At 39.3% G+C, this 118,362-nt stretch overlaps 1 protein-coding gene and 1 long non-coding RNA gene across 3 annotated transcripts; one reads left to right on the top strand and one right to left on the bottom strand.

The window, feature by feature from the left end:
• Positions 1 to 29,344: 29,344 nt before the first annotated feature.
• Positions 29,345 to 74,532, bottom strand: PLPPR5 (phospholipid phosphatase related 5). Of its 2 annotated transcripts, none has more exons than XM_036387390.1 (6): positions 74,086 to 74,525; positions 53,010 to 53,142; positions 50,553 to 50,803; positions 41,603 to 41,779; positions 40,016 to 40,135; positions 29,345 to 31,545 (listed from the first exon to the last, which is right to left on the bottom strand). In XM_036387390.1, exons 1-6 carry the CDS (start codon positions 74,314 to 74,316, stop codon positions 31,513 to 31,515), a joined length of 945 nt encoding a protein of 314 aa, XP_036243283.1. In that variant the 5' UTR covers positions 74,317 to 74,525; the 3' UTR covers positions 29,345 to 31,512. The 2 variants fall into 2 exon arrangements, with proteins under 2 accessions (XP_036243283.1, XP_054371688.1); XM_054515713.1 differs by lacking the exon at positions 29,345 to 31,545 and adding an exon at positions 34,928 to 35,077 and having other exon boundaries at positions 74,086 to 74,532.
• Positions 74,187 to 81,680, top strand: LOC118689276 (uncharacterized). The gene is made up of 3 exons (XR_004980592.1): positions 74,187 to 74,293; positions 80,534 to 80,699; positions 81,482 to 81,680. It is a non-coding gene; the product is annotated as an uncharacterized LOC118689276 (long non-coding RNA).
• The last annotated feature ends 36,682 nt before the right edge of the window (positions 81,681 to 118,362 follow it).

Genomic DNA, 118,362 nt, shown 5'->3' with positions numbered 1-118,362 from the left:
ATCAGTGTGTATATATAGGAGAATTGGCTTTTCCCCAGTGAGCATTTATTTGCATTTATTAATACTCAATTTAGCCTGCTGTTTTTAGCTCCTAATTTCTCTGTAATGTACAGTTCTATAAACAGGACTGCAACAAGACAGACAGCAGTAACACTTTGAATACCAGATAAGCAGAGGTTCAAGGAATTGAGCTTGAACAGGCTTACTGGAAGGCTAGAAATACCTGAGTGTAACCAAAAATGACTACCATGCTGCTAATTTAGGCACCTCTAAGGACATATAATGTCTGGTTAGCTGAGATGGAGAGTGCCAATGTGTGTTGCATTGATTTTACTTGTATATTCTACTAGAACATTATATATTCTTGTAGAATGTATATTCTTCTAGAACATTATTACCTGAGACATTTGGAAATCAGATGCACCAATGGACTTTTTGCATTCTAGGTAAAAATGTTCATTATGTTCATGATGTATTTTTCATTTCTTTTTTCTTAGCTAGGCCGTAACTTATGTGGGAAAGACTTTAGCAGTCAGTTTTATAGAGGCCTTTTTGTGACCATGTGTTCCTAATATTTTATTAGCTCTATCATCATGTAACAATAAGGTCTATTGTTGAGATCAAACATTGTCCTTTTTGTCATGCAAATACTTCTGAAACTTAGGATTTTAGAAACTCTATTGCCTATTTAGACTTATTTCCAAACATTTTTCTTTCGTGAAGTCTTGCCTTCCTTAGGCTTATGTTTGGGAAGTGCTTAAACTATTTGATTACTGAAAATCAGTCTGCCCCTTACTGGATTTTCGTGCTCTGTGTATGTCAGTGGTTCATATCTTGGGCCTGTAAACAATGCATCTCTCTCTCTCATTAGACTGAAAACGCATACAAAGAAAAGAACAAAAGCCTTCTCTGGTACCTAACAGGGGAGCTGTCAGCAGAGCAAATTGCTGGCAGTAAAGGTGAAACAGGGATGTGTGTAAGAAATCACTGGCCCTAAGCACTGAATGATTTTAAAGAGTTGACTAATACAGACTCTTCACAACTGGTCTATGGCAACACGCATGTCTGGAGAAAAAAGAAATAAATACAGGTTCTTCTGGCCCCTGCTGCTGTCAGCCTATGCCTGAAATAGTGATCATTCAAAAAGATTTATGCACTACGTATTGAATTCTTTTCCTTTACCTGATAGCTGTGGCCAGGATTTCACTTCTAGTATCACTAAAATAAGGATAATGCTGGCATAAATTAATCATGAAATCAGTGTTTGAGCAGGAGCTTTGCAGGCCATGGAGGAATATGAAGTGGTTTTCTTTTATATGTCTAAATCATATTTTAATATCACACATCAGCACTGCCCACTATTTTAAACAGTCCCTTACAACTTCATGAAGAATGGATGAGGGTAGAGGTGTGTGCAGTCAGCTACTCTGATATGTTTTAAATTTACTCAAAGAAAATGGCTAAATAACCCTGTTTCTAACACATGGAGGAGCTCCTACCTGCCAGCTGTGCAACTGACTTGAGTGAGTAGAGGATGAGATCGTAAAACCTTTGCAGAAAGCACCTGGACAGCAAAACATTCATAAAGCACTTGCTAGCTCTGCAGCTCTTACTGTGTGGACCTGCTGTTAACTGCTGTGTGTCACACAGGCAGCATCTTTACTCTAGTCCTGCCATCATTGTGAAGAGAGAGAAGCCTTATCTATGCAAGCCCACAGAGGCTCCTTATTGAATACAGGGTGATTGAAAGAAGTGCTGGCCAACAGCATGAACCATGAGCTCCTTCACAAAACCCCTGTGCTGCAATTTTCAAGCTGCACCAATGTTTGGATGCAGCTTCCAGTGTTGGTGCCGCTGCCTCACTGGGAGGAACAGAGAGGCAACAACTCATCTGAACCTGAAAGAGATGGACACAAACTTTCAGCAGGTTTGGGAGGTTCTGGAGACCTGAAAAATGAGGGTACATCCTGGTTTAGGTGAGGTACACACACATCTGAAGAAATGAAGAACAGTAAGAGGATGTCCTTGTCCAAAACATAATTGGAAAAAATATATCAAGAAACATTGTTTTCATTCTCCTACAGTCAGAAAGTCATACTTGAGGTTTAAAATTTTTTACCTAGATTGGGACATGACAGTAAGTGTTCAGCAGGAATAATTCATTTGATGTATTGCTTAGAAGTTTACTTAAGGAATAAGCATTATTATGTCTACATTAATATTTAACTAAGAGTTACCAGAAAGCCATTAACTCTTAAAACCAAACTAAAAAATTTCCTTGGAATCAAAGCAACAGTGAATATGTGATGTGGGGAAGATTGACTGTTCTTTAAGTAATTGTTTTAACACCATGGCAGCTTAAAGAGCAACTGAACTGCTTTTTTGAATTAACTTCCTTAATTAAAAAAAGTAGTTGCAATGTTACAATATGATTTTTTTCCTTTTTTTTTTTAAGTGAAGCATCTCACCAGGCTCTTTTTGCAAATGAAAACAAATAAGATGTTTATTTTTTTAATTTGTACCCTGGAGTTTGTTCATTTAAATAATAAATAAAGCTTTCACCAGGAGATAAAGAAATAGGATGTAAAATGAGAGCTGAGCAAGATGCTCTGTACATGTACAACTGTCACAAAGCTCCTTGCTTCTAAGTGGAGAAATGTTTTTTCACTCAGGCACTGCATTATTTGTCAGGTTAGAGGACAAAGCCAGAGCTGCTGTGAACATCAGGGCCTCCTGCCCATGAGCCTGTAAAAATTGCTTGGGCCCCACAAAGCTGGCCATGAGCCCTTAAGGCTGGCAGGGTCTGTAAAGGAGCAGCAGCTCACTGAAGTTTCAGAATCACTCCTTTTTCATCTCCTTTCACTGCTTGATTCTTCAATAACACAAGCACAAGAATCCAAAATGTCTACCTAATAAAAAGTTAAAGCGGGACATTTATGAGAGTCCTTTTGAACCTAGATAATATTATATGAGTCGATGAAATAGAGTGGAAATTGACAGTAATTATATTATTAAGAGAAAAATTATTACAAGAATTCAGTACATCCTCTCCTGCTTTTGTCCACCAACAATACCTTTTGCAATAAACAAAACAACCTGGCAGATAACTCAGCTGAGGTAAAAGTAAATCTAAAGCAAGGTTAGAAGATTTGTAATTTGGTTTGAGAGAAAATACCTAAATGACAATAGCTCATTATGTGTTCATTCACTGACAGGACAAATTTTATAAATGAATTAATTGTGACAGCTTAACATTGTAAAGTAAGTTGTTCAATATTTATTGGTGCATTGCAGATGTTCCTTTATTCCTATGATTGCACCTGTTTTGTTACCATCTTGTTGTAGGAAAGAAAATTAATGGAGAAGTAAAAAAGGGGAGGCACTAAAGCAGAAAAATCAACTCATTTCTAATCTGTGATGATGACTGTGCACTGTGACACACAATTGTTAAAAGAATTTTAAAGTGTTATACAAATACAGTTGTGTCTCATTTTGTCACAGTTACAGCAAATGAAAAATACAGTTCTACTACAAGCTGCACCTAGAACCTTTTATTTCTATTATCCTTTTCTTCATGTGTGACTTCCTGCTGAAGCAGAGAGACTCTCAGTACAGATGATCATCATCCCTATCCAGAATATCTAATACAGAGTGGCAGTACTGGGTCAACCTGGCCAGTCTCAGCCAGGTTCTTCTAACCAAACTGAAAAAACCTATCTGGTTAAAATGCAGAGATGCCAATAGAAGACATCCCCTTCTTCCCCCTTCCCATAAAGCCACTTCTGGCCCTGGTTCCTGCTCATGCACTGAGCACCTGGCCCAGGTTTAATAAGGACTTTTACAGCCATGCTAGGACAGAGTGCACAGCACCTAGACTGAGGAGGTGGCACAGAGAGGAGCGTGCAGGGCTGGGAGCCAGGCACATGTTGGGCAGGACAATCCCTTTCTCCTGGCCACTCCACTGCCAAGAGATGCTGAGGAGCAAAAGGAGGAACTACACTTTGTCTCTTTCTCAGGTTTTGGGAGTGGTACAAAGATAACTGGCATCTATCACTTGGATTGCAATCTAGACATAGATTTCAGAATATAGAAAATCAGAAAATAGGACGGAAGGAAAAGAATAACTTGGATACAATTAGAAGGATATTTGCTTTCATGGTTTAAATTATATTTAGCTTAGTTTTTAACACTTGAAATGTTCCTACATTATATGGGTTGCTACCTACAATGAATGTGTATGTGAAGTTTGTGAGGGTTGCCATGGGAATTCTGGCTTCCATGCCTGGAAAATCATCTGCAATTTGACAAAGCTCATGCTATATGTGTTCATTTGCCCTTAGAAGCATTTGTCTTCTCAAAGACCTTTATGGAAAAAAAGTACTTTTTCATCTCTGCTTTGTAATATGTCATTTCATTTTCCAAAAGTATTTATTCAGAACAAATACACTGCAGGGTTTTGAAGATTATTCTTTGAAGACCCTGTCCAATATCACGGATCCAGATGTTAGATTATTCTAATTCATTATTTGTGGTACAGTTATTTTACTAATTTATTGGTATTAATTTTAGTTTAAAAAAATGTAAGAGCAGAAATGAATCTTTGAGTAATTCTAAGCATTGAAATGTATTTATATGGTGCTTCTTGGGTTTTTGGGTTTGTTCATTCATTCTGAGATACCTGAACATTCCCAATATGATTGCTGACCACACCATCCCCATGCTGTGATCCAGGATCCATAGAAATTAATGAAGAGACCAAAGATTGTCTCCCAACTGATCAACATTCAAATTATTAATAGTATTTGGGGAGAATTTGCTCATTGAAAAGAAGCAGGAGCAGAAAACTAGAATCACTATCTTGACTTACTCCTATATTTAGCAATGACCACAGTCTCTGTGTCACCTTTTTCTAAAAGATTGGAAGGTGATTTTTTGGAGGACAGGGCAGCATTTTCCATTGTTTCATTTAAATTATCTCAGCTGTTCTCAGGCAGTGGCAACATGTTTAGAAAGGAAGCAATAAAATCTTAATTATAGGGTTGTAGAAAACAGCTACAAATGCATATTCTACTGCTACATGTTCTTCAGAAGAATGCAATCAATTCACACTGTTTTTGAATGATGTTTCATATTGTCATCTTGTAAGCAGATCCTAAAATAGCAAGCTTATAAAGAAAGCTAAATCTCTGTAACTATGAAAGCTTTTCTTTTTTCCCGGTTAATCCTAAAAGAAAAGGTGGAGGCTGGAGGTGCAACAGCTTTGATTTTGAACCCCCTACTGAAGTAAAAGAATGCTAATAATTTGAAAGTGGGTTTGGGGGTTTTTTTGTAGGAAAAATGTAGCCATGAAACAACATACACAGCTAAACGTAGTATGTCAGAGATTAACTTAAAATGTTGTTTTTCTAATGCCACATCACCATGACTTTGTTAATGTAGTGAAGAGCGACACATTGTTTTGGATTTCAGTAAGAAACATGAAAACAGAGTTTACAGAATTCAGCCTTTACAGAATTTGTTTTGCTCTGTATTATTTAAGTAGTGGTCAGTGGTTTCTGATCCACACTGTGAGGTCCTGTTGAAGGCTCAGATATCTTGAGAATTGAAGTGTAATCTTGGGTTTTAAACATGCCACCAACTAAGGCTGATAATGCACCATCAGTGAAAAACTTAACTAATGTTTCATTAGAACAGATTTTGAGAAAAGCTGCAAATCCCATGTCATGGAGATGGAACTATCCAGAGTATATTTCATTTTTTGGGGTGAACTTCGAAGAAACTGAGATCAATGGATAAATGGATAATCACAGTTGTAACAGCTCTGTTCAGTATCTGTAGCGAGATAATTACTAGTGAAAAAAAGGAACCTGAATGAGTCCAAGGGAGTTACACCAGCCCTCTGCTCATCCCCTTTGCAGAGACATGTCCAGTGTATGCAGGGGCTGAGCATTGGTGAACATGGAATAGTTCTACCCACAAGCCAGTAGCACAAAGGTGCCATTGAACCAACTTTTGGTTGCTGAGGCAGAGCTCCATTTTTGATTTTAAATCCCTCTCTCTTTTGGCACTTGCCAACAAACTTGAGCAGAGCTGAGAGTTCCCATACTCACTACCTGAGAGTGTCATTTGCTGTAGCAAAAGCTTCTCATCCTGGACTCCCATGTCAAAACTTCTGATGAGGCTCCCAGTCCATCTTATCTAACATCTCCTTGCAAGGATATGTTCATAATATTTTAATGACCAGGGAAAGAAGGTGTGCCTGTTTGGGGAATACTATGTATTTTTAAACCATAAATTATTGTTCCAAAGTGATCACTACTAGAAAAAAAATATACATTGCTTTGCCTTATCTCTGGAAGTTGCTTCCAGAGTGATATCCCCACCCTTTGGCAGAGGGCAAGAAAAGATTCTCAGTTTCCTAAGTCTTCAATGAAATACACATAGTAGGAAGGAGAAAGGCTGTCAAGTCTCTCGGCCTTTTCTGTTTCCTAAGTTTGATCATGTACTTCTGCAGCATATGGGTATAACTAATTACATTTTCTGAGCAGATGTGCAAGAGATGGATTGACATGCCAAGGCTGGTAAATGTCCAATGAGGAGGCGACTGGTGTGCCCATGACAGATTTTGTAAATGAGACATTTACGGAAATGATGAACGTAAAACATTTCATCTTAATATGTTGCTCCTGAGGTTAAAAGAAGACCAAGTCCATTGTCAATGGGGAAAAAATGTGTAATATGTCCCCATTTCTAATTAAGAAAAAAAGTTTGTTTCAAAATCTGTTTGGAATATGATGGGTTTTTAAAGCATCTTTCTTCTCTCCTATTTTCTATTTACTGTTGTAAAAGAGAGGTCAATAGGAATGCATTTGGAAGAAATAGAAGGTTAAATTCCTCTCTCACATAAAAGTAGGATTTAAAAAATGGGGTTTGTTAATATTAAAATGAAGAGTCAACTGATAAGACTAATGAGAATCTGTACCCACTACATCTGAGCAGAAGAGCAAACCTGGAATTAACTCTGTTGCTCCTTGACACAGTACGTCAAAGCAGATTTGACTGACCATTCAGACATGATCAGTGGCACAGCAGCTAAAGCTGCTGAATGTGTACCCAAAGCACAATAAAAGCCTTATGGATTCTGTCCTTAAGAAATACACAGTGCTGTTCTCCTACTTCAGTATTAAGCTGTTGAGAAGTCACTTTGCAAAATAAAAAAGACATTGTTTGATATTAAAAATGGCATTTTTCTGCATTACAGCCCTTTTGTAAATCAGTACCTCTGATCATGTAACTCCCTTACCCAGATCTAGATATGTTCCCACCTGGCTGACTCTAGGGGGTCTTCTTTTGTTTCCCTCATTTTGTTTTTAGACAGAGCTGAAGGAGGTTTGGGAAGTTTGCATGTTTTCTGTAAAGAACTAAAGAACTATTTTGCCTCTTGAATTGACTCAGAGTTGTCACCCTTTTTATTTCCCCCTCTTAAGTCTCTTCATTATTATTCACATATCTCAAATCTTTGTATTCACCTTCTCCACACCTTCTCCAATTTTCAGGTGCTTTTTCTTCATAGTTAATTTCTTTCTTCATTTCAAAATTCTTCATTTCCCTCTGACACCATGTAATATTTATTACATCAGTGCTAAAGCTGCATGAATAATTCATAAACTATTTTGCTTCTTTTCCTATTCAAGTATGGCCCATAATAATTCACTTGAAATATTCATTATTTGAAATGTGTCACTGAATCATTTTTGCAAATAATTCTTGGTTTGTGTATTGTTCAGAGGTGCAACCAAAAACCCAAGTGACAAAACCTCAACTTTCATCCAACCATCCCCTGATGGAAGCTCTCCTTCCTATGTGGCGTTTGGTGCACTTGCTGAAAACATCCTCACTCACAACTGGCTTCTTGAACATGCTCCTCAAGGGTCACTTCACAAGTTCTGATTTAGAATAAAATACCCACCAAATAAGTGAATATTTTTTAGACTGCTTGGAAAGGAAGGACGTGAGAGTCAGTGGGCTGTCATTCTTCACTCACTTATTGCCTTTGTTCCTCAGCACCCTCAAACAGCACAAGTTACAAGTTTCTTAAAAGTACTTATGATTTACATTCTCCTCTGTGAGGGTGGTGAGACCCTGGAACAGGCTGCCCAAAGAAGTTGTGGATGCCCCATTCCTTGAAGTGTTCCAGGCCAGGCTGGATGTGAACCATTGTCTGGTGGAAGGTGTCCCTGTCTGTGCAGGGGAGCTGGAACTAGGTGATCTCTAAGGTTTCTTCCAACCCAAACCATTCTATGGCTCTATGATTCTGCATAGCCAGAGATAGCACTGATACCAAGAGCAACAATAGTGCTGGGGTTTCCCTTGCAGCACTGACCCTGGACTGAAGACATGCACACCAGAGGCTTCACTGGTATTCAGCCATGTACTTTTCAGCCACCAGTGGCAGCCTGGGTGACCTGACCTCTCTCTGTTTACATGGATGAGGGATACCACACTTTGGGGAGTGAGGGGCTGAGCTTCCAGGAGTTTGAAACCTGGTAGGATCAGGAGGTCACATTTCTACAACTCATAAGCAGGTGACAGTACTTTCTTGGCTACTTTGGCTTCTTGATGGAAAAATTGGTGCCAGAAATAAAAAAGTGACAACAAGTTTTAGTAGTTTATGGTTATTTACAGGCATTTATGTAAGCACCTATGTAAATACTGCAATCCTTAGATTGTCACCTTTCATGATCCAGATATGTTTCAGTTTTGTTGAGAAAGCATGAACACAGCAGTTTCTGCCCTGAAGTTGGAACTCCTACTTGCTGCTACAGTGGAATTAATATTTACCTCTGCACAGGTATTTTTGCTATGTCCTAGGGTGCAGGCTATTTGCATTTGTAGCAGAAGCAAGTCTTTGCAAAGTCAGGGTTAGGCCCTATAAAAGTGTACCTATAAACTACAGTAAAGTTGTTTGCAAAATACTGTCAAATACTAAGTTAGTTCTCAATGACATTTCTCTTGCAGTGAGAAGGCTGGTTTTAATTTAATTGCAAATTAAATTTCAATCATTTACTGCTTAATATTCCCAATGTAGCAGTAAATGAACATTAAGTGATGTAATGGCTGCTGAGGTCCCTGACCAAATCATAAAAGGAGGGATGGGGGCAATCTTTCCAAGCATCAGGGCTCGGTCTGTGCTCATGTCTGTTTTCCACCTCCTGCTTTCATTAGCAATGCTAAGCTGAAAGTGCTGACCCTCAGGGTTTGCTCCTCTTGAGCAACAAAATTGTGAAATGTGTGTGGCAATCTGCTGCAGTCTGAGAGCTACCAGCTGTACCTGTGCTCTGCAGAGGCTCTGGGAGTGCATCCAGGGCAGCAGGGAGAGAAGCACCGAGAGGGAGAGAACATGGATCTAAGGGAGCTGTGCTTTGAAGAGGAGCAGGGGAAGGTATTGTGTTATACACCAAAGCAAACAAGTGCAACTAACTTAGAAGACAGAGGAAAACAAATATATTTTTTTCTTCTGAATTCCTAGTAAAACCATGATACTTAGAAATATATATACAAGGAAGCCCAAAAAGTAGACAAACGGCACTGAGAAGTATTCTGTAAATCATTGCCTAAAAGGCTGTGACTTTTTGGAATCATGTCTTTTTTTCTGTTAGGCTGAGCTGTCACGCACCATAACCAGATTCTGTTGATGAATGTGAATCCTTTAATTAATTATTACTTATTGTTTTTCTGTCTGACCCCTGGAGTTGGTTTTTGCAAACTACAAATTGTCAGAATCTGACTCACAGTTAGTGCTGCTGGAAGTGGGAAAGATCAGAAGTATTCACTTAACAAACGTAGATGATAAAATAAAATGTCACATTTTATTACATAGTTTCATTCCATCTGTCTGAACAATTTTAAATGCCAGATTTAAAGAAGTGCCAGCAGGCCATGTCTTTCAGGGATGCTTGCACATGGCTGCACTCACTTTTAGCATTTCCTTTCTATTAAGAGGATAATTTGGTGGCATGGTAAACTCCTAGAAGGGTGCAAGAACACGTGTGTTTGCGTGCTCCTGCCCCTATGCCAGCTCCTGGGGAGTGCACTAGGAATTACCACATCTTGATTTCCTTCTCCCTAGCTCACATGATTGGTTTTCATGGCACTGCCTTACCAGGGAAGCTGCACCATGGTTTCCATACAGCTTTTGAAGGTCACCATCGCTCACCTCCATGCTGCTTGCTAGTAAGAATCTAGAAGAACATGCCTCTTACCGGCCTTTCCATCACTCACAGATTTCCCCTGTTCACCTACCAACTATCCAGGCTTGGGAAAACTTCAGATTATGGTTTAAGTATTTCTGTTTCCATCAGTGAGGCAGAAGAATGGTGGCAGTGGTTAGTTATGAGGTTGGGGTGCCTTTTTTAGCTCCAGTGAGCAGCTCCCACCAGGCTGCTCTAACTTCATTCTAGTTTTTGCTGGGGACAGCACCTGCCCTGCTTGCCAAGGTTGTCTGATCAGCCAGATGCTCAGGGCCCACCCCATCCTCCTCACTAAAGAAAGAAGTGAATCCACATCACCCCAGATGTCCCTTAAAGATGGAGTGCTTTAAAGTTCTCTTCAAACTCAAAGCATCTCCTATGTATTTCTGCTTCAAAAATGTGAAAAAAAATGAACAGGAAAAAAAATTCCCAGAGGAAATAACATTGGAGAAAAAACGATTGGGAAATGGAGCACAAGGAGGTAAAATAAAAAATGTAGAGTCTCAAGTCACAGAGTATTGAGGAGAGGAGAAGAAAAAGAGATAATGAATAAATAAGTAAATGGTACATACTACTTGTCCAACTCCTGCTCTCTGTGCCTGCTCAGTGGCACTCCATCTCTAATGCACAGAACTGGCACTGCACAGGGAGAAGAGGTTTTTTCTTCTTGGTAAAATCTGACTGACTTTCAAGGGGGACAATGGTACTATACAGGACAATCTGTCACTGCCCCAGTATTAGTGAAAATAATGTACAAACCAATGAGCTGCCAGCAGTACCTCTGTTGCCATATCCACCCCATGAAACAAAATTCTCATTCCATTCTTTACCCTTCAAGATTTTTATGGCTTAACCCCAGATGGCAACTAAGCACTTGGGCTGCTTCATGTAAGGCTTGTCCTCCTTTGGGTCAGGTCCTCCTTTGGGTCAGGTGGCTACAGTAGTTCCATAAAATGCAATTCAACAAGTTAAAGGTATTTCCATGACAATGTACGCTCCCAGTTCCCTCCCCTTCCCCCTGCTCTGGCTTGGACTTAGGCAGACCCTGCAATCCCTCAGGTCCAGCCCAGGCCCTGGCCAGTGCTGGGGTCAGAATGCCCCAGGGTGAGGGCATCAGCAGCACAGGCTGCAGCTGCAGCCCAAGCACAAAGCAGCTGCTGATGAGCCCTAGACTCGAATGCACAGTGAGGCCAGTGAGCCCCACGGCAAGCACAGGAGCCTGGCAATTATTAGCCAAAATACAGTAACAGCTGTGAATTCCATCTAGCACATTCCAATCAAACCTGTCATGATTTTGAACCCTTTGAGCCCCACAATGAGCACCAAAAAGGGCTGCTGTAATTTTACCCTAGATGACAACTAAGCACTCCACAGAGGGGCACTCACTACTCCCTGGTGGATGGGGTAGAAGATCAGAAGAGTAAAACTGAGAAAACTCATGGGTTGAGATAAAAACAGTTTGATAAATAAAGCAAAAGCCACACATGCAGACAAGCAAAGCAAAACAAGGAATCCATTCAGTACTTCCCATGGGCAGGCAGGTGTACGGCCATCTCCACGTAAGCAGTGCTCCATCACTCACATAATGGTGAGTTGGGAAGACAAAACATCATGACCCTGAATGTCCCCTCCTTCCTACTCTTTCCCTGAGCTTCACGTGCTGAGCACGACTCCATATGGTCTGGGACATCCCTTGGGTCAGTTGGGGTCACCTGTCCAGGCTGTGTCCTCTCCCAACTCCTTGTGTACCCCCAGTCTCCTCACTGGTGGGGTGAGGTGAGGAACAGGAATGGCCTTGAATGCTGTGTAAGTGCCACATCAATAGCTAAAACATCCCTGTGTTATCAAGGCTGTTTTCAGCACAAATCCAAAACACAGCCCCAGAGCAGCTACTGTGAAGGAAACTAACTCTACCCCACCCAAAACTGGCACAGCTGTCCTGTATGTAATTCCCTTTGAGAAGTTCCCAACTTGTCTAAGCATGTAAAAAACCCAGCCATGTTTCAGACTGGAGAACAGACAGCTCCCTCTACACACACATGTGCATTTCAGATGGAAAGACCTTGAAAGGTGCAAAATTTCAGCCCACAGATCCTTACCACTGACTGAAAAAAGATTCTCTTCTTGTACCACAAATAAGCAGCTACTTGGAAATCTAGGCAAGAAGTTTTTATGTGATCTTCCAGGGAAATTTAAATTGCATTTCAAAGTTAAAATTTACACTTATTTACAAGTATTTACAATATCTTGCTTTAAAAAAAAAAAACATTACTTCAGCTGTTTTTAGGTGCATGTCTGGAGACAGGCATAATTGTGAAGACATAACCAAAGCTATTTATTCCTCTTGGGACCTAATTTTCTATATTGAATTAATTAGACTTGGACTTCCCAATTGCTAGAAGTTAAACTTTCATATCTGTGAACTGGAAAACAAGATGGTAAGTTGCACTGGCTGCCTTTGAGGAACATAATGTATTTTTCAACCTTTCATTTAAAAGCTGGCAGTACAATGGTAATGGTCAGAGAAGAAGATGCCAAGCATTTATCAAGTTAAGGATAATTTAAAAATATATACCAGAAAATATATATACTGAAGCCAAACATGTCACATATTTTAGCAACCATTAAGCACAGTTTTGCTGAAAGAAAAAAGTGAATTTATTAAATACTCCATCTTTCCAAACTAGATCTTTGTAAAGATCTTGGTTTCTTTTTCTTGTTTAAACTTTTATCTTGATGCCTGATCCCTGCACATAATACCAGAATAATGTAGATTATTAGAGGAGGTAACTCAAGTATTGGGATTTAAACATGAAAACTTTGCTTTCTCCAGGCTACTATTAGTTTTGCACCCTGCCAGTGAGCAAAGTATGGATTAGACTTGCAGAAATACCCCCTCTGTGCTCATGCCTTGGGGAGGATTTAGATCCGACTGATTGTTCCAATAAGTCCCTAGTCTGGTGAGAAGTCACACTAGTAATTTGCATCTTCATAAAAGAATTAGCAGAGCTGTTGCTTTGAAGTTCAATTATCCATGAGCATGTTTAAGGCAGAGTATTGGAAATTCATTGTGCTGTTTGCACAGCTGCAGAGAGCTGAATACACGGGATGTTTGCAGGTAAGATACTGAACTTTCCACACACCCAGGGAAACAGGGTGCTGGGAAGTCTGCAAAAGGCCTAAACCCAGGGGCAGGCACTGAAGAGAAATGAAGCTCTAAAGAAAGTTTATAACTGCATTTGTGGACATTGAGGATAAATTGAACTGACTGCTTAAGTGTTATGAGGTGCCAGCTGCAGCTCTACAGTTTCGGCTGAATTGAGCTTCGAATTTAAAGCAGGGGTTCATTCATGTTCATTATTTCTCTGGATGATGTGGTTTTCTTTTTTACCCTGTCTCAAAATTTACAGTCCTTGCTCTTTGAGAGCATGATGGATTTCCTATTAAATAGACAGTAAATCAAGCAGTTAAGGATGAAAATCAAACTGTAAAATAGGCCTCTTGTGAATTTAGATTTTGTTCAGAATACTACTGATTTTTTCACATTGTTATCACTGTTAAAATTCACTGGCTGCCCATCTCTTAAAGCACCATCTAACATTAAAGATTCTGCAGCCTGTGGCATTTGTTACAGGAAGGTACTTCCTTGAAAACCTAAGAGAAACAGACTGATCTGCTCACAAGAAAAAAATATTAGTTGTCATGTTATCACAACTAAATGACTGACTCTGAACACACTACTATTCCTATGGCAAAGAGAATTACAAAAGGAAATACAAGTGAAGAGGGTTTTTTGAAATGCAGTAAGGAAGGAAATTTCATGTAGGAAAATCCAGGGTGCTCTCTACAATTTCATGCACTGATGAATCTTTGCCAAAAGGAACAGAACACCTTAAGCTTACAACTGTGTATGTGATTAACTACATCCAAATGATAACCCACAGGAATTCAATAGTCTGCCCAAAAACATCATCTCATTGCATATTGGGGCAAACTATATGATATACAATAAGCTTAAAATCTTAAGTCAGATCTGCTCAGTTCACAGTGTGTTCAGACAGCTGTGTCTTCTCAAACAAAAAACCCCAGTGGAAGAGATAAAAATATATTTAATTTGATAAAATACTACTGTTTCTCAAAGAGCTAAGTTTGGGGGTAATCAGATTTACTGCAGTTTATTACTTTTAATGTAGGAAATATTGGAAAAGCATCAGCCTGGTGCAGTCAAAACCTCTGAGTAAACTGGTAATCAATATAAACATCAATCCAGGCTCTTTCCACAAGTGTAAATGAAGCAAGTGTAAATGTTATACAACTTAAACTAAAACATCCCAAAACTTTAACATTATACCTGATTTCTGGCTACAGCTGAACATCTCTAGCCCTGAAACCACACTTGTAGTAAGTGCACCACAGTCTCTATATGCTGCTTTTCAGTCATTCATGTTCTCATAATCTGCACAATGATTCATTTATCTTCATTTAGCACTGCAATAAATAATGTCTTCTCTGTATTATCATGTCTTTATTATTCCATGCTGTTCACACTACTCTTGGAAAAAAAGGTTTTCCATAATTTTTAATATTAGAAGGAATTCTGGCAGGCAAAGAACACAACATGTAAGAAATTGCAGTGCATTACATTATGCCCTACCTTGACTTATGTTATTCTCCTTAGCTGTTTATGATGTACACACTATTTTCTGTCTACACAAATAATCTTTGCCAAACTTGCAGTATTATTGCCCCTATTGAAGTGACATCACCTTGGATTTTATTACTGACAAAACCCACTTTAACAAAACAGCTTACACCACAGGTTTGTTTCAATAAAGTGTCTGTATATTTAGTCAGGCAGAAAGCAGAAACAATGCCACATTCCTGATTTGTGACCATGGTCACAAGGGTTTTCAGGATGAAGAAGAGACGAGAATGTTGACTCTATGATCAGAAGGCTTGATTTATTATTTTATGATATATGTTACATTAAGACTATACTAAAAAGAAATAGAAAGGAAAAGGTTTTTTCAGAAGCTAGCTAAGCTAAGAATAGAAAAGAATGAATAACAAAGATCTGTGTCTCAGACAGAGAGCAAGAGCCAGCTCTGCCATGAGTGGTCAGTAAATCCAAACATCCACAGGAGACCAATCACGGCTCTACCTGTTGCATTCCACAGCAGCAGATAACCATTGTTTACTTTTGGTTGCTAAAACTGCAGCTTCTCACAAGGAAAAATCCTAAGAAAAGATTTTTCATGAAAGATGTCTGCGACACTGATTTTCTCACTTCCAATCAGGATAGTTTAAACTGTAAATACTGCTAAACATCAAGATAAGTCCCTAGTGAGAAAAGCCTCAGAGCACAAAGACTTTTGTCCCAAAATGTGCACATCAGGGATTGGCAGCTACAAAGAACCCAGTTTCAAGTCCAGAAACCTTAACTTGCAATCAGAAACTTTTCTGAACCATTCTTACTCATAGCAGCAGGTATTTCTGCAACAGAGTATTTTAGACCTTCCCAATAAAATGTCTTATGAGCACTGTGGGGGCCACAGTTGCTGCTGAAACAGTAGCTTCTCCTTGGGAAGTGCCAGGAGCGCCCCAAGCCCCGAGGAGCAGCGGAGCGTGTCCCTTGAACGGCGGGCACTCCTTGCACTGGTGCGGCAGGACAAGGGGACAGCGGATGGGTGACAGCTGGAGCCGTGGCACACGTCTGCTTCCAAACCCAGCAGGAGCAGAGAGGAGGCACAGCAAATCACTAGGGTAGAAAAACTAGCTCTCAGAAGCCCACAATGACATTTGTAGAATTAAAAAGAAGGCTGTGGTAACACCCACACGCACAGAAGGTGTACTGTGGACAGAATTGCAAGCGGTTATGAACAGTTCTTGCAAGTGTCAGCAATCACCATTAAAATAAATACTCACTAATATGTTGGAAATACCTGTAAGAATTGTGCAAGCTGCATGATTGAGTATAGGCAATTTTCCTGTATTACTGCTAGCATATAGAGCTATTTCTACTCCCAGTCCCCTTAAAAAATAAATTTTTTTCTAACTCCTGAAGGGGAAAAGGAAGAAAAAGGAAAAAAAAAATTACTCTGTTGGCAGCAATCCAGTACCAGACAGAATTTATTGACACTGAATCAACAAAAAAACCTCTGAATGCTCTGTTTGGTTCCCTATCCACAAGAATGTTTCAGGGAGGTGATGTGTGGAGGAAAATTATATAGTTTAATTGGATATTATTACCTATAAACTACCAGGTAGGTCCTGAAGTGTTTTGAAGTAACTGTAAAAGCATCTGCAGTAAAGTACATGAAGAACATAATTATTTGCTTATTTACTACTTGGAAATATTTTAAATCTTCTTTTATTTCCAAGTGATCTCAGCCTGCAAATGTACAATGCACCATTATAACAGCTGCAGATGATATTAGAAATAAATTGCAAGTACACTGTACAGCACTTCAGTGAATCATAGATGAGTCCTGGAGAACTGTTCTTCCATTATTATAAATGTGTACACATTACCGAATGAAATGAAAATATCATGTATTATTAACATTGTATTACAACACTGTGGGGAGGTTGCATAAAATCAAGAAAATTATAACCAGAAAAACTCTATGAAGTTAAAATATTTTAATGAAGTTTATCGAGTTTAACTCATTACCTGAAAAAATTATAAAAATGAGATATAGATACAGGATCTACCCTTAATCTCAGAACAAATTTCATTATATTAATTTCATTACAGAAGAAACTCGGCTTTTGCATGATTTAGTTTTTTTATATTTTAATCATCACAGGCTTCTCTAAATTAAATTGCATGTTCAATTGTTTGGACAAAGCAGCATAAATTATCAAAAATACATTAGAAAGTATTTTTAATAAAATCCTGCTAGGCTCTATAAATTAATGGTGGTAAGGACTGTAAAATTTCATTTTAAAATGAACTCTTGAACATCAGAGAAACATTCTCATGCTTAAATGCAAGGACACAGATTTTTCTCTAACATGGGAATATTAGTATGCAATGAAATGCTGGAAATGCCATAATATGTCATTTACACAATTTAATACTTTTTTCCATTAGAGGACTGCTTGCAGGCACCAAGATAAACTTATTACAGCAGAACCATTGGTGCTTTCAAAGTTAATACTTCATTGCATTTTCATTTCAAATTTGTTTATTCTATAGTTGGTACTTTGATTAATTTGCCCTGGACCAAAACATGGTTCTCAAGAACCACCGGTATGGACCTCATTTAACAAAATACATTTAAGTACGTATTTTTTAAATAGTGGAAAAACATTTTCAGTGACTGGATCCTAATAGCTTGTGACAACCCCTGAGGATGCAAAGGAAACTGATAGGGATGGTCATATCCACAGAGCAGGTTAAATATTTCCTTTTCTGCAGCTTCACAAGGGTTACCAATCTGGCCCTGAAAATCACCATGCCTGCCTGTAGGAGCCATTGCTTTGTTTGACCACCAAGAGAAACAACTGACACTGGGAAAACATGAATGAGAAAATCCATGCTGTGACATGTGAGCAATCAAAGCAGGAAGGGCTCTCTATCCTCTGAAGGGTCAGCCATCCTCAGTAGCTCCTCTTAGACACCTGCTCAGTAGCTGTGGAATAAGTCACAGCCTTTTGTTTCCCGGTGACTTGCCCAGAGGTTAAAAACTCCAAACCTTCAACCTCCAGCCTACATAACAAAAAAGCAACTCAGCTCCCCAAACTTTTTCTTCTCCTCTTCTCCTTCCAAAAGATATTCATCTAAACTGGAAGTTTGAAGTCAACATCAGAGATATTGAAAAATTAGGCTTTGTGCTGTTTTCTTTCTGGTTTATTCGAAGCCAAGCAGGGGCAGAAATACTACTAAATTGCTTGTGCTAAGTGCAGCAGAACTAGGTTTCCCAAAAAGAACATTGCAAAGCTCTTTCCTGTAAGCATGGGAAATCTCCTAATGCACACTAGAGTCAAAACAAAGATTTCTTTCCTTTAAGCAATATTCCAATAGGGAATGTAAGAGCTTTTAAAAATCCACAGACTATGATTTCAAGAAAGGGCTCTTCAGAACCCGTGAATTCGCCATTTCAAATTCTCAAATGAATAGCACAGACTGTGCTTTTAATAGGCACACAAAATCTTCTGAACTCTTCTGAACTCTGAAACCAAAGCATTTGACATTTGATTTCTACAGCCTCTTTAGCAAATCCCTCAGCTATGGTATATAAGCACCTGTTCCTGGCCTAAAGAAACATCCCCCTGCAGAGACTATTTTATGGCCTAGCAGGAGCTGGCTGGGCAGTCTTGACATTGGCCAGCATAAGCACCTCAGATGGAGAAGCAAGGCTACTCCATGCAGGAGAGCACTTCTTGCCATGTCTCTCCTTAAAGCACATGCTAGAAGGGGGCATTCAAGGCCTGCCTTCTCCACCACCCTGCTGGAAGGAGGTATAATCTCTGCTTTTATACTTTCCGTTCCTGGGAATCTTTCCAGGCTAATCTGTTCTGCACGGACTGTTTGGGTCACCTCTTCCCCACTAGCTAAGTGATGAGGCACTCACTGCTTTCAGTTCCTGCTGGCTGTGGCCAATGAGCTCATCAAAAGCTTGAGAGAAATCCAAAACCTCAAGCTGAGCTCCCCAGCATGTCTGGAAGCCCTTCACTGTGTCTGTCCCATAGTAATGTATTTCCATAGCTTAGCATCCTATGCAATCATACTTCACTGCATAAAGCCAAAAAAATGAAGGTTTTCAAGCTGACCCTTGTAGGATCATTCCAACCTCACCTCATAACTGCCAGCACATTAAGCCCAAATCCAAGTTTTTAGCCTAATAGTAGACTGCTTCAACCAGACATAAGCACATTCAAGTAGATACAGGCAGTTAATACCTTTGAAAAAAGACTAACTTTTGAAAGTTAAAATGCATTTGAAAACTTTGCTCCAAAGACAGAAAAAATAAAAATTGTTACCAACAGTCAGCTGTAACTCACCTAAGCTAGCTCTACTACCATCTGTTCAGGCCTAAATTCAAGCTTACAGTAATCAAAAAGAGATCTATCGGTATAAAAATAGATATATAAATAAAATAAAGCACTTTTAGAAGTAACATAACTTCTAGTAAGCACTTACAGCATCTTCTGGAGTTTACAAAATAATAAAAAACAACTCCATACAAAACACAAATCAGAATGTGATTTCTCTGTGAAGAATGACTTCCAAAGCACATCATTCAAAGGCATCTCATTCTTATATGCACTGCTTTCCAAACTGAATGTCCTACTTTAAACACATTGTCCACATTTCCAACTCTGAATTCCCCATCTATCCCCTTGCTCTTTCACACTTTATAATAACATTTCATGTATTCACCTCACTGTTCTTCAGTTAATTCTATTTTCTACAGTAAGACAGATACCAAGGTGTGAGAAATCTCAGCCATGAATCTCTGTCACAGACTTCAGCCAAACCCTGAGAAGCATCACTGAATGGGCTACAAAATATGCAAATATGAAACCTAGTAAAATATTGATGCCTTTCAAAATTAACTTTCGTATTTTCCTGCCCATAGATGGAGCTTTCCTAGCAACATTTCTCTTATAGTTCTTCTTCCTGCTTTATGAAACTCTTTCCAAACAAGGTAAACATGAGGCAAATTGCATGCTCAAAAACCAGTCTGGACACATTTTAAGCACCTGTCATCCTTGTGAAAGCTTGCCAGGGACCTTGGCAACACTATCCCCTAAGCTAGTGAGGCCAGACCACCAGGCAGCACTGTGCTGCTGGGTGGTGTGTGGCTGGCCGAGGGCCTGCCTTTCCAGCCACTCCCATTCTCCCAGTGACCACCCAGAATTGGTGGGTTTAGTGGACAACACTACCATGCCAAACTGATGTGCAGGAAGCCAAAACTATCAGTCTGTTGGTGGCACCGAGTAAAGTAAGCCAGGCAGAATATACCTGGAGCTTAGCCAGAATACAAAATGTACTACAGATTTTCTCATCCAAATGACTAAGATCTTGGATGACAAATCAGGCTAATCTCCATTCAGCAAAGGAATAAGACAGCTACAAACAGATATGCAACTAAGGTGACCTTTAAAACACAATTTTTGAAAAACAGGGGAAGAGAGAGATGGGCTCAGACCTTTTCACTGTTGTCTGCAGCATCCTGCTTCTTTGTTACTAGCTGGGGGGACATGGAGAGCAGGAGAAGAGAGAAACAGAAACAAGAGCAGCGCTCATTTCTAACAGCTGCTTCTTTGCTGCTGAAAAGGGCAAATTTACAGAGTATAGTCCCCAAGGCAACAAGCAGTTTTTAATGAGAGTCAGGGGAGACCAGCCAAAGGACCAGGTCCTTTGCTATCGGAACTAATGCACAAGGATCAAACTGGCTGGTTTTGCTGAGAAACAAGTCAAACTGTAATGTGTTCTTACCTGGGTCCATATCTGACCAACCAAAATCCCCTGTCCATTTTAAACATCTGTTTAAGCATTATAAGCAAGCATACATTTCAGGGTTTTTTCAATTGTTTTAGGATTGTGTTAGGTGAAAGAAATCAGAACACAGGAAAATAAAACAACTTTTAAATGGTATTTTTGTTTTGAGGAAATACAGCTTTATGTGATCTATGTTTAATCTTTGTCATAGTATATCAACAGAAAGGAGAAATGCATTCTTTTAAAATTTTCAGGAAAATTCAATGTATATCCCGTAATTTTACTGTCTGCCTCCAACTCTTAATGGTTTACTTATCTGCCAACTCAAGCCAAGATTTTCCATTGGCAGGATCTTTCATTTCCACTTCTCAGTCTTGGGTTCATTAGGCTAACTCTGAGGGCAGCAACTAAAAGATTCAGAAGACAACTATTACAGAGAGAAAAAATTCCTCAGTTCCTTCAAATGGAACTTTCACTTCCCTGGAGTCTCCAAAGAGCTTCAGAAATATCTGTGGGCTGGGCAGGTGTGGCAAGGAGCAGATGACTATGCTAGGATGAAAATAAAACCATGATGTTGCTTTTAGATTCCACAGCAACCAAATGCCTCAACAGATGATGAGTGTGAATCCTCCTGTGACACCTTCTCATAGCTACAAAGTCCCTTAAAGCTGAGTACCTTACCCAATAAATGGAGCCCTATGTTATTATTCACAATGCACCCACACGGCTGTTGAACTTTTTCCTGATCTTCCCTCAGTCTCTGCCTGACAGATCTTCTAGACCTCTCCAGAAATAAATGACCAGCAAGGAAAATCAGAACTCTGACAGCTAAAGTCAAACTGCACACAAATTGTCAGTCTGATTGTCTAGAATCCTCCAATCACTGCTGTAATTAGAAACTCTAATGCTATTATCAACAGTCAAAATTCCTATTGGTCAGGTCATAAACTGAGTGATTTGGTTATAACTTTTTGTAGGAGCACAGGTACATGATAAGGCAATCAGGGAATTCAGGGATTCAGTAGTCATCACCCCCAGCTGCTAAGCTGGTTTTTATCTAGCTGGTATCAGGAGGTCCTGCCTGCAAAACCATATTCAGCAAAACTCCACTTGATTGCTCATAGTGATCATGATGAGCTCCATTCAGGGAACAGCGGGTCAGAAAACAAATCCTTGTTACATAACTATAACCTATAAATACAGTCAATTTATACTTTTGTGTACTGATCATATACTGCAATTTCCTGCATAGGATGGCGCAGCAAAAAGCTCAGTCTCACAGAAAAGGCAGAAACCTATTTGCATTTTTCTGAGTTTACATAGTTTCATCAGTAAAATAGTTGGAAAACTCCCTTTTTGGCAGAGATTTTTTTGGTAATTTTTCATCTGATATGCTTATCATGGTTTAACCCAGCCATCAACTGAGTACTCCCAACCCACTCATCCACTCTGTCTTCCCCAGTGAGCTGGGGAGAGGAATCAGAAGAAGGTAAAAACTGTGGGCTGAGGTAAGAACTTAATAATAAAATTGATTTTAATTAATTAAAAGCCCAAAAACACCCCCCACCCCAAAACCCCCAAAATACATAATAACAACAAAAAGAAGAATGGAGATGAAAAAAGAGAGGACTAAACCAAAAGAAACACGAGTGATGCACAATAGAACAGTTTACCACTGTGTGACCAATGCCCAGCCCATCCCCAGGCAGTGATCAGCAACTCTTGGCCAACTCCCCCCAGTTTATTTACTGAGCACAACATTCCATGGTGTGACTGTCCCTCTGGCCAGCTGGGGTCAGCTGTACCAGCTGTGCTTCTAACACAACTAAGTAAACACCAGTGTGTCAGCAGCAGTATTCTCATACTAAATCTAAAACACAGTTACTAGGCAGAAAATTAACATTCTCCCAGCTGGAACCAGTATTCAGCAAGCAACCTTCTCCCTTCAGAATCTTAATATCTAAATATCTCTTTAAATATTTAGATAAATTTCTTGCTCCTTTTTAACTTAATTAATTAATTTTATTTTCATGCCTTCCCCCTTTCACAGAAGTCTCAATTTCAAGCCTTCAGCAGAATAAAAGACATGCATACATCCTGGCTGCTCCTTCAAGTTTACACACTGGCTGGAGCATCCCTGTGCTACAGCCACTGTTCCAGGTTTGCCCATACTGTGCTCAGCAATGAGACCCAAGAGCCATGAGGACACTGCTGCCCAGGCCAGAAGGTCTCTCCATGCTGCTGGGAAGTGTCACATTTGTCCTTGCCTGTATCTCTGCACTGAAACCAGCACTTTCAACCAACAATAAGGCACCTGGCAGAATTTCAGTTCCACCACTGCTGCAGGGAGCCCAGGCATTGAAAACCGCAAAACAAAGATACGTATTTGTCTCTGATATATTCTAAGAAATTATAAACTGCAAACCAACATCAAACAATGACAAAGATGAAATGCTTAAACACTGGTGAAGTGTAAAGCTCAGCAGAGAGAAATGGCATTGAAAGGAAATGGAAATTTTTTTATGTCAGGTTAATGTATGCTGCCATCTGGAAATAACAGCAATAAAAACACAACATGGAAGAGTGAGTAAGTTCAAAAACTAATCAAGAACAAGAAACTGGCATATGAAAAACAAGCTGTCATCTGTAACAGAGAATGAATAGAAATCACATCTATCTCATACTCCAGGAGTAAGGAAAACTGAAAGCCTATTCTGATAACATACTGTCCTGGAAAAGGGCTATGCCAGGACATCTGGAAGTTTCTGGAGCCACAGCTGATAAATTCTCATCATAATTCTAGTCTCCATCTGGCAAGTGAAAGAGTCTTCCCACATTCCAGGGCTAACCCCTATGTGAGCCTGCAGCCTCTTGCAATAACCAAGAGTGTAAGAAGAGGAATACCAGTGTAACAATACAAATGTGCACGCAGCAGCAGCTGACACCACAACATGGCTTCCCACAGCACGCTGTCCTGCTGAGGACATTTCTATCCTTTTACCCCAGTAGGAGGAAGCAGGGCTGTGTATCTCAACTCTGGCTACAGATCAGCAGTGAGAGGGGAAGGTGCAGCTCTCCCATGTCCTCCTCAAAGCTAATGCAAAAGCTCTGCTGATGGTCTGTAAGCACAGGCTGCAGTTGTGGCAAGAGCAGAGGAGAGATGTGCAGGAGAGGCGCACAGGAGAGGAGGCACAACTGGATGTGCAGCAGGTGGCCTGCATCTGAGGTCCAATTCAAACCACATCAGGGGCGGGCTGCCTTTCAAAGCAGGATGATACAATGTGGCTGTCCAAATCGCAAACAACAAAAAGATGCAAAACCAGCATCCCCCCTCTCCAACTCCCACCTGGAGTTAAACAAACCAGAATCAGCAAGGCCTAGATAGTGCTCTTTCTTGATCAATTTTCTTTCCTGTTATATAGCAGAAGGTATGATCCACACAGTCCTGAACATCTTGGCTTTCCCATGAGTTTTTGACTAGTCACAAATTCAGGCCATATTTGTGCCTATCAACATGACTGTCAGACCACTCCTGCTGGAATATGCAGCGTCAGGAATAAATTCAGTATGATCTATTCGCTTTAGCAGCTGTGTAGGGAATTCTTATTCACTGTCTATAAAGTCATTGCAAGTTTTATCCTTTGAAATCTCACTTGTATTCAGAGTTCTCTTCAGCTGAAATTATCTCATGATCAATTTTCAAATTATCTCATTTATTATCAAATTTTGATCATCACCCTTCATTCTTCTTCTGAAACCATCTCCTTTTCTGCTGTTGCTCTACTCCCATTAAAATAATCAGTACCACACCACGTTTTTCTATTTTTATATTCATACCTGCATCTGAAAGAGCAATTTTATGTTGGCAAAGGCCTAAGTCCAATACACTTGCTGGTTATTACACAATGTGACACAGCAGTATGTGACATCTACTGAGAAATAAAAATGCCAGAAGCAGACTCAGGAAGTGAGCACTGGGCACATAGCCATGTAGCAAAAGGTAGTAATGCAGGTATGTTAAAAGCTAATGAGGATAAAGAAGAAAGCCATAGTACTGTTCTCTTTTGTGTTAATGTGTATGCTTCTCAACAACCTTCCTTCCAATTGAAACCACAGCCACAGTGCAGGGAGTGGGACATCTGAAAACCAAAACACTTGTGATCAAGAGAGCCAGAGACTCCTAGGTGAGCACATGTCTGTGATATCTTCCACCACACTGCTTAAGATCTGTAGCTCTTCCATTGAGCCCGCAGAGGTGACTCTTCCTCTCAACTATAAAAAGCTTTTACTGTCACATCTATAGCAATATACAGGTAGAAGTGAGTTTACAATCCCAAATTTCAAAAGAAATTGCATCCATGAGAGAGATTTTTCTTAAGCTCTATATAGAGGTAACCAGACTCCTGAAGAAAAAGTCCATTTTATTCATTTTATTAAAATGCAGTTTACAGCTTTTTACCCTCACTATGGAGGGAAGCCGGGTCACCAGGCAGAAAATAAAAGGCAGCAGCATAGTGTCCAATGCCACGGGAATATCAACTTCTCTTAATCTGACAAAGAACTAAGGTTCAAACAGCCCACAATTATCTGAACCTCTAAGCAAAATGTTAACTGAATGAAACATATACACTATAAGCAGGCAGCATTCCCACAGGAGACCCAGGATGACAGAATTCTGTCACATAATCAGCTGATATCAAGTCTCCCTACTCATTTGGTTTCTTTCCTGAAAAGACACAGCGTGGGAAATCTCTCACCCTCCAACTGACAAGAAATAGTTTGTTTAGTCTTTCTATTCCTCCTCTACTGGGCTGGTGCTCACTGGCTTTGAAGGGCCTCCACAAAATACACATAATACAAAACCAATGGCATTCTATGTTTTTCTTTGAAAGATATAAGATCCAAGCCAACATCCTTACAGTGTTTTCTCTAAATTCTCAGGGGACCAAAAAATAAAGTATTAATCAAAGAAGATCTATCACCTTATCTTGGTAACACTGTAAACTGTTGCCAAAAGACAAGGGTCTTTATCTTCTTCCTTGCGTTTTCTACTAAGATTAGCTTCCAGTCCCCTGTCTTCAAAGAGAATGAATGGGAATTTTCTTTTGTTTTGCTAAATGAGCACTTTATTCTCATCACATCAGACTTATTTTTAGAATATTTGACTAGAATATCTGTCAGTTGCTATTTTATAAATAGAGGTTGCTAAGGAAGGAACAGTAGCTGCATTTCCTTAAGCAACAGTAGCAAAAGAATATGAAACAGCAGATGATTTCTTAGCAGAAACAGCAGACTAAAAGTAGCATTTTTCTTCTACTGTGAAGAAAACAATATTTTTTCAAAAATACAGAAATATGATCCCTATAGTTTTTCTTTTACAGGTGTAGACATGTTCACTCCCTTTTATAGGATTATTTGCCTACTTCAGAGCAATGCTAAGAATTCACAGCTTAAGGTTAGTCACAGCTTGGTAGCATTAAAGACTGCCACCAAGACTACAAGTTCCCTGTACTTGCAGAACGTATGTGTTTAGGTTTAATTTTGGTATGTAGGAAGAAATTGGTCAGAAAAAGGATTTGGTTTCTTATTTTTGTTTATTTATTTTGCTATGAACACTGTCAGATGAGAACATGGCACCAAGAATTTGGTTTTGGGGACCCAAGCTCTTACTGGGGATTCTACACCCCCATTTTAGAGGATGGATTCAGTAATTCTTTAGGAAGCTGACTGCTACACACTGTTCTGGCTGTAGTCACTAGGGGAAGATACTAAAACAGCAGATCTACTCTAGGGAAAAAAAAGAGAAAGGCTTGGGACTTGGCGACACAAGAGACAATTCAGGACAGTTTATCTGAATTAGCTAGAGATTTGCTGTGGATTAGTTAGAATAAAATAAAACTTCTGGGTGCAAACTTTTGTTCAGAATTAAACTATCCTACTTAAACTAGATTAACCTTCCAAATGTCTTACACAGCCAGTGACAACAGACCAGGGTAGAAGGCCTGAAAGAGTACCTAACATGTTCTCCTGATGAACACAGCCATGCTCCCCTTCTCGTAGCAAGAGCTGACAACTGGAACAGAAGAAACTGAGTTCAAGGACACAACAGGCAGAGAACTGGCTATCAGTTCTCAGAAAACATGCAGCTGGAGCCCAGGCACAGGCCAGTTACAGTGCTGGCAGCTCCAGCAATCACCAACTGCCTGCAGCATGGGATGGTTACATGGCGCAGCACACACCACAGCCTATGTCACAGTTCAGACAGCCAAAACACAGAGTAACATCAATTTCAGAAAGCTTCACCCCATTACAGAGTAACACCTTACCTCATCAGAAGGCTTCAGGCATCTGCCCATACAGAGTAACATCAGATCACTTCAGGAGCTGCAAGTTCTGCCCTTCTTGTTCTTTGTCCCAGCCTTTTATCCCCTCCTGTTGATGCATGGCACCTGTGTGCCCTCTGTTCCCTTTGGTGGTTGGTCAGTGCCCCTGGGCACTCCAGGGCTCGTTGCTGTCAGTGCTGCTCACAGCTGCAGTCCATGAGGGATGAGGCTCAGACACAGCCCCATTGCCAATTACCACAAAATGTGCACCTACAGTTACAGCCAAGTGGAAGCTAAGCCCTTGGAAGGCTTAATGACACCCCACTTACCTCCAGCTTGACTAGGAGAGCATCAGCAGACACAGGGGACAAGTTTCATGCAGGATATGCTGTACTTCCTAGGATTCTCTACAGAGAAAGAACAAGCTCCAGATCTGACCATGGAACCAAGTACCTAATCCTCTGTTTTGGAAGGGAACTGAGGCTTCACTATAAGGCAAATACAGGCAGCTTACTATGAGCAACAAACCTGTTGGAGTCATACCTTGGTCTGGCACCTTGGCAAGTGCTCAGCAAAAACCAGGCTTATCACAGTCACACGAGGGCTTCAATTCCCACCCTGGCAGGGTCTTTCTGGGGTGTTCACAGTGTCTTCTTCCCCAAACATCAGGTCAAACCTAGAAACTCTAAGAAGTTTTATCAGCCATTTTCACACAGGAGAGGATGACAAAAAGGCAACACTTAACACTGGAAAGTCCCTAGTGGTCAATAGCACTATTAGTGTAAGGTGTAAAGCTTTCACAACCCTAGGCATGCAGCAGAAGTTCAAGTGGCAGACTGTAAATACTTGCTTTGCTTGAAAACCAAAAGCCCTAGAGAAAGTGGAGGAGAAGGCCAAAAGCTGAAGCCATACTAGGTTCTCCTTTAGCTTTCCACTTGTCCAAGTGAAGACCAGGCAGCTGCTGGCTCCAGCTGCAGTCATGCTGGTAGTGCACTTCATCATCTGTCCAGTCTCTCAGAGGTGCTTGAGGGGAGAAAAAAACTGTTCATGCTAGTGCACAGCAGGAAAATCCGGTATGCTGGGGCTGAGGCAGCTGTCAGAGGCAGAGCTGGGTAAAAATGCTCCTGAGGTGCCTGGAGGGAGGTGCTGCAGGGCTGAGAGGTCTGGAGGTGTGCTCGCCCTTCCGCCTGCAAATGCTCCTGAGTGTCCCCAAGGCTGAAGCTGTGCAGATGGACAGGGATGTGTTTGATCAAAACAAAATCACTTTATCTGCTCCTAAAATGTAATGCACTCTCCTTTCTGATGGCAAGCCTCAGAAATACCAAAATTAGACTTCAGAAGAATATAAAAAGCTCCCTGCTAACATAATGTGCAAATGGACTGTTGCACTTACTGTGATCTTGGGCAGCAATAAAATTAGAAGGCCACAGCAAACAGCAAAGAAAATTGCAGCTAAAAAATACCAACACTATCCTTTTTTATACATATTCTTAAAATGAACGTTCTTAAAAGCTGAAGAAATGTGAGCCCGGATGCTATCACCGTATGTCTTACGCAGTTCCTGATTATACACCAACAGCAGAATCCATATAAGACAATCTAAAATGGTATGGATAGGAGCCCAGCTGGTGTCCCCATATGCCTTAGAAATTCCATTTTTAGGAACACAGCAGCATATAACATTAGGGATGCTTCTCAAACATCTCATTTATAAATGGAGCAGAGCTGTTTCACTGAAGTACACACAGAAAAGGTCCACAAGAATAATAAAATCAGTTGCATTCAAAACCACTGAAATGGTTCAACCACACTGTTTCCAGTAGGAACCACTCTGTACCAGAATATTCCCTGAACGAGAGATGCTTGCTCATCACTAGGATTTTTTTAAAAGCAATCACCAAAAAGTCATTTTAGTACAAAAGTGCCAACTTACTTTTGTTTTGGCAAACTCTTCCTACTCAAAGCTTTTTTGAGTTCAGAATGGAAGAGCTAACGCCCAAACTTCAGGGCAATGGAGAGCTACAGATGTGGGAGGGCAACTTCTGAAAGTCAGTCAAAGCAGTGTCTGGAGCTTGGCTGGTCCACATTCTGGGGAGAGTCCTTTCCCAACAGGCTGCAGACTGCAACACAGCTCTTCCTCTCATGCTTTTCAAGTTCACCAGAACTACTTCTAAGGGTAGGCCCTTAACTGTGGGGATTCTTGGTTAATTGTGAGAATATGTCACCAAATGCAATTCACATAAAATCACAATTTCATTACATGCACATCATCAACCAAAATATATGTAAAGCAGACACCTAAAAAAATACACTACATATGAATGAAAAATTATTTTATTTAAAAATACATTATACAGCAGAGTGTCTCTCTTTTTGTTTTCTCACTGCTGGTTCACAAAGATAGTATGATAATTTTAACCCAAATATTTGACTGGGAAAGATCCTGAGAAAGAGACCAGTTACAAGCTGATGATATACAGTACACTGAAAAAGAGTCATCTCTTTTAACATAAAAGAATCTCTTGGTAATCTTATAAATCAGATATAAAAAATGCAGATTTGCTACCATGCAAAAATGAGTGAACATTTCATTTAAATCTGCACACAGAGAAATCATTAGTACCTTGGAACCTAACTAGCTAGACTAAGAGCAGGGTGAGTTTAACACGGTGATACAAACTTTGGATCTACTACAATTTTGTAAACACAGTTGATAGTCTAATACAGGTGGATTTGCAATCACCTAAATAACCTAGCTGTAGCTAAGGACTCTATTCTAGGTCTTTTCTCCCCACAGATATATTTCTTCAATCTCTTAATTCTCAGCTTAGCACAATGACTTCGTGGCATATGCTCTATTGCACTCAGAGATGACTTGGCCTTGCCCTGTTTGCCAAGCACTCTTTAGGTAGTTGTATTTTAGTGAAAGCAGAGGTTAAAACATAAAGTAAAAGTGGGCATTACCTGATGACTATGTGAGAATGCACTAAAATTCATCATAGAAACAACAGACCCTGATTCTACATCCTTGTGTTTCAAACATACTCTAACAATGATTAATGCACAGGAAATACACTGAACTCTGGAAAATTTAAGGCCTAAAATGCTCAACAGCCTGCAATGACCAATTGTATTCTCAATGTTTCTATAGTGATAGCATTTTATCAGCTCTTGCCAGAGGGACACTGTCTGGCACATGTTAAGAATGTCTTCAGTATTTACAATATTCAGATCCATTTGGTGCTCAATTTTTATAGGACAACTTCACTATGAATAGTCAGCAAGACTCTTCCAAAGGCAGGGGGCTTAATCTGAATATTCACAGCAATAACAGAGATATGGTAACATTGGCTGATGTTGAAGAAAAATCAATTTGTCAACACCATGCAGGCTGGCAGAGGATTTTTTTTTTCTTTTTTTTTAAGAATATGAGCCTCAAACACAGAGATAAAAAGCTTTGTAGAGAGAAAGTCTGCCTGCCCTGGTCACTTAGGCTGAAAAAAAAAAATTGAGTCATTTTGGTTTTTCCATGAGTCTTCCATGAAAATGGAGAATAAAAACTCAGATGAACTCTCCTCACTAAGCTGGTGACCCTCTTCTTATCTTAGCACCCATTCTCCCAGCATAGTATCAGGGAGTAAAACAATCATGAGAAGATGCAGGCTGCCTTGAGTAATTTGTTTAAATGATTTATGAATAGCATGGCTTCCCATCAGATATGCTAAGCTAAGACCAGAGCCCTTAACCTTTCATGGGATATCATTAGTAATAAAGAATATATCAAAGATCAAACTCTCTAAATTATTCTCACTTCTTTTAACCTAGATACATATATGTCATCCAAGACATTCAAGAACTACAAAACAACAATTCAACTACAATTATGTCAGGAAAATATCCAAATAAATAAACTTTTAATTATGATACAATACTTATTACAGTAAAAATTGGCATTTTTTTCTCTTCAAAAGCAGAAGCACCAGTCTTACATATAACATACTGTTTTGAATGATATCTTACATGGAATACAGCGTAATACAATGTGCAAACAGCATTTTCATACAGAACATAATATTTGTCTAGTTTTTATACACTGAAATTGCCTCAAATGGAAACAAGTTCATGCTGAATTAAAAATGTAGATTTTAAAAATCAAAGTTAAATCAAAATACAAAGTACTGTTGGAATAGGTACATGAACCATTGAAAACAATGAGAAGCCAAAATAGAGGGTAATGTCAGATAATTAGTGCTCAGTTTGTCCCATTCCATCATAAAAGTAAACAGTTAATATTTTCGCTAGAAAGTAAAGTGACGTTCTAATATTTAAGAATTCTTCAAAATGTTGGTATCATTTTAGTGATGTAAAAATCAAGTCAGAAATAGGACTTCTAAAAATTTCTCATTTTTTGATACACTGCAAATATCATGTGTGGGTTGTGAAAAGAGATGAAGTCCAGTGGAGTGAATATACATCAGCGTCAACATCATGTGACTTCTGCAAAGGCCGTGATGTGGTTCTACAAGTAAAAGGAAAAACAAACCGATAAAAACCACAAAATGACACAGACAGACAGCAGTCACCTTTGTGAAAACTTGTGCCTCCTGTGTTTGAAGGGCAGCCTTGTACTTGGAGACTATTGTAGGATGATGTAAATAAAACTGATTTTCACTGCAGTGCTCTCACTCACTCCCATAGCAATTCTCAACTGCTGAAAGACTGGATAGGGAAATATGCTGAACAAAGTAATCATATGTGATGGTTCTATTATATTTTAATTTCAGATGGCTTTTGTTTGTTTTAATTAAGTTTAATTTTAAATTACATGTGAATAATTGAGTTAGCTGTACTTCTATTGCTATGTTATTAATAACTGAAAACAAAATTCCTAGAAATTAAAATGACAGTTTCTGACAGATTATAATACTCTATTTCAGTGTAAATAAAAAATTAATATTAAAATTGTAAAGATTATATTCTCCCCATGAGCTCAATGGCACTGAATTAAGTTGCAAAATGCTTGAAATCAAGTGGCATTTGGCAATTAAGAACTCATATTCAATTTATATTCAAATTTTTTTTTCAGAATCACCAGTCTCCACTTGCAGTCTACGAACATTTTCCTCTTTCCTTCAGTGGGACAATTCTTAGGAACACTGAGATGTGTATTGGAACACAAACATTCTATGTGCAACTCTAGAACCCTGCAGCATCCCAAAGAGCTTGGCTACTTTTTCATACTCAAACCTAAGCAAGTGACTCTGCACCTGAAGGGGAAAGGAACCACAGAGTGAAGTGCAGGATCCAGAGGAAGTGCGTTTCCCTTTGGGCACACTGTACCCTTGACTGCCACCATTTTTCACAAAACAACAAATGGTGGAATTAGTAAACGGAACCTTGATGTTAAGCCATGTGTTTGTTCCCAAGCACAAAAATGCACAGAGGGTAAAACACCAAGCAAAGCACTGCAAATTTTTTTTCATCACTTTGCCTCCTGGGCCAGATTAAACTCAGAAGAGAGGAGATGTGAGCTGAAGAAGAGGGCAATGTGGATAACCGGGGAGAGTGGGACCTCCCATTTTTTGCTTAAGGGAAGTCATTCAGAAAATCTCTTATCACACAGCATAAAAAATGCTGGAGAGAAACAATGTCCACCATGTAAGTTTCTATTTCTAAGTTCTTTAAACTGCCTGAATATTTGTCTATCAGTCTGAGCAGGGGGAGATAGGCAGGTATCTTTGCTTTTTCATATTAGAGAGAGGGAATTAGAAATGCTTTGATTGGAGAGTTGCCCTTTATGCCCCCATTTCCCAGCCAGGCTGGCAGCTTTGCTCCCTCTCTCACTGTGCCGTAACTGTACTGAGTCCAGGGGAGAAGCTCTCTTCCACCTCCCCTACAATATGCATTTTAGCTCTAGTTCTTGCTGTATTTCATGACAGCTTTCATAAAAGAATACTACTTAACACTTAACAGCAAGCATCTTATGTATATTCTTCCCAAAACCAGAATTTATGTATTTTAAACAAACAACCATTATTAAACCATGCCCAGATTTTTTAAAAAGCATTAGGAAAAAAAAAGTACAATTTCCTATGAAAACATTTTCAGTAAAAAACAGTAACAAATGTTATTGGTTGCATATTTTTATTCTGCAGAAAAAATGCAAAATCAGACTTCCTAAATTAGAAAAAAAAAATCAACTCCATTTTATTCGGCTGGCCAAATTCTGTTTTGAGTATACAATACAGTGGGCAAACTCAATGACTCTGGAGTTGCTGTGAGGCTATGATGACATTTTCTTCACAGTATTAATTTTCTTTATTTAGACCTCAGAAGTCATCCTGTCAACTTAAACTATTCTCAGCCTAAAATTATTCACTTTTTTCATAAGATGGCTTAAAAATGAAGAATTGGTGGGAAAAAAAGAATTTCTCTTTATTTCAATCAATTCTTTCAAGTCCTGCTATGTGCCATCCCTGTCTCTAAGTGACACACATTTGTCTGTGATGCAGAGAACCAAATGCTCTTTCATGTGGCATTAATTCAAGAGTGGATAATGATTATTTAGGGAAAGGAAAATGTGGTTCACACTCCTGCCAGCTATACTTCCAAAATGAGCAGGTCACCATCCTGGGAAGACATGCAGAGCAGGGGATATAATAACACAGAAGAAAATCTTCCTTCCTCAATAAGCCCTCAAAGAGAACTGCTAAGCTGCTGATCATGGACCTATTGATTTGGACCCTACTGAAGGCCTGTCAATTCATTTCCAATGGACTCAGCAGGGTGATGCATAACTAGGTCAAAACTAATCACTTGCTAACGGCAAGAATCACTGATACAGATTCATGCAGCTGTCTGGTTACCCGTGCTTTTTCATGCTACCCTCTCAGGCAAAACTACAAATAAGCCTTGCTGACACTCTGCAGAAAAAAAGCCAAACAAACAGCGTCCCTCTGAAATAACTACATTTCACTCTTTTAATTCTGCTTAGATTTGCTGTGACAAGGGTCAGAGTGAGATACTAACTACTGTCAGCAAACAGATTCACACAGATGCAGGAAGAAAAGCAAAAAACCATGCATAAGACCTCAGCTCCTCCAATTCCGTGGGAATTTTTTTTCCCTAAAGTTCCCTAAAGAATCAGAAATGCTGAGGGTCTGCTCAATGGCAGCAGTCTCACAGGCAGGCAGACCAGCATTTGTACCATCTCTTCTAAGAGGACAGTACCAGGCTGGTGAGCAAAGCATGCATCATAACTGCACTCTCACAACAGTAACAAAAAAGGTAAAGCTAAGGGCTAAGCCTTGAGTGCAAGTTTCTGGGGAAAATGATCCACAACTGTATAGGTTCTGTTAAGTTTTAATTAATTTCTGTTGATAAGCAATGCTATAATATCAAAGCATTGAAAAAATACATTAAACTTTTTGTGATTTGCAGTTTTCATTATATATATTAAATATTTTTAGTTTGGGGTTTTTTTTACTTTGTTCTTATCGATACAGTTAGAAACATTCAAAAATAGTCATCATCCTAAAAAGAACATTCTTCCCTTTTTGAAAACAGGACTTTGTAAAATTGTTTGTAATTTGTCCCACAGTAGAGTTCGTTAAAATAGAAAATACCACTGTAGTACCTTAGGCAAATGATAATTGATCAAGCAATAATAACAATAATGTTATCATGCAGCTCTCTGAATCAGCAGAGTGTATTATCTGCTTTTACTGGAGCAGTGAGTTTCGGAGCAGGTGTTAGTGCCCCACACCCTGCACAGAAGGCGGGCAGGCAGGGCAGTGCCGTGCCAGTGGCGCTGCACTGCCGCGCACATACGTGATTGCCTTATTGCCTTAGAGCAAGGGGTGTTATTGCCTTAGAGCAAGGGGTGTTATTGCCTTATTGCCTTAGAGCAAGGGGTGTTATTGCCTTAGAGCAAGGGGCTCGCCGCGCTCCGGCCCCCACAGCCACGAGAACAGCCGAAGGATGCGCGCTTTGAGGGAGGCTCCTCGCAAAGCATCTTCTTGGCTGTGGCTAACGCCTCGATTCTGTAACACCTACAACATGCATGTTGGAGGAGGTCACACTGAATGTATTGTTCCAATTCCCATGTTTAAGTATTAGTTTATCTGAGCATTAGATGTAGTGATCACTGTTTGCATTCAATCAGAAATAACTCTTGTACAATCCCTCAGAAGCAGATTTCAGCAGAAGAGTAGGACATGAATACAAATTCAAATCTTTGACATTGAAACAAAACTGCTTATGATTTTTTATGAGCTGACTGTCCTGGGTATGTGTTTGTGGTATGTGTGTGAAGCAGTGTTGTATTGTATCTCCTTTAACAGGCTGCATTATCAAGAGAGAATGATTATGCCAACAACTGCCTATAATCTGATGTAAGCACATGGGCTCTCATCAAACCATCCTGGAGAAACAAGTATGGACATCTATGAATGCTTTTGGACATCAAGTACTACAGTATTTGGAGACCTCTCAATTAAAATATTTTGAAGCATCAGAAATGGCCACAACCCTCTCCCACATCTGCCCATAGTATGGTGAGCTAAAGCATCTTTGTGTTTTGCTCTTAGCTGTGAGCTCAGTGAGAGGTGATCTCCCTGGAGAACTACAGGGAGCAGGCCAGGCTCCCTAAGCCATGGTGCTGTGTGCACACCAGGGCACACAACATTTGAAGACTTGGTACCAACATGCTGAAGACCAAGAAAAAAAGCAGTAACACTGAGAACCAAAACTTTCTGACATTGTGAAGAAGCTGTTCTGTGTCTCGTGAGTAATCAAGATGGAGTAAATAGAAAAAAAAATACTCCCTAAATTCTGAGGAGGAAATCTTTCCCAGTCTTAAAAACACTAGCAGAATTCATTGCAATATCTACATTTACTATTGCTAGGATGTTTTATCACCATCATTATCTTTGGCACATATGCAATAGAACAATCATTACTGTGTTAAACTCAAGAAGATTTCTGAGACAGTTAACCCTGACAGTCACTAAAAACTGATGTGCAACAAGAATGTCACATATTGCGAGAGGAATTCCGAACCCTTATGACCATTAAAAGTTGGAAATGACAGAAGGAGAGAGCATGTAATCTCTCTGAGTTCAGTCATGCTGGATAGTCAGTCCTACAGGGCAGTATAAGAAACTTCATTGAACAAAGAACAGCAACTATGTTTGGGAAGATTTGGGCACTGCTGACAGAAGTAGCAGCATGAAGGAATGCCAAGCAGAACCTTGGGGAATAAATGCAGTTTAGCTGTCAAAGACAGCATTGCCAAGAACCCACTGTGCAAATAAGTAGTACTGAATAGCTACAGAAAGCACTGATAATCACACACAGTAATTATCTCATCTCACAGGAGATGAACCATGGTGCATCTCCTAACCCAACGCTTCCTTCTGAAACCTTCTATCTCAGTATTCTATCTACCACCTCCATTAGTCCTGAAATGCTCCATGTTGTATTTGTATTTAATTTTCTCAAAGCTAGAATACTTACAAAAAATAAATAAGACTAGCAGAGTCATAAGCTACTACATGATGGGTAGGAGATCTCTGTAAGCCCTGGCCAATTTCAGGTGACTTTCGCATGAAAAAATGTCAGTCTCCCCTGAAATAGGAAACATAATTTGTGACTGCACTTGGATAAAGCTGAACCTCCAAACTCTTCCAGGTACTACCCAGAATATCCCCATTTCTCAGTAATTCCTGAAAAAGAACAGAACTCTCTAGTCTTTACTGTGGTAGGATAAGAGCTTCCTCTCTGTAGGAGACTGCCAGCTAACTGAAACACCAACTGTCTTGTAAGAGAGAAGAAGGTAAGAGACAGAAGAGAAAAGGAAGCAGATGGGTGAGTGGTGAGGTTTCTTGGCTTTCATTCTTTTCATTAATTCTGAGGATGATTATAGTTAAGGTAAAAGCACTGTCTGCACTGCTGAGCAGACTGGCAAGGATCACTCAAGGAGACACTAACTATAGCTTATTTGACTGCATGGGCACCCGTGCAGAACAGCTAAATCATCTGCATGTACCACAGTGCAACAAAGTGCCATGCAAACTGTGATCTAACCTTGTCACCAAGCAGCAGCAGCAGCTCAATTCAGAGTATCTCAAGAACTTATGCCTATTTAAGTGCACTTAAAACATAGGGAGACCTCCACCAGAACTCAGACAGTGGCAGCACAGTGAGCACGCCAGGAGCATTTGCTCTCCAAGCAGAAAGCACTGGAATAGCAAGTAGCAGACCTGGAAACAGCAAAACAATGTGCTTCCAGGTCTGTATGATGTATCATGTGCTTACGCATTTACAGGTGAATTTATTACAAAATAGCAATGAGAGGGGTCCTATCTGGCAGGCATTTCTAATGAAATCATTCTTTAAATCAGGAGTTTTTAATTGCTTGATCCCAGATACCTGTATAGTTACCGGTTTTTAGTACCAGTCACATAGCTGCATTGCTTCCAGCTTGCACTGCCTCAGCCTTTGATAACTTCAGACAGTTAGGACTTGTGCTACTCCCTGTAGCTAATTTCTGACCATATCCTGTCTTTAATATTGGTACAGAAACTTGTAGACTTAAAATAAGGAAAAAAAGTTTTAAAATAAGCAAAGTGTAAGTCTATGTGCATTCAGAATATTGAACTGGAATAGTCTTCACTGAAATGTAGTGAAAAGTAACTCATGTGTCTAAAGGAGGAAGAGGCAAATAGCACACAAATTATTTAGCATCACTCTCTCTCCTGGGGAGAACAAATGATGTAAAATAAGAAGGGAGCTAAAAAGCAAAGACTAATTCAATAATTCTTGTAGCAAAGGTAGTTATTTGAGAATACCTAAGTAAGTTTAGACCTTAGTTCCCTGAAGTACTGTTCTTAATTCCTTTTATTTAAGAGGGTCTGTCTTCTATCTAAAACTTTAGATTAAACAAAAAAAATTACATTTAATAAAAGGTAAAAATACGCATAGAAACTCAAAACCTAAAGCACTCATATGTAAGTAACTTCTTCATCAATTATTTGCTAATTCAATTTTAAACTTTCTGGAAGTCAAAACAGAAGAAAGCATTTCCAAGCAATTAGCAAAGTCTTCACCTTATTGTCCTTGCATGACATCCTCTCTGTCTGAAAAGGAACACAGGCTTTGCAACAAAGACAAAGATGGGAGGGACCTCACCAAGTGGTATCACTTTGTGGTCAGTCCCCAGTTTAATTAAAACTAATCTCTAGAGAGAAGCTGCATGACAGCAAACAGCTACTGCCACAAGAATACGGGCTCAGAAGGAAAGAAGCTCATTCATGTAACAGAGTCCTGGGCAGCTCACAAATGGCAGTGGTTATCCTCTAGCAGAGGAAACACTACTCTTGACATCACCCTCCCACACTCTCCCCATTGCTTTCCCCACAGCATCTCAAACTAGGCCAAGTCTCAGGAAAAGAACATTGTTGATCATAAGTGAGAGGTTCTCAAACCAGGTAGAAACATGGAGTTAACATGAAGTCTTTATCCCAGGAAAAAAATTTAAAATGTCAATATCCAGAGAATGTGTATGTATTACCTATGATGTCTTTTGAGCCACAGGAATGACTTCTATTGCATGAGAGCCTAGCACATAAATAAAACATGTTCTTATTAATGTGATATGTTCCAGGCCAGCTGACAGCTTGTTTTGTTCTGACATTTTACAGAAAGTTTACTGAATGGATTATTTTGAAGATACACATTCATCATCTAAATGCTTGTTCAAGCAAATGAGACTCTGACCTCCTTATGACAAGATATCAGTGGAAGTATTTTGAAAATATTTGGTTCAAAAAAGGCATGTTAGACTATTCTGAAATCTTTCCCTTCAAGGAAAGGAATAAAAAACTCAGGACTAGTAGCAATTCTTACTAAAGAATAACTTCCACCACATTCAAGTTAGTATGACAGATTGGGAAACCTTTCTTATATTGAACATGAAAAAAAATTATCATAATTAATCTGGATTTAAAATAATACCACAGAAAAATACTTTTGGTGCCCTACCCAGTGTAGAATTGCTTTCTGTTTTCAAATATGGGCATAACCCAATAGATTTTAATCAATTATGACAGATACAGTCATTAGAAAAACCTTCCTTTAAACTCCTTTAAACTTTGCATTACTAGTTCAAAGTTTCCCCTTGGTAAAAATGTCTAAAATGTTTTCTGTATTTTATTATGCTATCTGTTTGAGTAGTTTTGCTCATAAAATTAGTCAGACAATCTTACCTAACATATATGATGCTACATACAACATCATCTTCAAAAAATATGAATGGTTATCACAGTAAACTAAAATAAATTTTATTGTGATATTCAAGCAAAAAGTCTTGGCATACCCAGGAGACTCTCCCTAGCATGTTCTAGTCTACAATCCCATGTGCTCTGACAAGAGATCAGGGGGTTGTGCAGTTACTGTATGGCCCATTGCTCCTCTCACTTCCAAGTGGGTGCCCTGTCCTGGGGCTAGCACATGTCTGATGACAGGAGCCCCACAGGTGACCCAGAAGGGACTGCATCCCATGCTCGACACCAGGCTCAGAACAGACCACACACAAACAGGATAAATGCCCCTTGTACCTGAATTGCAAAGCCCCTTGGGCCAGGGGTTAAACGTTCTTTCTAAGCATTCTAAGAACCTTCTATGTTCTGTGGACTATCAGGCAGAGCATTAATCACATTTACTTGAGGAGCACAAGGGGAGAGGGTCGCAGATCTACTCAGCCTGACTCCATGGGCTTAGCAGCAGCTATGGCACTGAAATGACGACATGAAGAGTCTCCCAAGGGGTGTCACTGAATTTAAGTCTTTCCTTCTTTCTCTTTCACTGTTAAGAAACACTGACATAATTTTAGATCTGATTACCGTGGCACTCTTGTCAGGATAGTTTGTGATCATCCTTCCAGGAAAGCTATGTTTTATTTAATTGATTTTTAAAAAGTCAGACATTACCTTTTCTAAAGGGCTTTCTACTCTGGGTATGCTGATCATGGGCATCTGGGTCAGATTATCCAGATGAGAATGCTCATGTTCTGGCTGACGTCCTCTGAAGTTATTTACCACACAAACCACCTAGAAGGAATTTGAAGATAAACAGAATACCTAAGGAACAACTCATTTTTTCAAGCTTTGATCCTGACAATTATCATTAGGCAGAAATGACACCAGCTTTAAGTCACAGCTTTACAGTAGAAACACTGAAATGGGAAGTTCATGTTTTACAGAAAATCCTTAATTAATATTTCAAGACAAACGACTTTCAAGTGATTTATTGGTACATGCATCATTTGAGAACCAAAGAAACCTCCTATCTAAAAGAAAATCCATTTTTGTGCATCTGAAGCTGCACAATAGAGCACCAAGTATTATCAACCTCATGAAGAGATGTCTTGCAGCATCACGTGGCATTAACCTTTAACTCCTGGGAAGGCCAGTGCCATTTCAGTTTTGATCAGCAAAGACTTTCTCAAACGAAGAGTAAGAAAGGGAATAAGAAGGCAAGGACCATTCCCAAGTCTGAATGTAACTTCACAGGGACTTCGTAATGTGATGTGTAACAGTTTGTGCTTCTACTAATTACAACCCTCAGCTGAGCAGTAATGTTTGCCAACTGCATTTTCTTCAAAACACAACTAAATTTGATTTCATGCTACTGGACACCTTCTGTGGAAGGGAACATTTGGAAATGCAAGCAGATGTATTTTAAAGGAGACTTGCAGCTACCCTTGCATGTCTAGAGGAGTGAAAACATCCACCCCAGCCATCCCTGGGAGGGTTCACAGCCAAGCCATGCTTTCAGATCCAAGACCTTGAGGCCAAGACTCTGTGATCCAAGAGTCAAGCTCAAAAGAGTTTTCATGGGGAAAAACATCAAAGGTGTTTTTAGTACTATTACAAGCTGCCAGGCAGACAAACCTACAGGCATTAAACAGCAGTGACTGTTCTATTCTATAGTCTTGCACTGCAGATATGAGTGAAGGTGATTAATAGATTAGAAATAGTTTTCTGACACAGACAGTAGTCATTGGCAACTGCAATTAACTATCTGGTTTTGGAACACAGTTCCAGAAAAGGAAAAGGCTAATATGAATAATATGAAATTTCAACATAAACCTGAATCTATGAAACACTAGCACTATGAAATAAATTCATTAGAGTTATTGTAAAGCCAGAAAAACAAATGCTACCTATTCTCTGATCAGTGTGAGAACCACTATACAGAATTTAATACTTTATCCGTGAAATCCTAACAATGTGTTATTCTGAGGAATATATGCTTCCTGCATGTGGGCCTTGCTGCATAAATTACTGTTTGAAATACTACAATCTGATTTATATGGAAGTCAAAAGAGATAACTGAATCAGTCCTTTTTTGACTTCACATTTCTGAGTGTATGTAAATACTACTAAGGAAACTGATGACTAATTAAAAAAACTGAGGAACATGTCTTTGTTATTTAGTTATCTGAAGGCTTTTTTAGAGATACAAACTTATACATTGATTTTTTTCAAACAGAAGTGACACAGACACACACTTACCAAAAATACTGCTATAGATATTCCAATTACAAATCCTGCTATTACATCTGACCAGTGATTTCGATACTCTGCTACTCTGTTGATTCCAGTAAGGAAGGCCAAGCACATTAAACCCAAACACAGAACAGGTTTTGCAAGCCTTGTTCCTCTGGCTTTCACTGTGTTGGTGATATACATCTGAAAATTAGAAAGGAAGAAAGTGTAAGACTGATGGATGTCTCCCACTAATTGGTGAATAAAAGCTTTATATTATATTCTGTGTATTTGGTACTTTTTTTCTGGAGTGGGGGAGAGTGTAAAGAACCTAGGAGGTAGAGTAGTAGATAAAGTCATCATAACCCTTTCCTAGGGATATAGAAAAAGAATCAGACCATACAGCAAAACTGCATTTTACATGAACCTGAAATGCCTACAGAAAGTCAGACAAATTGGACAATCCTATCCAATTACTCTCAGTCTATGTATTTATTTATTAATGCATAGAAGTCAAGAGACTGATTTTTGACTGGGCAGTGTTGACAGTAACAGAAAAAACATTTACCCTGAAGTACTACTAGTATTATTACAAGCTGCCAGGCAGAGTAAGAAAGGGAATACATAAAGACCTTGTTTTTGTTAGCAAAAGCCTTTCTTCCTTATACACCAGTTCTTTACGTGACTAATTAGTGATTTGTCAAAAAGCAGTGAAAAGGTAAAAAAAGTGTTAAAGAGCAGTGAAAATTGAACTAAATGCCAGCATCTACTTTCATAAATATAGTTTCAACCAGTGACTATAATAATAGTTTCATCCAGTGCTGAACTAATACAACCCCATGCTTCACACAAACCAATCTAAATGCTGCATCAGACTGAGAAATCCATTTGTCCTGCTGCAGTCTAATTCTCCCTGTGCAATACTACTGAACTAAAAGCAGTGCCTGGTAACAGAGCAGCTCTTCTGCCCTAAGAGTGCATTACTAACTATCAGCTCTTCCCAAGCTCTGATGAGCCAATAGAAGAAATCAATACCAAATATTTGACTTTCCATTCTCTTATCTTGGCATTGAGACCACTTGCAACACCCCTCCTCCCCATCCTCAAAAAAAAAAAATTATACTACAGCTAATAAGATTTTTGACAAAAATGTTTCTACTCTGCTGAAAATGTTTCTGCAATCAAACCACTGAAACTTTAAATCTTCAAATTTTAAACAGGATTTAAGTTTTTGAACAGAAGAATGCCAGTATTTCCTATGGGGTTTCACTGGAAATTCCAAATTTGCAATGCCATCACTTTGGACTGCAAAGGAAAACAGATGAGTCTGCATTGAAGAGCCAGTACCACTTCTCTGGCCATCAAATGGGCAGTCCTTTGGGTTTGTTTGGGGATTTTTTGTACTGTCAGAAACTTCGGTGGAATTTACCAGGGAATCAGTTTACAAAGTGTTCAATAATCCAGCCAAGAAGCAGTTTAGAAAGTGTGGTTATTGTCACAATAAATTAAGTGAAGAAGTAGTGGTCAGTGCTTGTCTAAAACGAGTAACATCTAACAGTAATTTTGTTCAAAACACTAGAGAAAGATCCATGGCTTAGAGGATGAAACAAAGCTTGATCTTAAAATAACATCAGAGAAGTGCAACACACAAACCTTCAGTGTACTTTATATGATTAACAGGAAACTAGTAGAAAGATTTCCACTAATTCAGACAAAGCAAAGGTTTGGAAAAAAGAGTTTCAGGGTTTATCTTCAAGCCATATTCTCCTCTCTTCTTCCTAGACCATTTCAGAAACAGTTGATTTTTTTTTTTTTGCTGATTCTTCTTTTATCTTAGCTCCTTGTACTTTTGCAGGCTGTCTTCAGTGAGCTACTCTTACCATGCAGGAAGGTGATAATAGAACTGCAATTTTAATATTCAGCTTTTTAGCCCCACTGATTTTCTCCAAGCTATAGACAGAGTACTGCACACTGAACTAATTCAGCAACCATCTATTTTAGTGAGTCTCATTGTTCTACTGGATACTGCCACCATTATCCACATTCACACTATGTGTCAGGACAGCTGGTGCTAGGAAAAACACTGGATTATTTTTAATACACAATAAGAAAATCAAATTTTAAATACAGCTTGGGTGAAGTTAACACAGGGGAGTTTGCAGGAAGCTCACCTGCATTTAATTCTGTATTTTGTTATATTAGATTGAAATGACTACTGAGAAGGAAAAACTTGCTTAAGGCACGTCATGGTGACATATTTCAGTTATCTATAACAACTGGTCATTGCCAAAGAAGATTGTCTCTGTTTTTAATAAGACAAAACACTTGATTCTGCATTACTTTAATCAAATTTCAACACTTTTAATACAAAGCCGAACCCAAAAAATGTTCTGCATAAAATTCTCTGAATGTTCTCACAACCAAGCATATCCCTCAAATCCCTACTCAAGGCACTGAGGAAAAACAACCACAGATTCATGCTGTGCCTCACGTGAGCAGAGACCTGCAGAGACCTCCATTTGCCAAGTCCCCTCCTTCTATGAGCAGTCATGTTTGCCATGCCCAGCTCATTATTCAAAATAACCTGAGGGTTCTGCCAGCATAGGTATCATATCTATGTTTTCTTTAAAGAATAGGTACTACTCATGTAAGGAACAGCATTATATTACAATACAAGAGAATCAATAAAAGCAGGCCAAACTTTCCTGAAAGAATGAGACAAAAAGTCTGTATTTGCAAAACTCTATATGGCAAATATAGCCTCCTCCAAGGCAGGATTCATAGATACCCATTTTTAAACTTGGCCCCTTGTAGCTCTAGTATAATATATTAACAGTCAACTACCTGATTTACACTAAGAATAAAATACAATTAAGCAGCTGTTTTCTTCTTGATTCTGGTGGAAAAACTATAAACTAGCACACTCAGTAATTGACAAAGAATAAACAACCTGAAAAGATGACAGGATGTTTCACTCACTTTTAATAAATATTAAATGCAGTATCAACAAAGGAAAATAGCTCAGTGATTTAAAACATTAGTAGGAAGGAATGACAGTATAACTTTTACAGGGCTAAAGATGTTTACTGAACAACTTCATCTCCATCCCTTTTAAGAACAAAAGTTGGGGGAGGAATTTTCTAATGAAAGAAAACTTTTACATTAGTCAACAGCAAGACCAGAAGCAGAGATTTTGTATGTAAGGTCAAGGATTGATCAGAAGTTAGAATTAATACAGCAGGCTGCACATTCTCCTGCAACATCAGAACTGTAGTGAATCTTCTCTCAAAGAACTTCTGTTTTCGCTGTTCCTTTTTCCTGAAATAAGATTTTAGTATTAAAAGATATAGAGCTGTCACCACTAAGCAGACACAGGCAGAGAGTCATGTAAAGAGGTGGATTGTTACCTGATTGCACAATGTAATAATATTTACTATATTTTAAGAGAAACACAAACATTTGACCTTCAGTCTTCAAGATACTGGAAGTGAAGCTGTAAGAGAACCTCATAAATTGAAATAAAACCTTTAACTGAAGCAGGTTTGAAAATATGAATTTGAAAGAAATTATCACTATCACCACCAAAGACAAAGCAAGCTACCTGTGAAGTTTTGATGTGACTGGCTCAGGCCACAGTGTAAGGAACAATCATAGCCTTGGCATTTAGCTCGTACTGGGAAAGTACTTCAAAAGTGTCAGGCTGCAAGTCTCATGTAAAGTTTGTCCTAAATCTAGCAAGAATAAAATAATTCCAAAACATGTTAAGAAAAGCAAAGGAGCTGTATGTAAAGTGCAGGACTAACTGGATTCCTGGGCTATGCTGCAAGCTCTTTCTAGGCATCTTTCAGCTATCTTTAGGCCCACCCACACCAACACCTATGCACACAAACACAGGTGCAACAGGTCTCACAATCCCAGTTTAGTTACATTGGAGCTACACATCGGGCTGGGTGTTCTAGCCAGGAGGGAAGATAATTTTCCTTGCTGATCCCATCAGCCTGGGGCCAGGGGATGCAGGGAAGAAGATCCCTTCTGTGTCTGCTATTTATTTCTCCCTGATTTAGATGGCCTGAGAGACTGACAAAGACCAGTCCATCAGCAGGCAGTGAATAATGACTAAAGGCAATGAGAAGAATGAGGAATAAACTATTGCACAGGCATCCATCCCAGGCAGCACTTCAAACATAAATTATCTCATGTTTTTGTTTGCTTTTACAATGGGCTAGAATTAAAGAAAATCTCTTGAACTATTTAAGTAATATAAGTAATGTTATAAATGTTCCACCCAAGGAATTTTCAATATTCATCAGACCTACAAGAAAAGAAACACTCTCATCTAAAAGCTGAAGAAATAGTGGGCTGTTGTAGTCTATAAACAGGTTCAGTGTTTAGTTAGAATTCAGTTTGAAAATCCAAAATCTTTTAAGCTTCCTTTGGTAATAATTAGTGGGTCAAACTATTTCTAGAGCAAACCAAAGTTATATTCTTAAATCATCTGGGTCCTTCTGCAACTGTCCACTGAAGGTTTCTAGTAGTGTTTCTGAAGCCTCCTCCAGCTTTCTCTATATTTTTTGATCTAATTATTTATGATGTTAGACCAAAATCAGCTTTCAAAGTCAGGGGTTGGCTTGGCAAAAGGGAAAGAAAGCTCCAGAATTCTGGACCTTATTATTAATTTTCCCACTATAAGCTCCCCACAGCTGTAACTGTAAAACAGCTGGAGAAGGTAAGAGGCATCTTCCTCTGTACCAAGACCATAAGACACCTATTACAAAGGCTGTTTTCTTGAGGATCTGAATTGTAATGAAGAGCTGACTGACATGAAATTTATACAGGTCTTTAGACAAATTCCTGTATCAAATGGTAGTATTATTTCATTATTTGGTCTGAAAGAAACCAATGCACTCAATTTGTGAAGCTCATGACATATGTTTTATTATCAGTATTAAGGGATACTTGCTGCACCAGATCCTGAAAAGAAATTCCACATTCCTAGCACTGTTCCTGAAAGGCAGCCAGAAGAATCCTTTAATTTTCTAACAAAAAAAGGACAACAAAGTCAATTCAGAGAGGTGGCTCTGCTAGTCTTTTTCCTCCTGAACACTCCCTTTAAGGCTGTCTGAGAAGTCTACCATGCCTTCACCAGCTGCCCATTTAGCTGGAATCTAACAGGCACTTTAAGATGAAGGACAGGCAGACTACACCTACACCTATAACTGGATCAAGGAGTGACATTGAGGAGAATGTCACCATGCTGCCAGCACTGTTACCCAGACTGTCTTGTTGTCTTTTCCCAGTGACTTATAAACACACTGAACAGCAAAAATCAATGCAGCAAAACGCCAGGAGCAGGAGCATGGCAGAAAACATGATCCTGGGCCAACTAGAAGCTCTGCAGAGAAGAAAAAATTACTGGTAGGCTTTACAATCTGCTAGTCCTGTCTGAAGTCAAAGTTAAGGCCAAGGGTTCAGAGTACAAAGCAACAAAAGCTGCCTACAGACTTAAGGGCTGTGTCAACTCTCAAGACATGAAGCCTGTTCCTCTATCATTACAAACCCGAAAGCAAGCCTGAAATGTGTGCAGTAACACGAAGTTCAAACACTACCCTACCCAGCTGCTTCTGTGCAATGCATTAAGAACAACACAAAAAGGGCAAAACTTCATAGAATTAAAATTTCCCTTAAACTACTGCTACCCATGACCAATCCCCTAGGTCTGCAGTACCAAAGGATAACTGTTAGTCACAAATCTTAAATTTAAATCTATGGGATTAGGCTGACTAAATCTTCATATATCACTTTGAAATCCTAACAAAAAAAGACTCATGACTTCCACTTCCTGTGTCTCAGTTGTAGAAAACACCCCAAGTATGTGCATACTTGGCTGCTTCAAACCTCTAATTGTCCAGCTTATGTATATCAAAATGTGTCTTATACAATTATATACTGTTTAATAAAGCTGCAGTGTTTGCCTATGTAGCAAATATTGTTTCATCTGAGAAAGGGTGACTTGCAAGGCTGGTAAGAAATGAAAGTAGATACAGTCAACTTATTAAGCCAACTCAACCAACACCAAACAAAATATCTCCAATGAGATCAGCGCAGACATCTAAAGAAAAAAACAGGCACCAGCCTGATTAATTAGAGTTTCAGAAGAGATTTACAGTAGTTCATTTTGAAAACACTGGTACACTGGAAAGAATAAACCTGAAAGTCTGAAGAAGAAAGGCAATGCATCTGTGTTTGGAGCAGGGTAGAGAAAACACCTAACCACAGCACTGCCATTGAATATTTCCATTGCTAAATCTCTCTTGATAGACACTGGAAGTAATGGAGGCAAACATTACAAAGCTCTAAATACTAGCACAACAACTGTTTGAAAACGACTGTACTTTCAAGGGAATTCTGAGTTACCATAGCAGCCACCCACTCTCAAAAGGGGGAAAAGGGGGAAAATGGAAGACTCAGAAGTTAGAAAAAAGAAGCTATTGTTAACAAGACAATATGCACAGATGCTAGGTGATAACAGTGTGGCTGCACTTAAATGGAACGAGATAGGGGAATTATTATATAAAGCATTTAGAAGCCATGTTTCTAAATTGGTTGATGGAGAAATCACACAAGTCTAAAAGCATTTACTTCACCATCTTGGAGAGCAAGGACCCTTGGGCCAGCTCTTGGGTGGTTTTTTTTTCCTTTAGGCTGGTTTTGTTTTGTGCCCAGCTGGCTGAAATAACCAGGGACGATTCCATAACAATCTCTCCCTTGCTCCAAAATTTCTGTTAACCAAAAAGAAAGCACATATTGTACCAAAGATTATATGCTAATGAAAAAGTGAGTAATATATGGAGGTCTTTATGTCCATGCTCTTAATAACTGTTGTGGCATGGCTCATAGAAAGACTAGGCTACTGTTATAAATCTTCTGCTCCAGTGAACAGTGATGAGAAAATTGTTATTTAGGGCCAACTATCCTGATAAACATCATGGCAGTGTAAGGACATGACCCCAAATATTGGAACATTGAATTTTTTTTTTCCCTTGGAGTGTAATAAACAGTATTTTTTGCTTCAGTCATGCTTAGGATTTAAGGGAAAAAAAAAAAAAACCAAAAAAATGAACCTGACAATATTGTAACAAGGAGCTACTACAGGAAGTCCTGAGAATAGTTAATAGTGCCTTAGTTAAATGACAGTAGTGTCAAGCACCATGCAGGAGTACAGTAATGACACAGGATATATTCACTTCTATAGTTACTGAAAGAGCAAATAGTAATGAAATGGATCTCAGCAGCTTTAATTTTTAATATTGCTAACTGTATATTGACCACAGACAAGGTCTGCATAAAGTATTCTTGCTCATGTCAAAAGCCACTTATATTAGGTATTAAACCTTACTGATGTCTGCTTTTTGTTTTAAAAATGTAATAATACTATTTTACTTTCTGCTTTGCAGTAGCTGAGTAGCTGGTTTCCTAGTTACTCTGACTCTTGGTAACAGTAGAAATCCAGCTTTACAGATGGATGAGAAATATAGGAGCAATTAGAAGGAAAAATTCTGAGTATTTTCTAAAATAGCTTGCATCAAATTTAGAGTGTTTCATCCTTAGATATCTCCCCAAATAAAGACATTACTAGTAGAAGACTTACACTTGCCTCAAGTTAGAATAAAATGTCATTGTGCATCTCTTATTTGCAAACACTTGCCTGTGCTAACTGATGATCAACATCTCTTGAACAGACATTGCTCACAAGGAACCTGGTAAATGTTACCATCAGTGCTGCAGATTTTAAGCAGCTAGTTCTAAAACCCTGTGTAGAAGCAGTGAGTTGACACACTGAGGCTGAGATCTTTGCCATGTTGTCAAGGATCAGCTTCCAGATCAGTCAGGAATTAAAAGTTGGTTCAGCTGGTATGTGCTCAAGAGCAATACACACTCACACACAGGTATACCTACACGTGCATACATGCACACACACACACACCCTATGGGAAGGCCACTGCTCAAATACTGAGGGCTGACTCAGTAAGGGCTGACTCCTGCAATGACCACAAAGCTCCACACACCTGCCTAGTTTCCCACTGGCCCTGTGAAGGCAGCCCTGGGCTCATCCAAAGGGCTGCAGAGGGCTGTGATACCAGCACAGGTCAGGTAAGACACTCCCATAGGCATGTGCTGGGGAGAACTTATCCCCAGCAAAGGAACAAGATGTTCTTGCTTAAGACTAGAATGATATGCACTCCAAACTAAGCCAGAGTTACTTGAGTGAGACTAAACAGTGACTCTTCCTCTCCCCAACCTATACAACAGCTCTGATCCAGGCAGTCAACACAAGGTTTTACCCTAGTGCCGTTCATCGCTCCCTGTACAAGAGAGTAAAGAGGGGAAAAAGGGTAGATTGCCTTGTAGCCCACTTCACTGCATAATAAGAGCCAAAGTGACTTTGCATGAGGTACCTATAAATACCAATTATGGTACCAAAAGAGACTCGGGATATTGAGAAACATGCAGAGATCAGACATACATATAGCTCACCCTTCTGCTTCACCTCACCAAAGAACATGGCCATTTGTGATTCTACTCATCTGCACTGGGTTAAAGCACAGAGGGGTATCACCACCAGTCAGAGGAAATCCCTTCCCTTACTCCTTAGCACCCAGCAAAGGATTGTCCCACATACCCTGGAAATGGGGGAAAAGTAAACCAAGAAGTGGGTATCCTAAATCCATAGGTTATAACCTTTATGGACAACTTGTCCTCTCTTAGCATTGTCTTGATTTTCAATGCTCAGAAACCACTACACCTTGTCAGAATTAAGCCCAATGAATCTTTCTCATAGCAACTCAGAGAAGGTTTGCATGCAGAAAATCAGCCAATTTTGGGCCTTATCTTCTGCCCATTCCTCCCTCCTCCCCCTCACAGTGCCAGCCATTTGCTCTCAAAAATATAGTGATATCAAAGAATATTATATACTTACAGCCAGATACATAGCTGCATATATGCTTAGTGCTGCTTCTTTGGATGGGAAAGTCTTTCTGGCTTTCATGATAAGGTCTGGATTTCCAGTACAGGCATGTACGCTACTGATGAATTGGGTGTACTGTTTACATCCAAGTGCTGTGTAGTTGGGTTTACAAAGTGCAAGAAAATGGGGTGCAAGATTCCCTGTTACTACTTGTCCAGCATTTACAAAGATGTCCGTAGCAAACAGTCCAAATGCATAAATTCCTAAAGAGGGAAACAAAGAGTTAAATTGCCTGAAAATTCATAGTATTCATCACAGCAATAGAGCAGCTTCTTCCATTCAAGAACATGAAAAATCCTCCCATGTACTGCACCCTAAAGACCACGGAGATGGTATTTTCCTACAAATCTGCAGCAGCAACACTGCAATGTACCCACACACCTGATGGCTCTCCCATCTTTCACAGGAACTCACCCCTTGTGCAAGTAGCCTGCTTTCCCAGGCCCCACAGTCATGCATATCCCCTGTTTGGGGTAGCTGGCTTTACTGGTACCTAACTTTTGCCCATGTTCACTAAACAGAAGTGACAGAGGGAAATTCTCCACCCAATAAATCTGCTAGAAAACCAAGGTCAGATCCTGATGGAGAAGTAACTTGTGAAGTCATAACACACACTGGAAAAACTTTTTTTTTTTCCCTTGCAGCTGTAAAGAATCTAAGGTACTGAATAATTCAATATTGCCATGCACCAGTTGTCTTCATCTGCCTGCTACTGGGTAAATCTCTATGCATGGCATATTAATCACAGTATCAACACAGTGAGCTAAAGATTTATATATTTGAGGAACTACTTATGCTAAAGAGTTTTTTTAGTCAGACATATCAGCAAAGCATTAAGTACATGTACTCGTTCATTAGAATGTAAATGCCTGTATCTGATTACTTAAAGGAAAACAGATTTCTGCTATTCTGAGGTCCCTCTCTATCCTTTTGTAAATAGAAAATGAGCTCTGGAAGAACATGCAAACACAGCAGCCTGACCAGCAGGCAAAGCCATGCTTGTTCCAATTCCACCTGAGCTATCGATTTCCCCCTGTATTTCTATGGGCAAATCACCTTTCCTTTCCCATTCTCCAATCCACTGGGAATATAGTGAGCTCTGGAAAATCCCAGTTTCATGGGGCACTATGAGGACTTTAAAGGATCAACATCCCAGCAGACATAATTCCACAGAAACATACAGTTATAAAGGTCAGGATTTTTCTTAGCAAAGCTAGAGGACCAAGGCTGATTTCTGGGATCCTGGCTGGTCAGCAATGTCACACTAATGCTATTTCCTCCTAAGATGCTAGACTCTGGTGAGCAGCACATTGTGCCTGTCACTTCACAGAAGGACCTTTCAGCCAGTCCTGAGGGTGTGCACTGCACAACACAGCTGGACACATCACTCTGGGCGAGAATAATGGACAGCAATGCTTTCATTTGCTGCAACAGCAGAGAGTTTTTGCCCACTCTTGCCACCCCTACCAAATTTTGTTTTGCTTCTGGGAGGAAAGAAGGGACCACTTAGTGGGAAGAAAACTCAGGCACTGATTACACAGAGAGGAAGTGGAGTGGGAGGAGCTCCTCATCATCACTCTGCACCTCCTCCAGACCTATACAAGACAGTCTCTTGACAGGGAGCGATCGCACTCTGGGAAGGCAGGCACAGTTGTTACACAAACACTGCAAACACAGACACATCTGCACATGCCCTCCCTCCCCCTGAGACTGGGGCACACAGCAGGATTAGCTGCCCCAGGGCTTCATTCCTCCAGCTGTTTCCTTCAGATGCAGTCATGAGAGAGAAGCAAACAGCAGAACTGAGCCCTGCCCTACATGGATTAAAGAGCAGCATCTGAAAACGTCCAATATACATTTTGAATGGTGGGACTTCTCCCTCCAAACATATTTAGAATGAACTCAATAGAAAAGATGACATCTCATAGCTGCTAAAGTCAATGGGGGAGTTTCAGCTAAAACCAATGTAGCATGGATTTTATACAGTTTTCTGCTAGAGACTGAGATATAATACAATATCCAGGCTAAGAAAGCAGCTAAATTGGCTTGGCTTCAAACACACATTTATATCCCAATGTCCTCAACTTTGGAGTGTGTGTGTGTTTACTATCAGCTATAGATACGGCATAAGGACACCACCTTTCTCTACTTCACCCCACTTCAGGCCTACTGGTTGTTTTTCCCCCCTAGTGGTCCCAGTTCTTTCTACTTTTACTGCTGTTTCTGCAACTGTTTTTTAATCCAAACTTCCAAAAAGCTTCATTTGCTACCTAAAAGAAAAACCGCACCTGAGTTAAGACTGCACACAAAATGTTATATGGTTATCTGAATATTTTCCCCAGGTCAAAATTAAGACATAACTGATCACTCTCACCATTCAGAAAATGAAAGCAGTAATTTTGCTCATACCAAGGAATCGGATGGTCCTGCGCACCAGTGGATTTATGTAACAACAGTCTCCAGTTAATATTGTTTTTTCTTGGTTTTCAAAATCCTTTGTAGCTAACTGTAGACAAAAGACTGCAGTTTCTCCAACGATAATCTTAGGGGAGGAGAAAAAAGGGGAGAGAAATGGTGCATCAGATTACAGCAAGTAAAATACACTAATATTACAGAGACAGACATCTCATCTGAAAGAAACAAGACCAAGCCAGTACAAATAACAGAATAAGTGAATCAAGTTCTGTACATTAATCTTCTTATGAGGGAAATATGCCTTATGGCTTGCTTTATTTGCCTTAAAAGAGAATAAATTATTACAACCAGGATTTGTAGTCAACATAACATAACCTAGTTTTCAGGATGAGGGGAAAGAGAAAGATCTATTAGTTCAAGAACAACAGATCACATAACGCACAAGATCTGGACCACAGTAAAGGCCTAATCCTGCAAGATGCTGAACCTTTCATTCCCCACATTCACTGACACCCAGCACTTCACAGGGTTGAGCTTTAAATTTTGGACTATGATAGAGAGAAAGGGGAAAAAAAATCATAACAGAACTCCTGTTCACATCAGAGGTTTGGTTTACCAGGAAGTACTTAACAGGGTTCAATTCACATTTTACTAGCTAAATTTATCAAGTCTGGATTTAGCTCTGTTCCTCATGCTTGAACAAAGTGTCACCACTGATATTTTAATATTAAGAAAGGCCTGTTTCATATACACTCCACCAAAATAATGTATCATTCACATTATAGTTGGCAAAAAACCATAAAAATCACCAAATGAGAAAAAATGTATTTTGAATGTAAAATATCTTCTCTAGGTTATGTATTTACCTGTACAAAAAAGCATGACCTTTATTCACTATAATTGAGACTTGATAGCCGAAGCCAAGACATTAAGCAGATATACAATACGAAGCTTTACGGCAGGGATAATTTAAAAGCAGAGCAGAAGGGTCAAATAATGACCACTGGATTCTAACCCTGATTCACTGTGGGACTCACAGGCAAGGCCCTTCCACTCCTCTACATGAAAAACTTAAAGCTTATTGGCAGGTACATCACACCTTGATCAACTAGAATGAAGACTACCAAAGTGAAATCTTAATACTCCACAAATACAACCAATAATGCCATCAATCTGATTAACTGCTGAGGTTTTTCTAAACCTTTGCCTTAACAGAAAAATAGAAATATTTTCATATCTCACAATAGGTCTGAACACGTCTACAAAATAAATAAAATAATCTGTGGGCACTGGCTCATGTGCACATTTTGTTGTCAACAGGAAGGATGCAATTAATGACATTACTTAGCTGATTGTAGATTATGCAGATACCCTTGGGCTAAACTGTGGAGGAAAGTGCTACTTATAAATAATGTGGAACAAGTAACAAAAGTAAGTCTGAAAGCAGGTATGTAAAAAAGCAATATTTAATTTGTCACCAAAACAGTTATTACCCATTACTTTAGACTGGCTTCAGATCCTAGTAGAATTTTTAGATAAAACAGAAATTTCAATACCTGAACTAACAAATATCCTCTCTCTGTTGTGATGCAAGCAAATTTCCAACCCAGTGAAGTAGAATTTCTTCAACTATAATTAGTAAATGACCAGTATACATGAAAAATAATTCAACCTTGAATTCAAGATCATCCAAATTATGAGAACTCAACCCAGTGATCCCTATAGCTCTCATGAAAAAAACACACCAAAAATATCAGTTTTAATGGATTCATAAAGGTGAGAACAGAAACACTAATACTTTTACTGTGAGTCACAGTATGCTTTTCTTTCCTCTCAAGGACTAGGCAACCTGAATAGAGTCAGATTCTGCCTTTAATGCTTTCTGCCAAACTCAATAGATTGCAGTAAAATTTTTGCAGATTTTGAAACTCCAGGAAAGAGCAGAATTCAGCACAAAGGAAGCATCTGTGAGATACAGTACCCAACCTTTTGCAAAAGCACTCAAGAGTGCCAGCAAGCTCAACTCTCCAGCTCTGAGCAGAGACTGAATCTGCTGATCTAAGAATAAAGGTTGTCTTCTTGCCTGGTAGGGAAGCTGGCGTTTACTAAAGAGAGAACTGCGTGTTCAGTTATAGGAAAGGAGATTCTCACTTCCAGCAATGTCTTCATCAGCTGCATCTAGATCTTTGCTGCTGCCAAGAGATTTTCCCTGTTACATTTTCTGTCTTTGATGGTGACCTGTATGAAGAAACCCCTCTGTTCCAAGAATAGCAGCATTCAAGTTCTTAGCTGAACAAGAATGCTCCAAAGGTGGGCACATAGGTGCAAGGGTCAGAAGGATGTGGAGTTTGGCTAAAGACAAAACTTCTGCTACAGAAGGCCCAGTGCTCTGCTGTCAGTAGCACTAAGAGTCATTGAGCACACAAGGCATTCATCTCTATGCTTCCGTGGATTCACTTCGACAGAATCCTTCTAGAATTTGGCAATAAATACAGATTCTTTATTTTTCTGTACTGGCAGCTCGGCTAAAGCTGTTCTCTTTCCTCCATCCTTCAGCACAAGCACTGCTCATCTCAATAATCAGCCTATTGATGTTTCAGAAATGGAAGAAAAATCCTTTTCAATCTCAATAAATCCCAGGAGAAATTCTTCCCAGTGCAATTCCTTCCTCTTCTTCTCTCCAGCATCACTGACAATAATCAGCTCTACAGGGCAGAGGAAAAGGAGAGCAACTTCCCCCCTGCACTTTAGAGCAATTTGCATGCCTGGTATATTCCTGGAAAGAGCAATTTCTGTATTCCTGCTGGCACAGGAACCACCATTACCCCTTCTACAGCATATGCCAGTTGTAACCAGCCAACAAGTGACATTTAACAGAATTATTTGTGTACTTCTTCTCTAAGTCGTAGGGCAAAAAGTTTTTGGAATATTCCAAAACTGGCAGTGAAAGATTGCAATGGGGAATCTGAATGTTCTGACAACATAAACGTCTGGACAAAATTACACAAGTTCAGGTACAGAAATATGATTGCAATGAAAAAGAGAGGATATTAGAAGCATATTTTACCTTGTTCTACCAGGGTCATACTACTTCAGATCACTGTACAAATTTCCCAAAGGTATGTATTAAAATTCTTAGCTCACAGATATTTTATCAGATTTTAAAAACAGGGGAGGCCATCCTTCCCTAAGGCTATCCTTCCATTTTGATATACAGCTACAGCATATAAATTATAAGGAAAAGAACAATTTTCATCTGAAGTCTAACAGTACCAAGTGCAGGCTCTCCAGTATTCTCAAGGACATATGTATAAACAACTTGCAGAGTCCTTAGATAAAAACAGTGTACATAAGTGTTGTAACATGGAGCAAGACAAGGATGATCATTTACTCTTATGGAAGCATATAAAAATATTAACCCAGCAAAAATTAAATTACAGAAATTCATGAAACCATCTCCATGACAATCATATCCTGTCTGTGATGTGACAATCCATTTGACAGCCAGGAACAGAATCTGAGAGGGATGTGATCTAAAATTAATATTTCTTCTTGTTTCACCTCTTTAACTCCATATTAATATATTAGCTGATTGATTTTCATGGTGTGTCTATACTACTAATACATTTTTTGCATTTATTGCCAACCATCTAATACCTGTCCCTTTCCTTGTTTTCTTCTCAGGATTCTTATAGCATTTTGCACACATTCCTTACACTGGTTCCCTCCACCCAAGTCCAGGTTTTCTCTGTATTAGTCATTTTTCTGAATCCAGGCAAGCTGTGCCTAGTTTTAGCACTGCATGTCAATTTAAAAATCTAATTTGTCCTTCCATCCAGTATATTCTTAACTTGGTTCTAAATTCTGTGTTCTTTTCAACTCGAAATGTCAAGCCTGACTCATTCCAAATATTAGAGCTAGAGCAGCTCTGACACTGTTGATTTTCCAGTAAACTGACTCCATAAACAAACCTCCCCTAGTGTCTCCTATGCTTTACAACAACCAGCGCCTATATTAATAAATGACCATAAATCTGTACTTCTTAAAATAATAATGAGGTTTACTTTGTGACCTACATTTTCATATATTTCACATAACTCCCTATAAAGTCCCAGGACTTAAGTGACACTTAAATATTTACTTGCATTACAAGATATCTGAAGGTACATGAATATGTTTAAACGAGATAAATCTTGAAATGTAAGGTTGATAATCGCTAGTTGGGATTAAATTTCTGTATATACAGTCATAGACCTTTCCAGCACCTACTTTAGGCTACACAAATGTTCAAGAAATATTTCACACAGGCTAGGGAATATCACAGAATACACGATTCCCCCTCTGCCAATTTTCAGGGTTTTGCTGTAACTACAGCAACCACTTAGATAGATGAGTAACACTGAAAAGTGGTTACTGCATTAAAAAGACCACTAAATATTCATCCATGTGCTCAACTCGTCAAGTTAAGAACATTTTACAATACTGTGCATTGTAGTTTCTCTTCTGACTTTGTTTCATTCATTGTCTTTCTCTCATTTAGACATGACTTGAACAGTAACCAAGGCTTCTATGTGAGACCATCTTCAAGAAACAACCTTGGTGGAATGAGCATCACAGGCAGTCCATAGCTCTGCTTTTCTCTCTAGAATCCATTTCCTTGTTCTTTCCTATCAGGTGAGAAGGAAATGGAGCTAAAAATCTTGGGAATGATTTACATACCTCTAGGAAAATTGTTATCAATTAAATTGCATGGCCTCCCTATTCATTTAATTTATGAGTTCCCACTTAGTGTGGTGCAGATCTCCTCTAAAAATATGACTTCTATATGCTTTGTTATTCCTGCTCTTTACCTTGTCTTTTTAACTTTTGAGACCATGGGCGATTCCTGGCCTATTTTCTCTTTAAAAATGCCATCCATGTACCAATGAGCAGAGTGGCTTCAGTTTGGGAAATCCAGCAGCATAAACCTTGGCCTTTAGTGATGCTCAAAGTAAAGCTCTGCTCTCCACTTGAAGCTAAAATTGTTGAGTGAGGTGACAGCCCCGGCAGGAAAAGCAGCAACAGTATTTCCAGCAGGAGCAATTTCAAGCTCATTATGCAGAGTTTCCCCTTGAGGCCATTTTCTTTGTGTTTTTCTTGTTCTCATTGCTTCTTGCTTGCTTAAACTGACAGCAAATGCCCTGGTCAATTTTCAGAGAAGTACATTTTCTATAGTAACAAATGACCAGTAGTTCTGCAGAAAATGAAAAAATAAATCCTAGATAAATCTGTGTGGTATTGATTAAATAGAAAATATCCTCTCTTGCATTTAACATGAGGATATAGGACCCTACTGCATAGCAGCTTCTGAAGGTCAACAGAAGAGATGTAAAAAAGAAAACTGCTTTTCTAAAAAAAGATTTTAAAAAACTCAGCCTTTTTGAACCTGTAAATTTTGTTTTAAATATGTACTCCCCATTTTTTTTTGAGAAAAATACTAAAATTCAATATATTTGGTCATGTCAACTTACAAAAGAAAAATAACAGTAAAAGATTACTATAGTGCAATATTATCTGCATTACTTAGTTCTCTGTAGTGTGGAGCAAGGCTATATGGTACTAAACAGTAATGTTACTTTTGATAGAAACAAATATTCTTTATTTCCCCTTTTAATACATTGTAGATATACTCAGTATGTAACAATGGTAAAGGCTGCTCTCTATGCAAAGACTTTACTGGTATTTGAAAGCAAGAGGCACACGGTAGCCAAGCATTTATAAGCAGGAAGCCAGAAATGAACCACATGAGAACATAATCACAAAGACATGGACAACTTCACCATTCACTGAATTATCTTCATTCATTACCACATGAGAGGAAAAAAAAAGAAATATTTTGAAGTACAGAGTCTCTTAAGAGCTTCCTTTTTTCCTTAACTGAGCAACTGATCATGTGTGCCAATGGCATCTTCTCTGGAGCCCATCTGCGGTGTCTGATGGGCAAAGCCCCCGCAGAGCAGCACCAGGGCTGAAATCACACAATGCCAGAGCAAAGGCTGGTCACGTAAAAGGTCATTTAGAGAAAGAGTTACCAGGCCCTGCTGTTCCCAGAGGAACTAAGAGAAAGCCTTGTGCCATCACCAGAGGGCAGCTAGTGGCACATGAGAGCAGGGCCTTGCATGGCACTTGATGCTCCAGGATTGACCACTGAGGACACAGCCCAGGCGGTGTGCCCGCCCTGCTGGGCTGCCCTGCACACCGAGCTCTGCATCCAGCCCTCTCCACCTGCGTGTTTGCCATTGCAGCTCCTGCCTGCCCTGCACACCGAGCTCTGCATCCAGCCCTCTCCACCTGCCGTGTTTGCCATTGCAGCTCCTGCCTGCCCTGCACACCGAGCTCTGCATCCAGCCCTCTCCACCTGCTGTATCTGCCATTGCAGCTCCTGCTCATGGCTGCTGAACCTTTCATAGCACTGTGAGATGAAGCACATGCAGCTGCTCTGCACTGCAGCTCTCCAGGCAATTAGAAATGGCCAGGATGCTCCCATCCTGAGGAACACACTCAGGAATGCCAATGTGGCAGTCTGGAGGCCAAGTAAGCGTCTGGCACCTGGTTCTAAAACTATCCAAATGCTGGCAGCTTTACAATACTGACATGAGTATTCTTGCTGAACACATTGCAATAGGTAGTAGACCAGAGACATTCATGAGAATTCTTGCCCATGCATCAAGCTTTTTTAATTTTAAAAAATAACATCAAAAAAAAACAGAGAAAAAATGTTAATCTAGAGAAAATATCTACATCTAAAAAAACCCCTAGTAAATGGTGAGGGGAAGAGACAAAAATTAATTCAAAACTGCCTTCTAAAAGCATAAATTCACATCGCAAACTGTGAAGTTACTTTAGGCTCTAATACTCCAGATAAGGTTATCATAGGAAATTCTTACAGTTTTTAAATTTTTCTCATTTTCTTTTTACAAAAACCAAGGATTCCATTACTTAAAGTTTCTGAACTCCACACTTCACAAACACACCTCCTTAGGAAAATGAGTTGTAATATGACCAGGTATCATTCAGATTTCAACTGATTTTAGTCTCCTGATTGCTGATGGATACATGAAAAAGGTTGTTGTTAAATATAATTATTTCATTAAGTAGTTTGAAAAATAATTCTACATCAAAATTTTTCATTTTTCTCAAGGACTTAACATCAACGTTTAAAATACTGTGGTATTTGTGAAGGAAAAATGAAATGTTCAAAGCTCTGTAATTTATCTTCTCTGTTAGAAGATGAACTTCATATATCTTGCACTCAGCTGTATCAAGGAAGTCTTCCACTGGACTTCGAGTGACACATGTGGAGAACACTGTGGCTCTTTACGATCTGACCTTGGTGAACCCCTTTGTTTCTTCACTGGCCAAGAAAACTGTACATTGTTCTGTCTGCTGAGGCACACTGGTGTTCTAACCCTTCTGTGCATATTGAAAACATGATTCCTTGATAAACACAACACCAATGCATCTGACACCCATACCAGTGATCATTTCCAACAGAAATGTTTCTCTGAATTTTAAGCCTTAGGTGATCTATGCAACTGCACTTTTCTAACCAGGATGAACATTCAATTGCAAAATTCAGCATAAACGGCCTTTCATCCCTGTTTGAATAAAATCTGATTACATAAAAGGCATCTCTTAAAGATTCCAGTCACAAAGTAGTGGTTTTACAGTCAGTATATGACTGTAGCCAACTGTTCTCAGAGGTTCAGAAGAAAGAGAATACTGGTATTTCTTGCTTTTCCCACTGTCTTACTTCTAGCTCACTTGTACTCAAGGCCAGCAATATTTTGCAGATATATTATTCCAGAGATCAGTTCAAGGAAAGCCACTTGCACTGAATTGCCATTGCCATCAAACAATGGAAAATGGAGGACCAAACACTGGAACAGTCTAAGTACCCTGTGTTTCAATAGAGCTATGAGAAAAACATGCTGTATGTAAGATTAATACCTGTAAGATTCCACAAAAATTGTTTTCTGGATTTTTGGGGCAAAATATGTATGTCTACAAAACATACACATAACTAGTTTATTACTTATGTTTATTATTATAAACTAATATTTGATTCATAATGATAAATTTAAGTAGATAGCTCAATAAAATAATTCTAAGCTTTTTATTAAAAATTACCTTCAAAATAAAATAGCTCTCTTTGTAATCACATAAGTAGCTTCACTCCTACTAATAACGGTCTCTATAAGCACCTCTTCCTTTACCATTACCTTAGGCTACAGTATAATTGCCAACAAATGAAATACATTAAGGTGGTGAACCTTTTTTAGTTGAAATCCAAGGTAGTAAGCTCAATAACTTCAATAGGAGCTGGATTAGTTCTGAAAACCATGGCACTCTAGGTTGAGAGCAACACCTCATCCAAAGTCTAGAAATAGATCTTAGATATGAATACTGTCCCAAGAGAATAATAAAACTAAGAAGACAATCCAATTTTACAGAGAAGCAGTACCAAATATTTGAGGAAGAGGTTTAAGAGGTCAGATAAATCAGAAAGATAAGTCAAAAAATACAATGCCCACTCCTGAACATATTAACTTATAAGTCATTCTTCTAATATACTTTATGTCTTTACATTGTAAGCATTGCTGCAAAGAATCCATGTGTCATTAAAAATAAATTTAAAATACTTTAAAAGCCCATGCATAGAAGTACTTGGTCTAAAACTAAAACTTCTTCTGAGCTGTCTCACATTAGGGTTACTTGTGCATAGTATGTGCATTCAGCATAAAACCAGCAGTAAAATAGCAGTAACAAACCCTGACAATATCAATCCACACTTGCCCTGAGAGCCAGGAAACAAGTGACCAAATAGAAGCTTTCAAGTCGAGATGAGTAGAGACAGCACCTTGCACTGACACTTGAGTAACACAGTCAAGGAGAATACAGAAGTTAACTTTTCAAGCTTCACTGACCAGGCAAACTCATGATGTTATTCCCAGAATAGTCACTAGAGATGCTGGTGAGGGAGGAAGGACCCAAAAGAGGTCAGAAGTGCATCTTCTAGCCTCACCTCAACCAACTTGCAAGCCCATATACAAAACAATTGGCGACCATTCCCCTTGCATCTCCTCCCTCAGAATTGAAAGCTGTAATTTCACAGTGTGCAATTACTTCTCCTTAAGAATCCTATTATAATAAATTAAGATACTGAAGTGATGTTTATAAGAAACAGAATCTTAATGATGTCATACAAGTGGGGGTAGAGGCCTGTTTATAAGCACCAGAAGCTTTAATAATTACTTACCCCTGCTCAACAAGGCAATGGGAATGAATTAGCCAGCAAGCTTTTTCACAAAACATTGCACAGCAGTAGCATATCCCATTTATCTTTATCTGATAAAAACACAAGTAGAAGGACCTTTTCAATAATGATACTGCATATTCTGTAGATCAAATATGGTGGGTTTTCTTTATGGTGGGTTTCTCTATGGTGGGTTTTCTGCAAATATGATTTGCACCAATTTTGTCACTCTTTCAACTCTGCTACACAATGTCTATTTTACTGCTCCTGCCACAAATCCAGATGGCTGCAGATGTGCAGCTGGCAACACTATGTTGTCTGACCCTGTTTAGAAGTTTACACAATGCAGTGCTTGAATTAAGAGGAAGTCCCAAGTGCCCTCATTGGCACAGCAGCCAATGAGCTGAAACAAGAGTAGCAAGAGTGGGAAATTTCAGCAAAAATTTCCTAGTACAGGAAATGCCTACAAGACAGAGGGGAGATTGTATACTTTGCTGTGAAGACAGCAGAGCATAAAAACAGCTCTTTAAGGCATGCAATGCTATTCTCAAAACTAATTGCAAAGTCTATTGCCTGAAGTAAACCCAGCTACTCTTCTTCAATATGTGACTGTATCTCTTTCCACTCATGAAATAGTGCATAATGGTTTACCCTAACAAGGATCATCTCCTTTGCACAGATCTGTAAAATAATACTGAATATGCTGCTGGCTTTATCAAGTATCTTGACAAAAAGCTCAAGTGGTGAGAGAAGTGTTTTAAGGATGAATGAGCCTATTTAAAATTTTTAGATCTTGTGAAGCTCTGACACTGACTGTCTTCAAGGCAGACTTTATAATAGCTGGTTTTTGGTCTTTTCTGTGAAGAGAATAAAGGACACTATATAAAATACATACTGTTATGTACATGTACAAACACATGCTTTTTTAGCCAGTCTTGGATGCAATCATTATTGGAACAATTTAAATTACTACAAAGAGAAGTTCAAAGTATGCTGAAAGGTGCTTACACACGTTCAGTGATAACAATTTAAGTATTCTGGTGTAAATGAATAAATTCTTTGAGGCATTACATTTTTGCCATTGGTATTCAAGGTTAAAAAGTACATTTGAACTAAACTACGGATAAAAAAGTCAACCATGTAAACATGACTTTTTCTGGCAACATATTGTGCATACACACTTGCATATGTAGACATACTTCGTTTTTTAAAGAAGTAGTCCCTGCTCTATGATTTCCATCTACTCCTAATCACACAATAATCACAATTCAGAAACAAAAGAAATACTGAGTAGAGCTGCAGTACTGACTACTAAAGTGAACATGGTTCCAGAAAAAGATTCTATCAGCACCAAACTCATTCACACACAGCACTCCATCTCAGGAAAGCCTTGTGATTTCAAATAGCACCGAAGCATGTGATTAAACTCCATCAATACCAAGATAATTCATTAACAATACCAAGATAACAAATTAACGATCTAGCTCTGGTATAACTGTTTATGCAAAATCTCCTAGTGCTTTACAGAGAAGCCTAATTTCACAACTACCATTTGATAGCAAGGCATTAATGGCTACATGTCCATTCTGCTTGAGTGCTCAGATCTCTTTACCAAGGCAAAGCCTGACAGAGCTCACAGCCCAGCTCTGTACATTCATTCCGCCAGCTGCAGATGTCCCCAAAGCACTCACATGGCCCAAGGTCAATCTGCCTACAAATCTCATCTGCCTTTGCTAAATGCTCTGAAAAGAGTCCCCGTGACCGACCGAAGCGCTGACTTCAGTCAAGCGTGAGCACTTGGCAAAGAGACCCATCCCAACAGCTGGAATGTCCCCACACCACTCACATGGAACATGCTTATGGCCTACAGCCTAATGCAAGCTCCCCAGTGCTCCCCTGAGCGCTCGGATGCTCACACTCATGTCTGTGCACTCTGAATGCAGGATGGCAGCAGCCTCAGGCCTGGCCTCATGGCAGAGCCTTAATACACCCAACAGGGCCAAGGACTCTCCTCACAGGAACAGGAAAAGCAGAACTTGGGCAGTGGAGAGGCTCTGGACACCTAGCTCACTCTATGTAAGTATGATCAAAGTACTATTAATAAGTGCCAAAGCTTGGGCATGTCCACACGTTGTTCTGCATAGAGCTGAACTCCTGCGCAGACCTGCCCTTGTGGTCAGGCTCGGCCACGAGCCATCACCCCGTGAGGCTTCCCCTGCTCAGCACAGCCCTGTCATGGACAGCCTGTGCACACACTCTGTAAAACCCAAAAAATGAACACATCTGGGCTAAGTCTTGATTAAAGCAGGTCAAGCTCAAATACTTCACCTCATGTTCCCCACAGGCTGCAAGTTCATGTCAGTGGCTACTGCAGCTCAGCTGGCCTGTGGTTAAGAAATCTTTAAGCAGAATTAATTCAGTCATGTCTGAGCCCTAAATTGCTACAGACAGGTCACAGAAATCCCTATTACTACCCAAAATAACTATACTGGGAAGCTGAGTTCCACTTACTGATTCTAATATTCAATACTTGATTTATAAAGAGCCAAACTATACATTGATTGAAGAAATCCCCAAAATATTACTCAAAACTTGAACAATAAATATAAAATGTATGACTAATCCTTTTTAGAGACAGCATGAAACCTACCAACCTAAAACAACAGGTTTAATACGCTGTATAGAGAAAGGAAAAAAAAAATCTGGATAGCAGAATACTGTTAGTCTGACTTCTGTTCTTGGTAGCTGGTTTTTTCTTTATTATTTAGAAAACTAAAAACTCTGAATGCCTTCATACATACTCTTCAACCTGACATGGATAAGAGGAAAGAAGAAATAACAGCAGAGAAAGAAAAATAATATTTTTAAAACATAGCTATACTACATTTATAATTTGCTGTACATTAGCAAGTGCATATGGTTAATGAAATTTCCATATAAATATACAATGTAGTAATCAGGCAATGGATATTTATGATACATTTACACAATTCACACAGAACTATAGACAATATGTTGTCCAGACTAGCAACTAGAAGTGGAATCCACAACTCAAGTTTTTATATTGTATAACCAGGAAGGTTTTTTATGGTGCCTCATACCCCAGGAAGTGGAATCCAAAATTAAGAGTCAGTTTTGAATCAGTACTGAACAATTTTTTACACTAACAGATTCTAAAAAGCCTTAATACATACAGTCATTTTTCTATTGCAGGTTTATTGGCATTTTACATAGAAAATAAATATATTCTGATCTACAGGAAAACAGAAGTGCTCTTAGTAAAGGCAGTTTGCCCATCAGAGATAGCAAGTGCTAGAACTGCTATCCTAGTCACTATCCAACACCATGGTCACTGCACTATGTGCAAATACAAAGGACTTTGTTTTCAATAGATATTTCTCCTTAAAGCAGTATGTCTCATGTACAACTTCTTGAGTGCCAGAGATATGGTATCTCCACCTCAGCTGGACTTTTTACTTGCAATCTGTGAGGTTACCACATCTCTGCTAAATAAAAAACCATGCATGATGAAAGCTGGGCCATCATGCACTTCAGTGTATTTGAGAGATGCTACAAGAGCATATAAAGCTTTTTAAACATCACTCTGCTTTTAAGGCTAAAAAACACAGCTAAAGCTACTTACAATTCCATGTTGGCTGTCATTTATTATGTATCATATGGACACCCATCTCCTCAATCCTGTATGATGTACAATGAGCAAGAACTGTTTAGCTGAAAAACTGATTATTACTTCAAGCCTACTATTTTAGACTATAAACAACGATACAAACTCCTTAATCGCTCAGGATTAGTTGGATTAACAATTTCTCACTTAAACATAAGTGCATCGTTTGTAGGACAAACAGGCATTCAGCTGTTGCAAACAGAAGCCTGTCTGCCTTGTTCACATCTGCTTGCCACTTTACTTCCACAGAACCCATCAAAGGATGAAGCATATGGCCTCGATATTGCTGGTGTTTGTAAATCACATGCATACTAAGCACAGCAGAAATACATTCCAGTGCAAGTACAAACATAACTTCTGCAGGCACCATTCATGTAAGCCATCACAGCACAACAGGAAGACAGGCAGATAAAGAAGAATTCCCAAGAAAACACACAGTGGTTCTGAATTTTTAATTGTTTCTCCAGGTTATAACTCTGTTGGATTAGTGGTTTAATGCTGAGATAAAACCAGCATCAGACTATCAAATCGTGTATTTGTCTTGCTATGGGTCCCAACAGGCCAATACTGACATCTGGTACACAAAGTTACTGCAGACTTAACAGCGTGATTTATTTTTTTATTCTTAAGTAGAGTTGCAAAGCAATTATCCATTCACAGAGGAAGAGCATGACATAAACTGTCCCTTAGCTTTAAACTTTCCTGCATTCCAGACAAGGGCATTTCTCCTCCCAAAAAAGTGGCCTCCTGAAGTCCCCAGCACTTGCATATTTCAAAAAACAAAACAAAAGGCAGCAGGTTTTATATCTTTCCTACAAACACATGGGAAGGGAAGAAGAAACCTATAATGGAAAGAAGTTGCAGCTGCGCACACAGGTTGAAACAGGACTATGATGACAGGGACCAAATGAGCCCTGCAAGAACAATGTGATCACAGAGTAAACTAAGTTTATTGGCAATTCCTTATTCATGTAAAGTTTTAACAGCTGAAAAATGTGCCAGCAAGAGAAAGGCACATAAAACTAAAAAGCTTTAGCTTTTTAATATATAACCTATTTCAATAATCCTGGAATTATTTTCTTTGACTAGCTAATTAGTTTCTCAAAACCATTTCCATTTGATTTCAGAGGCTGCTTAGTCTACCCAATTCATACCAGTCAGGATGTAAAACTTTAACCTTCTGTTGCTCTATCACTGTCTTATCAAAAACAGCACCATGAGATGTTCAAATATCATAATAAAAGTTCACTGTTCCCAGAAAAAAAGCACTAGGATAGACTGCATACCTTGCTGGGCAATTCCTTAACTTTTTCAGTAAGTTGTACATAAAACTGAAAACTTGAATACTTTCCTACATACCCTTGGGATTTTTTGCCCTGTAACACAGCTGCTGGCAACTGTTCATCCTTGCATTATTTATCAAGCTTCCCTGATTCTTTTCTGGAAGAAATGACAAAACACTTTCATCTCCTTCAGGATGCACAGAGGTCACTTCTTCTTCAAGTAGAAGAGCAGGAGAAAGTCTGTTCAATTCTGAGAATCATAGGATGGCCTCAGTTGGAAGGAACCCTTAAAGATCATCTGGCTCCCAATCCTTCAACCAGATTGCTCAAAGTCCCATCCAACCTGGCCTTGAACAATTTTAGGGATGGGGAATCCACAGTTTTCCTGGGCAACCTGTTCCAGTGTCACACCACCCACAAAGTGAATAATTTCATCCTAACATCTATTCTAAATCCACACCCTTTCACTTTAAACCCTTGTCCTACAACTATGAGCCCTCATAAAAAGTCCCTCTGCAGCTTTCCTGTAGGCCCCCTTTGTGCAGTGGAAGGTGTTCTAAGGCCCTTCCAAAGCCTCCTCTTCTCCAAGCTGAACAACCTCAGCTCTCCCACCCTGTGTTCATAGGAGACATGCTCCAGCCCCCTGATCTCCTCTGTGATCCTTCTCTGGACTCCCTCCAGCAGGCCCACGTTATTCTCATGCTGGGGGCCCCAGAGCTGGATGCAGTGCTGCAGTGGGGTCTCACAAAAGTGAAATGGCCCTGTGCTTTAGTTTTTTCCCAATACTATCAAGGTGTCCACAGAAGCCAAAGTGACTTAGTACCAACCATGAAGTAGAAAAATAATCAGCCTACAGTATATTGAAGGAACACTTGAGAAGGTAGTAGCTTTTTCTGACTAAGGTGAGGAATAAAGAAACAGCTCAGGCATGTGACACAGCAAATTCACAGAAAATATTTTCAGGACTTTAATTCTAGATTATGCTTTTCCTCACATTATAACAGACAACTGAGTATTTTGATGTCCCAACTATCACAATCTAGAACCCTTTTTCACGTATGGCACTAAGTTACACACTAGTAGAATAGTTTCAGTGAACTACAGGCTAACTAAAAGCTTCTCTGCCAGAAGCATTTTGAGAACTCAGCCTGATAAAATTTGATCAGTCCCTGATGCCACAGCACACAGAATCACAGTTGTCAGAAGGAAAGTAGGTACTAGCAGGTTCAGAAAGGAAGACTGAGATGGGAGGTGTCCAGTCACATCACCTAGATCTGTGTGCTGGAATCAAGTGGTGCATCTCCTTCAGGTCTCTGCATATTCTTCAACTGCTCTTGAGCTACTCAGACCTGGAGCTATTAAGATAGCAAAGACAGTGAAGAAGAAAGCAGACTTAGGAAAACTGTGCAGATACTTCAAAAGGTAGCTTCTCTTTTTCAATTTTCACAGAATGATCTTGTTTTTCTGAAGTATTGGGGTACAGTAAATTTGATACAAAACAATTATATTGTATCTTTCACTTTACAGTCTTTCTTTTGCTAGGATTCAAAATTTCCTCCTCAAAGGAAAAAGTTACTGACTAAAGCTAAGCTCAAGGCAGAATGTCTCCTTTTTGACATCCATTCCTTGTTTGGTATGTGCCAAATCTAGAGATTCCTCCAGTCCACTTTAAAAAAAAAAAAAAAAAGAGAATGCAATACTTCATGTCTAAATGGCAAATATTTTTTCAGTGATGACATTAGAAGTATTATCCTAAAACAAATTAGTCTTTAATTGGTTTGCAGAGAAACAAATCTGCTAGAAACTCACCTAAGCAAATAGAAGTGTATATTTTATGGATATGTACTGTAATAATATATTTGTTACTTGGAAATAAAAAGAAACACCATTTGCATAATTGAACTGTTTACATATGTTAATGAAAATATATCAGTATCTCCTCCTGGCTTTTATATGGCAGCCAGCATACATCTTAGGGCTAATACATCACATTTTATACCATCTATTGTTTAAACTGTTTTGACATTTAAAATAATCCATATTAGCATGTGGAATAAAAGAATCCTTGAGTACACTTCACTGTATTTTAAAAAGGTCAAAATTATTAACATCTACCAGAAAGAAACAATGCAGAACTGATCACTCTATAGATTCTGAAAACATGAGACACTAGCATCACCATTCTAGAAAACATCTCTACTGGAAGCTAAAGGATTAGACTGACGTGGATTTCCCAAGCTACATCTGTCATAACAAGTTTAAAAAAGCAACCAGCCCACTGAGCAAGAACTGGCACATTGGGAAATGGCTTAAATAGCACTGAGCCCTCAACTAGCAGTTCCATGCTTATTACATATTTGAGTAGACTCAAATCAAGAACCTATTTCCTGTCACCTTCACATTTGACTTTAAGATTAAAAAAAAGAAAAAAAGAAAAAAAGTAAACCATGTATTGAGAATTCCTCAGTATACCAGAGATTTCAGGGTATTAGTGCTATGGACACTAAAAAGATAGGAGCACAGAGCCTGTAGTACTCTTCCAAATGTGATTCACAAAGGGGAAAAAGGGAGCCCACAAGGGCACTCCTTCTGGCCAAGTCTCAGAGTCTTCCCTCATAGAATATCATACTTAGGGCTTTTCCACTCTTCTGATTGCAATTTCCATCATTTTTAAAAGATTTTACTGCTTGTGTGCCTAATGCTCCTTATGCAAACACATCTACTCATTCAAGTCACTAGCAGTGTCTAAAAGTATGACCTAGGACATCAACAACTAAAACTTTAACACTTGAAGGGACCATATATTTTATTATATGTTAAGCTGCAGTTGTTTTCAGCACTTTTTTAAAAACAGACTAAAGAAAAGCAACTGCTTGAACCCTCAAAATTCTCCAGTGAAAGAACACAAATTTGATTTGGGAGATAAGAAACAGTGCCTACACCCTCTAGAGATAACCCAGATGATGTGTTATGATCTGTCCTCATTTCATGGAACCTACATAAAAGCTAGGAAACCAGCTGAAAAAAAAAAAAAAAAAGAGCAGGTCTTCTCATCCTACAGCAAGGTTGCTGAAGGTTGCTGGATTCCTCTACAAGTTTCCTACATTTGCTGCAATACCTGTGAATCCCATGACTGGTTTGGGTCAGAGAGCATCTTAAAGCTCATCTAGTTCCAGCCCACCCACCACAGGCAGGGACACCTTCCATAGGCCAGGCCGCTCAAAGCCCACCCAGCCTGGCCTTGAACCTGCCAGCTGCCACAGCTTCTCCAGGCAACTCTGAAGCTGCAGGGGCTTTAAGCAGAGACATCTTAGCAGACAATAAATTTGTTACAGCCAAAGTGACTCCTTTGACTCCTTACTAGATCCTACACAACCTACGAGATATTTTGAATAGAATAGTTCAGCTGGGAGCGACCTACAATAATCATCTAGACCAGCCACCCACCAAGTCACAGCTGACTAAATATTTGGTAAATACATGGTAATTACTTGACCAAAGACTGTAGATACACAAACCCAGTAAGTCCCAAGTACAGGACACAAAACTTCTTTCCTTCAGTCAGTTTCCCTTTCCCAAGAGCACTTGACTCAAAGAGAATTTTTTTAAAAAAGCCATCACAAAAACAAACAAAAAAACCCAAAGAAAATCCTCAACAACAACAAAAAACTAAAATCAAAACAACAAACAAAAACAAACAAAACAAGGAAACAAAAAATAAAAACAAAAAAAAACCCCAACACACAAAAACTCCAAACAAAAAAGCCAAAACCCCATCAAAAAGCCAAGCATTCCAGTAGAGCAAGCAATCTCTGCTTCTGCCCTGGGACTGCAGTTCTCAGATCACACTCCTGAGCACCTGTGCCTTGCCAGCCAGCTGCATCTGTCCCTGGATGCCATGGGGGCAGATGGGCTGAGGAGGCAGATTGACTCAGGAATGAAAGCCTGGCAGCAATGCTGCACCAGGGCTGTAGGAATGTATGAGCAGGAAGCAGCATTTTAAAGACTAACCAGAGAGTTTCCGGGATGAACACGGCTCTCACAGCACATCCCTGTCAGATGACACAGGTTGTTATTTAGGTCTCTGCACATGCCTGTGGCTGCCCTGCGAGCAGACACTCAGCTCAACCCCATGGCCAGACACTCAGGGCTGCTGCAGCATCTCTGATGTGGCACAGGGGTTTTGGATGACCAGCCACATGACAGCCTCACAGCAGCCACAGACCCACTGCTGATGAGATGTTCTTCAAGACAGATCCTGCTACTGGTACTTTTACTTTTTTAGTTTTCTACTAGCAGGCATAGAGAAAGGAACATCATTAGAAAAACTCTCTTTTTTTACGATTTTTGAGCAACTTCATTCAAGCTTGGTGCAATGGAGCCATTAATTGAGTCACATTAAGATAACTTGAAGCAAGCACTCTATGGCTCCAATTAAACAAGTCCAATCACTTAAGAAAACCTCAGTTGCTATGAACACCAAGGTAAAGATGCTGTTGCTCTACCTCAAAACTCCAGAAAAAGCATTAACCCTACACACCAAAAAAGCAGGAAAAAAACTTTAAAAAAATCATAAATTATATTATTTAATATCCTATGTTCAAGGACAGTACTCATTGTGGGAAAAAAAACATGAAATTGCATTCACAGAAATCTATTTTCTTCCCTAGCCTACATTTGCATGTAGACTTTACAGACCAAAATAGGGCTATGTTACATGATTCATTTTTATATTTCATCTACAGAAACAAAATTACACAGAACATGCATATCCAAAATGTCATAGCAAGAAACAAATGAAATAGAAGAGAACCCAATCTCCGAAACCTACGACAACTGAAAACATACAAGTTGTTTTGGTGAAGAAATCTTACTTTCACCACTCCTTTCAATGAAAGGAACAAGCAAAGGCAATGTACATGTTCTGCACAACTGAGTAAGTGCCATCCTGGGAAAACACTAAGTCCAAGAGGATTGCTCAAGGCAAATCAGAACAAAACTCTATGCAAAACGTGAAAAATCCATCTATTTAGTAAAGTTAACTATTAGACTTCATGCCGTTGTATTAATGAAATTCCCACAAGCTGAATTTTTTGTTTAATAAAATGAAATAAAAATACGTTTTTAAAAAGTGAAACACAGGCATCTACAATGTGGTTTTCCATGCCCTGACATCCCAAAGCATGTCATCTGCCTAAAAGACTGGTGACTGGAAGATGAAACACAGTTAAGTATCATTAAATTCTATTATTAGCTTTTTAGCAGGGCTAATTACAAGACTGCCAACCCAAAATGTCATGGAGATTGCTCTGACGTAATCATCTAGCACCCAGGAAATGAATGGAAACTACCAATCCATCTTGCTGACACATAACAGGAAAAAGAAATGCTCAACATGAATATCTGACATAATCTTTATCACTTCCTGAGGCAAACAAAAGAAATAGAATTAAAAGCAAAACAAACATCACACACCAACATCAGAGAAAGATCACCAGAAAAAAACCCAGCAAGATTCCCCTTTTTGAATCTCAATAGTATTTAGGAGTTTAAAAGAACAAACAGGTAAAAGTGGTCAAATAACTGATGCTCAAATCAAAAGAATTCAACAAAGCCAAAATGCTACACAACATGTTTTGCCAAATGAAGAGATTTAATTCCTTGGGAGACAAAAAAAAATTAAAAAGAGAACCAAGTCTTAATACTAAGGCTAATACTAACCATAAGGTTTTATATTTGATACCATCTGAGATTTCATGATGCTACAAAAGCAGATATTGTGTCTGGGATTACCATAGCCTTACCCTTATGAGGCTTTTTCTACTCCTATTTTGTTACATTTTCCTGAAACAGAATTATTGCGATAAAAAAATAATTGCCATCTCAAAAGGCCTCTTCTTAATGCATTCTTTTATTATTCTAATGCTTACAGTTGATTAAAATCAACTCTTTACGAGGGCTTTCAGTATGTGTAACTGTGCATGCACCTGGTAAGTCTATATATAATCCATCCCCGATAGTCAAATGCTCCCCTCTAGGTCTTTCCTCCTCAGTATGGTGAGGGATCCCTGAATGATGCTAATGCCCTCGTTATCTGACAACACAGAGTACCTTCAACAGCTTGAAAGGAATCTCACTCCTTTTCCAAAAAGCTTTCTCTGAGCTGTTTCCCGAAAAAAGATCCCCATAGAAAATCGATTAAATAAATCACTTTTTAGCCACACCTGTTTAAAACTGATTGATAAAAGATCATGTTCAATTAGAGACACAGGTTACGTTTGCACACACATCAGTAACTGTGACATATGGAGACAACTAAATCAAGTAAAACTGCTCCCTGCTCCTTGCACGTACCACTTGACTTTTAGAAAACAAAACTGACAGAGGGATTTTCTAATTAGTACCGGATGACACATCAGTAAGTGGTTGCTAAAAACCGGGTTTTCCTCAGGTTGCCCATCTATCTGCAAGAGATGCGCGTTTCGAAAAAGAAAAGATAATTTTTTACCAAAAGGAGTCGCAAGGGGCTGGAAATACAGGCACTGGCAGTTACATAAACCGGTGCTAAAAATAAACTTGAGAGGCGCGGTGGGCACGGTGGGGCAGGGGCTGGGGGCGGCAGCGCTGCCCGCCGGGGCCCGGGGCCGGGCCGCAGTCCCGGCAGCGCGGAGGGTCCCCGCCCGCCGGGCCCGGCCCGCAGCCGCCCGCCGGCGGCACTGCTCCGGCCGGGACCCGCGGCCCGCCCCGGCCCGGCCCGGTCCAGCCCAACAAGTCAGCGGAGTGCGGGCACGGGCGGCCCCTGCTTACCACCAGCACGGGCACGCCTGCGGTCAGCGAGTAGAGGAGCACCGGCGGCACGGCGCTGCGGTCCTCCGGGCCCGGGTAGGGCTTGCGGTACGCGCCCTCGTAGCAGAAGAAGCCCTGCACGTTGACGGTGAAGGTGTCCGTGTACTCGAAGTAATAAGCCAGCATCACGGTCCCTGCCATGATCACCATCTGGAAGTAAAGCATGCTGGTGAGCGGAGAGGGCACTCGCATGTACGTGGGCTCCGGCGGCCGCGGCAGCCCCTCTCCCCGGCGGCGCGCTCCGCCCGCTCCCCGGCGGCATCCACCGCGGGCGGGGGCGGCTCAGCGGCGCCCGGGAGCGCGGTCAGCCCGGCGGGAGCGCGGCCCGGGCAGAGCAGGACAGCGGGGCAGGGCAGCGGGGGCCCAGCCCGCCGCTCCGGCAGCGGCTCCAGCGCGGGCACCGGCTCGTGCGGCGGGCGGGCGGAGCGTGGCGGCGGCAGGGGTGGCCCGGCCCCGCCCCGCCCCGCCCCGCGAGCCACGGCCGCGCCGGACCGGGCGGGGAAGGGAATTGCTCGAGCCCCGGACGGCTCCCACGGCACAGCCGGGATTAATAAGGGAACCCTCTGCTCTTTCTCCCCCGCCTCCTGCGGGGATGGGGCCATCGTGGTCCCTCTCTGCGCCGACACGCGCACACACCTGTACGACGGGCGTGCACAGGGCCCGGCAGCTCCTGCAGGTGCACGCCCTCCCGGCCCGGCCCGGCCCGGCCCCTCACGGAGCCGGCGGGAAGCGGCCCCGGCACTGCCAACAGCCACAGCTCGAACGGGCCCTGGCACGCACACTGATCGCCACTATTGGCCGGAGTGGGAAAGATCTCAACATGGAATCACAGAAGCAGAGCATCAGTTAGGTTGGAAAGGACTTCTAAGATCATTGAATCCAACCTATAGTCTAACACCACCAGGTCAACTCTTCCATGGCACTAACTCCCACATCCAGCCTTTCCTTAAACACCTCCATGTATTCTTGTGTGATCCTGTGATTTAACAAGAAAATCATTCTTCATTTTTGCTCTATGGCTTGCCAGGCAGTTTTACGGCAGCAGTTTTGGAGATACATTGTCGTTACATGTTAACAAAAGAGTCCATAATAAAGTTTAAAATTAGATCCTTAACATACCCCCAACCCAATAAGTTTAGTGTATTTAATTATATTAAAAAACTTGTTAACACATAGCATTTATCCTGAGCATATCTGCTTGTTTGGGTGATCAGATATGTGAAATACGTTTGACTTATACAATCAGCTTGTGCTCTGGCTCATTTCTGGTCACAGTAGAAGTTCCCTACAGTCCCACAACTACCCACCCTGAGTCCCCCAGTCCTTCCAAAACTGGGAATTGAAGTAGTCTTTTGTATATGGATAGCTATGAAAACAATTAACACTTAAAGGTTTTATTTAACAGCTATAAAGAAAATTGGTAGCTGGCCTTGAATCTATCCTCACTCAAGTAACATCCTAGAGTAAGAGAAGAGTCTGCACCAGTGCTGAGAGAAGGCATACGCATAGGAACACAAAGAGTTCTATTTAAAAATACATATACAGCGATACACATAAGAATTGACAGCTGCGCCCAAGGCTTGTACAGAATCACGCATGTGTGGGCTCTAGTCTGGATCCCCAGAGCCAGCAGATAAAACAGCTACTTAAAGGTACACACCCCACCCCAAATGTTACAGGGATGAAAACCACTCTTAATGGACACTTCAGCCATAGAGTCCACTTATCTTACTTAGTAAAGGTGGTAAAAAATAACAAATGAGATTAGATCATCCTGGTTTATAATGAGTAATCATCCTTCTAGTGCTGTACTTTGGCTTTAACTGTTCATTTTCCTCTCTTTCTTGAGAATTTTTTCAATATTCAGTGATGTTAGTCTCCGTGCATTTATTTTTAATCAGCCCTTGAAGAACACACTCGTCACGTCTGGATTCCACATCCAGTCTATTTTTATGTGCTTTTAACACACTCTCCAGAAGAAACTAAATCACGTAATACGCACTGCACTCACCAGACTTAGCTGGATAGCTCCCTACCTTTGTGAAAAATCTGTAGTGAGACATGAGACATCTTGTGGTGAATTCTGCCTAGCACAAATTCTATTTTCCCCATTTCTTTAGCACAGTCTAATACACATTACCATACACATAGAAATCGTAATCCCAGAAATTGCATAAAGACATCCTCATTGTTAGGATGTATGGCCTGATCCAAAGACAAAAGTCAACAGCTGGACTGCAATGAGCACAAGACTCAGCTCTTCAGTTCTGTTTGAGTGCATGTCCCATAGAAATGCTGGTGGCATATATCTTTCAAATATTTCCATGGAGGAAAATCAATCTTTTTCCAGAAACCAGCTGATAAAATAGTCCTGCATTTTGCTATCACAAACCAACTTCTGTCTATAAATGTACCAATGTACCACAGTTAGCTGATCCAGTATAAGCAGAGATAGCTTTTTATTACAATGAACAGGATGTTTATTGTCTGCACAGTTGAACATGCAAGCATATATTAAATCAAACATATAGAAGCATAAAAACACAGTCCCCAGTGACTAATGCAACCAACTACATATATTCTGCAACCACAGTGATATGCACGACAGAAGAATGGCAGAGAAAAGCCCAGAACGCACAATTTATGTTTCAGAAGGCTATTCATACATTAAATTGTCAGCTGAAACTCAGGTAACTGACAGACTTGTTTGGACATTAACTTCCTTGGGAATAGTGCCACTGATTTCAGAGCAGGAGTTCCCCTGATGTTCCTCATAGGTTTATCTTGTTCTTTTCATTTGCTACCTAATTTTAAGTGAATTTTCAGCTCAGGAGACACAATGTAGAGCAGAGCAGACCAAGAGAACCCTTAGACATGCTAGTTTGCAATATTTTGAAATCATGACCTTTATTACAAAGAGGTGTTTCCAATTCCAAACCAAATACACTAACCTTTCATGTGTTTACAATCACCACTGCTTATTGTATTTTCTAGTTATAAAACATTGCTCTGGCAAATAGTATTAAAGAAACAGAGCCAATGCAACAAAGCCTTCTCAATTGGAAGGAAAATAAGAATTGATATCAATCATCCCACTATTTTTATCTTTCCAGTTTACCTCTTTCATGCTTTATCAGAGTGTCAGCCGCTTGAAGCCTCATGACTTTCACTGTTAGATCTCCACACTGCACACTGAAGCACTAACCCAGCCCTTTCTGAGAGGAATATTGCATCTGTGTTGATGGCACAGCAGTAGGGAAAAGACAGAATAAACAAAAAAAATCTCTACAGATATTTTTAAGAGACAACTAAAAGTACATTTTAATTGATACAGTAAATTGTTTAATGATATGCTGTGATCGAAGTCCTAAAACCCAGGACATTTACTGCTTAAATTTATGCTTGTAGGACCATGATAATGCAAGATAAAAAAATTTCCTAGCAGCTGGATCAGCATCATCCCAGAATCAGAAATGGGGGCTCACCCAGAACACTTCCAGTATGATTCAAACAAGTTAGGCACCAAATTTAAGTTTTTCCTATGGTCTTAGCATACAGTTTACAGAGACAACTCCATTAGGTGACTAAGCTTTACTACATTAGGGCAGTGTGAATCATCTTCTGAAAATGTCATTCATTACATCCTAAGAAATACCAGCCTCTTATGATACCACTTGTAAGAGTAATGACACCAGCTTTGATGACTAGCTTAGACTAGCACCCTTCTTTTAAGGAGCTGTAGTGAGATGTCATCAATTCTACTCTTAACTTTTACTGACACATAGATAAACTAGCTCCAAAATAGGAATTATACTTTCCAAGACTCAAATGGGAGAAAATGGTCAAATTAGTAGCAGCATAAGCATTACTATTGTATTTATATTGCAGTATTATGTAGAGTATTTTTCATAGAAGACAACATTTTGCCCAGTAAGCTTGGGTACCTCATATGATGCAGTGCAAGTAATATGAGAGAGTGAGCAGATGGAGATGAAACAAATGAGGAGGAGGACAAGGCAGCAATGAAATGATTGAGTTTGATATAATGAGCAGCAGTCACGGCACATTAGTTGCCTAGTCAGTATTTACATCAGTAATATAATTAATCTTCTAAAAACTGCTTTCTGTGTTCAAATTAAGAAGTATAGTTCTTCATAGGTTATAACAGAATCTTGGGATACCAGTGGGACACCATGTACCTAAGGCCTGTACATTCTCAGAATTAAAGCCTGTGTTAGCATATCTACCACTATTTATCATAGAAAAAAACTACAGACACAATTTTGTCAGTGTGAAATGAAATAAATCACTGGTACTTGAAAGCTCAAATAATAGTTGTTTAATCTTTCCTAAGATAAATTTAGGAAAAAGCCTACCACTCAGAAAATTACTACCACAGCTACAAATTTATTTTCATTGATAGACACATTTTTGGTAACTGCAATGCTATACAAACTGACTGTAAACTTGGCAATCTTTGGCATAATTGGCTCAATAAAAATCATATGACTAGCCTCAGAATATGTAAATAAGCTACCTCATCTCATTCACCCAGAATTCTTGTAATTTCTTGTAATGAAAAAAGCCACCTCCAGAGGTAATTAATGATCCCTTGAAAGATCGCCATAGCAGATTACTGCACAGTATTTGACATAGCACTAGCCTATTCATGGTGCAGTATTCAAGTGGGGGAAAAAGAAAAATCACACAGACCAACCCTGTGTAGGACACTGTATGTATTAGTACAGCTGGTTTTGTACATAAACTAAAATTAGTTCAGACATTTGAACAATGCCTGAAGGTTCTGCAGACCAGTTCAAAAACTCTCTTTACATATTACTGAATTAATTTCACTCATTTGAATATGACAGTTTTCTGCAATGTAGTTTGCCTTCTTCTTTGTAGATTTTTATTATAAATAGTCAGACTAATTAAGATAATTTATTGACTAAGGATTCTGTACTGCTATTAAAGGGATACACTCAAAGTAAATGTTTGCCCACTCCTCAAGACTCTATGTTGTCAGTATAAAGCTCTCATCAAGCTGAAAATCCAGAAGTGTGAAGGAAGGAAATGGTGATCTCATCAAGACCTTTTTGGGGTACCTTATGCTCTCACCCCCAGTTTAACTGCCTATAGAAAATGGACCCTAGAAGTCCCCAGTGTTTTTACAGATACTATAGAGACATTGCTCAAGGGTCTATGAACAACAGCTCAAGTTAGCAGAGAAATGAACTTCTGTTTTAACTGAAGGAGACCTTGTTCATTTGCAGGAAAACTTGTGCGATGAATCAGTGCTTGTCTACTCACAGGCTGGCTGTTTTAGTGGCCAGCGTTGCTGGTCTATACCTGGATGAACCCACCCTCTCATTTTTAAGTTCCACACTTTAACAGAATTATGACTAATTTTTAGATTTGCATTCATGCTGTCATTATCTTTTGCTAATTCCAGGACCAGAGAATAAAATATTTTGCGATACTAAGGAGGGGAGCTGTAAAACCACCCAAAAGTGTGTACAGAAATTAGACTGTCACTTTAGCATGAGACTCTGCATGGAACTGTGAGGTTTTCCTTTCATATCTGATGATTCTCCAGTGGCAGTTACAGAGTAAAACTTGCAGAGTTCCCTCTTTCCTTACCCCAGGTTGCCCCTAGCAGTTGTATCCTGGACAGGGAAGGTATACAAGTCTTCACCTTCAAGCACAAAGCTGGACGTAAGATTAAATTAACCCACTTATTGGCTTTCTTTCAGAAGGGAAGGACAAATGGACTAATATAATAAATTATGCACCAAAGTCACAGAATGCTTTCCAGCTCTGGCTGTAGTTTAATGTATGCAGCTCATGCTGGCAGGAGTTCCACATTTCCTCTGTAACTGTTTCTGCTGGATACGCTCACACACATTTGTGCCGTAGAAGAACTTATGCTCTTACAAATTATACCAGACATTTCTCATTAGCATTACACCTGAAATCCCATTCCTGAGTTGGACATTATCCGTTACTTCATAAAATTACAATCAAAAGCATAGAAAGAGCAAGTTCAGGATATATAGGCAGCAGTTCAATGGAGAAAAGCAAAAAAACCCCAAGCCCACGGAATTTACCAAACAGAATTACAAACAGTATCCATTGCTACCAGGTAATTGTTGAAGAAAACTAGATATAGTGCTAATTATTTTCTTAGATTACTTTGAAAAATTTAAATATTAAAAATTCTTAAGTCCAGTTTATCATACTCATCAGACCTGCTCTTTGAACCTTCATGTATCCCTCCACATTCATGATCCTTGGAGATACAAGAAATGTGTATCATGCATTTCATTTGACACCAAGCCATTCACAAGACATTAATGCTACATTCATGTTTTCACACATGTCCCTCTGAAAAATGCCCTTTCTTTTGTAGCTTGTTCATGAGGATGCAGCAAAGCCAGAAAACTCAAGAAAGCGGAAAACCCGAGTGACAAAAGTCAGCTACAAAGACACAAAGCATTTGTAAGTCTGGGATTCTGCCATGAACGACACCATCACCAGGCCACTGAGGATACACCTCACAGGAATTTCCTGCACTGGTTTGTTTCCTAAAGTCACACTTTTCCTACTCCCTGCAGGGCAGACACCTCTGCACTTTAAGAAACTCCCACCTTCTGCAGATATCCCCTCTACACTATCCTTTTGGCTCAAGGCTAAGCTCAGAGCAGGACTAAAAAGACAAGCATTTTTAAGGCATAGGCATGCTTACACTGAAAGTTGTGTGTTTCTCCAAATGACTGGATTCCTAAAAACAATTCCTGCAGGAAGCATTCGTTTCCATCAATCATTATTCAGATACTTTCCTCCTATCATGGTGTTTCTGTCTTTGGAGATATATTCAAAACTTCATTTAAAAGGCTCTGAGGAACCTTACCAAAAAGTGAGGTCAGCCCTGCTCTGAACCTAAAATTTTCTCTGGTTCTGGGAATTACATTTGATTTACTCCAACCCAGCAATTTGCTGTCTTTAATCTTAATTGTTACAATCTGTTCTAATGGTGATTCACAGAAATTATTTCAATTCACTTGATTATTGTAATTCATATCTAAGAATAAAATCATATTTCCTCTAAATTGCTTAATTGATACAAATTTGAAGCTGCCCATCCACTTACGTAAAGTGGTAGCAAGAAAGATATCTCTTAATTTTCCACTTTCTAAAGAGACAGTACTCTGTGTGTATATATCTATATATTTATATGTATGTATGTGCTCCAGTAAGGTGCTACATAATACCTGTTACAGAAATGGTTCTTAAAAAAATAATCTAAGAGATTATGCCTTTGTCCTAATTATAATTTCTCAACATAATTACCTTCCAGGCAAAAACTGTACTGTCAAGCTGTCAAGCATTAGCAAAAGACTCATGAAGACAGCAAGGAAGTAACTAAAGCATCTAAAAGTCACTTCTGAGAGAAGGCAACAGCCTTTGCAGCTTTCAGAAGTGAAGCCTGAACTGAAAGTAACAGTTGGAAAACTAAAGAGACGTAATAATAATAATAAAATAATAAGTTAAACCAGCTTTTGAAGATTCTTTGTGGTAACTTGGCACTGTGAATTATTAATAGCCAAAGCTTTCAGGCCCTGCTAAATTAACTCACATAAGATTGCTCTCCTCATTTAAAAATATTCTGTTTAACAAATTGTTAGGCTAAAGGATAAGAAAACTATTAGATTAGAATATGTCTACCACTGATATAACAGGGAACACTGTCAAATTATTATGTAACAAAATATATGCTTGCTTGGTTAATACACAACTCTTTACTTTTATCACTGCTGCTGAAAATCCTTCCTCATTCAGTGTCTTATTCATCCAGCTGGCCAGCTTAACTACAGACAACTGACTGGACTAAAAGAAAGAAGTGGCAAGTGATATGTGGGAAAAATTATTAGAATAAGAAAGGTGGAGAGCAAGGGATTTGTGCAAGGGTACATTTGTAAAGTTGGCAAGAACAACAGAAGCTGAAATTACAGGTTTCTTGTGGGAAAATGCAATAAGTGGGGAATTCTGGAGGCTCCTGCCAGAGCAAAAGGATTAAAAGGTAGCAGCTCAACAGCTCATGCAGGCAGCTGATGACCAATGTGGCAGCAGGACAGTGTGAGGAGGGTTTGAGTCTGCACAGGCCTGGCAGGTGATAGAGGGGGGAAGAAGGCTGAATCACTGGAACAGAACCAAGGAACAAGAAATGTCTTCAGGATTTATTTGGGGCAAAGATTAAACAGTATCTACCAGAACTAAAATTCATATATCATTTCTGTTGACTGCCTAATGACTTCTTTTATGCCCTTAAAGCATCATGCAGTTTTTACACTTTTCATAGTGCCAGAAACATATAAGGCTCATTTCCTTTGAAATGAGGAAGTGACTGCTATGTGGTAAAGCTGTAAATGTGGTACAACTAGCTCTGAAAGAGAAAAGCATTAAAATATTATTAGTGTTTGGTCTTTCTCCCCCTTCTATAGGAATTCTGCTGATTTAGAGAAATTAAAATCAGTAGAATACCTGAGAACAGAACATAAGGTCTGCAGAAACCTATTTTCCCTAAACTGGCACAAAAATTAACCTTTGGGAAATTGAGTGGACAGTTGCTAAAAAGATACAACTACCTTAGGACACATAATTTTTATGGCTTTAAAATTTTCTTCATGTAGCAATGCCAATACCTAACATGCTGAATGCTGCTTCTACAGTGACTAGACAGGAGCCAAATTGGATTTAAGCAAATTATTTAGCTTATTAGGCATCCTAATGTCCAGTATTTAACTCCATTAGAGCAATTAAACTTTCAGCTAGCAAAAACAAGAAAAGAAAAACAAACCCATAGAAATTAGAAAAATGTCAGATTTTTCCTAGCTGACCTTGACATTAATTACTCAGCCCAAGTCAACAGTAAGCTTAGGGAAAGCCAGGTATGTTGTATTATATACAACTTTAAACAATGCATATCATCCAGGCAGGTTTTAATCATGCGCTCTCCAATTTATATCTCAATTTACAATAACATTGCAACTAGCAGCTGCAGAAATAAGTATAATGTAAATAGGGATGTAGAGCAGATTTTATCATATAATCTACCCCAAAGATAGAAAAAATCTTGGATAGAGATCTTCTCATTGCTGTTGAGACACAGCAATTTGATTCTGCACCAGTAACTGAATCTCACTAGTTTCATGCAATGAATAGATACTTCTACACGATCTTTTCATTTCAGTTTTCAAGAAAAATACTAGCAGTATGGATGTTTTAAAGCACTGTGGAGTAGTAAAGCTTTTAAACTAATTGGGGTAGTTATGCTCTACAAGTTCTTAGAAAAGACTTCCACTGTTTATCCCACTATCCCTAAGCATACTAAAAATAGCCCCCAGAGAGAGGAAAGTTCAACTACATGTTCATGTCCTACAGGTTCACAAATCACTGTGCCCTCCCTTCTAGGAGAGCCAGCAGGAAAGGTGAACCACAGTGCACCCACTGGGTACCAGGGATTTTCTTCTCCCTGCATTTCTCACAGTCAGGGCTGAAAAAGTCATTGCATTACAGAGAAGAGCAAAAAGCTTGGGAACCTGTTCAGGCTTTGAGACAATTCCAGAAAAAAATCATTCATGAATTAGTTTCCATCAGAGCATAGCTGACTTGGATCCTACTGTCCTTGACACTTTCTCTTCTTGCCTTTTTGCGCTTTGATCTATTTCTTATAAATAAAAGAGGCACTGTGAAAAGCAGGGGAGATGGTACCTGCTTCTTATTCTTACCCTAGCAGGGGAGGATGAGCAGAGAGGGGGAGGTGGCTCTTCCTGCACCGCCTGGGGTGACCAACACAGCTCTTGCACACAGAACATTTCAGACTTCTGGGTCTCTGTTATACAAGTCTTAAACAGCCTGCTAAGGTGCAAGTGCTTACTAAGGTGTTATGTTACTTACGAGAGCTAAGCTCAGAAATTGATTGGGAAGACCACAAATAAAGAACATTTATTGAATTACTGTGCTTTATCCATTTCAAAGCAGCAGAAGGCTTTCCAATGCCTGCCTTGTCAGTAGAAGACATTGAAAACTTTCATTAGCACCGTTAGTGCTTTCCATTAGCATCAGCTTGGTCTCTCTGAGTTGCATTGCTCTCAGTGAATGATTAATGTTGAAATCCTCTTCTCTTTGAATGTTTATCATCCTGTTAGATATGGCTGGAAGTTTAATTTCTCAGAGCATTGTCAAATAAAATGTGTTGCAGTTCTTGAAAGTTAAATACTACACAGATAACCAGAGCGTCCCCCGTTTCTAGCAGCAGGCTATTCCTTTCTAGCAGTGACAGGACAGATCTGTATTATAGCACATATATTTTTCATTGTAAAGAATTTCTAAAATGAATAATAGAAATTAGCAACTGAAAAGAATTGTGAAGGAATTGCTTCCATGAAAGGTAATTTCTATCCAAAAGTCCCTTAGAGCACCAACACAGTAAATGTAGGCTTATCAATAGATGGCAATAAGTTTCAGAAAGATTAGAATCTGTGTTGGTAAACTTGACTATGCTCACAAAAGAAAAGAAAAATCCACTTGAATGGGAAACTCTGACACAGTTTCCTTCCATGCTCCTTGACAGACAATTGATACACCAAATTCAGCAAGATTTTAAAACGATCGGCGATTTTTTTTTCGCTGTTTGTGGAATGGCATTAAGAGGATAGTCAGTCACAAGAACTGTCTTGTAAGATGATCTCTAAAACATCCTGGACAATGTAATGACAAAGACTGCCTAAGCAATTCACATCCTAGTTCAAAACTCATCATGACATCATCAGAGTTTTTGATCGCCTAATGCCATTAGATGTGATGACACAGAGGCCATGAGTCTTGCTGTTGTCTCAGTGTGACATCACACAAGCAAGAAAATCCAGTGGATCTGCAGTGATTTGTGTCACAATGGATCACAAACATCACTTGAAAACAGTGAACATAAATTGCCAAGTTACAAAACTTGCTGAAATGATGTGACAGAAATAATGCCAGACAATGAAGCAATTTTCTATCCACACAGAAATAACTTCCAGAATGTGCTGATAAAAAGACCTTGAACACCTTAATTCAAAAGGCAAAAAGGCTCCATGACTCTATTGAGGACGAGACTTTCTCCAGGAAAGGTCATTTAAGTCATAATGTTTACACCATAAAAAACTTCTGCTTGACATGCTGCTATATTCTCCCTCCATTTATGACATTCCCCACTCTCCATTTATCAGAAAACTCTAAATGTATCACAGAAGAATCTGTGCATCCCACAGGAACCAAAGCACTTACCAGTATGAGGTAAGGAGATGGGTACCAAGATGCAGAGTCTAGGAATTAGATTCGTGGGGAAATCTTAAAACTTTTCAAGTTTTACTTTACAAGTTTTACTTACTCTCAAGTTTTACTTCTCAAGTGGTGCTTGTCTAACACTAAGCACCACTGAAATCCCTAGAACAGCTGATGGCCTGAAGGCAGGGATAACAATGTCTAATTGCCTCTGCAGAAAGGCCCAAGAGGGTGTTCAGGACAATGCATGAGTCTGTGGCTGAGCAGAAAATTGAATGCAAATGCTCCACTCTCACTCAGCCTAAGAGATGTTTATCTGAAGAGGCTCCACTTTTATCTGCAGTCCACAGAATCCAACAATACCAGTGTGCACATGCAAGTCAGGTAAGACTGCTGAAAATACAGCTTAATGATTTCCCTCAGGCTCCCTCAAACCAAGCCAGCTGGCCACCTGAGAAGAACCATCAGTATTTTTCTTTATAACTAGCATGCACTAAAGGATAAGAAAAATTTTGCTGGAATTTTTTGTGGGATCCAAATGTTTTGGATATAGAAATGGCTTAAAATAAACAGGAACAAAACCTCTGCCAATATAAATAAGCACAACTATTCTAAACTGAGTTACCCTGTAGAATCTGGCTATGGAGAGTTACATTCTCCTTCATAGCAATATTTTATTAGACTACACAAGATATGCAACTCTCAAATGTAAAGTGGTTTAAGAACAAAAATAATTGCAGACTTAGAGAGTATTATTAGGATTTAATCACCAAAATTATGGGTCCAGGTCAGAGGTACTTCACTTCCCTGTATTCTGGCACTTCAGAACATCACAATCACTTAAAATTTAATTGCAGGCATAGGGACTCCATTCCGTCTCATGAAAGAATATTATAGGGACAGGAATTTTGTTCCCAGCTGCCACAAGTGATTGCTAGCAGAGAGCACCCCATAAACATATTGATAATTGCTGAGTGTTTTATTAAAAAATACACCCAAGAACTTAGCAATGTATCTACCATATTTACCTACCTCAACTAATATAGAGCATGGCAGCATCACGTGGCTTCTCTGAGGCTGACACCTGCTGCATGAAATCATGTTCACCTGGGAAGGAAAGACAGGATATTGTGTCCATCTGTCAGAAGCTGGCCTTGTTTATAATAATGTGCTGAAAAGGCCTGTGTAAAACACAGGTTTGGACCAAAATAAGGAGTAGTGAGCATTACATCAGGAAAGTGGACTATTCATGTGCACTTCTTTATTCCAGTTTGAAAGATCTTCAAGTTAGTTTAGATTTTACTAGTTTTTTACATAGATTACAGACATTCTTGTTCCAAATAATGGTGTCTATAGTAAGATTTATACTTAAAAGGTTAATAATTATATGCTGCATACATCAACAAAATAAATCCTTTATCTCTTTCTGGCAGAGCTTTTCTAATTCTATTGACTTCAAAGAAACTTAAGCATGTTCCCAAGGTATAAACAAGAGGACTTAGGTAAGAGGTAAAGAGGCATTAATTGAAGCTTCAAGGTTTTCAAAATTTAAATTTTAATCTATCAGGTTTTTACCTGATAGATTATCAGGTTTTATGCTTTTTCAGAAGCATAGGAACACAGAACTAAAAAGAAATGCCAAGCTGTGGAGTTATGTTGCACAGCCTCAGTCAGTGGATCTTTGGTTCTTAAGGATCTACAGAATCCTTATTCTCAGCACTGCACCTACAAAAACTTTCCTATTCCCTTGCAAGAAAATTAGGATCTGTTGTTAAACTTAAAACTAAAAAAAAAAACAATAACTGCCTGAAAGAAAAACCTTCACTGCTAATCTCTGCTATAGGAAAAAGTACTGTGGATGTAATGTAATGATACTAGGAAACAGCCCATGACTGATATAGTAAATTGACTAAAATCTCTGGAGAAGTTTGAATCTTCAAGAATTAGAAAACTTCTAAATGCTGGGTAGTCCCTCTAGATTGCTCTCTTCTTCCTTAAATACACCCTGTATAACCAATATAACCACTATTTCTCTGATTATTTAATTTTTAAAACTCTGCTTTAAAAGCTTCCCTCTAGGCTCTTCCCAAAAGATAGTGAAATAGTCCATTAGCTCTCTTCTGTTTTTCCCAGCTGTTCACCTCACTATTCTTCATTTATGTCTCACTATTCACCCATTTTTTATGCTCTCTCTTCTGATGTCCCTGTGTTCTCCCTCCAGTTAATCTTTAATCTTTCCACATATTCCCTTTCCCTCATTCCATTTCTTCTGTGTAGCACATTTTTCAGCATCTTGCATCTCCTTCTCTCTCTTCCATGGCCTCCCAAATTCATCTTTGATTCCTTTTCTTTCTCTGATGCTTTAGTAAACTGCAGCTGACTCTTTCTCCCTCTCATGCCCTGCCTGTGCATGTGCATATTTCACACAGGGCTTGGGGCTCAGCAGTCCAGGAGTCAGCTGGCTAAATAGAATAGAAAGCAGATGCTTCCAAGCAATATCAAAAAACCAAAATGTGTGTACAGCTTGGCTCCCAGCAATGCACTGACCATCTCTGATGCTCTGCTCCCCTCATGAAGGTGGCTTGGAGGAGCCTGACATTGTGCATCCCTCCTCTCACGAGGGAGTCACTAGCAATGTGAAGCAGAGTGATTGCTCAATTCTGTGAGACTTAGGCATGTATCAGGCAGGTCTCACTGTGAGCTGGAAGAATTTTAGCTGTGACCCTGTCACTCTGGGCATTTTTAGCCCTGTCTATGGTGCTATAAAACACAGCTGCAATTATCTGCATTCAGCTTGTGTTTATCCAAAGCAATGAAAAAAAAAGGGCTTCATAAGCAAGCAAATATGGCATACGTTCTTGAAATTTCTCTCAGATTGTTAGAGGCTGAACTTATTTATCAAGTAAATAGAAAATGCTGGTCTACTGTTGATCAATTCACTTTTAGGAATCCAGGGCCAAACTCTGCTGTTCATATTCCTTTCAAATCCTCTCTCAGGCAGGAGTCCCAGAGACTCCTTGACACTCCATTATACAGTTACATAATACAACCATTAACATTGCACATGGAGATGTGCATGCACAGCTACTGCACATTGGGACTATAGGCTCAGTTCATTAAAGAGACACCAACATAACAGTTATTTATTATTTATTAAGTGCTAACAATACATTGAAGAAAAAGGAACAAGCTCTGAGAATTAAGGACCAACATGTGTCAGCTCTTCAGCCATTAGCTCAATAATAAAAAGGGGCTAAGATCCATCTTCTCCAGAATAGCACCAAAGTGTTCTTGTTAATGTTGTGAAAGTACTGCAGATGTGTGTCGGCCAGTGTCAAAAGCTCTCAGTGCACTCAAATGGGGATGAGCTCTAGAGCCTGAGATGTATCCCAGATTTTTTTTCCATAGCATTGAGGTAGGCACTGGTCAGAGCCTGGAACACTCTTTAGACAGGATAAACACACACAATACATGCAATTGCCTTTCCAGAGGTTGTTGCAGTGAGTTTGGAGAGAGATGAGTGAGCCTGAATGAGACATCAAGAAGCCATCTGTGAGAGCATAGCTGAAATGTTACAAGCATCCCTATAAATATCTCTTGATAAAGAACTAGCCCTGTTTTAGTGCTATGAAGTCTTTTTCTGTAAGTAGTTACTAGGCAGCCTATGAAACATTTTCTCTGGCAGTACCCTGCTGTATGCACTAGGCAGCCTGTCTCCCTCGAGCTGCTGTTCTGGGGGCATGCCTAACAACAACCTACAGGATCCCTCTCCAGACAAGCCTACCCCTGGCACACATCATCACCCATCTGCCTCGCTGCCAGGCTAGAGCATCATATTCCCAGCTCCGCTGCTTTGGGAACAGACAGCAAGCACACACCTCCAGGAGGAGCTCTGGACAAGAGCATTTGGCTGAGCAGCAGCAGCTCTGAACAACAGCAGCATGGGAGCCAAGGGTGAGCTTCACACTTGGCAGCTGTAGGCTGAACATCCTCACTTAGTACAGTTGATGCAAACCTGCTCTCAGTGTTTCTGATGCCATTTGGATCAAAACTCAGTCAATTTATACCTCTCCTCAACATGAGACAATTGCACTAGTGTTTCTCGGGCAGGGCTTTCATAGAACCATAGAATCATTAAGTTTGGAAGAGATCTTTAAGACATCAAGTCCAACCATCAACCTGGCACTATGACTGGAAGCCCTAAACAACCAGCTCTCAGCTCCTGTAAGGGGGGTGGGAATTGGGCAGCAAGACCAGGGCCCCAACAGCAGAATATTTTTACAGAAAGTAGTCACTGCTCTGAGTAGGATCTGGGTATCAATTCTATGGCCAATTTCTAGGCATATCTACTGACTCAGGTACTTCAGATGCACAAGGAGATATCCTCTTAGAATGCTCTGGGAAACTTTGAACAACTTTCAATGCAAAGATGCCTAGATTTTAATCACTTCCAATTTACTAGGAAACAGAGGAGGATGTACATGTGGTCATTGTTTGAATATGACTTCAAGAGATTTATTTAATACTGCATCTCGCAGCCAGAAAAATTAACTCAAATATCCTTCATTTTGAAATGGAGTTTCCTGCCCAGATGATAATCAACACATTGAAACACATAAATTGTTCTGGGCATAGTGGGAGCTACCTGGGGAAGCCTTCAGGACAGTTCTTTCAGGCCACTGCCCTCCAAGATAGTTCCTGTACTAATTAGTCAACCACTTAGCTGTGAAGGTGGCTAAGAACTCACCCAACCACTTCATCTCATGTCAGCTCATTGTTTAAATTGTCCACGATTTTGTCTCTGCAGCTGGCTGGATTGAGAGGTGCTGCAGCAGCCAGTGGTGGCAGATTGGTGAGCACAAAGGCACAGCCCTGACACCCAGCTACACAAGAATTAGATTGCTGTGCACACCCGAGGAGTTTCAGACTTACTACTTACATGTCATGCCTCTTGCTCCTGCTGAGTGTCATTGGGGTGAGAAAAAAATTTAAAGTTAATTTTTACAGTAATTGATACTCTACTTATTAAAACTGCTGTTAGTGAAGATCTTCCTTTTGATTTTCATCTGTGTTCCAGCTACCACTCAGTTCCATGCATATGCACAGGGACAGGTGCTTTTTCAAACACTGCTCAGGCTTTCACAGGCAACAAGTGTTCATTTTTATATCAGAAAGAAATCTTACATGATCTAAAGCTGACAGAAATCAGCCTTAGCTGATTTTTTAGCTTTGCTAAGGCTGAAAAAAATGATCAGAGAAAACTACTACAACAACATGAACCATTTTCATGGTGGAAATACTGAAATGTATATTCAGAACAATCTTTGGAGGAACAGAGTTCATCAAGTTATTCCACATATTCACACTTTGATTTCTCTTTCTCCAAGAGGATTTCTCTTACATTTTAAGCTTGGTGCTTGTGCAGTAACTAAAAGTCTCTTTTTTCTGACATGCATATTAGTTTTGATCCCAGGGTGTAAGGACAGAGGACAGACAGAGCAGAGGGAAGCTAACTCTGTGAACAGCAAAGGCATTCTTTGAATAACTGACAGAACAGAGATGAGTCTGGTATGTAATGTAACCTGAATATCCAACCAAACTACAGAATACCATAGAACTCATCTGCAGATAGGACTGATAAAACAGACAATTTTGTACACTAATGTCTATAATGTAAAATGCTAGGGAGTTTGTTCTCAGCCAAATATGTGACATTTCCAAATTGCTTTTCTCTTACAAAAAATACTGTAAAATGGAAACTTAAGAATGATGATCCCTTCAGGCTTTAGATCTGCCAGAGAAACACATGAGAGGCATTTTCTCCAATAGGAGAGAGAGCTTTTCTCTATATACATAACAGGAAAAAGAAACAGAAGAAACACAGCACATACTGATGGTAAAGATGCTGGGGGGAGAATTAGTATTTAAGATAACTTGGATGAAGATCATACAGATAGAATCAGCATTTAATGTATTTTCAGAAGTTAAGTGTGAAACCAATGATATACAAAATGTGCAAGAATAGGTTGCTGTCAGCTGAGAGACACATGAGAGAGAACAGTTGCAAATCACCCTGATTAGAGCAGGGAATGACACACTTGGCTGCTTTTGCTACCTGAAAATTCATGAGTGCCACTAACTGGTGAACCTTAGTAATGAACTCATATGGTCTTTCCCTCTGAAGCCCAGGGCATTTACTCTCTTTGCCACTTACTTGAAATAACCTTCCACCTCACCAGTGTATTAATACACAGGCAACAAGGTCCCTGTAACATCTGTCAGGCTGTCAGTGATTGCTAACACACAGCAACATCTATGTCAAGGATAAATGAAATATGAGGGAAAATGTCACCAGCAGATTGGAAGTAGTGCAATATATACCAACAGAGTATTTTCCCCAGTGACTTCCACATATGTTGCACAAATGTTTTGTTTCTTCATTCTTTGCTGACCTTCTGATGGGTGTATCATTTGTGATAATACTGAGAGCTATACTGTGCTCTCCTCTCTTGAAATTAAATCAAATTAGTTTTTAAAAAACCATAAAACAGTTGTAACAGCATAGAGTGACAATCTTATTACCATGAAAGGTGAAAGCTAGGAACTAGAGAAACTGTATCCCTCTCTTTCTTAGATCACTCATTATCGGAAGATTAACATGAGAAGGACCTGGAAGCCTGTCAAACACCAAATCAAAAGCTCCCACAGGAGTTCAGACAGTAAAAAGTGTTATCAGCAAGAAGAGCATTCATGGGATTATGTTTGTAGCGACAGGATTAAGTTTTGCCCAACAAGCTGCACTATCAGAAATAACAAGGTCAATTTCTGTTAAGATGAGGGAAGAATGCACTTGTTTTGCAAGCAGGAAAATTAATGTGGGATTAACCAATAAAAGAATTCCACAAAATTACTCCAGTTGTGAAATTGAGGCAAATCTTAATCCTATAGCTTTGTGCATAAAAAAAAAGAGCCCACTGGAGTGAAAGAGCAAAATTCTGGTGAGATAAAATCCCATCCACCATGGATGTGACAGCAACTCTCTACTGTAATAACAGGAAGCCCTTGCCACTCAGAAGGCATCTACACAGACACCTTCCCACACAGGCAGCTGACTGTGGGAATCTCTGCAGAAATTCACTAGAATAGCTAGTGCAGTGTAACTGTCTGGAATAATATAGATCTTGGAATGGCTTTTTGTCTTCATTTTGCTCTCTGATTTAGAATCAAAATATTCAAATATATGGAATGTTATGTCTTAATCTGCAGCTTGCTCTCCAGTCAGGAGAGGATTTACAAAGCAAGGCCAAATCAGCTGCAGTTCTCTGTGCATTAGCAATGACCAGGGAGGTATGAATGACACCAGCTATGCAATGGGGTATTTATGTTGGGTTTTAAACCCAATGGAACCAAGTCTTCAGTCCTAAAAGCTCTGAACAAATAGTTCACATATGAAACATGCAAATTTCAAGGGATTTGTTTTAATTACACACTGATGACCTAGAATTACTGCTGCCAAATGTTCCTCACAGGCACAGCTGGAGTGCTGCGGAGGTGATGGGTGAGTCAGGTTTGATGGATGTATCCATGGTTGTACCTACATTTGATAAGAATCTTCTGTTCCACAGTTCATTGCCTCACTCTGTGCCAAGCTGAGTGTGTAGAGTCACTGAAGTGCCTTCTGGCTAGGCACACTTTCTCTGTTCTTTCCAGTGTGGGCATTCCTTATCTCCACCCCAGGATTAATCAGTCACAGCCACTCTCCAACAGTGGATGTTGAGCTGGCTCACTGTCAGTAATGGACATTGACCTGCCTGTCATCATCTGGAATCAGATGTCAGACAGATGCTGACAAAACTTATCTAGTTGATTAATGCACTTTTCCTGTGTCTCATTAACAGTATTATTAGAACAAAACTAGCAGAGTGAGGCCATATTGTGGTTTCCCTAAATTTACTCAGTATTGAAATTTCTGTCCTAATTTTTTTAATCTCTTAATTGCCAAATATTCAAATTTTGAGTAATGTTGATTAGTTATGAGTAGACATAAATACCACGCATTACTGGTTTTGTTGCAAGGATCAATTCCACCTTGTATTAATTAAAAGTTAGCTCATATGTCAACCTGTGAAACTCACTATTTCCAAATATTTTTTTCAGAAAAAGTCAATTCCACTAGTGTTCAGCAAAAGTACAAAGAAGCATAGAGTCACCACAATGACATGTATATCAAAAGCAATTTGTACTTGAGAATCACTGATCTCCAGTTTTCTTGAACTGCTGATCTGAAGAATTTCTGATTGTTTTTGGGGAGCTGGGATAAATACACTGTAATGGTTTTCTTCCCAGTCTTTAGCTGCTGTTTTTCTTTCAACTGTATCCTAAAATACATTAAGTACTTTCCTCATGTGACTATCTAAACAAAGTCTGTATTGCCAACAAGATGTGATACTACTGCAGATGGGAGCAGCTATCATTCTTCTTTTTCAAGATCAAAGTGGTGCACAATGTCAGCAGTATGAGAGTCTCTATGACACTGCTGCACAATAATTTATCCATTTTTTCCCATTTAGAAGAACTTGATGGAGGCTGGCAGGTACAAATCTCTATATGCTATTCCTTCAGATTCCACTTTTTCATTCTATTTCCTTCAGGCCAAATAGACTCAGCTAATCTAAGACTAAAACCTGGCATTATTTCTGCTGTAATAAAATTCACTGACAGTTCTCAACTTCTGCATAAAACCTAATTTGTGAATAAAAATGTGTGCAAAAAGTCACAATTAAGCTTCAAAGAACTTAACCATGATAATCATCTTTATACTTAAAGAAGCACTTTTAGTGATGCATTAAAACAGCAATAATTTAAAATTTTACTCCATAATTGTAAACTTCCCAGTTCCTACTCTCTGTTCACGAAAAATAAACAAAAAAAAAAAAAAAAACCAAAAAATCACAGAAAATAAGTTACAGAAAAGAAAAAGGAAGAACGGAACTTTGTTTTCACCAGGGAGGTTTAAGTACAGACCCGTAAGTGAAGGTATCTGAGTTGAGCTGTGTTCTGGGCCTGCCTGAACACCAAAACACTGTCTACACTGGCCATCACATATACTGAATCACTCAGACTCCTCAACCAAATTTAAAGATATCAAAATAAAAGTGAAATAGGGCCTCTATGTTGTCTTTACATTTTTTGGTGATAAATTATGTACTTTTTATTCAAGCAACTGTGATACATCACAAAGGGTGGGTGTGGACTTCTGGATTTTCTATCGACTATCTAACAGTATATTCACCAGAGTATATAGCCATACTATAACTTTAGGCCAAGTCAACAGAAAATAGAACCTCAATATGTGTTTGCCCTTTGTATCTAACCATGAAAGGTTCATTGTCTAAATATGTCACTGCAGCCAGTGATTCAGAAGTAGAACACTTCCATCTGGCAACAGATGGTCAAGATGGATCTTATTTACAGGAGAGTCTTCTACTGAAAGAACTAGTCTTCAAAATCTGTATAATCAGATAAGCAGGTTCTTTCTAGTACTATTGTGATGAGAAACCACACCTGAATGTTATCTCACAAGTTCAATCAACTCTGTATACACCTACACCCCTGCTTAATCAAGCATCCTTCTGGGTATCGCAGCCACTTCTGCATTTCACTGCTGATTTTCCCATTGATAATGTGCACATGATGTATGTAACAGCTGTGCAGCTCTAACACGTTACTCAGTGCTCTCTATCATTCTGTGTGCTGTGATGAGCTTATCCCTCTGTCCTTATGACTGAGGGATGCTTGCAGCTTCCTACTAGCATTTGCCAAGGATTTGCAAAGCCATCCCCTCAGACTGAACCTACTGCATTGTTTCACATGTGTTCAGTCACTCATTCACAAGAGACAGTGTCTGTGGGAGTGACAGATGGCTGCTAACCAAGTTGGTCTATCCTATTTCCTCCCTCACTATACCAGGTATGTGGTGCCTGTCACTGACTTTCTTCTCCAAAGGTTTGTGGAAGAAAATTCCTAAGCTCAACACCCTAAATAACCATTCAGTATTTACTCTTTGTAAAACTCTGATAGATTCTGTTTCATGGTAACTAGAAAAAAATGAAAGAAAAAGGTTACTTTCACTGAATTACTTGTTCTTTGGGAGTTGTTCACTCAGCTCTGAAGAAAAGGGCTTAAACATCAGTTCTAGTGGAGAGTTGAGTCATCAGATAAGAAAAATCAGCTCTCCCATTTTTATGTGATGTGGTAAACAAGAAAAGCACTGCAGAATTAATTCAGTGCTTGCTTTGGTCACAGGATCTGAAGTGGCTGTTGCCATGGGTACATAGAATCAAGTATTTAAAGGGGATTTAAGGACATGAAGGAGGAGAAATGACAACACATCATGGAAGATTCAAGAACTGTAGATGCCTGAAGAAAATGATGATCTGAAACACAGAGACATAGAAAAGAAAAGGAGCCATTCATGCGATGAAAACAAGATAGAGAAAAGACAGCTCACTGTGCTATCAAGGTGCATAAATAAAAAGCAGAAACTGGCAGGCACCACCAAGAGGCAAAGAAGAGCAGCTTGCTCCATAAGAGCAGGGGGCAATGAAAATAAGCAGGGTCATGAGGACATTGAATTTCCTTATACAGAAAATCATAAAAGAGACAGGAAAAGAACAAAAATTAGGGATAAAGAAATAGCAGAGAGAGGATAAAGGGAGAAGCAGATTTACAGCATGAAAACTAGGTATGTGTGAATGATTGAGGATTTTCATTGAAGAGTCTATGAGCAAGTCAGCAAGGAGGAAAGCAAAGATGGTGTGGCAGGAGCAAAGAATACTTGTCCTGAGATACAAAAAGTCATCATGGGAGAAAAGAAGCAATCATTAATCATACTTCATGCTGATAAATGTCACTGCAAAGTTTCATCAAGAACAGGATCAAAGAGCTACCAGCCAGGAAAGACTGCCTTCTCTTGTCTTTAATGGAATTCTTCCAGACCCAGGAGAAGGAAACATACATGAAATATGGTATTAAATAAACTGCAAGATGACTCAATGTCTAATCTTAGAAGGCAGGGTTTAAGTTACTTGGTCACTCAATAGAGGACTTTTTTCTGATGAGAGACACTTTAAGGAAGGGATTTTAAGCAGACACAGAAGATAATATTAAGTAGTATTATAAGTGAGTCAGTGACACGGCTGCTAAAATCTGAGTTTTAAGATAAAGTTGTTTAAAAAACCCCAACAGTAGGCAACACCTGAAAAGTATTTGCATACAGGAAAAGAACCTCTAGAGGGAAAGCTTGTTGAAATAGCAGTTGTGATGAGGATAGATGTTGTGATGAGCAGTTGTGATGAGCATCAAAAAGAACTTGTTCGCCTGAGAAGGGACATAAATGTAAATAAAGTGAAATGATATTTCACAGTTAAAGATGTGACAGATGCTAAAGAAATAAGGAGGGCTACTGTGGATGAAGCAGAATCTAGGGGGGGGCAAATCAGTGTGTAAAAGCAGTTCTAGTGAGTAGTGTCAAAATCATGTGATCACCACAACTGCCTGCTAGGTCTTTGTTGTGAGATCAGAAAATGTCCATGTAACTGTTCTTACCTCAAGTCACTCCCTAGAAAATACAAGGCTTGTAGGCAGCTAACAAAGACTACTGGGACAATGGCAGTACTTGAAATTGTGCAATGACATCTATTCATTTGAATGAACCACTGAAAGCTTTAGCATACTCTGGGAGAACAACTCTGTGTGCAAAGAGGGATGCAGCCTAAAATGACTTCTACACAATTAAGCATACAGCTCATAATTTCACACACACAGAGTTAAAAACTATGGGTATAGCCATGATCCATCTCCAGTTTAGCTACAGCTATGAGTTATATTTCTACTTGGCTTCTAGCTAACTTCCCTAAACAAAATGAAGAAATGATAAATGCTACATAATAAAAAAGAGTGCAAATGCACCCCACTGCCACAGACAGTCAGAATTATTTTCTATTTTGTTTTAAATAACATTAGTATAGTGTCTGTTCGTGAGATCCAGATGCTATTACAACAAAAACAGTAGAAGAGAGAGATGGAAAGACAAATTAACATCTTACTGCACATCTTTAAAAAAAGTGTATTATGAATAGACTTTTATCAAGGTAGGCAGCAGTAGTAATAATAGAACAGTCAGTGACTACCTCACACTGAAATCTGGCACTGACAATTGAAGGACAACTTGAATTGTGATATTTGAAAGGTTCTGGAAGAGAAGTTAATGGTTATTGATAAGGGCAGTTTTTAATTTCTTTTTGTCATTCTTAGAAAGAAAGGACTAATGACCTTACTTTTGTTGTTGAAATCAACTGGAATTTTGGTCTTAATGTGCAGAAAGACAGGAAAGTAGTTGTTTTAACATTCACCCGAGACACAAATAAAATTCTCACTTCACCTGCTGCAATCTGGGAAGCATTATATTCTAGAACTCTGGAAATGATACATCTGGTTTGGTTATCCTACTAACCAGACAAAAATAAAATCCTCACCAGAAGGAGTATGTCCATTTGGCTGATTTTTGGTCACTTTATTGGCTGTTTAAGCTCTTCCTTTTTAAACTGTCTCATTGGATCCCATGCTGGCTATCTAGCTTGGAGTGAGGGAGGGACAGTGTTAGGCAGAAGGGCATTATAGCCATCTAGCACTATATATCAATATAAACCAGGGACTTCAGCAGAAATGCTTTGGTCACTGAGGCATTTACTGGATTTGCTGTTTACTTTTCTATTTTCAGAGAAAAAGGCTTTATGAAAGGGAATTTTTGGTGGCTGGAAAATGAAATATGCTTTACCATCTTTTACTGATAAATATTACTGAACACTTATTTAGTATCCTACATTTTTCTAAAACTAATATTTGGAACCAAATCATAATACTTCAGATTTATCCAACTGTCTTCAGTGGAACGTTTTGTGTCAAGGAAAAAACTATTTTGTGGATCAACATTTGCAACATTTCTTTCCATTTTAGCAGTCAATAGCAATTTAGAACTATGTACAAAACAACTAAAGACCTTAAGATTTATAACTTTTCTGAACAACCACTGTTGCTCCAGAAAACATTTAAATCCAATAATGTATTGTTTTGTAGAAGGAAAAACTTCTTCCTATTCTGAGTAGTTGATCTATTTATGCCCCAAGGCTTAGACATTCTTGGTGCTATAGTGCATGCAAATATATGTAAAGTTCAGTATGAAAAAGCATCATATATAAAATTGAACAGCTCTACTGCAGAAAGCATCTTCTGTCAAAATCCAAAAATCCTTTGTGAGTTTGGAACTGTATATTAGTAGAAAAACCTACTTAAAAAACTATAAAAATACAGAATGTTTTTTTAAAACACCCCATATATTCCCTTCTGGTACACTGTATTCCCCACTCACAAAGCCCTTGAAATCAGCAGAAACATTCCTGTTTACATCCTGCAAGCTTTGCACTGTTTCATCCTGTTAGATGAACACCCTTAGAAACTAGACTCCATTTTTCCAGAGAAGTTGTATCTAGTTTTGCTACAGCTGTGTGATGCTTTGGTTACTTATTTACATACCAATTCCTCACTCACTGCATACAAAAAGGGTTTTTTAAGCTGTACAAATACACGTGTACCAGATTTAAAAAAGGTAGTCTGTTGTATGTCCTGCACTCTAAGATTTCTGAAGACACAGCAAGGCTGCATATCAACCTCTGCTCTTCAGAGCAATCTTTAGCTATAATTAGTCTTCCTAAATACTAATCAGCACTTCATCTATGTGAGTTCTTATAATATATTCAATTCCCCAATGCATTAAAAATGTTTCACTGCATATTTCAATCTCTGGTTCATTTCTTCCAGAGGATAGATAATTTTAGGTAATTAAAAATATTAAAAATTATTGCCATCCTTAGCAACATCAGTTGCTTGTTATGCCTGTTAAATCAACGTTAATAGAACCTAGGACAAAGTAACAAGAGTCTTTAGGAAGTATCCATATGCATTAGACATTCATGTAAACAAACTACCTTACACACTTTTAATGAAATTAAATGCTTGTGTTGTAGGAAAATAAGGTGCCCAAAGTACTTTAAAAAGGCAATGAAAGGTAAAGGCAGAGCATGGCAGAGCACTGGCCTGGGGAGAGACAGGACGATGAGCAGCATGGCGAGAGGCTGCTCTCAGTGGCCGTCTGCCCACGCACAGCTGCTGCTAGGAGTAAGAGGAATAATGGGATAAGCATGAAAAGTTCTAATAGCATATAACTGCTTCTACATTATATGAAGTTACTGGGAAAATGAAAGAAAAAAAAAGCCAAATATTTGAGTCTGTTTTTTGACTGGGAATTTTGATGTATAGTCACTTCTGAATGCACTGTGTCGATGCAGTGGAAAATCCCAGCAGGAATTGTTGGTGCCAACTGAAACAGGATTATGCACACATGACTGACAGTCCCTCATAGCTAAGTAAGGAGCAATGCAAATCACTGGTGATTGATTTTTATTAATCAATTATGCTCAAAAGACTGCAGACTTCTACCTCCCATAGCAGAATTCCTGTTTGACTGCCAGGGCTCGAGGTGGACGTGGGCCTTGGTGTCACTCTTGTTGTGTCCCAGGCAATGCTCCCCACCCATGCTCGCCCCCAGCCCCAGCCTGGGCCCACCGCGCCTGGGGCAGCCCTGTCCGGGCTCCCTTTGCTCAGCCTCGCCCTCAGCCTGCCTCGCGCACAGATCCCCCTGACCAACAGCGGGGAAGATGGATAAAAACACTGCTGGCATGTTCTTGCACCGTGAAAAGGCGCGAGGAGGAGGAGGAGGAGGGGAACAGAGCCGGACAGGACAGGACAGGCGCTCGGGCAGAGGGCTCCAGCCCCGCAGCCGCACACGGCCTGGGGACATGGCTCGGGATGGCCGCGCACAGCCAACACAAACCTGGCTGCACTCCAGAGTTAAGCTATTTGTGGACTTGAATGAATTAATAAGCTGTGCGCTTTCTCTTCATACAATTGTATGGACACAATCTTTTTCCTAGCAGAAAAAAAATGATCTGTGATCCTCCTGCACGAGGAGCTGCAGAGGCTGAAATAAAATGGCTCATGTGCTTTTTGTTTCTCTGTGAAATCCACCATGCAGATAAGAGCAGACAGTAGAGCAGGAAGCATGCTTGGGTTCATGTGCCCGTGCACTCTGCATCAGCAACATATCATAACTCATTCTGCTTGAGTGAACAGAGTGAAATACTTGTTCTCTCTCTTATTAAAGACGCTCTTAAAAAACATGCCTGGATGTCAGTCTCTGCTTCCATCTTCTCCTTTACTGAGTGCTTTCTAGGTTATAGAAAAACAATGAAGGAGCCAAATGCAGACAAAAATGAGCCTTAGTACTGAAGAGGGGTACTATCTTTGCAGTTGTTGATAACATCACCTCAAAAACATTTGAAACAGCTACTTAATTGAGCCTAACATGAAATACAGAAGCAATCTGACTGGCCTGATTTTGAGTGTGTGCTGGGATTACTCCCTTCATTGCAGTACAGTTGCTTCGGAAGTGTGCCACTGCAAGTAGATCAGCTGAATTCTAAATTAAACCCTCTTCACAAGCATATTCAGCCTATACTCCACACTTTATATCATGCCTAGCAATATATGTTCCCTAGAGGGCAATACAAACAATAATTATTTCTTTTTTATTAGTCATTGTCAGATATTTTAAAAGAGCAAGGTTTCTCTGTGCTCAGTACTGTCTGTTTATCCAGTTAGTGGCACACCCATTGATTGTTTTCGGGTCCTAAATTGTACAGTAGAGGCTAATTGTACAATAGAGGACAAATGTACATCCTTTCCCTCACTTCCCCTTATACAATAACGTGTTCATTCTCAGGGCTCCAACAATCAGGCTAATTGCAAGTGCATCAATATGAATATGGATTGATACACAGGAAATTGGGCAAAGTTACAAAGGAGTGTGAAGTACATACGTGGGCAACCTTCACATGCAGTGTGCACAGCTGAGATGCAGCAGTTGCAGAGGCTGACATCACTTTATCTGAACTGAAAGCTGTCTGTAGCTGTAACTGTAAAGAAGACCCCAAGGACTCTGATGGTATATTGATCCCCCATGAGGAAATGTCATTGAATTTAGTGTATACTAACACATTTTGTACAGTTTTGTAGTATTTACTCTAGAAAGCAATGATACTCCCACTGAATTTCACATATTTTTGCTTTTCTTTAAGATCTTTATGCTGTTTCTCTATGAGATTGTCCACTTGAAAAATAAACATTTTTAGCTTTATGCAAATTTAAAGAATTTTGCATATGGGATAGTGGATATTCTAAATATTTTTATTCTTCAGTATTTATTGCATAAACAAGCCTCCAACCTTCAATACACATTCAGCAAGGCTGAAATCACACTGAGAAACTCTCAATTTATGACTCGTACGCTGAAGATTAAGGTTTTCTCTAGCAGAGATATTGTCCAAAATAGGGAGATTTTACTCCTCGTGATGTTCAGTGACACATGTAGCAAATGATTTATTCAGAAGATAAAAAATCCAAAGGGAAAGAGAATTGCTCTAATGTCCCCTGTAATGTGACAGACCACTGGTGCAGAGTGCTGTGGGTGCTGTGAAGAGCCATTTGTAGGCAGAAGATGCCCCAATGTCACAACTGTAACTGCAGGCACACAATTCTGAGCAGGCTACAAACAGCAGGCTCTCCCAAGGCAGCATCCATGGAACATATCCCTGCAATGCCTGGGGTGGTTACCATCCCTTCTCTTTGGACTACACAGAGGAGAGATTTGTATATTTATTTTCCTGCTGAATTTGAAAGTTTAGAACAAAGTAAATGCAGCATTGAAGCAAAAGTGAATTGAAGGGAATGTTGGAATTTTTGAATATTTCTATAAACAAGGGTTCTTCAATCTTTAGCTGAAAATTCAATTTATTTCAAGAAATCTATTTAAACTAAAGCAGGAAGATTTGAAACATATCATTCTTAAAACGTGTTGCCCTATTCTTCTCTGACTGGTTTTTGTTCATAGAGATATCTGAAGTAGGCCATGGGAACAGCATATACATCTACATGTATTTGTATTTATATTTATGCTTATTTTATATTTCTATGTATTTGTATTTATATTTGCATGCACAAATGAGACTTTGAGTGAATATAGCCATAACAGCTTTTCACAAGGTAGTACATTAGTACATTTAGGACTTAAGACTAAAATATATTAAAATATCATAGCACTGTAAAAAGAAGGAGTATGTAATCCTAATAAAAGTGTCTATTTTAATTACACCACCAGCAATTTGAAATGGAAAATTAGCATTTTAGAGTTCATTTTAGAGCTAAGGATGAGAGGTGCTAAAAACACACAGTGCCATATCATGCAGATTTTCCTCTTTGGTTAGCTTTGTTTCTGTGGTAATGGGAGTCAAATTTTTCTTCTCCTTTTGGAGTAGAAAACTAGCAGGTCCAAGTCAGTAATTTTTAAGGGGTCCATTATCCTATTACATAGAAATAAATGTAACAGTTTATTAGATATTTCAGAGCAAATGTAGCTCTGCACTGAAACTGCATCATACAATGCAGTCCTTACCTGGGAGTGCAGTTTAAATGACCAGCTCTTACCCAGAAAGGACAAGAATTTAACCCCCAGAGATTTATCACATCTTTTATCCCTTTGAAATCTGTGGGCAACAAAAGGGTCCATTTTGGAAGAAGGAAGAAGAAGGTCTCTGCACTGAGCTGAATGCAGCAGTTATGGTGGGGCAAAGAACCATGAAGTCAGTGCTGCCTGATGTGCTTTCACAATTGCAGGGCACATAAACCTTTACACAACACAAGCTGCTGTAACAAGGAGGACTCTACTCAGTGAAATACAAGTTTGTGATTTCATATTTCCTGTGTTTCCACCACAAACATAATTTGACATGACATTAATTGAAGATACATTCTAAAGACTGCAACTCTCAGTGGATCTTAGTCCAGTGCTATATATGTGGGATGCATTCTTTTCAAATTAATCCTGACACTCTAAGAGACAGATTTTCCCTGGCATAAAGTGGGGGATAAAATACATACCAAGGCCTAGGTTTGTCCAAATTCAGTTATTTAACTGAAATACCTCAGCTGAGGGTTTCCAATTATAACTTGATGATAGAAAAGTCAAAAGTCAACAGAACTGTGAACTACAGTCAGGGAGTAGATTAGGTCCTCCTAAAACCTGCATTGATCTCTGGAGGTGCCTCTGTCTCACAGAACACACCCACTCCTCTCATTGACTATGTGGAAAACTTGGGCACTGAGCACCTAAACTTGGGCAAAATTAATTTGTGCCAAAATATCTGGCCCAGATATCTGTGGCTTCCCTGTGGAATGGAAGAATACAGCACTATGGGAGAGTAGTGTTGGACAAAGGATGGGAGAACAGAGCAGTGCTCATGAGGCATCCAAGAACTTTGCAATACCCATCTCACTGGGGAGGTAGAAAAATGACTCCTCTTTTCTTCTGTGACAAATGTTCAATACAGCTTTAGCAGGAGTCCTTTTTTCCTTGCACAGCTACTTTCATTAAACATGGATCACTGCACTGCTGGGCTGATAGCATTAAAAAAATATCAATTGACCATCAAACACTCCATAATGACCAGTTTTCTTTCCAGCATTATTGGGCTTTATATAAATGATAAAATGCCATTACTCTCCAGGCTACCTTAGGTATTTTCATCACAACACATATCCCTGAGAATTTTGCATTATAGGTGCCAAGATAGTCTTGCCTTTCCAAGTAGGAGAGGGAAAATCCTGACAGAGAAGATGAAGAAAACTTTATATATTTCAAAGTAAATATTCCCTTTGATGCTCTATCTTCAGAGCAACTGTCCCAATTTTCCCAGATCTCATGTTTGGGGAAAACATACAGGACATTCAGAGAAATATGACCTTATAGGGTCCTTTGTCTATTTCAGATTTTTTAATTAATATGACCTAAAATATACAGTAAATACTAAAACACACATCGTAAGGGAATGAGTATTTTGTTTTTATAAAATGTTCCAAATGTTCTTCTGTATTATAACCATACTAAGTCAGCTCCTTTACTCAGTGGAGCTCTACAAATTTGCTGAACTGGTAACCTTTTCTTTCTGTAATGTATAGTCTGAGAGACATAAAAACAAAGCACTAGGCTGTGTTCCTAAATCCTGCTGGAAATGAAAGGAGCTGCTCTGAAACACCAGGAAGCAATATTTGGTTCTAGTGGTTTTTGCTCACAAGGTGGCTATGTTTTGAGTAGTTCCTGCCAGGAAGGTATTTTGAAAGATTCATTAGATGCATTGACTTCAGTCATGTGCTATTTTCACTGACTTAAAATAAAAATGAAGGCAGAATCAGGCTATTTTCTGGTTCAGAATGCAGATACCCCTGATGGCATAACTAATTCATTCAATAATAATCAAAGGATTCTAAACCAAGATAGTCTAGCAGTTTCCAGTTGTCCATTATTTTTTTAGTTTCCCCTCATAATCAGACTTGATTGAGAGAACATAGGAGGAAAAATACATACATTATGCATGTGTAGTCTGATCTGTGATAACATTTCCCTTCATTTAAGAAGACAGACAATCATTTTCTCCTGGCTATGCCTTCTTGAGTCCTTCTTTCTTTCTTTCTGCTTAAAAATATATGTTTTACAGTAATGATCCAACATTATATGGTACTGAAGTGATGTAAGCAATATCAGTGGGGCAGGGAATATCAATATCATTATAGCAAAGTTTAATGCTTCGAAAGCTGAATCCAAATTTCAGAAAGGAAGAGTCAAAAGACATCTTAAAAAAATCTCAAGCAATTCTACACAAATCTGTCCTGTATGTATATCAAATAAATGTGAGCTTTATGGATGTATGATTTAACTTTTTTTCTCCCATTTACTCTTTCTTTCAGCCTAGAAAGGGACCATGGATTTATTTCAGTAAGCCGTTTCTTTATAAAGACAAAGTAGTGCAGTTCCTCATGAAATACTTTAAAATACAGTTTGACTGAAGTCATCACCTTCAACTGGGCCCAGATTTTTTCATTTTAAGTGTAATAGAGTACTAATCTAAAAGATGATCATAAAATAGTCAGGTTTTACATGGTGGATTACCTGTACTGAAATATTGAGCACTTTCCATTAACAATAGTCACAAAATGATTTCCTTTACTTCTTTGCATCTCCTAAGAAAACATGTGGGAATCAAACACACATTTTTGTTGATTTGCTCTTGTACAGCACCATCCCTTACTAAGCACAATATTTTGAAGGGATTGTGGCTGTTTTACTAAATACCATAAGTGTCCCAGGCACTAAATGGAGCATAATTGCCTGAAAAGATTGAGAGCAGAATTACTAACTGAAGATGCAAAGGTTTCCCTTAGGCATTCCAGTGAAACTCCTACCATCTGAAGTGAGCAATAACCAACATCTCCACACACACCCTGGCTGCACTCGTACAGAACAGGTTGCTTAGGCCCACTTCTCATCAACAGCTCTCTCACAAACCAACACAGCACACACATGGATGGAGCAGGTCCATATCCTTTGAAGCCATTGATGTTATCAAGTGTAAGTGAGTAACTAATGCCATCTGCAGCATTTAATTGTAGGTGAGGATTCATTGAGCAAAGACCTCAGCAGGACTCTTCCATCTGAGGTTAAGCACTCGAGTCTGGAAGTGAGGGGGAATGACTGCTGCTGGTTTTCAACAAGTTTTACAGAGAAACTCTTGAAGGAAATTATCTTGTCCTGACATACTGATTACTGAAAAATCCATTCCAGATAAAAAAAGCACTTAAAGTAGCAGTTCACTCCCAGGACTTGGAGTAGGTTGAGGAGGTAGAAAAGGTCAAAGGTGAGGAACAGCTACGAATATTTCCTTTTAATTTTTGCATTTAATGCAATATTAATGCATATCCCATTATATCAGGTGTAATCTTCACCTCTGTATCTTATTAAAATTCTTCTTTCTTGGGGTGGATTAACTAGCAGCAAATAACTCAGAAAGATGCTCTCTCTTCTTCTTTTTACTATGAAGTAACCTATTCTCTATAGATCTTGTGGTAGCAGGGGTGAGCTTTAAATCAATGCAACTTTCATCTACAGAGTCATGTGAGGATTGTCCTCTCTCCTATCCCTAGAGTCCACACAGCTCCTGAAGTAAAAACCCACAGAGGAATACTACACTTATCCTGGCAAAATTCTCTTCTTACATGCCAGAGGTGTTTTAGGAATAGTTTTTCATAAATCACAAGTGACTATAATAATTTTTATACCACCGCTTAAGAATCAGCTTCCATTTCTCCCATATTCAACAGTTTTCCAAAATGAAAAAGCTGATCTTACTCAGAACTGATATCCAAGACATTTGATCACTAATTTGCTAACACTACTGGTTCACTCTATTTTCATAACAGGAGAAAATTGGAAAAATAGCTGATCCATATAAAAAAATCTCACCATTGCTTTGTCAACCCTTGTTTCTTACCTTTCCTATTTAACATTTTAAAAGACTCCTTAGAGATCCAGAATATATTGAGGAAAAAAGTACTTGAGAATTTAAGTATAGTAAAAGATGACAAATTATTACATAAATATAATAATCCTATGTGCTACATTTAAAGGGGAAATCTGTAAGATAATTCATAGAACAGTGCTAATAATAACAACTCCTGTTTCTTGTTTTGTGAAATTTCTGCATGAAAAATCATCCCATTGTGTCATTAAAAATGTGTCATTGCATTAAAAGAAACACTAGCCATGGAAAATACCCATTGAAAGTCACAACCTCAGGTTCACTGTTTCCTAGAAGAACTTCACCTATTATTTGGAAAATCTTCTGGAGACACAGCAGGAGCTAAGAATTGCTGTGTTGTCATTCAGTGACAGTGTGACTGGAAGAGATAAGACAGAGGAGGAGCTGAACCTCACATTACCACACCAGATCCGAAAAATTCTAGGGACAGTAGAGGAGTCCCTTAGCTCCCCTGGGAAGAGGATTTGGTCAATGTTGGTAGAAATTGTACCCAACTGAGTGGCTTTAGAGTTACAGTAACTCACAATAACAACAGACTTTCTTCTAATGGCCTCACAGTTCTGAATTAATTATAATTTACATAACACTCATACCATCTCCTAACACTGCAAAGGATATTATCTCCATTTTACAAAGGCACAAACTTCAGCACAGAGAGCTTATGAGAGTCAAAAAAAAGTGTAGAAAAAAGTTAATGACAGAAACAACAACTTTTTATATTCTGTGCCAATGCCACCATTCTTCTTTGTAGAAGGTGAGTTTATAATCCTATTTTTCTAGTTTTGGGTATATCACTCCTGAAAAGAGTCACATAAATGAGTGGGAAACTGAATCTTTTGAGGAACAAACTAAATACACACAAGGAATTCTCAAGTGTACAAATTAAGCAAACTGAAAACCAGGCAAAATTTACCTAGTCCTCTGTGTAGAGAAGTTACTTCATCAAACAGATGATGAAAATATTCCAGGCTGGAATTGAGATCACTTAATTGAGAATGACCATGAAAACAAATAATTGTTTTGAACAAGGAGAGGTGAAGGCTGATCCCCTGAACCTGTCAATATCTCTCATCACATCTTTGATACACCAGATATCCATTACATATATTCTAAATGAAAGGTTAGGTCAATAGACTGGAAAAGTTCACAATACTGATAGCAATGCACAGAAGCACATTTCAAATGCATTTTCCCAGCACTTAAAAACAACCAAATCTGATGGTAGGAATTTGATGTAGAACAACATATCTGCATATCTGAGAAATCTAACTAGGCAAGGGATTAGGGAAGTAGGACACTGGTGATCTGTTTGGAATTCCATCTCCATGCATAGACTGCATGTATCTTCTGCCAAACTTTGCAATAGGAGATACAGCTTTCCCTGTGTTCCTTATGTTCCCCAGCTAAAGTGGTGCTTGAGCTGCCTTCACTGCAACATCCTACTGACTCCAGCACCCTGAGATTGCTATCCTGGACTCTATTAGCTGGGCACAGATGAGAGATACCACCCCACAGACGACAGTGGAGTTACTAGATGAGAGAAAGAGAGGCTTCCTGGCTACATCTTCAGTCACCTTCTTGAAAAGCTCCATGCTAAAATGCTGAAGAACAAAGAGATAGAAGGACAGGACAAAACAGGATGGAACAAGACAGATGGGACTGCCAGCCATACCTTGGACAGCTCCTCAGCATCACTTCTGCCCGTGAACAGGGGACAGTGCCACTGGACAGCAGCGACCTGGGTACAGGTAATATTTTGAGGGGTATGGTAAGCACAGGGCATGGCCCACGTAAAGAGAAGGGTGTCATATTGCTCTTCACTTCCAGGCTCAGTCTCCTAGTTTCTGCTTTCTGTCTCAAATAACTTCTGCCCTACACAGAGCTGGTTGGCTGCCAGTACACAGGAGACAGGATGATAGGGAAAAAGAAAGAATTGGAGCACTATGGAGAAAGGTACAGGGAGTTTGAAAACAGATATACCAAAGGTAGACAGAAGAGGGTGAAAACATTAAAATGGAAGACTGGAAGAGCTGGATGACAGAAAACGATAAGGAAGGGAGGATGGGAAGGAGGCAAGAGAAATAAGAAACTGTAGAGGAGGAAGCAAACAAGATATTGAGGTAGAAGAAAAGAAAAGGTTTATAGAAAATTGACTGATAGAACTGGGATGGTGAAATGGCAAGGAAAATGGGGAAAATATGTGAAATAGGTATGAACAAGAGATGCACAAGCAACTAGAGAGCATAAAATAAAATGCAAACATGCAAAATTGTGTGGCAAGAACTGAATTACTGAAATATGTAATCCATATTATGGGCAGTAATACCTGCTTCTGCAACATCACATCAAATCTCCAAACCTCACATCTATATCCCAAGACAAATCAATACTTATTATTCCAGCCACCAATCCATTAACAGATGAATAGATATGCCTTAAGTCCTGGGAAAATGTTAATACTTTCCATCCTCTTAACAATGATCACAGTCTTGACATCAGAGCAATTTAAAATGTAGCATTTTAACCTGTTTAATTTAGATGATAGGGGCATTCATTGCTTTTAATTTTGCTTTTGTGCTATAAATAAACTAGCTGACGATATCCAGGAGTCATAAACAATTTTCCTCTCGTAACAAAGATGGTGACAGGGTTCATCTGCATATTCATCAAGTTGCATGCACATAAACAAGAAAGTTTTGTGGATTACTTGCCCTACTTCTACTATAGTGAAATTTACAACATTGGGATCTTTTAACAGCAGATCAGACTCCCTGAACTAAATTCCAATGTGAATGAAAGGAACTATTCCCACACTCTTATTTAATTATTATCAATTAAATGTAGAATTTTACAACAAAATGTAAAACTTTTGTGTTACCAAAACAGTAAAAATGTAGAAAAAATAGTTGAAATAAATTATTGCCATTAGAGAGACAGATGAGCCCATTCAAAGAATGGTAAAATCAAGTATTAAGGAGTTACAAAAATAATACCTCCTTCATTTATTTTCCTTGGGTTTAGACATGTAATTTGTCACTGGTCGCAATTCCCAATTTATCACTAGAATTTGTATCTGGAAAGCATTCTACCAGAGCAGGAAGGCAAATAATAGTAATGAAAAACACATGAAAATTACATTCTACCAAATAAGTACTTACATTGCTATCCTGCTATCAAAGACATATAAACTCCAAACAAATAAATCAGATCCTTCAATGAACATAAATGAACTCCTGGGAAAGATGAATAAAACTACACTGTTGTGTGTTTGTATTAATTTGGATTTAATAACATTTTTGTAAGGTTTTGGGTCTTTGAAAATTCAACAGCTTGCTTTTTAATTTGAGTTAGATTAAAGCTATCAATAATTCTATTTCAGTACAATTCAGTGGTACTGTTGAAAAATGGTCAGAGTGACATCCCTTTGTCCACAATAGGAAAAGAGATTTTAATGAATTTCTGGTCTCTAATTAAGCTGCAATTTGAAATCCTAGTATGTAAAATGATGTAGGCCTTTCAAAGTAATATCTCCAGGAAGGAATGCCTTATTTTTCATGGACTTGCAAGTGTTTGGATGAAGTTACTGTTTTAGCTCAATACAGTTTTTACCAAAGCAAATCACTAAGGGCTCCCTTAGCCTACAATGATCTGTTCCCTCAGGCAATGCCCTGCTCCTTGCCCCTCAGCTAACTGAGCAGACAAGCTAGCTGCTTCTCTGTCCATAAAAGCCATTTACTCTCACAGCATTGAAAAGGAGCTTCTCTCCTTTTGTAGATCTCACCATCTTCTTCATAAAGCATCCCCTCAGGGTGGAACTCCCTGGAAATGGCAGCTGAATTTTACTGAATTTGGCTACACAGCTTCTCTCCTCTGTACATCTACAAAATTAATGATAAAAAACGAATTCCTCTAAGTTATATGAGCAAAGCTTTAGTTTCTCATTTGGGGATTCTTATACTGATAATTCAGAAGCCATAAAGATGTCAGATCTCTTGGAGGCATTTCACTAGGCTGAGGGACACAATGCAGAAATATAAGGCCAGCAGGAGAATTCTCCACCAGCCAGTCCACAAGGTAGAGGCCTGTAGGAGTTATGCTTACTATAATATTTGGTGCTCCTGAATGCTTCCACAGCCTGTTGTTCAGGCAACAAAGTCAAAGTACACTTGAGCTACTTTGGTTTATCTTAGATAACAGTTTGAGCCCTAATTTCCCAAGATTTTGTACCATTTTCTTTCTATAGTGTCAAATGTGTCAAATTCAGGAGCAACCAACCAGGGAAAGCCAGTGCTAAAAGCAGTCATTAAGCCATCAGATATGTCTTGTTCCCTGTTTTTCCCCATTCTTTTTTATCCTACTGTTTGTATTTACTGGAGCATCTACACAAAACAAGAACTTACTGCCATGCTATGCCATGACTTGCACACAGCTCAAGCATCCACTTCTGCTTGCACTGTTTCAAAATCATCTTATATCTTCCACATATCTTAATTTTTTTTCTGCAAGTTACACCTAATAGTTACAATTTTCAAAACTCAGTGAGAATTCATAATGGCTTGAAGGTGTTTGAGGTATTCCAATCAGGAGAGATGAAGAACTGCACCAGGAAAATCACCCCCTTACATGATATCTTATTATTACAGTTGCCATCAAAACTCTGAACTTTAGCAAGATACTTCTATGGTGAACGCTTGTTGACTGTTCACATCTACATTTCCATTTTTAACAGACTTTTCCACATTTAATTCAGCAATGGTTGATTTTAACAGCCTTCTAAGCACGATCACAAAGAGGCTGAAAGCCACCTGACAGCTCTTCACTCTCACACTACAGAACCAAAGCACAAAGCTATTGTATAACCAATTATATTTTTGCCCAAGTGCTAATTTTATAAACAACACTGTTGCTGGGAATATCCAACTATTTTTTATAATCCAGGTATTTCTACTCAACTTATTCATAAATCAGATTTTTATTCACTTTTATTCTAAGAATGATAGACTGATTCCTGCACCGTGCTGTTTCTGCATTTATTCAACATTGACTGACAATGACGTTTTCTGCTGCCTGATGATGTTGATTTTTTTCAAGGAAAATGTTATACGAATAATGAAATAAGTATTTCATGGTTTTCTCCTTTCTGTTAGTTCAGTCAGAGTTTTCTGGTGCGATACAGTATAAATATTAATCCTGATATATATTGAGTGCTATTGTGGAATTGTAGTCCTTTTAAGCTGATGTGATTTCACTCAATTGTCACTTCACTTTAAGACTTTGTAAATACAAAAAAACATATTTATGTGCATATGTACACATAGGGTAGGCTTTTATGCCTTGGTTTTACTAACAGTGAAAATGAATATTTAATAGTGTGGGGCAGGAGTTTTCTTCAGTTGTGAGGCTACCTCACTTGTGTCCTTGACAACGAACAGCACTATGATTACAGACTTTCAAAATAATTGATGTACTCATAGGGAAGTTAATACTGGACTTCAATATTGTAAAAATAAAATATTTTTGTCTCTTTGGAGCATCTAAGAGGACTGTGAAAAATACAACTTTTAGTATTGTAGATATTTTTCCACTACCTCCTATGAAAAAGACCATCTTGTGTTGTTACAATTCACTTGCTAAATTTCCTTCTCAAAGTCATGCATGCTATTCTCAAGTTTGCCATTCTCAAGGAATTTGAAACATGCATTTTTCATAAAAGATCACTATTTTGAGAAGGTGTTTATTTAAGCTGAAAAAAACATGACATCAGAGTCTTAGATGTGACAAAACTATGTTGGGAAGCAAATATGTGCAGTGGTTAGAAAGGGATGAATTAATAAATATCAACAGGTTATTGTAGTCCTGAAAATGTCAGACAAGTGTGCCAGTCCTTTTCAGACATGGTATTTCATATAGACTGCAGGGCAAAGAGAATTTCTACTGGGACTCCAGCATTTCCATTTAGACAAATGGGTTCTACTGTTAATTACATGACTGTAGTTTCTTACTCAACCTCTCTCTGCCTGAGCTCATGCACTAAATGGCTGATATCTAATTAGCTGGTGATAACTTGCCCAGATTCAAGCAAAATATTTGTGACAGGTCACTGCACAATAATCCAGATTTGTTTTTTACTGATATCTACACGAAGTTGCTTTAAAGAGGCATTGATATTCCAGAAATGTGCTGGGATTTTCACATTCTGACATTTTCAAGCCTTCATGTCTGTAACTAAGATCTTAAATAAGATGTGTGCAGGTAAGAATCTACCATTATCAGCATAGAAATAAACACACACTGGCCACAGTCCATAGTGAGCACAGACATCAGCCAGCCACAAGGCAGCTTCAATAAAAAGCCACATAACCACTCAGCCTGTTGCTAAATCTCACTTAAGGGGAAGCAGTTCATACAGACCACAGTCCAGCATTACACTTCTGCAGCCACATGCCTTGCAACCCATAACTTGCCTAAGGCCAGAAAGCACAGGCATGTAAGTCTGCAAAATACTATGTAGATGTGTTCATAAATAGTATTTAAAGCCACAGATTCAGAAAAACGATCCTAGCTTGACTCATGCAAAATATGGAAAATTCATTTTTCAAACCAAACACTACAGTGTAAAAGGCAGCAGGAAAGCCAGGAATCATTCAGAGTCATCTGCTTCTTTAAAGCTGTGACCTATATCTAGCAGCCAAGGAAAAGACATTAGAAGACAGAGCTTTACAAACAACAGGAGATTATTAGGCATAGCAGAGAAACAATTGCTTGTTGCTATTACAACTTCAAAGCAGAATTTAACTCTCCCATCTCTTTTGTATGTTTTGAACTTGTTCCACTATGAATCTCCCAGTGCTGTCACATGCCATCTATCCAAGAGTGCTATGTATGCCAACATGGAATCTACAGATGGGTCAAAGAGGAAGATTTTGCCCTGACATGAAAAATCAAGGAAAAAAAATCCTGCACTTGAGGAAAGCTAATGCAAATGTTGATAATTAAGGGCATGCCCTTGATACCATTCAGCTATTAAATTTTGCTATATCCTGTAATTTTCCCCTTTCATAGCATTTATCAGATTCCTATGAAAGGTACCTTGTTTAGATGCTGGAAAAGACGCTGCCATGTTGTCTGGGAGCCAGCAGTATTTTTCCTCCAAATAACAGCCTATACTGAGGTAGTTGCACCAATGATTAGAATGCCTGTTCATCAAATATTCATAAAAATTTATCTATGACCTGAACAATCTTTTAAATGAATGACTAAAACAAGCAATATCCCCTCACTTGCTCAGGGCAGATTTACCTATGGAATATCACCTATGTGAATTCAACACACACAAGAATTCCCCCAAACAGATTTTCCTGAGGGACTGGGAGTGTGGGGAGGGAAAGAAGAATATATGTACAAATACACACTGCTGCATTTTTGAATTTTGATATGTCAAGCAAAGCAGAACAAAAAACATCTGTCAGTTCCACACAGCAAAGCCCAGCTCCCATATGCCACCCTTTCTCAAGAGAGGATTACTCTTTTAATATGCTGAGTTCACATCATCTATTCTGCATTCAGTGCACCAAAGGAAAAAAAAATCTATCTATGTAGTGATTTAACCCTGATCCATGCACACCGCCTCAGAAGTGGCCTTTCTGTGGGGAAATTGTGTGGTGACCAGAAGAAAGCAGGTTTCCTTAGGCTACTAAGCAATGGTAACTGTAACTGCAGCTGCTGCTGCAGCCTCTGGCCAAACTTCTGCTTGCTACAAACCCCAGAGCCACTCTCTGACCAGGTAATCTGCATGGCCATAGACTCACCAGCTCCTCTAAATCTTTGTCTTATTATTTCATACTGATTTTGCAAGTGGGTTTATTCAGTGATGTAACAGCGGTCCCTGCTTCTGCAGTGTGCTTTCTGTTGCCATGGAAGCAGTGAAACCACAGCCATTGCCCATGTCCAGCACGTACCAAAGCCTGGGAGCAAAGGCAGACTTTGCTGCAGAGGGAAGAGAGGACCTGGACAAAGAGACAATGACCTGCAGTCACATTTAATGCAATGCAACCTTGCCAACACACTGGATTGTACTGGAAAAGAATTTCAAATCAGGTTTCTAATAACTGTGGCAGCTACTGTCTGCCTGAGAAGTGCAAAGAAAGGTGCTTTCCTCACCTAAAGAAGTTTCACCAACAATGCTTCTTTAGGGGGCCAAGGTCTTGGGTCAAACTGAGCTCTAAAAAATCAGCTTGCAGTCACCAGGGGCACCTACTGATTGCCAAGTTTTCTTTTTGTTGACGGAAAAATAAATCAGTCCCAAAAACTCATTCTAGATGAGTCAGAAGAGGCCTATAGTCCACATCTATGAATTTCATCTTTTAGTTCCCCAACTCCTTTAAATGTTTTTATGAACTTGATTGGTTTTGCTGAAGCAAAGCGTAAAGAAACAATTTTATGCTTTATGATAAATGGTCCATGACACTTCTCTGAGTTTGCTTGAAGGTGGGTAGAAAAGCTGTCAGGAATAGTGCAGACTCTGTAAATATGACTATCCAGCACATAGATGCATTCATAAGTCACACATCACCACACTTTCTTGTAAGACTATCATGATCAAAATGGACCGGAGGTGTTTCTGAGTTAGTTACCACCAACACATTTCCTTTAGGAGATCATATGGATGAGACACTCATTGTGGTGGACTGCCCTTGGACAAACACCAGGTGTCTACCAAAGCCTCTCTATCACTCCCCTCCTCAGCCTGAGAGAGGACAGAAAATATGAGAAAAGGCTTATGGGTCAAGACAAGAGCAGAGAGAGATCACTCACTAGTTACTGTCTTGGGCAAAACAGACTAGACTTGGGGAAATGAGTTTAATTCAGTATCAAGTTATTAGTAAATTTATTACCAACCCTATGGGCATCTAGGAATCCACTGCTGGCAGCACACCGAGGCTGAAATGGTGAAGTGGAACCTTAGCTGTACCTTGGTTACTTATTCCTGAGAAAGTGATTGTTTTAGCTGAGTCCCAAGTGAGGACCTAAGTGAAAGTCCAGAGAGAAGGGTGGGAACCCTAGACATGTCCATGGTTGCCCATCAATGTCACCTTTAGATGAGTTCAAGACATGCTGGGATGCAGGCACTGCTGAGCCTTTTCCTCTGTTTGACTAGAATCCCATGTAGCTGCAAGAGTCACTGAGCCAGCTGTGCCAGAGCATGCTGACAGTGGATGTAGCTGTCCAGGTCACAGGTTTCCAGGAGTGCCTGATGCCTCTTTGTGAGGCTAGGGATGACAAACAGATCTTTTGCAGAAGGTGTGCTGTGGGTGAGGAGCTGTGTCACCAGGTGAAGGAGCTATAGGAAGAAGTGGACAGGCTACTCACTATTCAAGTGAATGAGCAAGAGATAGACTGATTATTTTCAGAGACACTACAGTCTCAAGGCTTTTGGGAGTCTTGGACCTCCAGTGGAGTGGAGAAGCAGGTGGACTCAGAACCCTACAGGGTAATTAGTCAAAGGAATGTTAGTCAAAGATCTGTTAAAGATGAAGGCTGGAACTGGGTCACTGTGCATATCAGGAGGGAGGCTCATCCTTCTCAGTGTTTGACTGACCAAGAGAAGTGCTCACAGCACCTGACAGAGTTCAAGAAGCATTTGGACAATGCTCTTGGGCACATGGTGTGACTCTTGGAGATGGTCCTTTGCAGGGCCAGGAGCTGGTCTTGATGATCCTTGTGGGTCCCTTCCAACTCAACATGTTCTGTGATTCTGTGGCAAGATATGTCACTGACAAAAAGCAACCACTTCAGCTAACTCATATATAACCCCACTCCTAGCTCTATCAGAATCAAACACAGAGGATTAGCACAACTCTTCGTGCCCTTACAGCAGTCACACAGCTTGCATGGTGTCCTTCCCATCAGACACATATTTATAGTGAGTTTGTAGAATAGAGGCCGGCTACTACCTTTTGTTTCACTGTACCTATCATAAATGCACTCTTAACAGGCCTTTAGGCAGTCCAATGATAAAATATAACTTATAGGAGGAATTTTTCCAGTTTCTAAAGTTACATCGTAATGTGAGCTTGTTCATTCATTTTACCAGAGAAGAACCTGACCCTCCTGATTCTCCCAGAATAAAGCAATTTTGTGTGAAACAAGCAGAAAAAGTACTCTTGAATAATTTTTATTATTCAATTAAATTATTATTTTCAAGCCAGATGAATGATTTCACAACAATCGAGGCTGATACAGTAAATGCTATTAAGTGGTGTCACTCATTACCCACTCTCCTCAATAATAACATATTTGGCAAGAACAAAATCTTACAACAGCTCCTCAACTCTTGCTATTTTACTTGGGATAAACCACCAGGAAAGTTAACAAAAGGTGACTACTTCTATTTAAAGGCTAGACTTGTACTGATGGGTATGAGCCACTACTGGGCATCCCCACAGAACTCAGTAATTTCCTGGAATTCAGTGCTGATAGACAGGAACAAATCTCCTCTGCTCTCAGATCTTCTGTTCCCAGTAACCCCACTGGCTACCTCCACTACCTAGAGGCCACTGACCTGCCTTTTACAAGGCTACCAACAATTGCCCTGACTCCTGAGCCAGCGGAAACCCTGTAAGTCCTTCCTAACAGGGTTAAGACAAGAATATGTGTTGGTATGGCAACATGTACTGCAGCTCTGAAAAGTCTTTTTCAATGATTTGGAGTCAGACTACAGATTTGCCTTCCACACCTGCCTGCAGGCATGAAGTACATTTTTGATTTTACCCTCTCATGAAGCTTGTCTAGTCAGTGCAGAGCATGGATTGGTATATCCACTCTGGATATATGGAAAGACAACAGCTAGAAAAGGGGCTAATGAGAATCTTCACCTCCATTGCCATAGCAGCCAAAATACTAGCAACCATCTGAACAAAAACAGCAGGTAATTTTCCATTTTCCCTCAAAAGGAAAAAGACAGTAAATAAACAACAACTGCTTGAGTCACACTTCTCTCCTTGTACATTAAAGCTGAACATCATAATGCAGGAATGAGCTTACAGGCACAAGACAACTTTTGCAGACCTTATTAATGTGCTACAAAGAATGTAAATGCTATCTTTCACAGAGCATTCCTGCAGGCCTTATCCAGGGTACCTCTCACTGACATCAACAGGATCTTGCCTGAGAAAAGGCTGCAAACTTTGATCCATAAATAGGATCTTAGCACATTTCACCATGGAAACAATTGCTCGGGTTAATTCTGTTCTCTTCAAGACTGTAGCAGGAACTGCACCAGATACTCGACAGATCAGAGAAATCACATGCC

Source organism: Molothrus ater, chromosome 9, assembly GCF_012460135.2.
Source record: "Molothrus ater isolate BHLD 08-10-18 breed brown headed cowbird chromosome 9, BPBGC_Mater_1.1, whole genome shotgun sequence".
Taxonomy (NCBI): Eukaryota; Metazoa; Chordata; class Aves; order Passeriformes; family Icteridae; genus Molothrus; species Molothrus ater.
The sequence above is the reverse complement of the archived record's forward strand: the minus strand, read 5'-3'. Positions and strand labels throughout refer to the sequence as shown.

What these genes read in the sequence shown, in the direction of transcription:
- PLPPR5 (XM_054515713.1), bottom strand. Translation starts at nt 74,316, where the DNA reads ATGCGAGTGCCCTCTCCGCTCACCAGCATGCTTTACTTCCAGATGGTG. An exon ending in CAGGACCATCCGATTCCTTG is followed by an intron (nt 50,804 to 53,009) that starts GTATGAGCAAAA and finishes TTCCCTCTTTAG; the next exon opens with GAATTTATGCATTTGGACTG. An exon ending in TATCTATAGCAGTATTTTTG is followed by an intron (nt 40,136 to 41,602) that starts GTAAGTGTGTGT and finishes AATTCCTTCTAG; the next exon opens with GTGGTTTGTGTGGTAAATAA.